We start from the raw sequence: 144,179 nt of genomic DNA on the forward strand, positions 1-144,179 counted from the left end.
ATAGAGCATGCTACTCACCCGTGAAGGTCTCAAGGTGCTTGGGAAAAAAGGGTGGTTGGGGGGCAGGGTTACTGTTCGAACAGCCAGGTCTTGAGGCCCTTTCTAAAGAGCAGGAGGTCTTTGGTTTTGCGGAGGTTTGTGGGTAGGGAGTTCCAGGTTTTGGGGGCGAGGTAAGAGAATGCCCTGCCTCCAGTGGTGGTTCGTTGGATGCGGGGAACTGTAGCTAGTGCGAGGTCGGCTGAACGGAGGTTGTGGGTGGGAGTATGGAAGTTCACTCTTTCGTTGAGGTAGGTCGGGCCGGTGCTGTGGAGGGATTTGTGTGCGTGGATGAGGATCTTGAAAGTGATTCGCTTGTCTATGGAGAGCCAGTGAAGGGTTTTGAGGAGTGGGGAGATATGTTTGTGGCGGGGGAGGTCCAGGACAAGGCGTGTGGCCCTGTTTTGGATTCTCTGGAGTTTGTGTCTGAGTTTAAGTGTGGTGCCGGCGTAGAGGGCGTTACCATAGTCTAACCTGCTGCTGATGAGTGCATGGGTGACTGTCTTCCTGGTCTCGGAGGGAATCCATTTAAAGGATTTTTTCAGTATGCGGAGTGTGTGGAAGCAGGAGGAGGTGACTGCATTGACTTTCTGAGTCATGGAGAGGGAGGGGTCCAGGATGATGCTGAGGTTGTGTGCGTGGTTTGCGGGGGTGGGTGTGGGGCCTAGGGTGGTGGGCCACCAGGATTCATCCCACATGGTTTTGTTGGGGCCGAAGATGATGATTTTGGTTTTGTCGGAGTTAAGCTTGAGGTGGTTTGCTGTCATCCAGTTGGCGGTGTCAAGGAGAGCGGCGTGTAGGTTGGTTTTGGCAGTGGTGGGGTTGCGGGTGAGGGAGAGGATGAGTTGGGTGACGTCTGCGTAGGAGAGGATGGTGATTCCGTGTGGTCGGAGAATGTTGGCGAGGGGGATCATGTAAATGTTGAAGAGTGTGGGGCTGAGGGAGGACTCTTGGGGGACTCCGCAGATGATTTTGGTAGCAGTGGAATGGAAGGGTGGGAGGTGGACTTTTTGGGTCCGGTGAGGCAGTCTAAGGCTTTGTGGCGAATTCCTGTGTTGTGGAGGCATGTGCGGAGTGTGTGGTGAAAAACAGTGCAAAGGCTGCGGAGAGGTCTAGGAGGATGAGTGCAACGGTCTCGCCTTTGTCGACTCTGGTCCTGATGTCGTCAGTGCATGCGATGAGGGCGGTTTCCATGCTGTTGTTCTTGTGGAATCTGGATTGTGAGGGGTCGAGAGTGTCGTTTACCTCGAGAAAGTGGGATAGGCTGGCGTTGACTAGTTTCTCTGCGACTCTGTTGGGGAAAGGGAGGAGAGAGATGGGGCATAGTTGGAGAGGACTTCCGGGTCGGCTTTATTTTTTTTTCAGAGATGGGTGATTTCTGGGAGCTGCCAGGGGTCTGGGTTGGTGGCGGAGTCAAAGGAGGAGTTGATTATGTCGCGGAGTATGGGGGCGTTGGTTGGGCTGGCTTTGTTGTAGATGCGATGTGGACATGGGTCGGAGGGGGATCTGGAGTGGATGGAATTCATGGCTTTTTCCGTTTCTTCATGTGTGTTAGGGGCCCAGGTGGTAAGGGTGGTGGGGGGGTCGGGAGTGGGGGTGGAGTTGGGCGAGTGAGGGGTGTGTGTGGTGGGTGTGAGTGGTAGGAAGCTGTTGTGAATGTCCAGGATTTTGTGGTGGAAGTGGTTGGAGAGGGCATCACATAGTGGTTGTGTGTGTGTGGGGTCTATGTTGCTGGCTTTGGGTTTGGATAGCTCTTTAATGATGGTGAAGAGTTCTTTGCTGTTTTGAGAGTTGTTGTCCAGGCGTGTCTTGTAGTGAGCTCTTTTGGTGATGCGTATGAGTTGGTGGTGGGTGCGGATGGAGGTTTTGAGGGTGGAGAAGTTGGTTGTAGAGGGTTCTTGTCGCCAGATTTTCTCCGCTTGGTGGCATTTGCGCTTGGAGTCTTGGAGTTCGGGGTGAACCAGGGAGTGTTGTTAATGTTGCGGGTGGCGGTGTGTTTTCTGAGGGGGGCTAGTGTGTCTGCGCAGGTAGTGATCCATTTAGAGAGGTTGTGCGCTCTTATGTTGGGGTCGTTGGTGTGGAGGGGGGGGGGGTTTGAGCCAGTTTGGAGTTGAGGCGTTCTGTGGGGATCTTGTCCCACATGCTGTAGGGTGTGGTGTGTTGTTGGTGGTGTGTGGGGGGTTTGGTGAAGGAGAAGTAGACGCAGTGGTGGTCGGTCCAGTGGAGTTTGGTGGTGTGTGTGTGTAGGTTATGTGTTGGCTTGAGGTGAAAATTGCATCGAGCGTGTGTCCTGCTGAGTGGGTGGGTGCAGTGACCAGTTGTTTGAGTCCAAGGTTGGTGAGGTTGTCTATGAGGGAGGTGGAGTTGTGGTCTTGAGGGTTCTCCAAGTGAAAGTTGAAATCACCGAGGAGGATGTAATCTGTGGAGGTGAGGGCATGCGAGCTGATGGTGTCGGCTATGGTGTCGCAGAAGGCGGGGCGTGTTCCAGGTGGTCTGTAGATTAGTGTGCCTCTGAGGGTGGAGTTGTTGTTAATGTGGATTAGGAAGTGCATGTGTTCTGTGCTGTTGATAGTGTCTTGGGAGTTGGTGGTGACTTTAATAGTGTCTTTGTGTAGGATGGTGATGCCCCCTCCTGGCTTGTTAAGGCAGTCTTTGCGTTGGAGTTTGTATTCCATGGGGGTGGCAGTGGCTATGTCGGGTTCTGAGGAGGGGTTGGTCCAGGGTCTGTGAGGAAGACGATGTCAGGTGAGTGTGATGTGATGAGATCCCAGAGTTCTATGGCATGTTTGTGAAGGGAGCCGGTGATGAGGAGCAAGCAGTTGAGGTGGTTGTGGTGGGTGGCGTTGGTGTGTGGTGTGGTGGTTTTGTTGCGGGTGTGTTCTGGTTGTGGGGTGGTGTGCGGTCGGGCTGGTTGGTGGGTCTGGGGGTAGAGCAGGTGTATGTTGCGTTGGGGGTGTTTTGTTTATTAGGCGGGTCGCTATGGTTGGTGTGTGGTGTGGGGGGTGTGGAGCAGGAGAAATGACAGGTGTAGCAAGTGAATGGGCCGTGTGTGTGTGTGGGGCTGGAAAGGGGGCATGTGGGGTGGGGGCCTGGGTTGAGTGAGTGGAGGGTGAGAGGGGAGTAGATTTGTCTGGGGGGACGAGGGGGACTGGCGCTGGGCGCGGTCCAGACGCGGACAGGCTTGCCTCTGGCGTGGCCGCCATTAAGAGGGTGGGGTGGGGGGGTGGCAGCTGGGAGGAGGGAGGGGGCCAATGGGAGTGTGCGGGGGTGGGGCCTCAGGGGAGACAGCGAGAGGGAGCTGGAGGGCTTAGAGAAACGGGCAGGGAGGGAGAGTGAGGAAGGTGAAAGCGCGGGGCAGGGGGTCAAAAGAGCACGGGCACAGAGAAAAACAAAGAAGGCTGAAACAACGGCACGGAATACAATTCAAACACAGATACCAAAATACAAAGCCATAAAAACGCAGACCCAAGGAAAAAAGAAAAGTCACAAGAAAGCACTTACACGATATTGGAGAAGCCTACCACTAGGCACCAGGGATGAGGCGCAGGGTCCTGCGGGTGGAGGAGGGCCTCGAACGGCTGAACAGGCAGCAGTTGGCGGGTCAGGAGCACGGGGCAGGCTGGTGTAGCCGAGTGGACTCCTGGCCAAAACTAGGTCAGGGAGCCACACGAGACTCCGCGCAGCAGCTGCCATTAAGATGGTGAGATGGGAGGGTGTGGCAGCTGGGAGGAGGGAGGGGGCCAATGGGTGTGTGCGGGGGCAGGCCGCAGGGGAGGCAGCGGCAGGGAGCTGGAGGGCTTAGAGAAACAGGTGGGGAGGGAGAGCGAGGCGAGTGAAAGCGCGGGGGCAGAGGGTCAAAAGAGCACGGGCACAGAGAAAAACAAAGAAGGCTGAAACAACGGCACGGAATACAATTCAAACACAGATACCAAAATACAAAGCCATAAAAACGCAGACGCAAGGAAAAAAGAAAAGTCACAAGAAAGCACTTACACGATATTGGAGATTGGAGAAGCCTACCACTAGGCACCAGGGATGAGGCGCAGGCGCAGGGTCCTGCAGGGTGGAGGAGGGCCTCGAACTGCTGTCCAGGCGGTAGTTGGGGGGTCAGGAGCACGGGGCAGGCTGGGGGAGCCGAGTGGACTCCTGGCCAAAACTACATCAGGGAGTCACACCCTGGTGGTGATGTGCAATACACTGGATGGTCGGTTCGCATCATGAATATGTATGCTTTCCTCATATTGAACTCAAGGGTACGTCTGAGCCCTGATGAAGTTCGTTTGTGGACAAAACGAGTTGGCTGTGGCTATGCTTTTGTGTGATGTCTGGGCTATTATAAAGAAAAATAAGAAGAATAAAGAGAAGATATAAAATGGACTTATATTGGACTCTATGAATTTTGTTGAGGGTGGTGCACTGTCAATAATTGATTTGTACATTTTCCCTCATTGGGCTGCACCTAGGCAGCAGTTGTTTGAACATGTGCACACTGTTTTCTAAATTGAATGTTGCAATACAAAAGAGGTGATAGTGGGTAGGTGCATGGAGTTATAGCCCGCTGCCTTCTTTCAGAAAAAAATAGACCTACACCATAACTCTATGCTCTCAGGGTTACCACTCTGGGCCTTGTCCACTCTACACCATCACCAAGACTTGATTGATCTGAGCGTGTGGGAGATGGCTGACCCAAGCTCTCCTTAGGGGGAGGGTGGGTTTGAAAATGATACAAGCAGAGATTTCTAGGGACTTGTGGATGAGTTTGTACGGTCAAACCACCGACCCATGAGGTCCTCTGGGACATCTGCATGATCTCAGTGTTATAAACTACATTGCTATTAAAGGCTAAGATTGACCTACAGGAACTGCTTGACTATTGGGCTGGGTTTATCGAAATCCCATCACTACTACACAACTACTATAGATGTCTTGGTGGAGGAAGGTGCAAATGGGATTCCATTTTGAAGTGCACCCCTCAAATGTCGAGAAACATCAGATTTAAACTCATATAATATTACTACCTGCATGCTCATGTGAGTTTCAATCTATCTGGGACCAAGACAAGGCCTTTTTGTACAAGGAAAAAATGTCTATAGAGAATTGACTGAAATGATCACTTTTAGTAAGTTTTGCCACCAGGGATGTTTATAGGGTCTGAAATAATTGTATTCTTACATGCAAAATCTAGATGTCCTTTTGGTACACAGGAAAGGACGATGGCCCTATATTTGTTGGTTTCACCATTCCAAGACAACTACATGTTTAGCAGACCTTTTTATAGCTTTTGACATGTTTTGGGGTGTTAGGGCCTACTGATTAACGTGGGCAACTGTAAGGTTTTAATTTTGTGTTGACAAAAGGATTAATACTGGTGGTTAGGGCTGAAAAATATTGCTTTGTCCAGGTTACAGAAATGTATGTATCTGAATGTAAGGTTTAATGATAACATATTAAGATTCTGATGTTATTTCTGCCAGAGAAACAGTTCTCATACTACACCTGTTAAAGATTAGTGGCAGTTTTTATAGTATTACTAGAGTAATTGACAGTTTTCGTATTCCCATTACATGGGAACTCAAGGCCAGATTCACTAGAAGATGACAGTGTGTGGCGCTGCGGCAACTTGGCAGCGCCATGCACCGTCATTTTCAAAACGCAGGGATGCACCGTATTTACTAGAATACTGCACACACCTGTGTTTACCTCGGTGCCGCCGGTAAATTTGCTGCGTGAGCCAATGCAGCCACCCTTGTGCCATGGTGCAAGGATGGCTGCATTGAGGGGGAGATTTTGTTTGTGCAGGAAGGAAGACCTTTGTGCGCAAAAACCATCTTAAATGGATATTTGCTCTTTCTGTGTGTGCTGCAGAATGCAGCACACACAGAAAGAGCAAAAACTGCAGAGAAATGAAGGCATTTCTTCTCGATGCACCACTGTAACACCACCCCTGGGATAGCGTTAGATTTGGGGGTTGCCTCAAGTTTACGAAAACTCGTAATTCTGAGGCAGCGTCAAAATGCATTGGGCGTGAATGTGCCACACCCACAGCAACACCCATTTTCTGCCCCTTCCACGCAAAGTACTGCGTGTTCAGGGGCTGTATTTATGAGGTGGCGTTAAGCTTTATAAAGTATCTTAATGCCACCTTGTAAATATGGCACAGGGCACTGTGCCACTGGAGCATCACAAAAAGTGACACTCCGTTGGAGATAGGGCCTTGTAAATCTGGCCCTCTGTTTCCTTATTGCATTAATGCAAAGGTTGCACAATGACATTCTGCTGTAAATACTACTTTGTTTAACCCTGCAATTCCAGTTATTAATGAGTGTATGGATAGAATGTAGTTTACATGTATGTAGTATTTGTATAGCGCAAACCTAGCATAAAAAGGAAATGGAGCGCTGAGCAGGGTAAAAAGCAAAAGTACACCCTGTGATTGATTGTAGAGGTAACTCTTTTCTGAGAACGGACATGGGCTGTTTTCAGGCTGTGATGTAGTGTTTTTTAAAGAGACCAGTATTCCACTCTTTTCTAAATGCGGAGTGCTTGTGGAGTAGTTCTGTAAGTGTTTTTTTGCAGGTAAACTGTGTCCCCAAGTCTAAGCTTGTGATTTCCAGGTCCTTCTAATTCAGGACAAGTCAGTTTTATGTTATGTTATGTTACATTACAATACATTACGTTACGTCACGCCATGTAATGTCATTGCATGTCATGTTATGTTATGTTTGCGCTATCACCTGCGAGGGTATCTTGGAGCTGAACAAATGTGTGTGTCTAGCCCTGCCTAGGGTAGGTTGGTTAATTGAAAAGCCAAGTCTTCAGCTTCTTGTGGAATTCAAGAAGAGAGGGAGGGGCTTCCTATGTGGACTGTGAGGCCGTTCAATGCTTTAAGAGCACAGTAATAGGAGAGAATGACTCAAAATAGCAGTGGCATCTATGCAAAATGTTATCATATGGAGGAAAACTATTAAAGCTATTTGTACGTCAGACTCAGATGTGCACCTTCATTAACAAGTCCAAATCCACTTTTTTATTTTTGAAAGTTGGTTTCGCACTCATAAATTAACTTGTTTGCACTGAGGTTTCCATGTCAGTAATCACACTACTGTAGATTGGAAGTAAGCAGTCGCGGCTCGAGACAGTCAAAAGGGGCAGTGTGGCGCATGGCGGGCAGGAGGGGGAACTACTAACAATAAATAAATACATAAATAAAAAACCTTACCTGACGAGCTGCCGCCACTGCCTCTGCGGCTCCTTGATCCTCGTCACAGCAGGCACAGTCTCTTAGCCTGCCCTGCTGCCAATCCTTATGCTGTTTTCATGCTGCTGGCAACATGAAAGCAGTGTCAGGATTGGCTGGAGTGCCTTGGCGTGGTGCTCCGAGGGAGAGTGGGAGCCTCTGACTGCTGTCTCCAACCCGGCAACACAGTGGCGGGATGGAGACAGGTCAGTGCACATGTGTGTTCGACTGGCTCAAGACGGCCGGCCAAACACACATGCGCACTGAGGGGAGTGCTGTGCAATTCCCCCCGTCCCTGTCATCACTTAAGGCCCTGCCCCCTCAAAACGAAAAATGCTAATGAACATAGTTTATTATTGTTTTTATTTTTTGGTTTGCAGCTACTGCTGCTGGTTGGGGGGTGTCGTTCCTCCGCCATAGCAGAGGAGCTGACGCTGGAAGTACGCTTTCCTTTGTGGGATTGCACTTCAAATTTGTGACTACCGCACAAGTCTACACTTTTGCAAAAATTCATACACACCTTTGTGGCCCCTTCCCATAAGGTTAATGGTGTGATATTATCTACTGTCAAGGACAAGGGTAAATCCCTTCACATAGGACAAATAAAAGAAAGGTTAGCTAGCGCATATGAACATGCTATTTTTTTAAGACAATACCATAATCGTGACAATGGAATTCACTGGTGCAGGCTTCCAGACGTAACCTGAAAAACGTTTGTGTGAATTTGAAAAAAATTGTAGATCTGCAGCCATATAAGGAAGTAAAGATGGTGCAGATTTATATTTTTCCAATAAGGACCCATGAGTTTTCACCTCTTGTTACAAGCCTTTTGTGCCTCAGTCTTCTAACAACTGTGCGACGTATCAGAGTCAATTAAACTAGTGTCCCACAATAGGATGGCTACAAGGGGTGCATTGTCTGCCTTTTAAACATTAGTTACATTTTATTGTGCCATAAGAACACATCGTAATACATACCTAGCCGATTAATTCAAAAACAAGACTGTGAGGTCCCTCTACCTCGAAGGAGGAAGACCAAGTAAAAGGAAACACAACATATTTCCATGGATTACACATTTACTAATTTACGTTTTAAATTTACTCACCACTCAGGTAAGGGTATTAAGAGAGAGAAGAAAAAATCAAGTAGTAAAGCTATGAAAGAGAAGATACAGAAAAAATATTAAACAGACACACCACATATTCTCATTCAAGTCGTACTATAAGGAGTCCACACAATGACAAGTAAAGACCTGGAGTTCGGCAATCTCCTAAGGGATGTTCCACCATGGTGGATGGTGTATATGGCCTGGTACCTCTCACCTCTTCACTCTTTAATGCTCTAGGAAGGGCAATGGTGGCTCCTCCAGGCTAAATATTTATGTTATCTCTTTCTGTAGCACCTTTAGCAAGTTGGGGGGTGGAAAGCTATGCTACTACTCCAATATTCCCTATTTTTTGGATCAAGTAAAGAATGTTTTTCTGCTTAATGTCACTAGAGATCACGGAAGCAATATTTTTCCAACATATGCCACATCTTTGCATTGCTATACCTCGTTAAGAGAGAGGACAATAAATAATGTGGGAGGAAGCGAAGAAAGCAATCCTTTTACATAGCAATCCACCAAGGGTGACTTAAACAGATATTGTTGAGTCCGAAGGCACATGACGTTAAATATTTTTTACTGTGACAGGTGGCAATCCCAGTTGAGCCAAGGATAGTGGAAAAAGTAGAACATCTGAGAAGGATTTTGAAAAGGGGCCAAGTTTTCTGAATGGTACCAACAAACAAACGTAGACCGGCAACCCACATAAACACAGGTTTTATGGTAGGTTTCTTGGCCACTAAAATAATACCAGCCACTTTTCAGGATAATCAGTGAGTCTGTGGTTGGCACCACTCAATCTCTACTCATGCATCTGCAGTGTCAAAGTATTGGGGTAGGGGAAGCAGGGACCATATGTTAAATCTCAACAGAGTAGTGTACCAACTCTCCCTCACACAATTTCAGGTGGGTTTGGGTATGAAGTGGAAACAGCTAGAATGGGTAAAGCAGGCCTGCAACCAATTGAAAGTTAAGGTGGTTAGACAGAATACCAAAACAAAAATATTGTGGGACAAAATAACGTAACAAGAATATCAAGGACAAAAATATTGTGAAGGTAAGTTTCTATAGGTAAGGAACGTGTTACTATATATAACTCAACATATAAGTACACTGACAATACACATATCTTCAAGGTACATAGATGTAGAGTTAAGAATACTAAATCTATACTTACCTATTTGGACTTGGCTTCTGGATATTTTGGTCCTCGATATTTTTGACAGAATATTCTGTCCACACAATATTTTTGTTTCCAATATTCTGTAAGTGATCCAAATATGACGGCATCCCCTAGGGAACCATTTGGAGGGTAATGTAATGTACAAAACTGGGGGCACTTCCTGTTCTGGGATGTGGCAAACAGATCCAAATAAGGGCATTCGATTTACAATCTACAGCAGATCAGGTCTGTCACTTCAGGCTGGAGATCCCCCTTGTGGTCCTCTTGTGAGAGGTAACTCAGCGCATCAGCTCTCATTTTCAGGTATCCCACAATACTCAATAGAGTCAATTGTCACAAACATAAGAACTCCCAACACAGGCTCAGTCAATTGTCACAAATATAAGACCTCCTAACACAGGCTCAAATACCCCTTTTCCATTTTGGTTGTGTGGTTCATAGCAGCCTGAACTGTGCTTTCTGAGATGGAAGGGCGGAAATCCTTCAGGGCCAGGTAAACTGACTGCAGCACTACCTCGTTTATGTGTAACTACTGCTCTGACACCTCAACCATGGGCTCTATGCTGTCATGTCACTTGGATGGTTGTGCCAGACAAATAAGGAGGCATCCATGGCTATGGCCATGGTAGCCTCTGGTAGAGAGGGACTGAATGTTTGACCTACAATGAGCTTGGAGGCACATCTCCCACTACAGATCCAGAAGAAGAGTTTTCAGAAAATCCAAACCCAAGCATAAAGCCTCCCTCAGCTACCTCTGAAGAGTCATCATATGGTATCAGGCACATGGAAATAACAGTAGGAAAAAGGCTATCAGACTCAGCAGTTAAAGAACTAGAAGAATCGGGATGGGAACCTGATTTAGAAAGATCTGAACCATATCCTGAATTTGTCAAACCTCTGAGGAACGGAGGCAGAATGACCTTCATGCTGGAATCGTTGGGCACCACACCTATTAGTGGGGATGAGATGTGACTTCTTCTAGATGTTGATTGTACAGCACAAGTCATGCAGGATGTCATGTTGTGTTGAAACTGTTTCAGCTCCTGCTCTCCTAATTAAAAAACGGCCACCACAGCCAACACCTTGGTGAACATTTACGGTGTGGTTGTAAGACCCACAGGTAAAAGTATGAACTGTAAGACCATTAGACCACATAGTGAATCAGAGTTAAAGCCTGTGAGTTGAAAAGATTGGCAAATTAAATTTAGGCCCATGTTTAATCTTTTTTAGCACCCTACTTGCGCCGCTTTTTTATGCAAAAGCGGCACAAACTTACAAAATACAATATGTGACGCTTTTGCGTCAAAAAGCAGTGCAAATGCGGCGCTAAAAAAGTATAAATATGGGCCTTAGTGTCCAGAAGTTACAGGGACACAAACTATTCCCCTATATTGTGAGCCAGCCGAATGCAGCTCAGGGGCACTACTATTAACTAATCATACTGAATGAAGAGATTCACAAGATAGAAATTAAGGATGGGTTTGAGGTTTTTATTGTTTTTAGGGCCCAAGAACCTAGAGGAGAAAAAACCCACAACCCTCTAACAGTATCACTTCTATTTCTCCTTTGTTTTGTAGGCAAGAAAATCTTCCTTCAAGATTGAGGCGCATTCCAGAGAGCACCTCCTCACTGAAGCATTGTAGCATAGCAGAGGATTGTAACCAAAAAGGATAGGCATTACAGATAAGTGCCAGTGCCCATTGTGTTACTAAGAAAGGAGTTATGTCCAGTGGAGTTGTGCATCAGAAAAAAGATGCTTAGTCATGTTAGAGTCATTTTTTGACTCTAACCTGACTAGCGCCATTCTTTGATGTACAATCTCCTGTTTCCCCTTCGCCTCCCTGACCCGGTTAGCGTCATTTATTTTAACGCTAACCAGGCCTTACCACCGGCTAGCGTAATTCCTTGAATATGACGCCCCGCTGGTGTCCAGGAATGGTGCTAGCTGTATACTTTTTGACGTAAACCTGCGCTAACGCAGGTTTGCATCACAAAGTATAAATATGGGCCTTAGTTATTATTAAGCTAACAAATTCAGGCCCTCATTACGAGGCTGGCGGTCATCAAACCACCAGCCTCGCTGTGGCAGTCTTACCACCGCGGACCCGGCAGTAAAGGCTGCCACATCACAAGTTGTGGGGTTTGGCAGAAGCAAAACCTCCACAATGCCACCTGGCCCACTGGTGCTGTCGCACCGACGTGGCCGGATGTGAGCACCTCCAACCCAGAGGCTCCAACAAGGCTGCAGACCACCAGGCTTTCCACGAAAACCCTGGCAGAAACTGACCTGGCGACAGGAATCCCCATTCCTGTCGCCGGCACACGCACCTCCACACTTCCACACACTTGCACACATGCACCACACATGTCCACACTCTTACAAACATGTATCCCACCCATCCACGCACTCGCTACATGCACCCCTATTCACTCGGAGACACACACTTAAACATGCACACTGAAACACGCATTCACAAACTGACGCACTCGGGCACACTCATGCAAATGTGCACATGAACACTCACAATCATGCGCACACACGCACAAAAAATATTCACATTCAATCACATACACGCATGCATTCACAACTCCCCTCCCCTGTCCGCATACTCCCACTCATACTACTCCCACCCTTGGCATACTCCCACTCATACTACACCCCCTCCCCCTCTGCATACTCACAATCATACTACACCCCCTCTGCATACTTGCACACACACACGCAGACATGCATACACAGACACCCGCGCAGCACTGCATACACGCACCCCCAAACACCCCCCAACTGTACACATACATTCACACACCTGCACTCACACATACGCACACCCCTCATCTGCACACTTGCATACAGACATCCTCACTCACTCGCTCAGAAACACGCACTCATACACCCTCATCCGCACACATACACGCATTTATACACCTTCTTTCACACACACACCACACACATGCACCCAACACTCACCTTTCAGACGATCACCTTACCTTTTCTGGTGAGCTGGTCACCCAGGAGGGGATGGGTCCTGGTGGCTTTGCACCGCCAGCACCACCGCGCCAGAAAGACTCTGCCAAGCTGTGTTACGGGTCATAATACGGCGGGCGGAGTCTTGCTGCCATGGCGGTGCTGGTGATTCAACCGTTTCTTTGGAGTCGGACTTCAGCCCATAAATGGGCGGAAGTCCTCCAATGACTCAAAATATGGCGGCCAGCAGACCACCAGCACTGGTGGTTTGCTGGCTGCAGCGGCTTCGGCAGTCTTTGATAAAGCCCGCCGAAGTCATATTGAGGGCCTCAATACGTATGCATGTTCTAGAAACACATTTGTACTTCAACAAGATCATGGACGAAATGTTCACACATGTGCAGTTCATTATTTCAATAATTTTTAAGCTAGATCAAATAAAATGTGACTATTGTTGTGTAATGTTAATGGAGTTCTTTATGATCAAATCTAAATATGGTTCTAATAGTGACTTTCTAAATTAATGCTTGCAAGTTCCACCTCATAATGTTAATGGTAATATTTCTGTTTATAATTAATTTCATATATGTCTCTTTCATCCACTTCATGCCCAGCTTTTCACAAACCACTTTTTTCATTTAGTGCAGTCAACTGGAAACCTTTTCAAGCATTCCAAATTCTGACATAGGTATGGATTGTATTATTTGTACAAGAAGGACAGGGTTATTGCATGCGCCTTAATTTGATTTTTCTTCTAATTAGATTGAGCACAAATGAGATTTCTAGATTTAAGATAGGAAATGCACTAATGGGTCACAAATTCAATTCTTTGAGGGTCTATGCAGCATCTCATCCTTCCGAAATCAATAGAATATGTACCACTGAGTTGTGTAATCGATACTGCTGTTGCTGGGGATGCAAAACGTTCATGATTAAGTGTTATATAATAAGTTATGTATTATATCACTAGTATTATTACTGTTAAAACAATGACATTCTATACTATGATTAACCCTCTGGCATTTGCAGAAAATTATCTAATATGTTACAGTGCTTTGTCCTAACCTGTCAATACATGTAATAAAACTGCCTTTTAGTATGTTCATAATATGTAAACAATTGAAGGTGGGGTCCAAAACAAATTGGAACATTAAACAATTTGAAGACACTTAAAAAGATATAGATTTAAATGCATGTCAGCATTTAATGGGAGACACGGCCTAGACCTTGCAAAAGAGTTACACTAAAGGGAAGCTCTTTTAATTTGAGGAGAAAGTGCTACACCTGCTGGAGAATTAGTAATGTGATTACATTAACTTAAATCCCTTCAACTAAGAATGTTGTGCTGGTCTGTTATGCACCAGATTTAGGGCCTCATTATGAGTCTGGTGGTACAAGAACCGCCAGACTCATGGTGACGGTCAAACTGTGGCACTCCAGGTGGTCCGACCACCAAAGTACAACCCTTCTGGTCGGACTGCCAGGGGACTTCCTTCACCACCAGGAACAATGTTTCTGATAGGCAGACGGAGGTCAGACTCATGGTCAGCAACGATGGCGCTGAACTCAGTGCCACCATGCTTATCAATGCTCCTGTTTCTGCCAGCCTTTCCATGGTAGGGACCCCGCCATGGAAAGGCTGGCAGAAACACAGTGCTGGGGGCCACCGGAGGGCTCCGGCATTGCCCACGCCAATGTCATGGGTCATGCAGGTGCACCCTGTCCAGCACCTTCGGAATACACCTTTGCAGATAGTGCGCATTCTGAAGGTCCTATAGTGCTATGCTATTGGCCTCTTAAGGGAGCTGAGACCAATACTGTAGCATTCTTCCAGCCGGTCTGACTGGCGTAAATGTCGTAATATTATGTCCGGCCGGTGAGCTCAGGGGGAACATCATATTATGGCTGGGGGAGAGGCAGCCGGTTTGCTGTCTGCCTCCTCCCTGTGGAGTTTTTCTATTGCCAAACTCGTAATGAGGGCATTAGTGCTTTCTCCATGAATATGAGGACCTGTTACCACCCAACTTTACACCAGGCCCCTAGATAACTTCTAAAAGTGGCAGGACCTTTATGTGGTTGTTCCCATTTTGATATGTACCACAAAGAAATAAAGTCTATATTTCGCAAATATTATTTATTAAGGAACAATAAGACTCAATCGAAAGACACAGCATATATAAATCAATATATCATTATTATACATACATATAATAATGCACATGTATGTATTCTTCATTACCTCACAAAACGGTACACATTATAACAAAATAATTTAATTAATTTAAAAAACTCTGAGAAATTTCTTGAACATGCACATTTTGGTTATTTTTTATTGTTTTTTTTTGCCAAAAACGTAATGGAAATTGTACATTTTAACATAATATTACTTAATTTCAATAAACTAGATTCGTAAAGAAATTGAAATTGTTTGCTACATTACTAATAATTGATAACATATACATACATATTCATAAACAACATAACAGCTATAAAAAGGTAAATTAAACTGCCTACTGGTAAACAGTAGTTCATGTGTTTAATCAAACTCACAAATCAAGTTTGGTACAGTGAATACCAGAGTCGTATTCCATAATAAAATTAACCAAAGCTCAACTTAATATAACATAAATATGTTTGGCAAATAAAAAATCCCACCATTAAACTACAATTAGACTATCATTTTTATGTTAAGGACTATAGGATAAGCAATGGACAAACTTGTAATATGGTTCAATATTGGTGTCAAGCAGTTACGGTGGCAGGGCACATCACTAGGACGTTACCAGAACTCTGCGATGGTAATGAAGGACACACATTATCTACTATGTATTTTTTTAAATTACATATAGTGTTTGGTTCTGTTAAAATGATAAAGGTACATTTTGAAATAGTTATCTGAAACTGAAATACTGGACTATGCTGTTTGGCTCTCTGTAGTAAAAAGAAGACAAATATTTAAATTTGTAGTTGAGAAGACGGGATTTTAGGAGAAAAGCTTTATTTTTTAACAACAACAAAAGTTGTCACAAGAGGTGAGAGATTTTTAAGCTGATTCCTGCAAAATTTAGATCCCAGTGCATACTGTTTGCAATTTGAATGTCATGGTTTTGTTTACTTTCCATTAAAATTAGATATTAGTTAGTGGCTGTCAATATCTGAAGGCACTGTCCTGCATAAAAAGGCTAGTTAGTTGAAGGAAAGAAAATAAGCTGACACTAAGCTTCCTATTGGTTGAAATCCATATTTCATAGGAAAAGGAGTTATTTCTGTCTGTTTTTGATAACAGATTTGTTTTGCAAAAAAGTAGCTAGTAGCTAACGAGTATGATGTCTGGAGAGAGATATATGAGAGAGAGCAAGTGAGAGAGAGACGAGAGAAAGAGAGAGGCTGAATTCCTTATGGTTCCAATATTGCACCAAGGGTTCTGGTGACATCATAAACCACCTGGGCGAGTGGGTTTGTAAATATTACCAAAGCCATGAGTTGGCATATTATATACTTATTCCAAAGCATCTGTCTGCTGATTTATAATTCATTATTTTTTACTCTTTAAGAAATACTTCAGAACCTTTATTTGAATATGTTCTCTCCCTACCGTGAAGAAGTGGGTATATGCATCTGCTATTGATCACAAGCAGAATCGTAATCGTATTTTTTGCAGAAAGCTTAATGAAATGATCCATTTCTAAGGTTTAATTGAAAAATGCCCGATGCCCAAAATTTTAGAACTATTCCAAACATACATTTTTGTAGGCAAATGAATCTGAATGTGAGACTGAAATTTCATCAAAAACTGTATTTTTCCAACATGGTAAAACTTCACAACAAATACAATAATTCCAAGGAAAAACTTTCTAAATGTTCACAATTTGCTGAAATTAGGCACTTCTATCACTTCATGTTAAGAAAGCAATGTCAATTTATTGTTGTTTTATGTTCATTATTTGAAGCGATTGGTTTGTGTAAAATGCATTCTATGCGGGACATGGGTGCATTTAATCAATTACAGAATAGCACACTGCCTTTTGAAACCACACAGGTCCACAATACAGACAATCAGCTTTCAGACACAGTAAAAACAGTGTAGCATAACATAACATCAACTAAAATGACTAAATATCACATAACATAACACAACATAGCATTGCATAGCATAGCATAATGCAATGTAATGTCACATAACATAATAACATAAAATAAATCTCAGAAAGTAAGCTTAGCTGTTTTGAAAATGATTATGCTATTGCATCTACTTAGGTTGTGAGAGTCAAATAAAAGGTGTAATTGTCTACAAGCTATGGATATAATGTAAAACACCCAAACTAAGAAAAAGCTATTGTTTCCTTTTTTTCTTACACATTGTTATCTTTTTATCAAACAATCTGTGGCTAAGAAAAAATGAACAACTAATTCTGTAACTTTCTTTTTTGATGTATTACCTGCAATAGATGGATGGTCTTTCGTCTCTTTCCATCATCTGTGTATTCTGTTCAGATACATTTTACAAACATAAATGTATGTGGCCCTAGCATCTACTTAACAAATAAGCACATGGAAACCACAGTTATAGAATCCCAATTTGCTACTTTGGTATGCCAAGTAAAACTATATAAATCTTAGCTACAAGACTCCCACATCTCCAACAAAATACAAATGGCCATTTACTCTTGAAACACTGAAATGTACGCCAACTAAAGCAAACATTAACATTGATCACAGAATCACATGTATTGATATTTGCAACAGGCAGAAGGAAAGTATGAAATGAAACAAACACCTACTATTAATGGTACATTGCAAATTAGGTTGTTTCATCTACATTCTAAATCTTCTCCAGCACAGAATTGTATCTTCACCAAGTATTACATTGTACAAAATAATTGTGCATTTGACCCACAGAAAACAAAGAAGAACCTGACTCTGACATCCACTTTAAAAGGAAACACTGTAGAGAACATCTGTAGTACAAACAAGCACTTTACATATTTTCAACTGCCCGTTTGACATTGTGATCCCGGCCCTGGTCCATTTTTTCTTGGTTCAGGTATTCTAGAACCTTCATTAACATGTCTTCATCCAGGTATTGTCTATTGTGTGTATCATCATTCTCTCTGAGCTTTGAGAGCCTTTTGTTCAATGGGACAATCTCTTGGGAGCCTCCAGGATTGAAATATTCTTTCATGGCCTGCTCATACTGATCCTCTTCCTCCTGGTCATCATCAGTTGGAACTCTTTTTATTTGGTTTGTGTTCATAACCTCTGGATATTTTGTGAGCACCTTTGCCATGTAGTCTGTTAGTTCATCATCTTTATCATTCAGTTGCTCATAATCCAGATTCCGTCTTTCCAAATCATTCATCCATGTTGATTTATGCCCCTTTTGCCTCCTAGGTAGGTAGGATGACCTTGACAAACCATTGTCTTGGTTATTTGGATTTAAAAAGTATCTAGGTTTCTGGTTTGGTACATTGCTTGCTGCCCCTAGCAAATTTGCAATGTCTCCAAAGGTGAGCTCTTCAGCCAGAGTTGCTGGTTGTTTAATGTAAGTATTCTTTGAGTTAATTTTATTTCTAAAGCCATCCATTTGATCCACGGTCGGATCAGAAACCTCATCAAGATCTTCTGGGACTTCTGGTTCCCGATCATGTTCCTCTTTTTCCAATTGTTTCTTATCTCCAGATTTCAGCATGTCAAGTAAGTCCTCAGGTGGGATTTGTAACTTTCTTGACATCTCTATCAACTGCAAAATTGCTTGTGGATCCAAGTCCTTTTCAGAATACTTTCCACCTCTTTTCTCTTCATTCTTTGCTGCAGTTTGTGCTTCGCCATTATCAATCCTATTCATTAACATTAACATCTTCATGTAGTAATTTGTCAACCTTGAAAGGTTTTCTGAAGCTTGATCTTTGTTAATATTTTTTGGGTCTTCTTCTGAAAAGCCAAACTGCCTAGACCGTTTTATTGCATCATCGATTTCTTCATTTTTTTCAATTTCTTCCTTGCTGTCTTTGATCTCTTCTTGAGTTTGGCTTTCTACTTTCTCTTCAACTGGGTTCCAGTCTTCCCCTCCAACAACATCTTCATAAGCAATATTGTTAGCTTTGTAAAGATCATCTTCATCATCTTTATATAATTTCTGGTCATCTTCCAGACGGTCTCGTTTATTGTTATTTGGCCCAGATAACTTTCCCAGTTCCTTAAAGACAGACTCTAGTGTTGCAAGACTTTGGGGTGTATACTGCTCCTCCACTATTTCATTGGTACGTTTGAAGGGGTTGTCCTTAGAGGTGTCTTCAAAATATCTATATGGCATTTTTTGTGTTTTGTGCCTCCTCTCAGGCCACATGTTTGTTTCATAATCATCATTCAATTCCACAGGAAAGTTCTTATCAGAAATTATGGAATATGGTTTACTGTTTACCTTTGACCCTGTCTTTCCTTCTTTTTCAGCTTGCATCAAAGCCTCCAGCATTATTTTGACCCATTGTGGGTCTTCTTCATTTGTAGAATCCCTTCCATTATCTGCTAACTGGACCTGATCATTATTTTCTTTCTGCTGCTGAAGAAATGGGGCCCCTTGGTAAAGGCTATAGTCTGGGTTACCATCTCCTTGATTTGCTTGTTGTCGAAGGTTCTCTAAATACTCCAATGCTTTGATCATCTCTGGATTGGGCATCTTCTGTATATTTTTCAGTCTATGGTCAGAGTCTTTCGGGGGAAGCTGGTAGTATTGAAATGATGCAGCATCAGCACAACAGATTAGAAGAAAAATAGGCGTCATCAATAGAATAGTTCCAAACCAGTATGGTTTAATGGACCCCATAACTCCAATATTTTCTGTGAGAAAAAGAAGAAGATGTTTACATCAAAGGACACTTTACAGTTAGTAACAATTCACTTATTTACTAGACATTGTCTACCGGTGTTCAAAAGAATTTGATAAAAAAGATAATGTTAAAAACATTTTAATGAATATCATTGTTAGGAAAGTGCAAACTCAAAAATGAACCTAGGGCAATGGAATTTTCTGTAAATTACCTGGCCTGTTTCACAGAGAAGAGACAATGCATGTTTATAAATCTAGTAATCTATATAACCTGAAATTGTAGATGCTAAACATTACAGGCCTAATTTTGACTTTGCGAGTCCCACCACAGGACCTCCAAAGCTGCAGGTAGGATGCAATGCAGCGTTCCTGCCGGTCAGACCGGCAAGAGCATTGCTACAAGATAGCACTTGGCTCCCTTAAAGCAGACATTTCACACTCTGAGGGTGCTGGACAGGTGGGCCCCTGCACTGCCCATGCCATGGGTGTGGGCTGTGTAGGTGCCCCTGCAACCCCCAGCATACCCTCACTGCCAGCCTTTCCATGTCGGTGAATCAGCCAGGGGCAGCTGAGTTCAGCGCAGCCCTGACAGAGTACATCTCTGACTGCCATCATGCCATGGGAAACCATGTTACCGGTGGGGATGGCGGTTTCCTGGTAGGTCCGCCCACAAGGTTTATAATTGGGCGGTCGGACAGCCCGGAGCGCGGCGGTCCGACCGTCAACACGAATGTGGCAGTCTTCGGACCGTCACACTCGTAATGAGGCCCTAATTTGCATTTGTATTTATTGAAGAGCAGTATAATTTCTGGATGAAATAGTGTGGAGTGGTCCAACCATACAAAAGGTAATAATCCTGGCTGTGTACATATGGCTGTGTAGGTAATGGCCTTTCTTGAATCCATGGTTTGGCACATCACATAAAAAACAAAATTGTAGTTCTTGTTTAACCATGATTAGATAATAGTATAGTAATACTGTGCCTGTGGTTGAAAAATATATTATTTGGTTGTATACCAGACCATTGAGTACACAAATATCATAAAGTAAGACTATGGAGATAAGTATAGATTTATCATTCTTAGCTCCACCTTTGGATATTATATCATGATATGTTATGATAATATGGTACTTCATGTTCTGGATACAATAATTTTGTAGTGCAAATATTTAAGGGCCATATGTACGAACACATTTTCCCATTGACACAGAATGGGAAAAACCCTTTGATACATCTGGCCCTAAATGCTGATGTTCTGATAATACACTATCTATGTATCAGCAGTTTTATGAAGAACAGACTAGATCCAAAGAGTAACAGAGTGCTTCAAAGAAGACCACATTACAAATTGAGGAGTCGAGAAAGACTGCATAGAAGAACATTTAAGATAAAATACATGCACATATTTGAAAATGAAATAATATACTATAGGCAATTAATTACAAAATATAAAAAGCGTATTTATTTATTTATTTAACACTTTTAAATAACATAGCAAGACCCAAGGATGGCAGCCCCCTTTGCACAGAACACAGGGTATACTAAAACAAATTAACTGTAACTCCAAGAGACAAAAGATTACATACTAAAATACATACAGGACTGAGGAGAGATCACAGTGTATTTAATAGATGGAGGAAACTACAAGTATCCACACACAACAAATCCATGTCAGAAGAAAAGTGCATTATCATAGAGACATATAATATTAAACTAAAATAGATAGTGGTTGCAATCATCTCAGCTATGAATATATTTCGCTACTGAGGAAGCTAAACATAGCCTATTCCCATTTGTAGAGGTCAGAAACAGGGCATATAATTCAACATTTTGAATCAAAAACTGTCCAGAACCGTAAAGGCTTCATGTTCATTGGGATGTGATGTGGCATTAACATAATTTTATTTCTTTGTATTTCTTTTTAAAAGTAACATAGGAAGCTATTGTTCTGATAGAGATTCAATCTCTCAAGTGACATGCAAAGAAAGTCTGCTTTATTGCCTTTTACGTTTAGAATGGGATTTTAATAAGGGGGGAGTATGAACTCCAGAGCTGGCACTAGACATCTGAAAAGTATTGATTCTGCACTAGAAATGTTAGGAAGCCTTCTTCGACAGCACTCAAAAGTTTGACCAGCACTTGCGCATGGCTGGAAGGAGCACACCAGGGGACGTTGAGAACTGTCAACGTAAAATGACCCCTTTGTGAGGGTGTAGCAGTAGCTAAAACCTGTGAAATAAACATTCTGATTGGCTTGCCAGCTCCCAACATTCCAGCCAGGGCTCTAAGTGCTATGAAAGAGAAGAGTGAAAGAGGTCACTTGAGAGTTATTGGAGGCAATGGTTTTGTCTTTATCCCATAGCTGTAAAATTAGTACCCGGTAGTTGTATGTTTCCTTCCTGTCACAGATCCAATAACAACTGATGTGATTGGTCATTCTTTGATAGATTTCTCAGATAAATACTTATATATTTTTGTATTTGTTGTTATAATTTGCTTATTGACACCATAAATACTTACTGTTATGCTGAACATTTAAGGTAAGTATATCAGTATTTAAGAATGTGCAGTGGTGTACCACCCTATTGCTGTTTACATTTCTTTTCAGGAGTTAAATGAATCATCTTTTGCATCAATTTTCCAAACACGTAGGCTAATATTTTATGGTCATCGTGTAATTCCAGCTTTTTCGTCAAAAACATCCTGTCTTTTATGTGGAATATTACTTGCAGTTTAGCAAATCACTCTTCAGCCTGGGCATTTCCGTTTTTTCACAAATGAAAAGATTATAGTGGAAGGATGGCCACCCTTCACCTTATTTCATATAGTGTTTATGTCTTCCTGCTTTTCCTATTACATTCACAGCATTCTTTGACATGGCAGAAAATTAGGCAGTCTTCATCATTCTGTCTATGAGCATGGCGTTAGGTCGGTTTCATTGGAATGGTCAGCATACCTTGTAGCAGGAAAGGATCCCTGTCTTCTGAGAACTGTGCAGCTATCGGTTACTCTGCAGTATTCTTGGTTGGTACCCTTATTTATCAGTGGTATCACACAGCTTCACATATTAATAAAAGCTAATAAGACAATCATTATTCTCTTTATATAGTCAATTCTCCTGGAACACATTTTTTTAAATGCAGTGCAGGAAACTGTAGGAGGTATGGAAATCAGAATGCATTTAACACAGAATGTACACAAAATTAAATCAATGTTCATAAAAAGCGACATCCTTTAAAGATGAATATAGAATAACGAAGATGCAAGAATTCAAAATCATTAGCAACAAAATAGTCTGTAAAGTTCTGAAAACACTTGCGGCTGAAGCATGACCCAAAAATCTATAACTAAAAAGGTACAGCGCAACATTGCAAATAAAATGGGAGCCCATTAACACTGTTATTCAAAGAAGTCTGGTTTGTGACTTCTCAACTATGTTCAGGAGTGTCTGGAATCCAGATTGCTTAGTGTGGTTTTGTTTACAGCCCCTACATAATAGAAGGCAGGTACCAGAAATGCTCAGATAGGTCTGCCTTTTATCCTATTTTCTTTGTAGATTTGAAGAATTGGTAGACATGGTTGTAAGGGAGGAAGCTATATTTGTCATGAAAGTCTGTCTGCATGTGACCGGTAGTTACTTCACACATATTTGCATAGCCCCCCCATCCCCCTCAGGATTTGTTACATTCCTGAGCAGACAACTTTGTGAGTTTGAACCCAAGCGCTAAGGATCTTCTAAAGTATCACAAAGCTAAACAATATTTGAAAGATTCCATTGGGACACTGGGAGTTCACACTGAGCAATGGGTAACTGGGTGAATGGGGTCTAGTCTGCAGCCATGCCTTTATAAATATCTTCACACTGATAAGGGGTAGAAATATGATTAAAATATTCTCTATTCAGGATTCTGAGTCTCCGCCAATTTGATACTCCTGTAAAGCCCTTGGTAATTTTCACAATTTCTTCTTAGAGTAAAATAGATGTGATATAGCCACACACAGAGTCAATGATGGAGTGTGACATGTCCTGAAAAAGCACGCTCACCTCACTTCAGTTCTGGGATGTATCTATTCATTTTTTAATAAGCCTGAACAACCAGGCTACTTGCACAAAAATCAGGAGTGGTGGGTAACCCATTCCTTTTTGTCAGTGCCCTCAGTCTGCAGCACACGTGCTCACTCAGATCGTGCAATTTTACTGTTTAGGTGGTGCCTAGTGCTGTTCAGCAACAGAGTTGCTGTGCGGTATATGACTATACACACTAGTTAATTTTTGAAAGAACACGCACGGGGGCGTGGCCGGGCCACGAAACAAGATGGCCGCTTAGAGCGAGAGCTCCGCGCCGAGGCGGTCCCGGAGGGGCGACGGGGGCGAGAAGACAGCCGGACAACACACCGGGTTTGGTGCCCCTCCACCCCTACAACAGCGGCGACACAGAACCATGTCCGGGGGCCCCGTAGGAGCGGGACGCAAGGCAGGAAACTCGCGATTCGCCCCAGGCCGATAAGGCCTGGAGAAAGGGGGCGGAGTCGCGTCTTCGGAAGACCGCGGACGGCGTGCCCGTAGCAGCAAGGAGCAAGCTGAACAGGCCGCAGGGACTGCGGGAGTCGTGACGACCCGCATCCATCTCCCTACAACGCCAACAAACACCCGTGGACCTTCCCCCCCCCCCCCACAGGGAGACGGGAAGACACAGCAAAGGGGTGCGGCTCCTTCGACAGCCGGGAGAGAAACCCAAAGAGAGGTAGGATCGAATCTCTTCAAAATAAGAACGGCATCGCCGGAGGCAGAGGCACGACTTTTCCCCTCTTTTCCATCACAGAGGGACAACAAAACCCTCCCGCTGAGATAATAACCTTTCTCCCTCCCCCTCCAGACAACTAATACTGAGGAGGGCGGAGGGGCACGACGGGAGGCACGTGGAGGCGAGGGGACGAGAGGGGTGAGCGACTGGGGGGGCACCGGGGACGAGGAGAGCCAGAGGGAGCCAAGAGAACAGAGATACAGGAGAAGGGAGTGGACTGACACCAGTGTAAGCCACCGAACATCTATATTTTTATCGGAATCTACGGAGGGAATCTCGGGCCCCACGTGGTCAGACTCTGTAGACAATTGAGGCGATGCCCGGCAACAAACCGAACCATAAACCTGTCAGCAAGCCTGCACGACAACTATTATTCTCAGAAGCGCTACAACACAAACGCCTAACCCCCACGAAGATAAACCCTCAAACATCGCCACCTTTAAACAAATTCACCACGATGCCTGATAAAGATCAATCCACGACTATGGACAGGATACTACAAGAGATCACCACCGTCAGCCGCCGCATAGAGGGGATGGACGCCTCTATAACTTCATTGACACTAGAAACCAAATCCATGCGATCTGACATTGCCGGCTTCCAATCTAGAGTGACAGGGCTAGAACAACGCATGGGATCACTAGAGACGCAGATCAACACGTCTCAGGTGCGAGAACAAGACTTCATCTACCTCAGGAGCAAACTAACGGACATGGAGGACAGGAGCCGGAGAGACAATATCCGCATACTTGGGATCCCGGAAAACGAAGAAGGCTCGGATATGCAGACTTTTCTGACCTCCACTCTTCCAAAAATGATTTCATTGGACTTTGACCCGCCGCTAGAATTCCAACGGGCACACAGGATAGGCCCAAAACGTTCTGACAACTCCTCAAGGCCCCGCCCAATCATCGCATGCTTGCTGCGGCATAATCAAACCCGACAAATACTCCAAGTAGCACGCAACCACGGCCCTTTCCGAATAGACCAGCACGAGATCCGAATAACCGCCGATTACTCCAAGGAAACCAACGAACGTAGAAAGGCTTTCCTAGCCCTACGACCCCGGCTTCGCAAACTAGAGATGAAATACGGTCTCTTTGACCCTGCAAGAATGTGGGTTACAAAAAATGGAGTATCCAAGGACTTTTATAACCCCGACGAATTGAGACTCTTCCTTGACTCTTTCCAATCCCAGCCTATGGACTCTTACAACACAGACAGTGAGCATGACATTGTAGGAGGCAGTGATAGGGCCGAAACCCCCCACTCGGGAATAGAAAAGGTGAAGACGGCTCTACACGACACCGGAGCCAGTCATAGAGGTAGAGACATGGAGAGACTAACTAGATCATATGATGACAGGGGTCAGATTTTACACGCAGTAGTAACCCACACCCAATTATCGGAAAGAGACAAATCCCGCTCCCCTTTAAAGCCTACAACTGGGTCTTCTTGAGAAGGTAACGCGACAAGACGACTTATGGGACTATCGTCAGAGAGTCGAAAATAACAACTATAGACTCCGCGGAAGGATGAGTACCTTTCCAGATCATATGTGTATTACTATTGTAATTGTCTAAGACTGCTAGTATCAATGTTAAAACCAGACACATGAAAAATATATGCTCTTTATGACTAGAGCCGAGGCCCTATAATGGAAACTACCAGTAAATCGTTATTTGCCCTCAGTATACAACAGATGATGATTACTAGAACAGGGATCAGACCCCACCAACTCACTGTAGGTTTAATAAGGGCCCGGTCCCGACCCTATAACCCTATAACAAGGTAACAAGGTAACAGGGGCATTAAACAGATAACAAAAATAAACACTAATTAACTATCATGGAACTTACCTTACATTCCACACACTACAAAGTATCTCATGGTAGTAAACAACAAAGTATGTGAAACTTTCCTAATACACACCACACTCGACCAGCGCCGACATTAGAACCGTTTAGCCCCCATTATCACCCCAAGGGATGGGACTAGACAACGTAAAGATAAATTAATCCCAATTCAGGGACACACAATACGATATAACCTGAAACATATCAAAGCTCCCACTACTTGACTTTACCTTATTCTACAATAAGAAACTGGGGAAAAAAAAAAAAAAAAAAAAAAAAATAGAACACGAGGACATAATACAACATAATAACGCATAACAAAGCGAAATATTATGACATTCTATACTGCCACTCCACACCACATTATAACATCACAATGTAAATTATAAACTATTAGCTATTCTTTTCCCCAGATGTTCGTAGCTACCCCCATCCTAATCATTATTACTATCTTAAACTATCACCAACAACAGAACGACTATGATGGTGGCACACACCAAGTAAGACCTTAGTAGGTCAGTATTATGATGTAATAATACACGGCAAGGAGTTAGTAATAGGATGAGATACGCACTATCCTCGCGTAACCCGGGGCTCAGCTACACTCATTACCTATCCTACGATTAATAGAGAGACGTTTGGCATAATGGCTCCTAACATGATAATGTGATAAGATGCCAGGATATGTTATGTTGATCAACCTAATATGTCATTGAACAGTTGTAAGGCGAGATGAGACGAGGCAGTGTTATAGTTGAAAAGAAATGCTCAGGAAGTATTATATTATATTGTATATTGGTATCTTTATGTACCCATGCATACGCGAGAACTATAATACTCTGTTTGAGCTCTCTCCCCCCCCTCCTCTGCCCTGCCCCCCCCCTCCCCTCGCCAGCCGGTCTCGGTCTTTCTGTCTGCCCAGTCCCTACTTTAATTTACGACCCTATCTTATGAACTCTTAAACACCCTACGATACCATACAACATCAAATACTAGGCACAACATCCTAAACACCATACCCCATCAACACCCGGCACCCCCTCCCTCCTCTCCAGCGCCGCTCAGGTACTATAGTTATTAACCGATCATTACTTCTGCCAATATACACTTTAGTTATATAACTAATACACTAGCCACTAACCACCGATGAACAGACCCACTTCCCGATACATAAACATAAGCACTGCTGTGTGCCCCCCCCCGACCCCTCCTTATCACCGACATATCGATAACTGGCTGTCTGCTGTTTCCCTCCTTCGCCCCCCCCCGATCGAGACCGCCCGACGGCACGAGAGCTCCGAGAGAAATCGGTCCCGCCGTTTACAGACCTAACGAACGAAGGAGGTTGGACTCCTAACCTCCCTCATCCCTACCCTTCTCCACTTCTTCCCCCAAATTGCACGCTCTCTTGCTATACTCTCAATCTCAACTTCAGCACACGCATCCATCCCTTCCCCCCCTTCTCCCTCTTTTCTTCTCCCTCTCATTTCTCCTTGCCTTCTTTTTCCCTCATATTTCCCCTCCATCTGGCTCTCGTCCTACTTATATTACCTCTCTTCCTTCACCCTCTCCTCTCTCTTCTCTTTCTTCTCCAGAGGATTCCCTTGGCCTCCACCAGCTACTAACCCCCGTATAATATAAAATAAAATAAAATAAAACACCGTATCATATCGAAACACAACTCCCACTCTAACTACTAAGTCAATATCTCCCACAGGGTGCTTACCTACTCACAGTTATCCAATATGTCGAAGCCCCACCCTCAAGCGACGCGACCATTACGCATACTCTCTTGGAATGTACACGGCATGACGAGCTATGTTAAGCGGAAAAAGATACTGTCCTATTTTCAATCCAAAAAAACAGATATAGCTCTGATTCAAGAGACACACCTTGACACTCTGGAATCCAGTAAACTTAAACGGGATTGGGTAGGGAGGGTTGCCTTCAGCTGCCGTCCAACGAGTCAGGAATCTGGAAGTAACGGACCCCGCAAATGTGGAGTGGCGATACTAGTGCGTAAATCCCTCCCGGTCACTATCATTAAAACCTGGAATGATACGGAAGGAAGGTATATATTTGCTAAATTAAAACTAGGGGACACTGTTTTATGCGTGGGATCCGTTTACGCACCAACCGGCCCAAAACGCCCATTCCTTCTACAGCTAAATCGCCTCCTGACAGAAATCGGAACTACTCGATACATAATCGGGGGAGATTGGAATCTCGTCCAAGACGCCATAATGGATAGGACAGGCCCTGTCGATGTATGTAACAATCACGACAGAGCGCTTCTGACAGACCTGACCACTGACGTCGGTCTGGTGGACTGCTGGAGAATACAACACCCGAAAGATAAGGAATATACTTTCTTATCCACCGTCCATGGCACCCAATCGCGTCTGGATTATTTCTTAGTATCACACACTGTAATCCCTCATATACAAGACACCTGTATCCTAGACAGTGGGCTCTCAGATCACTCCCCAATACTAATCCGGATCCAGGTGGGACTCTCCTTCTCTGGTCGTAAACCATGGCGATTGGCTGTACACAGATATCGCTCTCCACAAGGGAAGGAACAATTAAAAGCTCATGTAACCACATACATGGCCGAGAATTCAGGCACTGTATCCTCAAAAAGGATCCTATGGGCGGCAGCAAAAGCAACCCTAAGAGGGAATATGATGCGAGATGCAGCACTGGCCAACAAAGACAGAATAGCCCGCCAAACCACCTTAGAGACCACGATACGGGACCTCACTAAACAATATACCGCCCAACCATCCCCTAGGCTGCGACACGCCTTAGAACAGGCCCGCATGGCACACAATGAACTCTATACATCTCAGGCGGAATACGCACTGCAAAAATTGCGAGGCCGCCATTACGAACAAGGGGAAAAAGCAGGTCGCCTCCTAGCGGCGCAGCTCCGACAAAGAGAGGCAGCCTCTGCCATTGCGGCCATAACATCTTCTTCAGGAGCAGTGCTAACTCGCCCACAAGAAATTGTAAACGAGTTTGCCAAGTACTACCGACATTTGTACACTCCTGAAACAACGACAGATCAAACACAAATGGAGACATTCCTTGCCGCGGCCAATCTGCCCCGTCTGTCTGAGGCAGGCAGGGCCCTCTTGGACGGTAACATAAGCAAAGAAGAGATAACCCAAGTTATAACAAGCCTCCCCTACCATAAATCACCAGGAGAGGACGGATTCCCTGCGGAATTCTATAAATGGGCTGGGGAGGAGGCAATAACCGCAGTACATGAAGCACTGACGGAAGCATGTCAAGAAGGCTCCCTGGGCGCTCTATCCAATAAAGCCACGATTGTCATCTTGCCTAAGCCAGGGAGAGACCCCCTTCTTTGCGGCAGTTACCGTCCTATCTCCCTTTTGAATGGGGATGTCAAACTCCTAGCCAGTGTTCTAGCAGCGCGGCTCCGCAAGGTGATACCATCGTTGATTCACAATACCCAAGTAGGATTTGTACCAGGCCGTACCTCCAGAAATCATATGCGAACTCTTTGCCATACACTGTTAGAATCCATACAATTACCTGACGAAGCCCTAGCCCTGTCCCTAGACGCGGAGAAAGCATTCGACCGAATTGAGTGGCCCTACCTATTCACAACCATGAAGCATTTTGGCCTGGGGGAACAATTTATCTCTAAAGTACGTTTATTATATGACCACCCCACAGCACAGGTTAACTGTGGGGGCATCATGTCAGACCCATTCCCTATCGGAAGGGGCACACGCCAGGGATGCCCCTTGTCGCCACTTCTATTTTTATTGGCCATGGAACCCCTAGCTGCCACTATACGAAATTCTCACCAAATAAAAGGGATCCATATCACCGGGGGCATATCCAAAATATATCTCTACGCAGACGACATTCTGTTAACAATGTCCGATCTAGAAACCTCGCTCCCAGCACTACTTTCCACTATAGAAGACTTTGCATCCCTATCCGGATATCGGGTAAACTGGGATAAAACTGAGGCACTACCATTATCCCGCATAACGACGAGGGCAACGATACATGGCCTTCAATTCAAATGGACCCCGACCCGCCTTAAATATTTAGGAACGTTTATTAACAGAGGTCTAGAACATATGGTCAGGGACAACATAGACCCCCTTATATTTAAAATGAAACAAGACTTTGCCAAATGGTCCCTACTAGGCCTGTCCATGTGGGGCAGGACACAGGCGGTCAGAATGGTCACCTTACCACGCTTCATATACGTGTTAGGCATGCTTCCCCTACAGATACCTCTTTCCTCACTCCGATTAATAGACGCATCCATAAGGGCCTTCGTCTGGGGCTCCTCACGCCCAAGACTGAAACCTGCAATAATACTGGCACGACGGCTCTACGGAGGATTAGGACTACCCTCGGTAGAACAATACTCTCTGGCCCTACAACTCTCACAGCTAATATATACGCTTCCGGATACAGCCGATCCACCGCAATGGGTGATTACAGAGAAACTCCTATATGGACAGTATACGGAGATGGGAGGAACATACGCCGACCACGTTCCCTTAACTAACCCCATCCTCAAGGCTACAAACACAGCGTGGTGCAGAGCCCATCGACTACTAGGAGTACACCCCTCCCTGCATACTCAGGCTCCCATAGCAGGGAATAAAAGCATTAAAATAGGAGGGACTATTCTCAGATGGCCCCAATGGTCCGACGCAGGTATCCACAATATATCTCACATAATAGATGGAGATAGCTTCCGCACATTCGCCTCCCTCCAGGAAGAATTCGGTATCCAAAGTAACCAGGAGTGGCGATATCTACAGCTCAAACACTGTATGCGGAGAACATTAGGAACCCCCCCGTGGCTCCTCAAAACCTCACCCATCGTCACCTATCTTCAGAAATGGGGCCGACAAAAAGGCGTCTTGGCTGGCCTCTATGCCAAATTAACTAACCACCTTTACTCTCAGCCTTTACTTGAACGACTACGCTTAAAGTGGCAGGACATACTAGAGATAACCTACACGGACGAAGAATGGACAGACATACTAGAAGCCCTCGACAGGGGCGTACGTGAAGCACGCCTGAAATTTTGCCTATTTAAAATCCTTCAGGGATGGTACTGGACCCCTGTTAAACTCTTCAGGGCAGGGTTGTTACCTCACGCGAACTGTTGGAGATGCACAGAGCCATATTGCGACCAACTTCATATTTTATGCCACTGCCCCACGGTACAGTCACTATGGGACGCGGTACGCCTCGCCTTATCGGACTTCATACAGATACCAAAACCGACTCCACCAGCATTTATCATTCTACATGACATTCGCCCGTATCCCTCCCTATCGCGGGCACATAAACGATTAATCCACACGGCGCTAGCCACGGCCAAAATATGCATACTCCGGCACTGGAGATCTAGCATTGCCCCCACACCCATGGAATGGATGACGGCCATGTATCAAACGGCTACCCATGAACGAGTGATTTATAACCTACAGGACCAAGCAGAACAGTTTGAGGAGGTCTGGCGCCCATTCTTGAAGAGACCATGAAGCGGCTGGTGGATGACCAACGGATGATCAATGTTCAATGATCATTGATTAGGGAATATTAATTACCAATCACCCTCTGAGAATCCTAGACTCCGGAAACACATTTAATCCCCTATTGCCCCCTCTCTCTCTCCCTAGCTACGCTATCCTCTCTTCTCTCTCTCTCTTTTTTCTCTCTCTATCAATCCACAGGCCTCTAATTTTGTCACACCCCCGAGACCCTGAACTACCCAACATAGTAATACAAGTCGCTTCCCAACACAAACAAGGACTGAGAAATCAACTCATATAAGACGTAGACACTCTCTAACCGACCTTACCATACCTATCATACATATTATCTACTCCTTGCTACAGACGGAGAAGTACAGAACGATCTACTCTTAGGCTTGAACAAGCTAGTCTCAGGATACAAAGACCCCCTGCCTACCTCGAGTCTCTTCATTCTACATTCCCCTGCGATTACCCTTCCTCTTTCTCCCTCTTTCTTTCCCTTCTCTCCCCCTCCCCATTTCATATGACTATTTTGTTTCTCCCCTATATCAAGACCAACCCCTCCTACACAACCCTATCCTCGCTCCCCCTCCCCCTACCACCCCCCCCACCTGTTTTCCACTCTTCTTCAAAATAAGGGTACACAACTCAACTATGCAACTGGGAATTTTTACTTACCTGACAGTACATGTATATATGCCTACAATGGAAATAATTGTGGTAAACGAACAAAAATAATGTTTTTAAAGCTAAACAGTTTGTTTATATGCTGTATGTACCGCCTTATATATTCTTAATAAAACTTTTGAAACTTAAAAAAAAAAAAAAAAAAAAAAAAGAAAGAACACGCACGCTCGTGCTCGAAGGTCCACTCCAAGCCTACGGCAAATGCAATTAAACATTGGTGCACCAAATATCAAGGCTGTTAATCTTTAATCCACTGTCAGACACTCCCTGCTCCTTTTTCTTGCACTTGCAGGTTCCCGCTGTCTGTTTGGGATTTTTTTTTCATCATTTGGGTTGTGTTTTTCCCTCTCTTGCACTCGGTAAATATCTGATAGGGGAAAAATATGTGTTGGTTCCTAAAGCTAAGTGCTGGTGCCCCCCACCGGGGAAAATAAGTGTTGGTCCCCAGAGTTAAGCACCAGCCCCCCACCGGCAGTCACCAGCTCAATTTAAGCAATGACTGTACATCTTCATGATACAGGTCCAGATTTCACTTTCAAAAGGCCTTGCAAGGTCCAGAAGTGCTAAATAGAATTGTGAATTTCTTACTTCTACTGGCTATCGAGTCGGCATTTATAGACTAATGTGCAAAGATGTAGTGTTGAAAGGCCTTGTCTAAATCCTGTTCTTACCTGTTGTCAGTTTGTACCTATTTGTAATTACTGTAGCAAAATTAGCTACCCTCTGTATTTAAAATACCAATACATTAAGGTTCCTGTAACTGCAGAAATTTGTATTTTTCTTCCTACTTTTTTAAAGAACTGATTGCAGACCATGGCTGCTTATTTCCTCCGCCTTCCTTGATATCCTATGCTCTGCTTTTAACCATTATCAGTACCCTTCTTATATCCCTTATTCCCACTGCATGCATAAGTAATATAACATGTACTCATTTGTTATGAATGGGAAATAGTGATATATTTATATAAAAATGTCAACTACATACATTAAGAAAATGTCTACATTTCTATTTTCAAAGGTAATTTACTTCCTGTGTTTTATTCAAAGTTTTTCCAGCCATTCCAGCTTTGGAGTGGGGAATGGAAAGTGATCCCAAAAAGTAATACTTTACATAAAAAGTATTTGCCCGACAAAACATACACGCTTTCTTATTGCATATAAATACATGTAAGCTATTATTTTCACATCCACTCTGTGGGATGGTAATAAAGTTAAACAATAGTTTGTGCACAATATGCACTGAGACAGTTTTTTCTAGTTAAGTCCTCATTTTGAGTTTATGGATACATTTGTGGTAGTATATATGCCTGTGTAGTTCAGTGAACTGGCAATTGTGTTACCATAGTTGGTACCCACAGCATTACGTTCAATCGAAAAAAGTGACAAATTAGATTACTGCACATTGAGCCTGACATTTGCACCCTTTTGGCCATCTCTATATGATACCTTTAGTATATTTCCAACTGCTTTGTTTGCCATCTCTTTGAGAGTTTCACAGCGTGCCTCTTCTCCAAATTAAACAAGCTTTTATTTTCCCAGTGTGATAATCAACACGCGCATGGTATTTAGATGATCTTTCGCCCTGCTCCACAACCATGCTATGACCATGTTCAATTCATACCCAAAATATCCAGATAGTGGATCCTATAAGTGAGCTGACGAAGTCCTATATTAAGGGACAGTCTGTGATATGTTCTTAAACTCACTGGCAGTATTTTAGCATTTTTTACTACAGTTGCTATTTTGAATTGGGACTGTAAAAGAATTGGCTGCATTAGCCTGGGGACATAGAAGGATCTCTCGACATTTGTAAAGTAACAGAACACAACATCAACACAACAACACAATCCACAAAACATTAATACAACATTTGCATTATTAATATTATTATTATTATCTATTACACTCTGGCCAGGCCAAAAAGGGACCATGTTGAGATACCTTATTCATTAGCATGCGACGTGCTATCAAACCTTTTTCCTAATGAGACTGTGAATGTGCAAACAGAAGAACTTTTGGCTTTTCAACTGGGCCTGAATTGATACAGCAAGAGATCATTTCATCTATTTACTGAAAAGAGTATTCTGCTTGGTAACATAATATGTCGTATTGTGTTCTTTTCAGCCACCAGGAAATTTACAGACAGATGTGTATGTAGGTGAAAGCATAGTTTGCATACCTTTCTCATTTTAACCACCATGATCCTTAATCTCTACTACATCACTACGAAAATAACTGTACCTTGGTATCAGGGAGGATTGGGGCAAAGATGTGAATACAGGAAAGGTAGAATTATTACCTTACAAAATGCAAAACAGGAATTCATCAGTAAAAAGTAAACAACATGAATGCAAAATGCAGGTGTCAGTTACAATATTACCCTTTGCAACAAATACACCATTTCCGGAACTCAAATAGTTTTCCATAGATCACATCTAGTATCTCTGGGGGATTCATGGTTTGGAAAAGAAATACAAAATGCATTATGGTATTGGTATGATGTACATTTAGTTGGAGTTTATTTTACTGTAAACAGATGCTTTGTATCTCCTACACAATCCCACCCCCACCTAAAACAATCCTATTCCCCATCCACTTGCTTTTATCAGTGGCATCACACTGGCATTCAATATACTGCACTCAAGTTGTAGATTAAGTGTTGTCGACATTGATTACTGAGAATCATTGGTATTAATATACGTTTAATAGAGCGGTGTATAAGTGTCACAGTTCATACAACATTTTCCTTCACTGATCAATGTTGGCTCAGAGCTGAGTGGACGCCACCTGAGCATTGTCAGAGCCTACAAAAAAATTTTTTCAAGCATGCTCTTAAATTGACTTTCTAGAAACGTTCACATCAGCATCGGAGACACTATGCATATTGCTCAAAACGTAACAGAGGGGTTACATGAATGGAAAGAAGGGCTCATCTGGCAGTGACTGGTACCAGGACAGTTCCCAATTTGTTGCAGATGCCCTGTCCACCCATGATTCACACAAATTTAGCCTAAAGGGAAGCTCATATTTCTGATAGCGAAGCCACCACTAACTCTGCTGGCGAGAAAGTTAATCTCAGTGGACTCAAAATCATCAAGAATTAGTTTGGATTGGCAATATTTCCAATGCCATTCCTTCCTGCTGGTATTTTTCATATCTGGGTCTGACATGCAAACCACACAGTCCTGTATAGTAAATTCCGTTAGTGTGTCATGCACCTTTGTGTACACACTTTAGTTTGCCAGTTCTCTTTGAACGTAAAAAACGAAAGAAATAGAAAAGTACTAGAAAGATGTAGAAAAGTGAATACATTTTTTTACTGGTTGAACACCCACTTAATCTGTATTGCAGTGTCTCCTCAAAACATACAATTGACTATGGCCATTTTTAGGCTTAATTACTACAGAAAATAAGCAAATATCTAACTGATTGGGCTAATAATTGGCTGGTGGTTCTACTCACACCATCGTTTCAGGTCCATCAGTTATAAACACAGGACACTGATCAAATATGCCATCTGGTCAAGTCTGGTACCAACAGAGAAGAACTGTTGGACACTGACACCCGGATTACAAGTGAAAGGCTAAATTCCGATCTGTGTGCAAACAGGATTTTGCACAGGTGTTGGAATTATGAGTGATATGATAATTATTAAAACAACACTTTTTCTTCTGATAGATTTTGGCAGGTCAAACCTTTCGTAATTGGGGCTGTAGGAGGACTATTTAAGTTACTGAAATACTACTTAAAATTAGTCTTAGGGTCTGAGCATCAAGTAAGGAGTACATGAACATTGGTGCACGCTATGGTTAACGAAATGTAGGGCAGAGGAGGTGCAGGAACAACAAAGAATATCAGGAACATAGCAGGTATGCAATAACAATGATGCCTGAATTGAACTTGAATATAGGTTTGCAACTTTGAATGGGAAATATGAAAACAGATCTAACGGTTGCAACAACTCATTGGAGCTCCAAGACTCTCGTTATAGTCAACACCTCAAATTGTACTATTTAGGTTTCTGTTAAAATGTAAACATTTCAAGATTATGCTAAAGCGAATAGGGTAAAGTCAACCAATGCAACAATATTGAGATTCACTGCAAAAACCAAGCAAACTAGCCAAGGTAATGGAAAACAAGGAACACATCCCATGAAGTTGAGCAATGTGCTGATGTTGCCTTTCAGTTCCACAGGAGATGGTTACAAGAAAGAACATTTTTATAAATAGAAGGCAATCTCAACCGAGAAAACATGATTTACATATAGAAATTTATAGTGAAATTAACCACACAATGTTAAGAAATGCTCAGAGCAGGAAATATTTATCATTGAAAAAGTATGGTATATTACTGGTGATGATGCCTTATTGAGTATAAAGGCTCATGGCTTGTGTTTATAAGTGGTTTTAAATAGTATGCATGGGTGCATAAGCAAATTCCCCACAGGGACAGCTGCCACTTGGTGAATGTGTTACAAACCCCTTTTGGGTCTTGGAAACTGATCAATGGGTTGCCAGCGCAATAACGGTCACCAACAATTGATGATTTTCAACCCTATAATCTGAATATATTGCCCCAGAAGCATGACCTTTCTGTCATATATTCAATCTGTGATGTACAGTGGATAGTGTTGGAGGAAGTACCAGAGGGCAGCTTTTGAGGCAAATCAGTATCCTCTTTTAATTATTCAGCCATGTCTTTCATATTTAGATACTGAGGGGAATATTTATCAAGGTTTTGAGAAGCCCTTGCACAATGCTGGGGGGGTTACAAGGGTGACGCACAGCCTAAGTTAAATTTACCAAGCCACGCAAGGCCCTCTTTGGTGGCGCTGCTTGCCTTGATAAATCTAGAGTAATGCAAGGCAGTGCAAATATGTTCCTTGCATTACCCCCTGGTCCTCGTCCTCTTCGTCACGGTATGGAGATAGCTATCTCCTCAACAGAAAAAAAGAACACGAGGAATGCTGGGTCCTCCAATCCAACCCCCCAGTAGTGCATAAACCATACTTACCCAGCATTCTTTGCCTGCTCTTTTTTTCTGCCTTCCAACAAATGGGTACCGAGAACTTGATGGAGTCGTCTCTGCTGGGCTTGAGCAGCTGGTCGTGTGGTTTTCACACTTCCCCAGTCTTCCGGGCTTACTGGAGGTGCACAGTTGTGTGCCCAGTTGTGACTGCTGGTAGGGCCTTTCATTCTGGAGTGCCGTGTCGGTCAGGAACATTGTGCACACGAGTGTGTCTCTCGACCGCCTGGGCTGCTGGGAGACGTGCGGAGGATAAGGAAGACTGGGACTTGCCTGACTTTCTCTTCGGATGGATGGTGTTCTGGGCATGTGAGGGAGGCGTGATTTTTCTGCCCGAGTTATGGTGAGCCTCCCCTTGGTGTCTACATGTATACTAAGGTGGCGGGGACCCCTGGGGTGAGTACCCATCAGCGGAATTGGTGTTCTCTTCTGCTGCAGTAGTACGTGTCTGCAATGAGGAAACATGCAGATAAATGGAAGCACTTGGAGGTGTCTTCCTTGTCCCCCACTTCCATTTCTCTGCCCCGGTCTCTTACCCCTTCCAGACTGGGCAATGTGGGGAGGAGGAGGCCCGCATTAAGCGCATCATTAGGGAGACACTGCTTGAAATGAGGGAAGGAGGCTGTATCTTCTTCAGGTTCAGAGGAGGAGTACCTTGGCCCTGAGGACCTTATGAGGAAGTACATTTCTAAAGACCTCTTACCAGCGTTGGTGCGCCATCTTAAGTGTAATATCGGCGTCCTTGAGGAGGAGACTCGTGAATCTTTTTCTTCAGCCATGTTACACCGATTTCAGAGTTCAACCCCTGTTGATGTGCCGGTCCATTCCTGTGTTAATGATGTGCTCCATAGAGAATGACTCGATCCTGATCTTGATGCCTCGGTTTATGTCCAAACTGTATCCTTTATAATATGCAGACATTCCTGATTCGATCCCGGTGGATTATTTTGTGGCTAGTCTGGTTAGGAATACTTCTTTGGCTGAGGAAGCGGTTTTCCAGGATCCCATAGACAGGAATGTGGATGGTTCTTTAAAAAGGTGTACGCAGGTGCTCATCTACCCCTTCGGGCGGGGATATATCGGACTTATGTGGCCCAGTCCCTTTTCTTGGAACTCAAGACTCACTATAGGGCTTTAGATGAATCTTCTGATTGCTCTGGGGTTCTGGACACCAAGTACCAAGCGGAGTTTCTGTCAGACATCTCATTTGAGTGATACACGAGTCTGCTCTAGCTGAGGGCGCATGTGTTGCAACTCATCATAATCTGGTACTGAGGGACTGGAGAACAGATGCTGCCCAGAAGTCTTCCGCATTACATTTGCCTTTTCAGGGTTCCATTTCATTTGGTGCTGAGCTAGAGATTAGACTTCACAAAACTCTTCAGAGAGAACAAACAATCTTCATCCCTTAAATCATATGGGGGGTGACAGGCAATTTTTCAGATGCAAGTCTTCCCAACGTCAGCCTGGAGGAGACACTTTGTGAGAGCTCATGGTCGGTTTCCTGCCTGCACAGGGAGGGAGCAGAAGTCCAAGTTTCCACCGCCGAAGCTGTGTTCCTGACTATATGATAGCATAGGATCAAGTGGTAGGGGGCCGTCTTCTGCTGTTTTCCCAGGCCTGACTGGAGTCTACTTCAGATGCCTGGATGTCGGATGTGGCTCAACACGGATACAGGATAGAGTCTGGGGAACCTTCTCCTTTCTCGGGGTGCGTCCCACTCTGTGGCCATCCTTGCAGGACAAACAGGTGGCCCTTCAGGAAGAACTTCTTTCCCTTGTACAGAAAAAGGCTGTTCGGGTGGTGCCTTCTCTAGAACAGGGTTTGGGGTTCTACTCGATTATTTTTCTGGTGGCAAAGACAACAGGAGATTTTCGCCTAGTGCTGGATTTGAAGGCTCTGAACAAATTTGTTTGTCATGTGTCTTTCAATATGGAGACTTTGCAGAAAATAATTCCTCTGGTGGGCCATTACATGTGCACTCTGGATTTGCAGGATGCTTACTATCATGCACCAGTCCATCTATCATCTCAACAGTTTCTGTTATTCTGTATCAAGGGCATAAATTATCAGTTTCAAATGCTGTCATTCGGTCTCTGCTCTGCACCACATGTGTTCACCAAGGTGGTAGCACTGCTAGAGGCCTTCTTTCATCTTCAAGGGTGTTTCCTGGATCCTTATCTGGACAATTGGCTCCTGCATGCCCCGTTACAGATGGATCTTATGCAAGACCTTAAGACTGTGTGTTCTGCACTTCAGGATTATGGTTTTCTGAGCAACTGGCCAAAGTGCCAGTTAGTGCCATCTCAGGATCTGACTTTTATAGGGGCCCAGTTTCACATGAATATCAACAGAGTGTTATTACCTCCTCACTGGGCTCTGGGGTGCCTGGCCAAGGCTCTGATGGCCAGTCTTGCTGCCTCAGTTCGAACATTGCTTAGTCTCTTGGGCTTCATGGCAGCAGCAGTGTTTATGGTGCCGTGGGCCTGATTTCATATTTGCCCTTTCTGGTTTCATACGCTGTCTCTCTGGTATCCTTACTTGGGGGATTTTAACTTACAAATTTCAGTGTCTCAGGCAATATGGAAGGACTTGAGGAGGTGATCAAGTCAAGACAATCTGTTGCGGGGGGTTTCCTTACAGCCGGATGCACCCTTGGTTATCACCACGGATGCCAGCTCCCTGGGTGGGGGGCTACCTTGGGGATCAGTCAATTCAGGTCCGATGGTCTTTTTAGGAGGGCTGCAGGTCCTCCAATTGGAGGAAATTTATGGCTGTGGTAAAGGCAGTCATGAGGTTAGGTCACTCTTTCAAGGGTTGCCATCTAGTTGTGCGGTCCAACAACAAGGTGATGGTGGCTTATGTGAACAATCAAGGGGGTATTCGTTCCAGGTTTCTCAATGCTGTGTTGCTGCCTTTGTTTTACTGGGGGGAGTTTCACCTCCTTTCTCTCAGGGCAGTGCATTTTCGGAGAGTGGACAATGGGGTGGTGGATGCCCTCAGCTGTATTTTTCCTTCTACCCAGGAGCTTTCTTTCTCAGTGGCCGTGTTTCAGCAGGTGTGCAGGAGGTTTGCTGTTGCCTTCCTGCTTCTATGTGCTTCCTGGCTAAATGCAAAGATTCCTCAATTGTGTGCCCGGTTTCCACAGGAGGGAGAATGGGGGGTGGATGCCATGTCAAAACCATGGGCCAATTGCTTGTTGTATGTTTCCACCAGGGTCACTGATTGCCAGGTTTCTGGCTCGATTTAGGAGGTAAGACCGAGTGATGATTTTGGTGGTTCCTTTTTGGACCAGGAGATCGTGGTTTCCCACTCTCAAGCGGTTGGCTGTCAAGGGACTGTGGTTACTTCCATCCGCTCTGTTTCCTCTCTAGTTGCCTCCCTCTCTGGGCCTCCGGAGGTTGTGGTTGTCGTTGTGGAAGTTGAGAGGTAGGGTCTCCAGACTGGGAGCTTGCCCCGGCATCTAGCTGTGACTGTTCAGCGCTCCAGAAAACCTGCTACTCTTCAGTCTTATAATAGCCACTGGTGCAATTTTCAGAATTGGTGTGAACCAGTGGGAGTCTCTTCTTTGGATTGGTCCCTGCACATAGTCCTTCAGTTTTTGTGGGACGGATTTGAGGAAATGTTGTTAGTATCCACTTTGCATGCACAGTGAGCTGCTGGTAGAAATGGGGTCTTTGGTTGACACTCAGGTTACCCACTTTTCAAGCAAGGACCCTCACTCTAGTCAGGGTAATAGAGAATCAACCCCAGCTAACCCCTGCTTACCCCCTTGGTAGCTTGGCAGAGCAGTAGGCTTAACTTCAGAATGCTAGGTGTAAATTATTTCTACCAACACACACAGTAACTTAATTAAAACACTACAAAATGACACAACACAAGTTTAGAAAAATAGGAAATATTTATCTAAACAAAACAAGACCAAAACAGCAAAAATCCACAATACAGAAGTCCAGTTATCAATTAAAAATCAAAGAGTCTTTAAGTAGTTTCAAACACACACTAACACTGTTAGCGGGAAAATGTACCTTGGGTGCGTCAAAAATAACCCAGCATGGGCGAGTGCGCATCAAAAAGGGCTTACGATGCGTTGATTCCACTCACGAGCGGGACCTTGCCTCATTTCTCCTTTCACCGGGTCAGGCGCGTTGTTTCTTCTCTCTGCAGGACATCGATCCGGTCAGCACTCTCTGGTCCGGGCAGGCCTTGCGTTGTTTTTACACACCCAGCAGTACTTGCATCAGAAATCCAGACACACAATGATCCGAAAACCACGTAGCGCGGATTGCGATCTCCCAGCCTCCGTCACCGATGCTGTGCATTGTTTCTCCTGCTCCGTGCCTCAATTATTCGGCCGCATTTCTGGTGAGCGTCGATTCTTAGACTCGGAGCTGGCGGCAGGTCGTTTCTTCAGCCGCAGATCAGCGTTGCGTCGATCTTTTCCCCGCACAGCGCTCCGTGCGTGGATTTCCTTTATATTAGGCTGCCAGCTTCTCCTTTCAGGGTCCCAGGAACTGGATGGGCACCACAGGGCAGAGTAGGAGTCTCTCCAGAGACTCCAGGTGCTGGCAGAGAGAAGTCTTTGCTATCCCTGAGACTTCAAAAAACAGGAGGCAAGCTCTAAATCAAGCCCTTGGAGATTTCTTCTCAAGACGGAAGGCACACAAAGTCCAGTCTTTGCCCTCTTACTCTGGCAGAAGCAACAACTGCAGGATAGCTCCATAATGCACAGTCACAGGCAGGGCAGCTCCTCTTCCTCAGCTCTTCAGGTCTTCTCGAGGCAGAGGTTCCTCTTGTTTCCAGAAGGGTTTCTAAAGTCTGTGGTTTTGGGTGCCCTTCTTATACCCAATTTCTCCTTTGAAGTAGGCCTATTTCAAAGTAAAGTCTATTTTGAATGTGAAATCCTGCCTTGCCCAGGCCAGGCCCAAGACACTCACCAGGGGGTTGGAGACTGCATTGTGTGAGGGCAGGCACAGCCCTTTCAGGTGTGAGTGACCACTCCTCCCCTCCCTCTTAGCACAGATGGCTCATCAGGATATGCAGGCTACACCTCAGCTCCCTTTGTGTCACTGTCTAGTGTGAGGTGCAACCAGCCCAACTGTCAACTTGACCCAGACAGAGAATCCACAAACAAGCAAAGTCACAAAAATGGCATAAGCAAGAAAATGCTCACTTTCTAAAAGTGACATTTTCAAACACACAATGTTAAAATCAACTTTACTAAAATATGTATTTTTAAATTGTGAGCTCAGAGACCCCAAACTCCTCATGTCCATCCGCTCCCAAAGGTAATCTACACTTTAATCATATTTAAAGGTAGCCCCCATGTTAACCTATGAGAGGGACAGGCCTTGCAACAGTGAAAAACAAATTTAGCAATATTTCACTGTCAGGACATATAAAACACATTATTATATTTATATGTCCTACCTTAACCATACACTGCACCCTGCCCTTGGGGCTACCCAGGGCCTACCTTAGGAGTGTCTGACATGTAAGAAAAGGGAAGGTTTAGGCCTGGCAAGTGGGTACACTTGCGAAGTCGAATTTACAGTTAAAAACTGCACACAAACAGACACTGCCGTGGCAGGTCTGAGACATGATTACAGAGCTACTTATGTGGGTGGCACTACCAGTGCTGCAGGCCACTAGTAGCATTTAATTTACAGGCCCTGGCACCTCTAGTGCACTTTACTAGGGACTTACCATTAAACCAAATATGCCAATCATGGATAAACCAATTACATACACATTTTGTAAAGGAACACTTGCACTTTAGCACTGGTTATGAGTGGTAAAGTGCCCAGGGTAACAAAAACAGCAAATTCAGAGTCCAGCACACATCAACAACCTGGGGAACAGAGGCAAAAAGTTAAGGGAGACCACGCCAAGGATGAAAAGTCTAACAGCTGCAATCAAAGCTTTCCAGTCTCCTTTGGAAATCTGCAGGGTGTGGAAGATTTGGTGGTTCACTTGCTTAGGAGTTTTTCTCTGGAGCATCCTGTGATGAAGCCTTCTTTCCCCTTTAGGGATTTGCCTTTGTTTCTTAGGGCTTTGGTTTCAGCTCCTTTTGAGCCCCTGAAGGAGGCTGATATAAAATTATTCACATTTAAGGTTGTTTTTTGGTGGCTGTGACTTCGACCCAGCATCTTGGGGAGGTGATTGCTCTCATGGTCAGGGAACCTTTCTTGTCCTTCACAGAGGATGGGGTGGTTTTGTGTCTGGACTCTTCCTTTATTCCGAAAGTTTCTTCCCAGTTTTATTGTTCACAGGAAGTTGTTTTACCTGCTTAGGGGGTCTGCGGTTGGTGATGCCTCTGAACTGGACTGGTCTTTGCTGGACATGAAGAGGGTTTTACAATTGTATTTGGATCACACCAAGGTTTCTCAAAGATCAGAATCTCTCCTTGTTTCTTTTGGGACTGGCCCTAGGGGTGAGAAGGCCTCTTCTGTTTCTACTGGCAAGTGGATCAAGCAGACTATTGAGCTGGCCTATTCTTTGTCAGGGGTTCCTCCTCCTGCTGGGGTTCAGGGCAGGTCTACATGGGGTGTGGCAGCCTCCTGGGCTGAACTGCGGGGTGCCTATCCGTGAGATTTGTCGGGCTCCTGAGCTTCTTCCAATACTTTTGTCAAGCACTATTGGTTACAGAATATTTTGGGTGCTGACACTAACTTTGGCCTAGGAGTTCTGAGAAAGGTTTGTTCTTGACTTTATGTGTGTGTTTTCTCTCCTTAATAAAGCACTGTTTTAGGTTACTGAATTTGTTGTATGGTTTCCCTTCTTGTGGTTCTTCTCAGTGGTGTCCGGTTCTCAGAAGGCCAGTTCTGACTGCTTGGGTAGTCTCCATACCGTGATGAAGGGGACGAGGACTAGGGGGATCGGGAGTAATGTCCTATTACTTACCGGTAATCTTCATTACTCCTGGGCCTGTTGTCCTCGTCCCATTCATCAAACCCCACCCTCCCGCCCATGCTGCCGGCCATCTGTTCTGGGGCTTGGTAGTCCAAGTTGAATGATGGGTAAGTACGGATTATGTACTACTGGGGGGAAGTAGGGGGTTGGAGGATCCAGCATTCCTTGAGCTCTTTATTTTTGTCGTAGAGATAGTTATCTCCATACCATGATGAATGGGACGAAGACAACACGACTAACGAGTAATGAAGACTACCGGTAAGTAGTAGAACATTCCTCTGCAGCAGGGAAGGATTTTCCGTGGGTGGAGTGTGGGTGTTCCCATGCATCCACTCATGGATTTTGGCGCATGCCCAGATTTACCATGAATGGAATGCCTCTCCAGGTTGGGCACAATGAGAAGAAATATTTTTATTTCTCCTCATTTTTTCCTCTTTCTGTGTGTTGCATTCTGCAGCCCACATAGAACGAGGTGAATGCATCTCAGGAAGGGTCCTTTCTGTGCAAAAACCACCCTTCCTACAACTCATGCACCATGACACAAGGTTGCTTGCGTTGGTGCCTAGGCAGCCAAAAGTGCACCAGTGCCAGAAAAGGACAGGAATTAGCTGTATGATGTTAAACACGGTCATTCATACCCTTTCCCTTTCATGCAGCACAGCAAGGTGGCCTGCTGCGTTGCGCTGTCTAAAGATTAATAAATATGGTCCTGAATATCTGTTTTTTTTTATTGATTCATGTTGCTTCTTTAGGCACACATCCCTTAAAAGATTTAAGTATCTGGAAAAAAAAACATATCTTCAAATGAATTGACAATAGTATGTTAAAAAACGAAGTAAACAAATGCAGAGACTTATATAAACTTATTGCATTCCCACAGTACAGCTAATTTGTTAGATGGTTAAAGTGTCCTGGTGCTGGTATTCCACTTTTTTGTGCGATTAATAAAGGGCAGTTTCTTAACATTTTTCCATTTGACGTTTCTGTTGCATTGATTGCAGCGACTACATATCAATTAAAAAGAGTAATCTTGCGTGTACTTCCAAAACTGATTGAACAATTTCCCAGGAGGCACTTCATAGCCAGTTGTGTAATTACCAAGTACCTTTGAGGGTTGAGGGGGATCAAAACCTGAAATTAGCTGAATTGCTTTATTGTGTTCTCTTACCGGTACAAATTATAGTATTGATTTAAAAATCGCATACTTCTAATAAAGTTACCTTAAAATCAGCAGAATCCGAGCTAAGGTGTAAGAGTAGCCAATGAGTATTTTTGGAAAGAAGCAACGCTGCGATTTTGAGCCAGTTTCAGTAAATCCTCCCTGATCGAAAACTTTACATACTCTGTACTTGTATTTTTGGATAATTTCCTTAGGTTATAAGATCTGACCCCCATTATCACCCACGAAAGGTAAACCAAGGGATGTGATAAACATCTTAATGCCCCAATCACTTAGAAGGAAAAAAACAAATGTCAGCAGGTTTTAAAATGTATGCTGTGCCAAATAGCATAAACGAAAGAGGAGTTATGAAAGTAAGAAAACTAGCTGTAAGCTAGCTTTGATCAAAACATGCAATTACGATACACAACAAAGGCAGTAAACACCTAAGAAGTAGACAAACGTCCCGAAGAAGGGTCATGCTTCAGTCGTAAATTCATGGATAAACAAATCGAGAGAAGGAGGAAGGCAGGAGATCTAAAATATAAATCATGGCAAAAACACCAATGCAAAGTATATGGAAGTACCATTCAGTCAAGATAATAAATAATAATATAAGCAAAAAAAAAAACTATGCATTTGTTTAAGAGGCAAAATTGGCTTTGTTTATTTTTTGATGTATGTTAATCAAAGTCCATGTCAATAAAATTATAGGTATCACAGGAAACCTTCAAAACGCTATGCACAAGGAGACACGTACATGAAAATGGTTAGTGCAGGGGTATTGCATAGACAGGAGCTCCATAACCAGAAAAGTCTAACCGATGCTGAACGAGAAGACTTATAAGGAAGAAGTGATCTATTATAAATATTCAGAAGTGAGTCACATTTAGAAAAGTCTCATTTTATATGATTCTACATAGAATGAATCATAGCTAGTGAACGCCACAACCAGAAAAAGTGCTGAGGGAGAATTCTTACTGGCTAGCATCTGATAAATGTTGCTCAGCTAAACAATGGATCCATTTTCACATCCAAAATAACGCTCTAGACTTTCCTGCACAAAAAGCACGGTAGGGGACAGATCAGGTGGATACGCTGGGTTTCCTACCTAAAATGAGTCAACATAAACGTCCAAATGGTTGACTTTACAGTGCGAATCTGATGAAGATTGTAAAGTGGACAACATCACTCCCTTAACAGATAGAGAATGGTGTTTGCTCTGCGGGGGCCCAAGTGACAGACTGCAATACCTATGGGGAACTACCCCTTGCAAGTAAAAAGCACATTGGCCCACTGTCTGAGGTTTTGCTATGTTCTAGGATTAAAGAGACAATGCAGTTGCTGATGGCTCCCAAGGGAGCAGCTGGAACTATTCTTGGAAGGGAGCTAGCCCTCTCCTACTCACTGGATCAATGAAGAGTGGGAACGCACTGAAAGAGGAACAGATCCTACCTATTCTATAAAAGGCACACACAGGATCGCCATGACACTATTCTCACCATGGAAAGGGGTGGTTTACCTTAACTGGGAGAAAGAGTTGGCAAGCACCCAACAGAAAATATGGCCCCCCTCTGAAACATATTTGTTTCAGTCTAGAAAAGAACACCCACTCACTTGCCCTATATAATTCCTCCCCTCTGTTCAGCTGGGGGCAGAGATCCAGGGAGCAGGATGGATTCATCATTGCTGGCCTTTCTCTCACTCCAGGCAGGTTCTGGCTTTTCTGGGTTTTGGAGGAGTCTATTAAGGGTGGTGAGGTAGAAGAAGGGAACAGTATGGATTTGTGACTGCTGGCTTATCTCGCTTCCTCCAGGAGTCGTAGGAATACCAGGATCCTGACTAGGCTTTGTAAGGCAAAAGCTTTGATTGAATTATTGAAAATACGACAAGGAAAAAGCATTCTGTAGAATGCCTGACTAAAGCAGTATAGCGTAATACTACCTCAAAAAGGGGGAAAGGCTATGAAAAGAGACCTCCTTAAGTAATTGTTGAAAACCAATATATTTCTGTAAAGCCTATGTCAACCTGTGCAAGACAGACAGTTTCTAGGTAGAATACATTTATTAAATGACCTCTCCAGTCAGAACCTGTGAATGTTGCATGTTTATCATAACTTTGATACCAATGTTTCCTGGGGCAATTTGTGTGGAATAAAAATACAGTTTATTGCTATTGTCAATCTATTCATGTGCCATACTGTCCCTGGATGGGCGGTGTCTGTTCCCGGTCCTTTCATCACTTCGAATAAACTTGCTTTTATGAATAATCTTATGCAAAAAATATTTTTTGAAAATAAATTAATTTTCAAACTTATCCATTTTAAAGGCATTCGTAAAACACTTAGGGTCCAGGTCATGTTCTGCTATTACCATTTCTTGAGCCCAAAACACAGTGTTCCTAGCTGGAGAAACTTTAATTTAGGGCACTGTGATACTGGCATGAAATTATCTGTCTACGGTTAATGTAGTACCGGGATATAGAAACTGCCCAGCCACCATGTTAAGCACAGCATTGCTGTACTTGGGAAGCACTCTAAGCTGAATGGCACATTGAGCATCATACAATAGCTGAACCCTCAAATGCTATAGAACATTAATACACAATTGAGCTTTATCAGAGTGCTCGGGGTGGAGGAGAGGAATGGTAGGTTGGGTTATCTTATGGAGATTTGTAGAGCGTGCTATCACCCAGGAGGGTATCCCTGTGCTGAGCAGGTGTGAGGCAAAGCACACCAAGGGCCTAATGGGACTACTCAAAAAAGCCAGGTCTTCAGCTTTTTGCAGAGTTCAAGAAGTGAGGAGGATGCTCTAAAGTGCACCTGTAGCTGTTCCGTGCTTTAAGAGCGATGGAAGAGAAGGGTTAATGACTTGCTTGCTTATCTGTAATTGAGCCTCACCGAGATATATCAGAGTGGCAGGTGGGTGGTAATGAACCTGACAGGCAGTATGCTCTAACAGAAAAAAAATCAAATGAATTTATCAATCATTGTTCGTTGTACCTGTTGGTGGTCTGGTACTGAATGCTGATCTTTCAGTAGTCAGAATTCAACTCTAGCCAAGCCCTGCAATTGTGAAGAAATTGAAGAAGGAAGGTGACTAGTTGGCAGGAAGACCTCACCATCAAAACAGCTTGCGGTCTGTGAAGTAATCTCATTACACAGGTCACATTGGACTAAGGGCCTCGTTTAAAAGTTGGAGGACCTGTGACTCCGTCACAATATACATCCCATAATATCCTATCCTGTGGGATTTATATTTCGGCAGACAGGATTTCCATCACCGGAGTAATCCGTCCCCTGAGATCTAAATCAGGCCCTAATTGAACAAAGGTTGATTTAAGGTTACCTCTATTTATCATTGTGGACATTAAGGAGAAAAAAGGGACTGAAACATTGACAAGTGTAACACTTGTTTTTCACAAGTGAAACAGAGGAAGCACTACTGAAAGAATAAATAAATATTATAATTATTAGGATTTGAAAACATATCAGATGTAGAACTTCTTCCAGTGACTGATTGAGTGGGGTTTGGAGCCAATCCAACATGGCAGGCTACAACAGATCTAGTGGACTAGGAACAGGAGAGTATTCAATAGTAGAGATCCTGTCTATAAGATCAATGGTGTAGTAATGATGATGGTGACAATGAATACCACCAATCCCAGAACCTTCTTCAGTGATTATTAAGTGATGGATTCCTTGCCTGAGATTACAAAAGGCATACAGCAATCATTGATTAAGACCCCCAGAAGAAATATCAGCAGACTACTGTACTGCTGTAAACAACACATTGCCATTAAAAGGAAGGAATATGACCTCTTGCTAGGAAAAGTGCCTTCAAGTAATACCATGGAGAAGTGTTGGGCTACTGTACTGCTGTAAACAACAGATTGCCATTAAAAGGAAGGACTATGACCTCTTGCTAGGAAAAGTGCCTTCAAGTAATACCATGGAGAAGTATTGGGCCTTGATGCCTGGATTCAGCCAAGACTTGGTAACTATAATAATGTTAACATCAGTAATAATATTAATAATAATAACAATCATCATCATCATCATCACCATCATCATAATCACCATCATCATCATAAACAAGAGCAGGGAGAATTGTCATCATTTCAAATCCTTTCCAGCACATGTTTGGAGATCGATAGAGCAACATCAGAGAATCTGATATGGAAACAGCTTATTGCTTGCACCTCCTGAACCTGCCAACACTGAAACTCAAGGAATTAAACAAGACAATTAACTAAGGGTGACTAAAACCCCATTTAACGGCCTTGCACTGAGCTTATGCTGCCAAAAGGTAGGAGTTTTTCGAGTAAAGTTCATTTCATTTCAAACCAGCCGACTGAACACAGTCTCTTGCTGAAATAATCCCGACTCAAAAGCTAATACCCTTAAACAGCGTATTCCCCAATTCAAAGCAGACAATGAGTACTCTTAAATCACCCGTGAACAGTCAATAAGCTCCAAAAGGGATATGTTCACATGATTTTATCATTTGAATTGAATTCCCCATAGTTCTTTGCAAAATTAACAGGTATTTTTGAATAATATTTGAAACCTTTATCCAGTTTTATCTATGTCTGCATCATTTTAGTTCTTTTGGTTTCATCTTTTTATTAGAACTTGGGCTAGATCTTTCCAGTCTTCAGTTCATTAAATATATTGATGTTTAGATACATTTGTTTCACAACCTATCACACACAGATATCTCTGGGGATCTGCCTTGTTTCTCCAGCCAAGCTACTGAAGATGAACCATGAGTAGAAAGCAGGTTCTACTGAGGAGCATCAGATGAATGTGTGTAGCCAGAGGCTATTTTCATGCTGGGTTGCAACCAAGAAGTGTATTTCTGGTTGCAAATTCAGTGTGAAAATAAGAAATTAACATTTACTTACATGCATGGCAAAGACTGAGTATCTTCCCTCCTAAGTGGCAAAATAATTGGTTTTCTTGTTGCAAAGTAAAGTATTTAAGTAAAGGCCCAAAATATTATTATTGACAAATTCTATAATAAATACAAAATTAAAAATGTAAATATCATAACAATAAAAAATGAGTAGCTCACCTGTCCACATTGCATTGCAGTGCTGGGGTTCTTTAGGATCAGTTGTACTATTCCCATAGGCAAATCAGGTTTGTGCAATTTGAACACTTTCAGGTTTGCGAATGGGAAAGTAATTTGCAGGGGATTACAAAACAACATGCCTAATAAATATTAATTAGACGGGTGTCTATTTGTGACCCCCCCCGAAAGTGGTTGCAAACGCATGAATGGAGGCCTGCAAGATCACTGACCCTGCATTTATAACTTTCTATACCCTTTAAATGTACAGGTGATGCTATTAAAAAACGTTTCTCATTTCCCATAGGGACAGTGACCCCTTTTGAGAATCATTTACCATTCCAACTTGAAGGTTGGTAACTTATTAATAGTTTGGGAGTGCAACTGTGGATAGAAAGCACTAGCTCATCCCTTTCCTAGTCAGAAATACCAGGAGACTTAATCTCTTCAAGTCCCTTCCTAGTTGCAATTCGGAAAAGGGTCACAAGCCACCTAATGTGTTGAAAAGAATATGCTGGCTGATAAAGGGGTGTTTCTATCTTGTGAAACAGCTTTAGTAACTGCAAACCCTGCGATTTTTCCAATCTCAGGGTTTGCAATTGCAAAAGGACTTTGGAACTAAGGCGGGCTGAAGACAGATCTCCAAATTAATGAAAATGTCCCCTCTTTGATGGCAGTTGCCTAACATGGTCAGAAGATTACGAGAGGAGGTTGTCATATTTCTCTGCTCACTTCTGGACTGAAAACTGAACATCAGCCTTAAGATAAAAGTAGTGCAGAATTATCTAGCAATGTTCCCTCAATTCAATTGGCCCTGGACCTCTTCCTTTCTTTCCACAGATCATTACTAGACTGATCATCTTCCTTAAAGTAATGACAACGGAAAAAAAGATTCAATTGCAATGGAATTCCACACTACATACTTCCCAAAGATGAATCACTTAGCTCCATAAAATGCCATTAGATATCTACCCCTCATGACTGTTATTTGATTAGCAGCATCATGGATTGCCCAGGAAACCATAGGTTATGTTTACCTAGACAAAATAGCAGTGACAAATCTGCAAAACATTTTTCTTGCTCCCAGAATATCTCCATTCCAAATGCTTCCATCAAGCATCAAAAGTCTCAAAAATATCACCATTGCTGCCTCCAAAAGAGCATCAATAGTCTTTAGAACATTAAAAGTCAACATATCCTGTCTTTCTGCGGCAGCGTGTGCCAGCTTTGGAGCCACCTAGTCTGCAAGGCCTGTGCTATTTGGATAGAGTACTTGTGAAGTTGGTGGGAACGAGGCGCTGCCAGTATATGTACCGCACCTATCTGGCACCTAGCCATATTGCCTCACTAAATCCCGAAAAAGTATGTATTATGTAAGAATTCCACTTCAGATATCAAAAACGAATGGCTATTCTAAATGCTATCAAATAGCTTGAAGAGGCAACCATTATGCCATGAATATTGCAATCAAACAGCCCTTAAAAACAGACATTCTCTCAAAATACGACCATGAACTATAAGAATGAGGAGGAGCAACTGTCTTCCCTTAACATCTGGAACATATTGCCTGGCAATGCCACCAGGCCATACAGACTCAATTTGAGCTGCTCAAACACTTCATGTCCTATACTTAAATTGTTGGCACTCAATCAGTGATGCAAGCATGAGCCAACTAAGCATATGCAGCATCAGCCCTGCATGTTCTCCATTTCTGAACCACCATCAGGCCTCTCATCAGTAATTTCAGGAACACCTGAAAGTTGGGGCTTGGTCCTTCATTGAAATGAAAATGCCAGGTCAAGGTTTATTTACATATTCCTTTACTGGGAACGAGATGAACAAACATGCATCCTGCAGGCCGGCATCATCAATTGGATTGCCGCCAACAGGTTCTCAATATACTAACTATTAACATTATTAACTCCAGCAGGTAGAATGAGAGCCCACGTGTAGAGCTAAGGGTAAAAAGAAGACCAGGAAAATACAGTAAGGGAGAAGATATGGAAAAAAGAGAAAGGGACTAAAAATAGAGAAGGCGAAAGGCAAAATACAGATAGAGAAAGGAAGAAAGGTATCCTAGAACCATTGTTTGCAACATACACCTAGAATGTGACTTGGTAGTTCAGACTCAATGTGGCTGCCACTAGTCCTATTTCCTGCTTCTTTCTCAGTCAGTGTGCTTGCAATGCCTGGAGTGGTCTTTCTTTGGCATATCAACCATTATATTCATGTTTGGCGCGTAAATCATAACACTGCATCAATGGTCAATGTGGAGCATTTGAAGCTAAGAATGAAGGCTTTAGAAGGGAACATCCAGCAAAATAAAAAAGCTTTCTAAAGCAGACACATTTTTAGTAGTCATTTTTCTGAGTTTTAGATAAGACCATTTATTTGCTTTGTAAAGTGGATTGTATCATAAATTAATTAATAATGGACAAAGGCACAGTGTGTCAACAGGCTTCAAACGTTGCTGCAATGAACGGGAAAATGTAATGGCTGTAAGGCTCATTTACAGATTGGTGGTGCTGGAGAATTGCTGTAAAATTGTTCATGTCCCTACCCCACCAAAATTGGTGGTACATATGGTTGTTTTTAAAGTGGAGGAAGCACTGAATTTCTGACAGTGGAACCTCCTCTGGGTCCACCATCAGAAACTTCTCACCTCATAGGTTCATAGTGACATTAATCCTACTCTATTTAGGGCATGATGATTTTGACTTGACTTCCATAAGCAGAAGGCACCATGCACATTAAGAAACCTCCCTGCATGTTTGGGTGATCTAGGTTCTTTTTAGAGAATAATCTCTCACTTTGGGAGTTTGGTCTGAAAAAATGATGCCCAAGGAGCAAAGCTTCACTGTCACCAAGAGAACTATCACACCAATGACTTCTCTGGGGCAGAGAGATAACTGTGTTCCTGAAGTGGATTTCTACGTATGGAGGGCGGTCTGATGCCAAAGGTGGAAGCAATGGTATCTGTGTACCTGGCAGCCTAGGGGATCATCCTCCATATCTTAAATGGCCCCCTAAGGAATAAATATACAGAGCAGGCTGAAGAGCACATTTTGCAATTTGCCCCAGGAAGTAACTCACCTTTCTACCCTAACCTACTTTTCCAGATTCATGTGGTGTATGCAGATAAACTCCTTTTCAATTCCTTATTTATATTGGGTGGGTAGCACAGTGCTGTAACTCCCGCAATAAGAGATGGGTCAGTTGTAGTAAAAGATAAGCAAACGTTCTTTTGGATTTTCCCCCAACATAAAAAGGTCATTAGTGTAGCTTGGATTTCTGTTGAGGACACTGCAAATCACTGAAGAAAAGATGAATTTGTTGAATTTGATCATACTGATATTATCTCACAGCTCATAATATATTAAGCAAACTATATTTGTGCAGAGGATCTGATGGAATGGACTGTCATGAATCATTCTCTCTCTGATCCACTGGGAACATGACACCCTTGAATACAGAAAAGGGTGGCTATCAATCCTCCAAGCGGTCCTGAATGAGAGGTCGGTATAGGCGCACAGAGAGCGCCCACCTTTGATGCAAGTCTTACTATAAGGGGACGCTCCCTCTCCAGGATACCAGAGGCTAGTAGCCTCAACTGTGAGGGTCCTCCCCAGATATTTTCTTGGTTAAGGTAGGCCCTCCCTTCCATTTGTGATTATTTTCGCAGTGTTTAAGTAGGAATCACTACAGGGATCCAATGCCCTGATGAATGCCCAGAGACTTTCCATAGCTCCACCATAAGGGCAGAAACATGTCGGCTACCCCATTTTAAACAGGTGACCTTGTGAGTCATTGCTCTCACACTGGTTCCCCATCCTTTTTAACCACACCACACAGGACCCCCATTAAAGTTACTCGGGTACCTGAGTAGGTGTTTTTATTTCCCTAGTATAGCTGGATCCCTATCTCCAGGAATAAGATTAATTTACGCACTCCCTCCTGTTCTTTTAACAGTGAGGTTGAGTCCGCCCAGGTGGCACTGTCCTACCTGGGTGGGGCTAGGTGGTCATATGATGAAGCATGACACTATATAGTGTGTGAGACCACCTAGTCCGTAAAGGAAACTTTCCTTTCCGTGGTTTTTCCCCAGCTCCTCTCCTTCCCCCCAGACCTAACATAACTACACAGCCCACCCATTTTTCACCTCTAGTTGAGGACTACGAGTGGTCTAGCGTCACAACTAGTACACTATTGACCCCCCCACTTTATATACAACCCCGCACTCCCCCTTTTTTTGTGATTGTGGCTATCAATCTAACCATCAGCAAATTGAGTGCCCAGGGTCGGGTATGTTAAAGAGTCAGCTCACTGAGCAGAAAAGGGGAAGGGCCTGTCAAAGTGCAGAATGCAGCTTTTGGGATAAAAACGGGTACCCACTGCATAATATGGTATAATGTGTCTGACCCAATGTACCCTGCTGACCCACAGGCTACTCGGTAGGCTACTTAGCGAAGTTGCAGGATGATGGGAATATTAGGCTACTGCTCTTATGGATATAGACTATAAAGGTGAATCGCACTGGGGTGGGGTGGCAAAAAAAGAAAATATGGGGAATGAGGAACTTGCCTACAAACTGATGTATTGTTATCGTTTGAATGCCAATGTTCTTACTATATTGAAATAATGCTAAATAGTTGATGCGTGAAATACACAATGGTCCTACTCCTTAATCACAGTTGTATTGGAGCAAGGTCTTCATATTATTTGTAAAAATATTAGTAAAAAAACGATGGGCCAGATACCTCAGTTTAAGATTTAGGGCTTGATTTAGAGTTTAGTGGATGGGTTACTAAGTCACAAAAAAAGACCTAAATCCCATCCGCCTTTTCACAAGTTCAATAGGACATAATGTTCTTTACTACGGTGGACTCGATATCTGCTACACGTGGAAAACTATCTGTGCAACTGTTATGAAACCCAATAAAAATGATGAAAAAAATGGTTACATAAATTCACGTTTTTCATAAGACTTCTGGTATAGTGTTTAAAATGCTGCTCTTGGAACTTGGAGGCCTTGTTGTAATCCCAATGTGCCATTTGACAATAAATTGTGTGGTTATGTAGAAATTCTCTAACTGCTCCACATTTGACAATGTACACGTCAAATGAAATTGTAAAACAAAACATTTGAATAGTGTGAAAAATGTAAAGAACAAAGCCTCTTTAGGGCACACTTTCTCCCATCACTATTCTGTCTCAAGAGTCCTGTCATGCAAAAGTTAAGGAAGTGAAGAGAGTCCCAGAGTCCATATCAGTCCCTCCAATTTATTTTGTGGATCATGATAGACATAACAGTGAGAATAGATATTTTCCATGCCTGAAATTAAAAAGTTAGTCAGAACAAACGCAAATCGTACCAAAAATGTTTGTGAATTGGGCCCTTTATATATTATTGCTCTTTGTGTCCTCCTGAGAATCAATGGGCCCTAAGATAATGAAAGGTCAATAGTACTGTATGCACCACAGCAGCATTGCTAGCTGAGATGAACCTGCCATTCAGAATAAATACAAATAGATACAATCTTTGGCAAAGCCAATTGGTCTGGCATTGGCTGTCAGCCTATGCCAATGATTGTTTTGTTTTGCCATGATGTTTTAAAACTTAATAGTTGGAAGATCTGCAGGGGTCCCACACAATATAAAAAATAAACATTAGCTAAACACAAACATATTTTTTGGTTACAAAAAGGACACATTGTTTCCCTAGTTCCTGGCACTGAACGCAGCTACTTTGTGTGCAGCTGTGCGCCTTGTGAAAGAGCAGAATGATGTTACTCACAATGAAGTTCCCCAATGGGTGAAGTGTATTTGTACCATGCTGCATGCCTCAGTGGGCAGAATAAATATGTGAATGACACAACATACCAATGGACAAAGAGGTCTAGTTAGAAGCTCCAATAAGTAAGCACATCATATATTTATGTATTTAATTTGTAGAATCAAAGATCTTGGCTAACACCAGACTTGAGAAGATGAAACATGACTACATGCACTCTTGGACACCTACTGCACTATTGTTCATACGAGGAAGTAAGTCCTTGTCTGCAGCAGGAACTATCTTCCATACTGGGATATGTAGCATACATTCACTTGTATACACAAATATGTTGAAGTTTCATGAGCCACGGGACAAATCTACTCATAGGAACATGAATAAAATACTGGTGATTCTAAGACTGAAATGTAGGCTAAGAAGAGCAGTTATCCCTGATGGAATAAATGTGAGAGTGGTGTGGCCCTTCAAGGGAATTTCAGTCTATCCCCTTTTCTTTGGTAGTCTCATTGCTGGACCACGCTTAATATGCTTCTTCCTGCTTGACTGAATACCTATGCTGTCTTGGGAATGTCTATGTCATCTCCGTGAAAGGACACTTTCCAAGTCTGTTCAAGATTCTCCTTGTAGTAAATCTGTTTCATATGGAAAAGGAGAAGAAAACAACAAATAGAAAATAAATTAATTTAGTGAAAGGAGTGTGCAGCAATACACATTTTCGAAGCAGTGACCTAAATGACTCAAAGGCAGAAAACATCCTACCATGCCATACTCAAAGGCTTACAAAGTAGGTAATTGTAATGAAAACAAGGACAACATATATACTGAGGACCAGGGTTTTCACATTTAACAAACACAATTGTTGCGTGGGAGTCACTTAAACCAATACCTCTTAAAGCGATTTCAAGATACTAAAATCAATTGTGCATTATAGCATATCAGTTCCAAATCATACATTCCAGAATTCAGACAAAATCAATTCATGACACTTTTCTTTTGTAGTCAATGTTTAGTAAGTCAACTGTTGAAAACATGGTGCAATATGTACAATGACACTAGTGCAACCAATCCAGTGCTGTATAGAAAGTAACAATATATACAAAAGTGTGTAAATAGACACTGTAGGATCCTCCAGGTTAATACAGTATTTGACCAAATGCCTATAGGTGATATGTAGCAATATGTACACTCTTAATCCCCGCAATTTAAATCAAGCAGTAACCAGGGGATCTCTTCAACCCAAAATTAGTTGTTGGGTTTCATCAGGACATTTGCCACCTGTCTCATGCACCAAAAATCTTTGCATGTCTGGGGATACCAAAATGGTCAGCAACAGAAGTATTTAATCCTTCTTGCTAGATGATTTATCACAGATCCCACTCTTTGTCTCAATGATAAGTACCTTAGTGTACAGTCAACAAAGAATCAATCTATCAAGGGAGCAACACATGCAACACATCCAATCTGCACTGCAGATTCTTACTAGATACCAGATGTAGTGGTTATAGGGGCACAATTTTTGGTCTCTTGAAAGATTGATTCTTGGTTTTCTGTAGGCCTCCAGATGAGACCAGACAACTAATTTAGGGTTAAGATTAATCACCCTACCCCCTGCTTATCCCTTGATTTAAATCATGGGAATAAGTGTATACATAGTGATACATACCTGCTAAAGATATTTGGTAAAATATTGGATTAACTTCGGGGTTCTGTACAGTGTCTATTTACACATTTTTGTATGTATGGTTACTTTTTACATATCACTGCGATGTTTGCTGTACTGTTCAGTCTACATATTGTACCTTGTTTTCAACAGATGACTTACTAAACATGGATCCAAGAGAAAAGTGACATAAATCGATTTTGTTTGTTTTTGGAAATGTATGATATGGACCTGATGTGTTATAAAACACAACATTTTTGAGCACCTCAAATTTGCTTTAAGAAGTATTGGTTTAAATGGATGCCATAGGACAATTGTGTTTGTTATATATAAAGTAGGTGGGACATTGATTCTGCTTACAGTTCATATGACTCAATTTTTCAGCTGGATTGTAGCCTAACAGCTGGACCTACTGTTGAAGAATAACACCTGTATCTTTGCCTCAACCCTTGTATGCTTTATATGGGTTACAGCCTTTTTTTAAAATGTCTTTTAATTGGCAGTTGAAGATATAAAAACGGTATATCACAAAGACATATTCAAACGAGTTTAACAAATACCCACACCACTCCCTTAATCCCATTCCATTCTCCCATAATGTGACATTGTTTTATGAAAGTGCCCAATAACAGAAAAAGATACTGAAGCAAAAGGGCTGAGCATCCCACTTCGCTGCTATTAAAAACATATTTTAAAAGTAGTTGGGTATGACCATTGATGAATATTATAGTGTGCCTTCCCATCGAATCCCCACCCCTTCTGGTCCAACCAGTTCTAAGCAACCTTCAAATCAACCATCCAGGTCATCTTGCTAAACATCATGTATGGAGGCAGGGCATCCCTGGATCCCAGTTACTCAGTAAGCTTAGCAGGCCACATCAGTAAGTCATCCGACAGTTTGAGATCTCTTCTACATTGGCACATGTGGTACTCCTCTGCCACTGCCCATTCAGCCATATCGTTCATCCACATACATACATCTGGGGGTGTTAGCACCAACCAGTGACTTGCGATTCATCTCTTTGCCAGCACCGGACCCACCACAAGGCACTTCCTAATCAGGCCCTTCTTTTTCCTCATTGGAAGTACGCCTAATAAACATTGTTTGGGGGCTCTGGATACCGTCCAGCCTATTGCTGTGTTTAGGCGTTCCAATACCACCTGCCAGTAGTGATCTAAAGATGTACAACCCTGGATCATATGTAGGAAGTCCGCCCATCCACCAAACATCTAGAACAAACAGAAGTTTGTTCTAGATAAATTACACTCAAGGTAGCTTGGGTCAAATATACTTGGTGTACAACATTATGGGTTACATCCTAATGTGTAAAATAGGTGTGGCTCAGTACCATATAGACACAACTTCTGCTCTATACTTGGAGATATATTTCATATTAAAAGTACGCCATACACAAGTATGTGGGCAAAAGACTCTGACAGGTGCTGTTCATCTTTGACACAAGCCCACACCGGGAATAGCCATATTTTTCTGCTTCACCTGCCTTATGTGTTGGGATGGTACTATTTGCATAAAGTAATGAAAACAATACTTTGCCTTTTATCCTAAAAACTAAATGTGATGGTGCTGGTGAAAATAAAGAATTACTGTTAGTCAATATTTAGAATTGAACTCACATTTTGATACAATGTTTCCAAAATATATATTGAATAAAAAAATCAAAAAAAAATTGCACTCTAGTTAGATCTTTCTGAAATTGACACATTTCTGACTGGGAGAGTTGCTGTTTAGAACCACTTATATGGTGATTTAAATCTGTAGCAAAATAATAAAACGGAATGATCTTCAGGAAGACTTATGTATCAATCTATCCTCTACAAAGATATCGTCTGACATAAATTTCTTGTCCTAAATATCCTTTACAAAAATATCCTCCCATTGGTTGTTAATGTTTTGCTACTCGCTCAAAAGGACCAAAATGTTTGTAGGTGTAGCCATAATATATGAAAACATATTTATCATGTCAGACGATAATCTGTCAACGATATTGTGGTACCACACTTTATTGTGGTGTTCTGAGGTTTGAATGATCCCAAATGGCAATCACATCTATTCTCTGTAGGACTTTTCTTAAAGACGTTTGAGATGTGTTTGCACACATTAAATCTGAAAGACCAACACTAAAACAACACCTACTCTGTATGCAGTTTATGTTATGCAGTTTATGTGGACTCCCTGGTCAATATCGGGAGGGGTTTAGATAAGGGCTTTCATACTGTCAGCAGAAAATCGGCTGAGACCAGTCTACATCACTTACATCGTTCAGACAATGTTCATGCTACAATATCTTAAACACAACTTCGTAGGGCCTTGATTGAACGTGTATACGTGATACTGCTTTTACAAAAACGATGCGAGGTTTTTTTTTATGTCCCCCTTAAATTATTCATCAGAGTTATGCTTCATACAGTAAGGTGCTCATTTACAAGTCTATACTTTCATAATGTACTCGTTGTTGAATATACATTTTCTTAGTGCTTTGAGTGGGATTTAAAAGGTGAGAGTGGGTCTCTAAAAGAGGTATAGCTGAAAAAGCGTAACTGTGATTCATTTTTTTAAAAAGTGCCGCCGAAGTAAATAGGGACATGTCCTGTTCTTGACACAGCATCTCACATGCACAGTATTTGAGTGTCACTGTTAAAGTCTCTGTTAGTGCATTTAAATTTAAATACATCACAGAAGAAATAACAAATACACCTACAAGTCAGATATATTGTCTTTATCAGTATTTGTTGTCACATATTCCCATAAAAAAAACAGAATAGCTTAACAACTCGCATTGTTCCCTTCATATCACTTTTCTGTACTCCTTTCTGGTTTGGGATCAAAAGGTCTTGTTCTAATTTGAGGTGCATCTGGGTGTCTTCTGCAGACATTTGATCGCCAATGTAATTACTAGTGGACAGTGCTATTTCTATTGTTCATGTTTAAAACTCTGGCCGGATTTAGAGTTTGGCAGATTAGTACTCTGTCACAAACGTGGCAGATATCCCAAGTGTCTTATAACAAGTGCATTATTCACTAACGCTTCTGTAATAAGGTGGACTGGATATCCATTACGTTTTTATTAAGTATCCAATCTGCCAAACTCTATATCAGACCCTTAGCAACTTCCTTTTTTCCTCCGTACATCTCTTTTTGAAGACCTTCTAACTGCATCTCACACTTCAGCTCTTTCCCTTCATCACACTTTTCAAGCTCTCCTTCTCTATGAAGTTCCTTTCGTCTTCCCCACTTCACCATAGCCTCTTCCACACATACTGCATTTTCTTTTTCGTGCACTCTGTCTACATTTAGATAATATGTACCTCTCTCACACTATTTTCTATAGAGTTGTAAGTACTGCTATCACATACTTCACAATCGCTCTGTGCGATCTGCCGAAATGCCAAGGAATAGAACAGTATATATATTTAGAACACGTGTAGGACATAGCGACAGATTTTGACATAAACTCATACTGCCTTCAGCCTCAATGTCAGAGCTTGCAAAAGACCTCCCTCTTAAACATCTATCCACATCATAAACTCCCCTGGACTCCTAGACGCACCTTGGTTTGCAATACGCGCTATCCAAGACTCATGCAAGACTCATGTCATGAATAGAAAATCAAAACTACAAAAGCACATAGGAAAACAGGAAATACTTTAGGAAATAGATAAAGCTCCTATGCCACATTGAATAAAATGTATGAATTGTATTATGTTTTTTGCACACAATGTCGAGAAAGGAGTGTTTTTACTTTGAGCACATAAATATAGGGCCTGGGAGGGACCTAAATCAATATCTAGTTTTACTTACTGTCTGTGTGGAGCTCTAGCAGGGCCTGCCCCACCTAAAGCCCTGGATACACCCTTTTATTCAAATTTCTCTTTGTGACTTTGGTATCCGAGATCAGGGGAAAAGAAAACGAAGGTGAAAATGAGCTGTTTCTTTTTGTGGCTTTGACATACCGAAAAAGGAACCATGGTTCCCTTCCAATCACAGCTTTTCATTTGCTTCAATAACCCTTTAAAATGATATCTTGCCTTTTGATATTTTGGCACTGAGAAAGCACGGGGCTTATTGTAGGCTATAATTAAGGGCGTAGCTTTAATTGGTGAAGCAGTTGCAGTTGCACGGGGACCCTGGAGGGGCACACTGATCACTGATTATTGCTGTATTGAGCAGTGAAAACAGTAGCCATGGCGGCATTTCGTTTCTTGCACAAGACACACAATGTTCGGCAAGGTCTTTTCTCTTGGTGTATCTAAGGAGATTGTGGTATGGCCTGAGTGCAACCTTGTAGATGGTTCTGTGTTGGCCTTAAGGTTAGCGCTCCATTTTCTTTCCAGCAATGTTGCCTTGCAATGTTGTTTGGATCCCCGGAGATTGCCTGGGTACAGTTAGCTTGTTTGCTGGTTCTTCATTGTCTGTAAAATGTAATGGGTGTGCGTGAGTCTGCACAGGTCTTGATTCTTTGGTTGAAGTTGGTGATATCCTTCTCTAGGTTTTCAGTGGTGTTCGGTTGGTCCATTTCAAAGGTGTTAGGCCAGTTAACTTCTGTTATTTTGTTTCAGTTCCGGCTGGGCAGGTGGATGCTGGTGGGTGCTTTGGCTTGCGGCCTTGAGTTGTGGAAGTGTATGGTGGAGTGGTTGGCCCATGTGAGCGGTGAGGCAGAGCTGTGTTTAATTTTGTTTCCACTATTGGATCCAGTGTGTGTCCTGCAATGTTTTTTGGGTCTGTGATGAGCTGGGAGAGTCCAATGTTGTTCAGGCTCTGCAGAGCATGGATTAGTGGAGTCCGTGAGGTGGAAATGGAGGACATCAAGTAGTATAAAGTCCTTGGAATTGAAGGTAAGGGGAGCACTGAAGTCTGTGATGAGGTTGCTGAAGTTGGTTTATGCTAGGGTTCCTTTCAAGGTGAAGCTGCTGTTTTTTTGTAGGCTGAAGAGCATATGTTCCATATAGGGGGTGTCCGAGTCAGTGGTAGTGGTGTATTGTATTGTGTCTTTGTAGATAATTATGAATCCTCCTCCTGGTTTGTGAAGATGATCTTGCAATAAATTTTCTAGCCTACCAGGATGGCAATATGTCGACTGGAGTCGAAATTGGGTTTCTTTAGGAAGAGGTGGTCTGGCACTCTATTGCTGAGATCCTAGATTTTTATGGCATTTTTGTTAAGGGAACGGGTTTTGAGGAGCATGCACATTGGAGTTTGATAAAATACTGGTGCGGCGTGTTGTGTGTTTATAATTTGTATGGGTGATGTGGGTGTGGGGCGGTGTACTGGTGCATGTTGCAAGTGAAGCAGCAGTGGAAGCAGGAGAAAGATCCTACCCTGCTGTGTGGTGTGGTGCTGCAGAAGCTGGTGGTTTGGCGATCCAGGTGAGAGAATGGGCGGTAGCTGCTGTGAAGTGGCGGGTCTGATCGGACCAGGGGCTGTGGTGCTGGTCATGGTCCTGGTGTGGACAGGTGCAGAAGGTCTTGCCTTTTGTGCACCCCCTGCACAGTTGCACAACTTCTGCCATTCAGTAGGTCATTGGAAGTGTGAGGAGCGTGATGGGATAGTGGACGGGGGCTAGAACGGGTAGGAAGATGACACAGAAAGAAGCAAGATTACACCAAAGCCAGGTAAGGAGCGGGGGAGGTGGGAGGGAGATAAATTGAGGGGCTGAGGGAAATTGAAGTAGCAAGCGTGGCGAGAGAAGAGGAGAGAAGTAGAACAAAAGGTAAGGGAGGCTGAAAGCAGAAAATGAAAGAAGTTTGCACAAGGGAGAAAAGGCCCAAAGAAAGGCACAAGAGTCAAGGGAGGGCAAAGAAGAAAAGAGCAGAAGACTGAAAAACATTTGGGATGTGAGAAGAGAGAGGCACTAAAATGAATAGGACAATGCAAAGCACAGAGTGTGGAGACAACTAAAAGAGAGCAGAGAGCACGAAAAAAAACAAAAAGGAGAGAAAGAGGCCCTGAAGCTAGAGAGCACAGAAAGTTGAGAACAGACACAAGAGAAAGAGTGAGAGAATTAGAGCAGAACGAGTCAGATAGAGGAGAGAGCAAGTAAAAGCATGAGGAAGAGGTTAGAGGGCACAAAAAGAGGCAAAAAAGAGAGGGAAAAGAGAGAGAAAGAGCGCCTGAAGATAGATGCCTCAGCAAGTTGAGAACAGGCATGAGAGAAAGAGTGAGAGAATGAGAGCAGAACGAGTGAGAGAGAGGAGAGAGGAGGCTCCATGAGGAACAAGGTGGGGCCTCCAGGCTCAAGGACAGGACTGAAAGGGCCAAGGCTGATTGGAGGACCAATCCAAAGCTGAACTGGCCATACTGGGCATCAGGCATTTCCCTGGGAGGAGGAAAGCGGGTGTGCTTTGCTACTGGGGAACAGTTTTGTAACAGTGCAACAGTTTTAAAAGCACCACAGAGTTCCTTGTATACCTAAAAATAGTTTTCAGACAACAACAAAAGTGCCAAGACAACTCTGGTGATCAATGTCCCTTCTGGAGAGAGCTCAGAGTTTTGTCTAGTGGCACTTGTGACTCATCTAAAGTAGCGCAGAAGGTTAATATGCCTGCTGCAAAGAACACATACTATGCAGATAACAGAACAGAAGTGTATGTGCAACGCTGAGTGGGATAATGCATAAAGATCCTTTTGTTACTGTGCAACTAATAAGTTACAATCATAATATAGCACAGTGAGCTATGAACTGCCATCAGTGAGCTGCATGCACACTGCATGGTACAGATTAGAAAGGTATGTGTTTTTCCCAGTCTTACATTATCCTAATGTTTCCAAAAAAGGGTTTGTTTGGGTAGAAATACATTGTTATTAGTAAAGTCATCCCTAACCACTGTGTTACATTCTGAATCCTGAGTTTATGCTTCCCCAGAACAAGCTCTCTTAAAAAATGCCCATAAATATGGAGGACATGTGAATCCTACACCTTGTATTCACCCTTGCCTTATATAATATTTTCTATACACTGATTTACACATGTATGACTCATTGTCTCTCTATGTATATGGGATGTAAAGTGCTCCAACGCCCTACGCTGGTAAGAGAGGCACATAAAAACAAATTAAATACATGTGAGAGATGGGCTTTGGGGAATGAGAGGCACTATTAGAGGGTGATGGTGAAGGAATCACTGAAGAGCCCCTATAAAGATTCAAATCAAATCAAATCATTAACATTTATAAAGCGCGCTACTCACCCGTGCGGGTCTCAAGGCGCTAGGGGAAAAAGAGGGGGATTATTGCTGTTCGAACAGCCAGGTCTTTAGGAGTCTCCGGAAAGCGGAGTGGTCCTGGGTGGTCCTGAGGCTGGTGGGGAGGGAGTTCCAGGTCTTGGCTGCCAGGAAGGAGAAAGATCTCCCACCCGCCGTGGAGCGGCGGATGCGACGGACAGCAGCGAGTGCGAGGCCAGAGGAGCGGAGGAGGCGGGTGGGGACGTAGAAGCTGAGGCGTCTGTTGAGGTATTCCGGTCCCTTGTCATAGAGGGCTTTGTGTGCGTGGGTGAGAAGTCGGAAGGTGATCCTTTTGCTGACAGGGAGCCAATGCAGGTGTCTCAGGTGTGCGGAGATGTGGCTGCTGCGGGGTATGTCGAGGATGAGGCGGGCCGAGGCGTTTTGAATGTGTTGCAGGCGATTTTGGAGTTTGGCTGTGGTCCCGGCGTAGAGGGTGTTGCCGTAGTCCAGGCGGCTCGTGACGAGGGCGTGGGTCACGGTTTTTCTGGTGTCGGCGGGGATCCAGCGGAAGATCTTGCGGAGTATGCGGAGGGTGAGGAAGCAGGCGGAGGACACGGCGTTGACTTGCTTGGTCATGGTGAGAAGAGGGTCCAAGATGAAGCCGAGGTTGCGGGCGTGGTCTGTGGGGGTCGGTGCGGTGCCGAGGGCCGTGGGCCACCAGGAGTCGTCCCAGGCGGACGGGGTGTTGCCGAGGATGAGGACTTCCGTTTTTTCAGAGTTCAGCTTTAGGCGGCTGAGCCTCATCCAATCTGCGACGTCCTTCATACCCTCTTGTAGGTTGGTCTTGGCGCTGGCGGGGTCCTTGGTGAGGGAGAGTAAAAGTTGGGTGTCGTCGGCATAGGAGGTGATGATGATGTCGTGCTTGCGTACGATGTTGGCGAGGGGGCTCATGTAGACATTGAAGAGTGTCGGGCTGAGTGATGAGCCTTGGGGTACGCCGCAGATGATCTCGGTGGGTTCTGAGCGAAACGGAGGGAGGTAAACTCTTTGGGAACGGTTTGAGAGGAAGGAGGCGATCCAGTCCAGGGCCTGGCCTTGGATCCCAGTGGAGCAGAGGTGGGTGATTAGGGTGCGGTGACAGACGGTGTCAAAGGCAGCCGAGAGGTCGAGCAGAATGAGGGCGACTGTTTCACCGTTGTCCATCAGGGTTCTGATGTCGTCAGTGACTGAGATGAGGGCGGTTTCAGAGCTGTGGTTGGTTCGGAATCCGGTTTGTGAGGGGTCGAGCAGGTTGTTGTCTTCCAGGAAGGTGGTCAGCTGTTTGTTGACGGTCTTCTCTATTACTTTGGCTGGGAAAGGCAGAAGAGAGATGGGGCGGAAGTTTTTTAGGTCGCTCGGGTCAGCCGTAGGTTTCTTTAGTAGGGCGTTGAATTCGGCGTGTTTCCAGCATTCGGGGAAGGTAGCAGAAGAAAAAGAAGAGTTGATGACGGTCTGGAGGTGCGGGGCGATGATGTCGTCGGCTTTGTTAAAGATGAAGTGCGGGCAGGGGTCCGAAGGGGCGCCGGAGTGGATAGAGTTCATGATGGATTTGGTTTCTTCCGTGTTGATGTGGGACCAGTTTTTGAGGGTGATGGCCGTGGATGCCGGTTAGGTGGTGTATGGTTGGGTCTGGTGTCCGAAGCTGTCGTGGAGGTCGCTAATCTTGCGATGGAAGAAAGTGGCGAGGGATTCGCACAGATCCTGTGATGGCGTGACGGCGTTGGCGTTGGCCCTGGGGTTGGAGAACTCCTTGACGATGCTGAAGAGTTCTCTGCTGTTGTGTCTGTTTTTGTCCAGTCTGTCGGTGAAAAACAGATTGAAGTATACTGGTGCTCTGTAAGGTCATCATACTAGTACAATTGACTACATAATGAAAATTGTGTTGTAGAATTCAACATTCTTGCCATTTTTTCAAATGTTCTTGTGGGGAAGAAACCCCCCCAAGCCCTATTCATGTGGCCACGCTCGCTCGCTATGTATCCTATGGGGGCTGGTCTGACAAAATTTGCCAGAACTGCTTTGGGTTCCCAGTCTGGCCAAGGACCAGTCCCAGGTAAGTGGTGGGGGAGTAGGACCTAAATGACACACTCAGCATCCCAATATGCAAAGACTGTTGATTTAAAGACTTTATATATGGTTTTAAAATGGTGGAAGGTAAGATGAATCTCTTACCCCAATGTCAATGTGAGTTTTCTTACATTATATTTTGAGCTGTTTATTGTAAGGTGCCAGGCGTTCTCCCAAAGGGACTTCACAAGCCCAAAACAACTACACTTCCAGGCAACAGTGCTAGATGATAATATTGAGAGAATTAACATGGTTTTAACCAGTTGACCATAGTTATGGTACCATTAATTTTATCAATTTGAAGCAGGCACACATAAGCTGTAGAGACGCAAAAACTATATCGTCTTGCATTCTAACGTAATAGAAATACGTCTGCATAAGCAAAGAGTTAAACAGTTTTACAGATGCTCTCCTCATTGTTCTCTCCCAGCTAAAAATAAGGTCTATGGAATGTACTGCATCTACACAATGACTGTGCAGAAACGACACTGATTCAAAGATTATCAGATATTTGCAGTTGACAACGGTTTCTCCGCAAGACAGAAAATGTAGATTGTGGGTACAGAGTACAAATAAACAGTTGATTTTTAGATTCAACGTGCATACGTTACACCATTATACCATGGAGAGTGGTCTGTTCACAGGGGAGTTTTAAACAGTTAAATGGCCACAACTGATTTCACTTTAACTGTAGAAGCAGGGGTTAACGGCAGAGGTCAATTGCATACTTGAAGTAATCATGAGGGTGAAAATCTGTTGTCATGCAAAGAGGAGTGCCCTCCAGTAGAACGACCGGTGCAGAAAGTGATGGTGCAGATGGTGCAGAAAGTTTCAAATATGTTACAAGAAAACAGTGCACTTGATGAAAGGAACTGTGCTACGATTATGCATTATTCTCAAACTTTACGGTACTCAACCCATTTACTTCAGAATGTCATAACTCGGGTGTCAAGGTTTTATTTATTTATTTATTTATTCATGGCATTACTATAGTAACCATGCCGTGAGAGCAACAGAAAGCATCACATAACACTAAAACAGCACATAGGGAGGGCAAACTAAAAAGAAGGTGCGTAAGAGGGTGAGAGGGAGGAGTTAGATACTACAAGAAATTCTGAACATATTGATTTTTAATTCTTTAAAAAAAAAAAAACAGGTTTGAATCTTAGGTCATCTACGAGATGCTTAGAAGTCTGGCACCTGGCATGAGAAGGACTGTTTTATGTTTTTTTTCTCTTTTTTTCAGAATTTCCGGGAGGGAGCAACATTTAATTCTAGTGTCGGTTGCTCCGTCTTTGAGGTGTAGATTGTGCTTCAAGTAACTAGTGAGGGGAAGGGCAGGTGCCCTTTGAATGACGCATTCTATCTTAAATTGCTTTTGAGCTTTCAAGGGTAGTCAGTGAAAGTCTATCAAAAGCGATATTATATGTTCACATTTGTTCTCGCTTTTTTTCTCGTCTTCAGCAATGCAATAAGCTGTTTGATGTACAGACTTGAGGAAACTCCAGTTGATTTAGGCAGGCTACATAAAATAGCATTAGTGTGATCTATATGGTAAACAACCAGCACTTTTACACCTGTTCTTAAATCTAAGTGAGGAATTGATGGCTTCGGTTTCATCAAAAGGAGCTGGAAGGCCAAACTGAAAGGGAGGTGAAACATAGAGTTTTGCAGGAGCCAGAGCAGGTAAGAAACACTCAAAGAGAGGGTTACAGCAAGGTTTTCCTCCTTTGAAATTATCTGGAGAAATGTGCAACATGGATGGTCCTCGAATTGTTTATTTCACTGTTCTTTGCCACAACATGGTTTAGAAAAACAGATTGGAGATCAGTCTAAAATTATTGAAGTTGTTGACACTTAAGAAAGATTGTGAATTCTCAGAAGGTGCCCATGTGTGGCATTAATTAGTATATCAAATGCAATAAAAATACAACAGTTTTATTACTAAAAAGGCAGTCACTGATCATGGTCTTTTCATTGGCCTCTCTTAATTTTTGTAGACTACACCAATTAGCACATTTGCCTGTACCTAGAGAAAATATAAGAAATTCAGTTATATGAATGTAAGCAATAAATTCATGTCTGTGGTCACTGGGTTTTAACAGATACATGGGCTCATTAGTAAACTTACAAAATGGTAGCCTATGAATTTGATCCCCTAGTAATAGTGTCAAAGTTATCTGAAATTTATCAGGAATAGGTGCCCCTAATATCTGACCAAGCATCCTGTAGTGACAATGAGAGGAAACATTAGAAGAGGCACTCGTGTAAGTCTGTTGTCAATTCTCTTACATCTCCTCTCACTTGATCCACCTTTGGACATCCTATTACAAAAGCTTGGCAGTCAATCAATGTTAGTATATGGGTCTCAAACTCTGGAACATCTTTGACTCATGCCTACGGCCAGGACAAATCATACTATATTTTACGGGGCTCTTCAAGCCAGAACTAAACAGACACTCATTTTATAGAAGAAAATGCTCAGATACAGTGTATGAAAAATGCTCAGCAATTTTCCTTGTTTTTTGTATTTCTGAACACTCTAAAGTGGTTGTGAGGAGACAAGCATTTTGCAAAAAAACAAATAAATAAGTAAATAAGGACCTAATAGATTACATGTTGTGTTGTGAGCCATGCTATGCTGGTTAGTGACTAAGCTTTTGTCCTAGGCTCAAAGGAATGCAAATCTGCATCAAGTGACCCAAAGCATTTCATGGATTTATTTACCATTATGAAAGTCTGCTGGCTAAGTGCCAAACTGTACAATCGCACTGAGGCGCCCTTACTAAATATCTCCTGGGTATTTTGATTTATAATGGTGCATATTCCTTTGTGGCATGTTATGTGTACCGTTGTATTTGCTATGCACTGCCATGTTTTTTTCGGTCCAATAAAGTCAAATCGTGGCACAAACAGCAAGGATATTACTGCTCAGAGATTCAGTAGGACCCATTTTGTCACTTAGTAGCACTTGGAATAGTAAAAGAACTACTCTCCATTAATGATTGTACCTAGCTGCGTCTGTCAAAGTTAAGCCCTTCTGGTTCCCTTCCTCACTTCAGAGTGGAATCATACCATTGCGTATTGCGTAGACCAATTCCAAAGGACTGGAATGTTAAGTACTCAAATTTACCTATTTGCCTCAGTAGTGAAAAAGTAATCCTCAAAGTAATAACGAGTCTTTCTTTTATAATTAGAAACAAACATGGGCCAATGGACATTATAACTAATTAAGGAAAGTATCTTATGAACAATATTTATTTGAGAAAACAGTAAAATCAAACTTTAACTTGTTTAACCATGTAGAATGTGATAAACTTTTTATCACTCTTTCGCATCACTGTTTAAATATTTATTGAACATTTCACACAGATGCCTCTAGTTACCTATTTACAGTTCAATCATACTAATATAAATACTTGCATGAATATATCTTTTATCTTTTTTCTTTTATATTAATTGCCAGATAAATAAACACTTTGTTCCCTTCAGTTTTTAAAAAATGAACAGTCCATAAAATCTTGATTTTATCAATTAATCAATAACAAATTAAATTAATAGGGAAGTTTATCACTGATGAAATCCTACTTAACTCCAGACGTTGTGTAATTGTCTGGGATCCTCTTTATCATTTTTGGGGTATGTTGAGAAGAATGCACGACGTGTGTTTGATTTGTATACCTTTATGCAGTAGAAATGCTGCTCACTCGACATCATGATATATTCTTAACCATAGGTGATTTAAGCTGATCCTAATATTTGTGAAAATACTCAGAATATATACATTTTTTTGGAAAAGTTTGAGCAATGTTAATCCAAATGACGGTACGATGTCCCTATTGCAAATATTACTAATTTGGGTTAACCCCTTCGCTGACAGGCATTTTCCCCCTCCTGTGCAAGGCCTTTTTTTTTCCTATTTGGAATAATTTGCATCCTTTTTTTCCAACATCCTAGGGATTCTAGAGGTACCCAGACCTTGTGGGTTCCCCTGAAGGAGGCCAAGAAATTAGCCAAAATACAGTGAAAATGTCGTTTGTATTTCCAAAATGGGCACAAGATATGGTGTTGAGGGTCAGTGGTTATGTGCACATCTCTGAATTCTGGGGTGCCCACACTAGCATGTGAATTACAGGGCATTTCTCAAATAGATGTCTTTTCTACACACTGTCTTATATTTGGAAGGAGAATATGTAGAGAAAGACAAGGGGCAATAACACTTGTTTTGCTATTCTATGTTCCCCCAAGTCTCCCGATAAAAATGGTACCTCACTTGTGTGGGTAGGCCTAGTGCCCGCGACAGGATATGCCCCAAAACACAACGCGGACACATCACATTTTTCCACAGAAAACAGAGGTGTTTTTTGCAAAGTGCCTACCTGTGGATTTTGACCTCTAGCTCAGCCGGCACCTAGGGAAACCTACCAAACCTGTGCATTTTTGAAAACTAGAGACCTAGGGGATCCCAATACGGGGTGACTTGTGGGGCTCTCACCAGGTTCTGTTACCCAGAATCCTTTGCAAACATCAAAATTTGGCTAAAAAAACACTTTTTCCTCAAATTTCGGTGACAGAGAGCTCTGACATCTGAGAGGAGCCAAAAATTACCTTCCACCCAGTGTTCCCCCAAGTCTCCTGATAAAAAAGGTACCTCACTTGTGTGGGTAGGCATAGTGCCTGCAACAGGAAATGCTCCAAAACACAACGTGGACACATCACATTTTTCTACAGAAAACAGAGGTGTTTTTTGCAAAGTGCCTACTTGTGGATTTTGGCCTCTAGCTCAGCCGGCACCTAGGGAAACCTACCAAACCTGTGCATTTTTTAAATCTAGAGACCTAGGGGAATTCATGACGGGGTGACTTGTGGGGCGCTCACCAGGTTCTGTTACCCAGAATCCTTTGCAAACATCAAAATCTGGGCCAAAAAACACTTTTTCCTCACATTTCGGTGACATAAAGTTCTGGAATCTGAGAGAAGCCACAAATTTCCTTCCACCCAGTGTTCACCTAAGTCTTCCGATAAGAATGGTACCTCACTTGTGTGGGTAGGCCCAGTGCCCGCGAAAGGAAAGGCCCCAAAACACTATCTGGACACATCAAAATTATCAAATACAAAACTACCTGTTTTTGCGGGGGGCACCTGCATTTTTGGTCCTGGGCACAGCAGCCATACAGGGAAGCCTACCAAACCCAGACATTTCTGAAAACTAGACAGCGAGGGAGTCCAGGGAGGTGTGACTTGCGTGGATACCCCAGTGTTTTCTTACCCAGAATCCTCAGCAAACCTCAAATTTAGCTAAAAAAATCACATTTTTCCCACATTTCTGTGTGGGATCACCGCACCGGGACAAATATCCTACCACCCAACGTTCCCCTCAGTCTCCCAGTAAAAATGATACCTCACTTGTGTAGGTGGGCCAAGTGCCTGTGACAGGGAAGAGCCAAAAACATGTCAAAATTGAGGGGGAACCAAAGCGGGTCTAAAAGGGCAGTTTGGAAAAAAAAAAATTTAGGCTGACAAGTGGGGCAAAATTTCTATCGATATAGATGAGACAATGCTGGGTGGTAGGAATTTTGTGAATTCATGCAGATTCTGGTAGGTTCCATCACAAAAATGTGGGGAAAATGTGTGATTTCCAGCAAAGTTTGAGGTTTTCAGGGCATTGTGGGTAAGAAAATGGTGCGGCGTGCATTTGAAGCACACCACCCTGGACTCACCCAGATGTTTAGTTTTCAGATGTGTCTAGGTCTTGTGGATTTTTCTACATGGCAGCGTCCCAAAGTCCAAAAAGTGCAGCCCTCACCATTCCAAGTGGGACGATTTTGGCCCAAATGTAATACCAAAACCCCAAATAATAAAATACCACTTGCTTGCCGTGGGATAAGATGTTTTAGTGTGTGGGGGAAAGCTGAAAGACTGTTATCCCCTTCAGTTGGGATGGGGGCATAACCATGCCCATACTGGTTGGTAGCCACCACCCCACTATTTTCTTTTTTAATTCCCTGGCATTTAGTAGACTTCCTGCCCCCCCCCGGGGTGTGGATCGGGGGTAATTGCCCCATCTGCCCAATGGTGGGCAGAACAACTTTGTCCCCATTTATTTCCCCCACCCTCTTATTTAAAAAAAAAATCTTCCCTGTTCTCTGGTGGGCTTTCTGTCCCTCTTGGGGGCAGATGGGCCTTCCAAAAATAAGCTGATCTGCCCCTACGGGGAGCTGATATGGCCAACAATAATATGCCCCCATGGGGAGCAACCCTTGCCCAAGGGGCTGCCCCCCCAAACAAAACACACACACCAATCCCTGGTGCCTAAGTGGTTTCTGCCTCCCGGAGGAAGACCGGCCTAATAGAAATAGGCCGATCTGCCCCCAAGAGGAGCAGAAATTACCTAAAATAATTTTCCCCCCAGGGGAGCGACCCTTGCCTAAGGGGTCGCTCCCCTCATATAAAAAAGTAAAACAAAACAAAAAAAAAATCCCTGGTGCCTAGGTGTTTCTGCCCCCCCCCCCCGGGGGCAGATCAGCCTAATTACAATAGGCCGAACTGCCCCCAAGGGGGGCAGAAATGGCCTAAAACAAATTTGCCCCCCCCCAGGAGAGCGACCGTTGCCTAAGGGGTCGCTCCCTTCAAGAGAAACTGACAAAAAAAAAATCCCTGGTGTCTAGTGGTTTCTGTCCCCCTTGGGGGCAGATTAGCCTAATAGAAATAGGCTGATCTGCCCCCAAAGGGGGCAGAAACGACCTAGAATTAATGTTGCCCCCGGGGGAGCGACCCTTGCCTAAGAAGTCACTCCCCTTGCGTGAAATTTTCGCAAAAAAATAAAAGTCCCTGGTGTCTAGTGGTTTCTGCCCCCCGGGGGCAGATTGGCCTAATTAAAATAGGCCGATCTGCCCCCAAGGGGGGGTAGAAATGGCCCAGAGATAATTTTGCCCCAGAGGGGGCGGCCCTTGCCTAAGGGGTCGCTCCCCACACATAAAAAAATAAAACAAAACAAAAAACAAATCCCTGGTGCCTAGAGGTTTCTGCCCCCCCTGGGGGCAGATCAGCCTAATTACAATAGACCGAACTGCCCCCAAGGGGGGCAGAAATGCCCTAAAACAAATTCCCCCCCCAGGAGAGCGACCCTTGCCTAAGGGGTCGCTCCCTTCAAGAGAAACTGACAAAAAAAAAATCCCTGGTATCTATTGGTTTCTGCCCCCCTTGGGGACAGATTAGCCTAATAGAAATAGGCCGATCTGCCCCCAAAGGGGGCAGAAACGGCCTAGAATTAATTTTGCCCCCAGGGGAGCAACCCTTGCCTAAGGGGTCGCTCCCCACATATAACAAACAAAAAAAACACCCCCAAAAAATACCTGGTGTCTAGGGGGTTTCTGCCCCCCCTGGGGGAAGATCGGCCTGATTATATTAGGCTGAACTGCCCCCAGGGGGGGGGGGCAGAATCAGCCGTAAAATGATTTGCCCCCCTGGGGAGCGGCCCTTGCCCAAGGGGCCGCTCCCCTTATGTGTAAATATTTAAAAAAACAAAATCCCTGGTGTCTAGTGGTTTCTGACCCCCTTGGGGGCAGATTGGCCTAATAAAAATAGCCTAGAAAACTTTTTGCCAGAGGGGAGCGACCCTTGCCCAAGGGGTCGCTCCCCACAAATAAAAAACACATAAAACAAAACAAAAAAAATCCCTGGTGTCTAGGGGGGTTTCTGCCCCGGGGGGGGCAGAAACAACCTAAAAACAAATTGCCCCCCTGGAGAGCGGCCCTTGCCCAAGGGGCCGCTCTCCTTATCGAGTAAATAAAAAAATAAAAATTCCCTGGTGTCTAGTGGCATTTCTGCTGAATGCTCAGAGAAGCCTGAAAGGAGAGGAAAGGCCTTTCGATTCCCCTTCCATCCCTGCCCAGGGGAGGGGGTGTGCCTGGCCATCGAAGGAGCGCTAGCGCTCCCCCCGGGGGCCCATAGCAGGACAAGGTGATCTCGTCCAAGGCACCGGGAACCGGTGCCTTGGACGAGATCACCTCGTCCTGGGCACAGAACAGGTTTAAGAAACACATGCTTGCTTGGTCTGCTCCCTTAGAGAAATATTGCTTTAAAATCATTTGCAATGGGCTGTCAAAAGAACACACAAATATTACAAAGGACTACAATGTTAGGGGCTAGCTTATGAATCATATGGAGTGGTATTTCCAGGGCAGATACTGCCTGCTTGATCACAATAGATACAGTGTACCCACACCTACATTTTACGATGCAGGACACAGATGCTCATTTAGAGGCAGAAAAATTCAGGTGGGGAAATCTTATAAGGATCATGCAGAGGCACAATAGCTGCCCAGCTCCCTTCTAAACTCTTCCTACAGCAAGGAGGGAGACTGGATGGCTCCCTCATGCCTTTCTCCACCCTCTCCTCCCCTTTGCCACATACTCCTCCCCAACAACAGCCCCAGACGTACAGCAAACCCAGCTTTAATTTAGTTACTGTTCAGGTGAGGTCGGAAAAGGTAGGTGAAAGTGGCACATTATTCAGACTGGATTTATTTGTAATCCAGTAAAAATAGGAATGTATGTTAACCAACGTCTAGGTAGAAAACATGGCAGTAGTCAGATTTAGGTGTGGGGGTACTTCCCTAAAACTTCATTTTGGGAAGCATGGAAGATTTGCACCTAAATCTGAATCACTCAGTTCAGTTCGGTTCTTTATTCAGCACATTGCAATGGCTATACATATACATAAAACACATCACCAATAAATGCAATACAATAACAAATAATCTGATAAAAGAAAAAAAGCAATCCTCAATACCCCAAGTCTATATTTACAGCAATGTTAAACATTTCCTCGCATATATCGCTCCCCAGAAGTGTGGTGCTAAAATAGACCAATGGGTTTTCAAGTGCAGTGGTGTAGCTATAAGCTACTCTATATTTCTTAGTGTTTTGTGCAAGGAAAATGGGTTTGTAAAATTCCCTTCTCAGACCCTCATAGAGAATCACTCAAATTTGTGGCCTAGGTGGCTCGAATGTGCATAAATACATTAAACTAGCCCTAAAATTACTTTTTTAACTCCCAGTGGCTTTAAGGCATGTTAAAAGTCCTATATTTTAAGCTTGCAGTAAAGGGACAGGGTATCACAGAAACTGAATATCCACTGCATTCCATGAAGAATCTGCAATTAGTAACAGCTCACATGATCACCCAACAGACCTGTATGTGCACGAAGCATAGAGATAGGATCCAGGGAATCCAGAACCCTGGCAGTGGGGCGTACTGAAACCCACACTGTACCAGAACACGACTATACTTCTCTTTAAACGGATATGAATCAGTTTTCAAGCGACGACTTTCTCCTTCAGTTCAAACCATGAAGATTCTTATATCAAATGAGAGCTATCTTACCGTACATTTCTGTAGGGGAGGCTCCTCCATAAGGACGGAGGAGCGTCGCCCCTCCACCAGCAGCAACCACTGCAAATCCTTTCACAAGGAAGGGATAATTAACCATGTTTATTATCCCTTCCTTGTGAAAGGGGCGGGCATTGGGAGTGACGGGCAGAGGGCACTATGCACTACCCTCAGAGCGCATGTGTGTTTGGCCGGCTGTCTCGAGCAGGCCTCACACACATGCGCACAGGGAGCTCTCCAGCCTGGCAAAGCAGTTGCTGGGCTAGAGAGAGCCTGCACAGGCTCCCAGTTTTTGAGCAGCATCAGGATTGGCCGCAGGGAAAGCTTGGAACCTGTGCCTGGTAGCAACAGAGAAGGGGCGCAGAGCGGAGGTAAGTTTTTACAAATTTTATTTTATATTTTTTAGATGTTATTAGTCCCACCAATTCCCCACCCAGGAGTCGGCCCACCCCCAGGAATCCCCACAAGCCACATCTGCATTTCTGAAGAGGAAAAATGGGAGATCCCAAAAATCCAGAGTGGTGCCTTTATATTACTGGAACACAGTATCAATAGCCGTAGTGCTTTTGGAGTAGTCACATCACCTAAAATACAAATATATTCACTTTACGAATTCACAAAATCTGGTGGGAATATCTACCTACAAAGACATCATACATACCTCCATTCCATCAAATCTATTGATAAATAGGTCCTAGGCATGCTAGCTTCTTTCCCTATCGCAATGATTGTAAGTGGTCACTTAAATAGAAGATATACTAATATTTGAGAAAATCCCTTCTAGAAATAGGTACCTCTCCTGAAAATTGGGACTCAGTTAGGTGGCCTATGCTGTGTGCTGTGCGTTCCTTAAGCAATGTATTGTTTCACGGTAAATTAAGTCAGCCTGGCGTCCGCTCAGAATACATCCAATGTATGCTTAAACAAGGTAAATATTCTGTGTGTAGCCAATGTAGTTGGCTTTGTTTTGCTGGCAGCGTGATCAATCATTCAGAAATATTTAATGTTATCAAAATTGCTCTTCTAGGTTGCATGACACAACCACACATGCCGGAACAGTGGATTCTTAAACAACGCAGTCTGAACCAAGACCGCGTCTTTACTACTCATGTCTTTACCACGCATGCCTTTACAATGAATTTCACTGTAAAAGCATGATTGATTAAAAAAATTGCATGGTAAATTCCGCCCTGCCCTATGCCCTAACACCCGATACCCCAGCCCTGCAACCCACCCTGTCCCAGCCCTTAACACTGCCCCTTCCCCCATCCTGAGCCCTAAAATGACCTTACCTGTCCTTAAAACTACCCCTTCCCCTCCCCCACCTTGAGGCCTAAAACCCTGCCCCCTGTCAAAAACTACCCCGATCCCAGCCCCCCACCCTGAGCCCTAATACTGACTCTCACCCCTTAAAACTACCCCTCCCCCCACCCTGAACCCTAAAACCGAGCCACTGCCCTTAAAACTACCCTGACCCCCCGCTCAGAGCCCTAAAAGTGACCCCACTCTTGAAACTACCCAGACCCCCCACCCTGAGCCTCGAAAATGACCCTGCCCTTAAAACTACCCCAGTCCCCCTCCCTGAGCCCTAAAACCCTGCCAAAACAATATCCTGACCCCCCCACCTTGAGCCCTAAAATGCCCCCACCCCTAAAACAAAGCCCCCAACCCAGCCCCAGCCCATTTTATCTCTCCCGATCCTTCCTGTTCCTGATCCCCCCATATGCACAGTTAGACAACTCTCTACCTTAACCACGCATATGCATGGTAAAGCGATATGCGTGGTTAAGGGAGACTCCAGGCAGAGTCGGGGTCCAGGCAAGCATTGCTCCCCTTGCGGGAAAATGGCAGGCATTGCTCAGCCCACGTTGTAAAGGAAGTTTCCCCCTCTTATATCACTACCATTAGAGAAGTTAAATGGTAATTAATTGGTGCACTGATATAAATATTACTTATTCAACTGCATCTTTTTTGCATCAAATAGTAAAGTATATTGGACAATACACCATATAAATATGGTTTATCAGATGATCCCATATATCGACTATTCTTGCCTATATTCCAGAATAAGGCAGCTAAGCAATCCAATGTGCATATATATTTGATTTCACACGTGGAAAGTAGTTTTTCTGCAAGCACCATTAACTAAACAACACCAGTAAACTGTATTAAACAGTACTAAATTACATGGAAGTCAGCCTCTAAATCAAAATCTCCACTTGTTATCTACTGTAAACCTGCCTGTGTTTGCCAAAATACAATATACACATGTTTTTTTTAAACTAAATGAAATGCACTGAATGTAGTTGATGCATAAATGTGCTTATTGCATTGTTCAAATACAGACAGTTATAGAAATTTAGGGCCTGATTTAGAGTTTGGCAGACAGGTTACTCCATAACAAATGTAATGGACATCCTATTTGCCGTATCATGATTCCCATAGGATCTAATGGGACTGTATTACGGGATGTACGTCACACTTTTGACAGAGAAGTCTGTCCACCAAGCTCTAAATCAGACCCTTAGTCTAACTTACCTAAACATCTGTAATCCAGAACCTGCAGTGTGTGCCACTTGGCCTGTGTATGGAGGGACTTTCCAAATGTGATGGAGTAACCCATCCGAAAACTCTAAATCAGTCCCTAATCTAATTTACCTAATCATCTGTAATCCAGACCCTGCAGTGTGGGACACATGGCCTATGCATGGGAGGGACTTTCCAGGAGTTGCCTTTTGTCAGAATCCTTGCACACACCCTGGTAATTCTAGAGATCACCATGGTTTCTCATTGGTGATGGGAGCCATTGGCCCATCCCTGAAGCTCAAGAACTGACTGGGCTTTATCCCACCACCCCTACAACCCAGGGCCCACAAGGATTCCCTAAAACCTGCAAAGTGGGAGCTGGGGTGCTGCTGCCAGGTCTGAGCTGGCTGGCTCCAAAGACACCCAGTTTCATCCTTCCTCGCAGCCAGACATTATACAAATCATGCAGTGATTACCACCAACTGATTCTTACATGGCTGGGAATTGGCTGGGTGCTAAGGAGCACTGCTCTTTGATAGGCTGCATCCCCAATTCAGCACTACTTTGTATTCGGAAGCTGGTGGGACTATTTCAGCAGAGAGAGACAAGTGCCTCTCTTAGTCAAATTCATAAGGACCTCACAGTAGCCAAACGTGCAAGGCCAGAATGTCACTTTGCATCATCCATTATTTTGTTTTCACAGAAATGCAATTCATCTCCTCATTGTTTAGTACATTGACTTGTCTGTGTACTTAATAACAAGAGTGTATTTTTCTGTTAAATATTGCACCAAATAACTTAATCTGATTGTTGTGCTTGTATTTAAAATGTTTGTATTGTGTATACAAAACTGACTCACACTAAAACATTAAAATAAAAAGGGCTAAAAACCCAAACCAAATAGTAAGTTTGACATTTACCTGGATCGGTGTCCATCATGGACTCATGTCCATCATGAACATCATTTCTTACTGAAATCTAGTACCTTTTTATTTCCTATCCAGTTCCTTTATTTGGAAAGTACGGATTTCACAAAAAAATATGCCTGTGGTACAGCTCATGAGCATAGCAAGCACATCCCCAATCAGTTTCACATCACACACATCAATCTGGGACGTTAGACTGAAAGTCAGCATATATTTAAAGTACCACGTATGGCAGTGTAAGCATCACTAAATTGCAAAAAATAGAGAAAAAAAGATTACTTGATACTGTACACACATAATACAAGATGGTAATTATTTACATTGTCTCTACCTTAACGGTGTCTTGTATGAAACTTAAAAAAACAATGGGAAAAGCAAGTACCAGCTCCTCAATTTGCAATTTGTATTGTTCACATAATAACATTGAAATGGTACATTTTTTAATATACTTCCCTTTGTCTGACAGTTTCATCACATAATATGTGAGACAGAAGTTGGAAAGAGTTGATAATTGTAATTATTTGGAGTTGGATTCAGTTCAACAACAGAGGATGAGAGCAACGCCCCATGCTCCACAGTAAAGCCATAAGCTTGTCAACAGTAAATGAGCCATCAGTAGTTCCTGGCATTAAAGGGTGGGGCGAGGCTTGGCTGGAGAGGCCGGAGGAGAGCTATGCACCACAATGTGCGCATGTCTGTTTGGAAGGCCGTGTTGGGCCGGCCAAACAGACATGCACACTTTGCATGTTCTCTACCCGGCTGTATTGCACAGTGGAGTGAAGAACATGCACAGGCCCCCACTCCCAATCTGAGCAGCGAAGCACGCTACTCAGACCAATCACAGCACTGCTGTCATGGTGGTGACCGCAGCATTGTGATTGGCTGGGAGCCTCTGTGCACCCAGGCACAGAAAGAGGACGAGGATGGAGGGGAGACAAACTCGTCTCCCCTCGAAGGTGTTTTTTCGTACCCCCTCACCCTGTCCTGTCACACCCTGTCTCACCCCGCCACCTCCTTCAGTGGGAATGCAACTTCTGCTATAGCTCATGACAGGAGGAAACGTCTCCTTTTGAAGTTACATCCCAAGTTAGCAAATTTGGCAAAGGTTTACCACTGGGATTAACACTGAAGGCTTAATATTTGGTGACTCTTTTATCAAAGAAGTAAGCAAATATGTTACCACTTTTGCTTCCTTGGGCAAAGCCCAACAGTCATTACGAAAGGTTTTGGGTCAATGGGTTTTTGTCAGGGCAGGCAAAGGCAGGAGCCACTTTGCATACCTACATGAATCAAAACTTCGGGGGCGCCAACTATGGATATCACAATTTCCGACCCCAATTCTATCCCCAGAAAGGTAGAGGTTTCCGCAGTCGAGGTCCAGGAGGTCACGGAGATGCAAACCCAACAGGTAAGTCAACGTTTTGGCCTACAGACTGTAGGGGGTCTTTGAGACTTTTCCTCAACAAATGTCAGTCCATAACAGCAGATCCTTGGGTGCTGAACACCGTTCAGGGTTATTCTGTAGAACTTTATGCACATCCTTATGAGATTCATACTCCTTAACCCTTAACATTTTCAACAGCAATGGAGGCTCTATAAACAAAGAAATTCAAACTCTCTTACACAAATAAGCAATCCAAGGGGCCATCTTACAACCAACATGCTTTCTAAACTCTCTATTCTTAGTTCATAAGAGAAGCAAGAAAATGAGACCCATGATAAATCAAAGAGATTTCAATTAGTTTGTCATTTACCATAATTTCAAGATGGGGACAAAAATTAATCTCAGAGAGTCTTTATTTCAAAGCAGATGGAAGGTCCGTTTAGAATTACAGGATGCATATTTAACTATTCCAAGCCATTCACGATTCACTAAATATCTTCACTTTAAATGGAAGGGGGAAACCTACCAGCTATCCTCCCTTCTGCTGGGTCTATCTTCAGCACCTTGATGAAGCCAGTGGTAGCTCAGCTCAGATCTCAGGGTATGTGGTTGATCATCTATTTGGATGACATTTGTTTGATCGGTCTAAATATCCAATCTCTACGCCCAGTGTGGTCAGATCTCGACTGGAGGTGCATGGCCTCTTCAGGAGTCTACAATGGACATTAATTGTTTAGAGATGGTTGTAAACACTTTGAAATCCAGAGCTTTGCAAAAAAACAAGGTAAGTTGCTCCATTATTTTTCAGATGGACAATCTCATGGCTGCAAGATATGTCAATCGTCTCAGAGGTGCAAAATCCAATCCCCTGGCAGAATTAGAAAAACATTTCTGGGAATTCTGTCTTTCTCACAAAATATCGGTAAGGACAGAATATCTTCCGGGTGCTTTTAATACAGTCACCAACTGGCGTTCGTGATGTCTGCACAATTCAAGTGACTGGAGATTTCATGCTTCCGTATTCAAGAAACTTTATCCCAAATGGGGGCCACTACAAATAAATCTATTTGCTTCTGGATGCAACAATCATCTTCTAATTTTAGAGCTGGAGGCCAGATCCCTTAGCTCTAGCAATGGATGCCTTTCAACAAGATTGGCCTAAGGGAGTCAATTATGCCTATCCTCCTTTTCTCATGATCAACAGAGTTCTAGCTCAGGTAAGACAACAAACATATTTGCTGGTACTAGTAGTTTCATTTTTGCAGTCCCAGATATGGTACCCACCACCCCGGGAACTCGCAGCGGATTTTCCAATGATATTGCCTTCCTTTCCCAATCTTTTGCTAGACTAGGAAGGACATACGCACAATTTAATAATGGACAACAGGGGCTGCAGATTATATCAGTAAATCCATGGCTCTGGTTACTACCAAAGCCTACAAATCAGCTTGGTCTGTTTGGTCAAGCTGGGGTGTAGGAAAATCTATTGATCCCTTTGCAGCAGATGTGACCTTAATAGTGATTTTGTAGATTTACAAGCTAGTAGGAGGAAACCTATTGTTCAGTTAACTTTTATCAATCAGTAATTTTGGTGAATTACTCCTACATCCATGGAAACCCTGTTGGAGAACATCCTTTTGTGTGCTGTCTTCTAAATTCAGTAAGATTTTGTAATCCACCTCTTCCAAAATACAGTCAGTTGTGGGATGGCATCCAAGGCCTTTTAGGCAGGTTCTCATTTAGAATACATTTTGAGACTGGCTGATTGGTAAAATTATAATACTTTTATTGCAAACCTGTTATTAGAGCTTCTTCTGTAGTGATAGACATGCTTAGAGCAAACATAACAGGAGCCTCCAGTCTTGGCATAAAATGTAGGCTTTCCTAGTATTCATGGAAGAAAGTTTTAATTTTATTAAGACACAGAGGCATTACCCACCACAATATTTGCATTACCTCTGTTTTTCTTTCCTTGTAGTGTCCACCTCTACAACTTCTAAATCCACATAAAGTATTTTAGGATTTCTTTAGCATCAACAAGTCAGTTTCTTTATCTTCATTGTCTACAAGCTTCCTGAATCCTACTACTGCTTTTCCATCATTTTCTTCCAGAAGCCGATTTACAGACTTTTCCAAGAGATGTCTACATTTGTATTAGCAGTCGCTATTGTGTTCCTCATTTTTCCTATGTTTCATAATTCCTCATGACTTCTCACTCAAGAACAGAGGACTGTGTGCAGTCACGGTAGGTATTATAGTAATTCCATGTCCCTGGTTGGTTTGGGATTGTACTACTTTTCTTTCACCATTGGCTTATTGTCTCTAAGCCTTATGGGATTTGTGGTTTTTAGTGTTTTTGACTGCTGCTATTTAAAATAAGCAAGTTTAGAGAAGCATATTACTAGTTTCTATGTATTTAATTCAAGCGAGCCTGACTGTTGAAGGGTGATAGCCTGAAACCGGTCCCAGGAATCTTGTTTCTGTTCCAGAGAGGACCTGGGCTTGTAGTTCGGGCTAGACTGTTCCTATGGGGCACAGGGTCAAGACTGATCTGCATATGGCTGGGTCTAAACTGGGGTGGCATGGTGAGCAAAAGAATTGATGGATTAAACCCAGATCTGTGACTGGGGGAGAGTGTTTGATTAGTTCTACATGCCACCATCATATGTGATTGTTTGCTTTTGCAGCTCTAAGTGCACCGGCTATGCGCAAACGTGGGTCCCGGACTCACAATGTCACTGGATTCAAGTGAGCCTGGTTGATGAAGGGTGATATCCTGAAACCAATCACAGGATGTTTTTTTCAGACCCAGGGAGGGCCTGGCCTGGTAGTTCAGGCTGGACTGTTTCCATAGGGAACGGGGTCAAGACTGATATGCATATGGTGGGGTTCAAACTGGGGTGCATGGTGAGCAAAAAATTGATGGCTTACACCCAAATCTGTGACTGGGGGTTTGATTGGGTCTGCATTCTGTCCATCATTTGTGTTTGTTTGCTTTTAATAAAATTAAGACTTTACTTCGAGAAGAGTAGGAAAATCTACATTAGGCTTTATTGATCTTGCGAAGTGTACAGATGCACAACCAAGTGCATTATTGAGAGGACAAAGCCAGAACTCTGCTGGGGTTGCATCACAACTCCTCACGCCAGAAAGTTGCACCCCAAATGTACCAAAAAAATGCCCGGACAGACCAACAACAACACAAAGTATCACATTAAACAAGAGTCTCTGTTTTTTCCATCAAATTCAGACTAAGGATAGATGTCATAAAACCAAACATTTAAAGGGAAACGGCAGGTATTCCAGGGACATGTACTTTTTGAAGCTAGCATAAGAGTGTGAAGTCATCAATGCTTCCCTTCTTCAGCACCATTGCAGAAAAAACATATGGTAAACACAGAATAATGTCATTCTTAATTAAAACATGACCCTGCTAGATAATGGTTCATCTAACTGCATGCATCGCCCTGGATACACAGTTGCTAGGGTAGCTATATGCAAAGAAAATTGCGTAGTTTATTCTCTAATAAAAGTCTATTATTGAATGCATTCAAAGCGTCCACAAGACAACTATTATTCTGCGTAATGTGCATCGCACGCGCTCACAGCATTACAGAACAAAGCATGTTGGGAACGTACGTACTCATTTAAATGGCAACATGAAAACATCTTTCACTCCAAAATGGGTTTTTGTTTCTGTACACAGATGTTGTCAGCAAATAGCGGAATGCCAGAGCAGGATTGTTTTTCTCTAAGGATGTTATTTCTTTCTGGCACATTTTTACCACTGCCAACATTCCGTGATATATGACACGACGAGAACATAGTGACAAAAAAATAATCAAATTACCTACTTCATGCAGTTACACTAATAGTTAACGGCAGAGCAAAGGCTCAGTTTTGCATTCCGTAATCACTATTAAGTGTATGTCTTCTGGCTGTTATGTAAACGAATACTGAAGCAAGATATAATTTTAATATTTTAAGATAAATATGCCCACTCATCAATTTTATAGTTGTCTAAGATACTCAAGTTCACCGTTATTTTCAGAGCCCTTGGCTTAGCACAACGAAGATTTGCACAGAATACCAAATGCAGTTATTTTCTCGTGTGAAGATTGTCAGGGGGGTGGTTGCCACTGCCAGACATTAAGGGCATCAATGTGACTTTCAGAATGACAACTCTCCAATGTGTCCTTCCATTGATCAGTCCAGTGAAACTAGTGCTTGTACTTTAACATGCATCTAGTTTCCCAGAGATTCCTCTACTTTTTTGTGTAAAGAGACAGTATTTCCACTTTGCAGCCCAGCTGTTTGGTCTTTTTATGGCAACAAGGGTATTTACCAAGATCTTATCAACAGTGTTAGAGGTATTACATTCCAGGGTTATTAACGTATTTCTATATCGTGATGACTGTCTGATCTCTTTTCCCCATATACAAAGGGTTTCCAAACTGTCCTACTGGTTTCCTGGATGGTAAAGTCGTTTAGATGGCCACTCAACTGGAAGAAATTCACATCTCCTGAGAATGTAGGATCTCCAGTTTAGAAGAATGTCCTTGTGAACAGATCTAGAACAGGTGTTTCTTCCCAAGCCAAGAAAGGACCAATAAGTGGTTTGTTTCAGGTTTGTTCAAGGATCAGACATCAGCCTGAGAGTGGCTAACATATCAAAGAAAGGTGGCAGATTCCCTAATCATAGTTCCCTGGGCTTGCTGTCGCCTGCAACCCCTTGTCAAGCACCTTCTATCCCTTCACCTCTAGCAGCCAAGTTGAAATGGTTGTCAAAGCTGTGGAGTGTGGCTTCTGCAATCAGAGGAATGATGGTCTTGGTGGCATTAGCATCTGTGTTATGGGGGAGACGCTAAGCAACCCTTCTTGTCCAGTGAATTCTACGGAAGCAAGGCTTGTGTTTGAATTTTGCAATTTTAGGCTACCACCAGCAATCAGAGACTCTGTGATGTCCGTGACGGTGGGAGGTACAACAGTATCGAAGGGGGGCGCAGTGTACTGACACTCCTCTCTCCTCACCGTACAAGGCATATGCTAGCATAACTTGTGGGCCAATTGTTGCATTTTTAATTTAGGTTGTACAACACTATGAGTAGAGTTTTTACAGAAACTTAGGAGCACATTTACAAGCCCCCAATGCCTCCTTGCGCCACCCTAGCATCAATTTTTTCACATTCAGGAGGTGTTAACGTGGCCCATATTTACAAAGTGGTGCAATGCATGCATTGTGCTACTTTGTAACCCCTTGCACCACCTTATACCAGCACTAGGTATAATGTCTCCGAGGGGGGCGTACCCACACAGGGAGGTCCAAAAAAAAATGGTGCAGTGAAATTTACAAGATTTCACTGCAACATTTTTCCATCATTTTTAATCTTGCTCAGGGCAGGCGCTAAACTGCTGCTCGCATTATACCCTATTAGCTCCCCTGTGCTTTGCCGGACTAGTGCCATAATTTATATCGCTAATCCAGCAAAGCACCACGGTAGCGCCATCAATTATGACACTCTTGTGATAACATGTGCCAAGGTGCACTGTATAGTAAATACAGCATAATCATGGTGGTATTAGGGGGGCACAGGGTAACACAAGAAAAGTGGCACATCAGAGCTGATGCGCCACTTTCTTGTAGATATGCCCCTCACTTTTTTGATTATCACCCATGTAAAGGTTAACCTAAACATTCACAAAATACCATAGGCTGTTCCAAAACAATGACTGAAGGACCACCATGCCGAAGCGTGAAGGAGCTTCATCCAAACATGTCAATGGCCAAAGAGCACTGACCCAACGCCATGTCTGTTTATTGTGTGTGTTGTGCTGACGTGAAGTCAAGCCAATCAGCTAAAGCTATCTACAGCTAGCCCTAAAAGACGCTGAGAAGCACAGCGATCGCATGTTCTGGAAACGTTTGCTCCTGCAGCTGCATTCCTCTCTTTAGCTGATTGCCTCTGGCATTTTTTTAGTCTCCCTTTATGTATTTTTTATTGTACCGTGTATTTTCCACAATCCCATGATGACTACCCATAAGGGTTTTTTTTCCGACCTACTTTCTGTACATTTTACTTACATTTTCACAACTCCAACTTGACTATGAACCACTTGCTGTAATTTCAAAACCACGATTCCCGTCTAGATATTTGTACACCTTTGATTTTCTCGTTCATTATGCCTATGGTTTTATCTCACACACAATGAAAGTCACCAGGGTCCATCTTTGGTTCATCACCTAAAACGTTTATCCTAGAAACCACTTACATGACACTGAGCAGCCTGACACTGCACACCGAGACTACTGACCCTATTAATGTCCACTGATATTGATCACCTTGACATTGTCCATCCTGACAGTGCAGTTGCTGACACTGCAGACAAGAAGCAGCACTCGCTGACACTGCCAGCTCTGATCCTCCACAGGATGACACTGCCTGTACGCGGTGACACTACTTACTACCACACCCCAGTCAGACACCACAGACCATGGTTGACTATGCAAACATAACACTGTTCATCTTACCCTCCCTTTGATAGTGTCAAACCTGACACTTTACATCCTAGCACTCCTCAGTGGAACTACAGGCCTCATGATCCTGCACAACTGATCACCCTCCACTGATAGTCAAGACTGGAGCTGCACACCATAAGCTCTCGAGTTATATCCATCCTCTCCTGCCCACTTTGGTGTGGCACCTCGGTGTGGCAGTGCGCTTTCAAAATCATAAAAATATATAACACTGAACACCATATGGTTATAGACACGGGACCCAATATATTTTAGTTGTATAGCAGTATATTAAATAGTGTACATAAACGAACTCACATCCATTGGACCTGATTCACAAAGATTGAGCTGTGACTTCCTTCTCTAATATTTCTATTTTACTGCTTGGTTTTAGGAGTAAACTAGACTACTACAAGTGTAAGATACCGACATTACCGTAGGAAAATCATTGTGATTCAGGCTCAGGTTCTGCAGCTTTGCAAAGGATTATTGTGGTAATTATTAGGTTGTGGAATATTAGCCAGTGAGTATGTACCTCTACTTGGGCCTCCATTACAGGTGCCAAATGTAAGCCTGGATTTACTGTTACTGGGATTCCCGGTAAAATACAAGGCCAGAAAGTAAATGGGATTTTGGTACACAACATGTAGGAATCGGTGTTTCTGTGCTCACTCTATCGTTTTCTACCGCTGTCTTCCACAAATAAATTTTGTGGAGAGCTTTTGCAGGGAAAAAAATCTCTGAGCTGAATAAAATGAATTCAGCGGATGATAATCTGCATTTTCATTAGCGTGGGGCAAGAGTTCCCAGGTAAATCAGAAGGAGATGAAGTTCAGCCTTTGCTATTTGACAGATTATAGCTCACTATACATAAAATAGATGTAGCACTTTAGTGTGTGACTCTACTTAAAAAATCTTCAAACTGGTGACTCTAAAACTAAGTATCAATCCAAGACGTTGGCTAGTGCCAGTGGATTTTTGTCATGGTTGCTCAAGTCTTTTGTACCGCACAAGTCATAGCCTTTTAGGCAGCAAAGCATTGTTATTTTGTTTGTATTATTCCCACTCCGTATTCAATAGGGTAAACATCCCACAACCCGGAGGGTTTTGGTTTTAAGGCGGGTAACATATCTTTCTTAAGAATTCTAAAATGGCTACGAGCTTCACTTCCGTAACCATTGCTCACTGTGCTTTATACCAGTTTTTTTTGATAGCCCCATAGACAAAAATGCCCACTGAAATTTAGAGTTGTCCACACATTAATGAATTTTCCTTCTGATCCGCAGAGTCCAGGTGATTTACCCGGGTTTGCCATAATGACAGAGGTTGTATTTCACGCTGCTGTCCTGACATAGAAATGTGGATTCTTACTAGTGCATATTAAAGAAGTGTGTTTAAACATGGAAATATTAGTAGGGAAATTATATCAAAGGTTCTACATGTACATGTCTTTCTTTATAAACCTTTTAAAGAAAAGAGCCACAACAAAGACATTTTAAAATAAACTCATGAATTAGTGTAGCTTGAAAATAGATTTAACTTAACGTACACAACAGAATATAACCCAACATTTACTGGGATGAGTCAGTGCAGGTTCAGGGTATATTATGTGCTGGCTGGCAGTCCCTGCACAAAAGACAGGTTGGAGGAAATAAAGGGCAATGTTAAAAATTGTCTCTTAGGTCCATATTTACTAATACATTTTCCCATAGACATAGATTGGGCAACATCCTTTGATGTGTCAGTTTTTTAAAAGCATGACAGTGTCTGACCAAGGATGTGGTCAGCATGCACCTTTAGGTAATTAATGGTGTACATCCAATAAAAAAATATATTCCCTGAGCACACTTGCCCTAGGTCAGCCAAAACCTCCTTTGCCAGCATGACTATAGGAGATTTTTTCGGTGAAGCAAAAGCATAGAAAGGATAATCAAAAATGCATGTGCCAAACATGAGTGAAGACCCAAAAATGAAGGCAGAGTCAAGGAAAAATCTGGGTGTATATGAAAAGAAATGTATACCCTCATGTGTTTGTAAAAGGATACCCACTCAGTACCTTTCCCAGTTTCGCAGGCACAATTGTCACCACTTTGTTATTCGTACTACCAAATGAAGCAGAATTTTATTTCTAAAATAAGGAGATATGTTTTGAGTTTCGCACAAGGATAGCATGACAACGGTGAGATCACTTTTGGATAAAATGCAACTTTGCGCTTAATTTTCATTAGCTATTTGCCTTAAGAGCATGCTGTCAGGAGCACTAACAGGTTATAGGGCCATTAACAAATGCATTATCAGGCAATCCCTTAGAGCACACAGCGTGAAGATAAACAAGGGGATCTCATTACACTTTGATGTCAGGGCCCAAAGGGTTTTCTGTTACCAATGATAATACATCAAGATATATTGGAGGAGGGTAATAAATGAATGGGTAGACTTCCATGGGGGACAAAGGAAATTTTGTATTCGAGTGTTCATCTGGGACCATGGTGGATTTGAAGTATAACACATGCTCTTACTAGGTTTACCATTCTTATCATCTGTATTTTTTCCAAACACTTACACCGATCTTTCCGAAGTCCTTGGTTCAAATTTACTAACACTTTGAACATGGTTTGCATTACTTTCCTAATCCAAAATCGACAAAAAGTATTGCGGTGGGATTTCCTATCCAACTTAGTTGCTGCGATGCATTGTGACAATTTTTCCTATATCTGGGGTCTTATGTTTTTTTTTAACCAATTCATAAGGTAAAGTGGAACAAAGATAGGGAAAAGTACACAGATCGGTCTGAGAGAAAGATAAGACAAAAAGCTGGTCAAAATAATTACAGCACAGGTGTCCATTTTAGTTCTAACAGTGCTTTATCCATTTGAGAAATTCATAGAAGGTACATTTCTATACACTAAATCTGAATACGATTTATTTTCATAAACAATAGGCATCCTGAAATCCTGGCATGGATCCAGCCCTACTGGACCTACATTCAAAACATCTGGTCTATGTAAACATATATCCAGATTTAAGTGGCTCAAACCACATAGGTTTACACACTGAGGAATTAAGAGTGGGCAAGTGGATAAGATGTTTATCACTTAGCATTATGTGGGCTGCTCTTGAGCTGAGTACACATTTGCAGATATCCTTACATCTAAATGCATACCATGCTATGAAAACTCAAAATGCATGTTCGACATCCTGAACACATGTTGTTACAAATCCTATGGTGTGAGCACAGAAATCTTTGCAAATCATCAATTTCCATGAATACATCTGAGGCTACAGTAGCAGATTTTCTGCTGAAAAGTAGTTTATTGGCCAGCTGTTAGACCTGACATCCTTAGGGTGGTCACCCCTAACTTTTTGCCTGACTCCGTCCACTTTTTAGATACTGTTTTTGCAATTTTAAGACTCTGTGCACTTTACCACTGCTAACCAGTGCTAAAGTGCATATGCTCTCTCCTTTTAAACGTGGTAACATTGGATAATACCCAATTGGACTGTCTAATTTACCTCTAAGTCCCTATAAGAGTGCACTGTATGCCCCCAGGGCCTGTGATTAAATGGTACTAGTGGGCCTGCAGCACTGATTGTGCTACCCACTTAAGTAGCCCCTTAACCTTGTCTCAGGCCTGCCATTGCAAGGCCTGTGTGTGCAGTTTCACTGCCAATCCAACTTGGCATTTAAAAGTACTTGCCCAGCCTAAAACTCCCCTTTTTCTACATATATGACCCCCCTAAGGTATGCCCTACGTAACCCATAGGGCAGGGTGCTGTGTAGACAAAAGGCAGGACATGTACCTATGTAGGTTACATGTCCTGGTAGCGTAAAACTCCTATATTCGTTTTTACACTGCTGTGAGGCCTGCTCCCTTCATAGGCTAGCATTGGTACCTGCCCTCAAACATTGTTTGAGTAGTAGCTGCTAATCTGAAAGAAGTGGGAAGGTCATATTTAGTATGGCCAGAATGGTGATATAAAATACTGCTGACTGGTAAAGTTGGATTTAATATTACTATTTTAGAAATGCCACTTTTAGAAAGTGAACATTTCTCTTCACTTAAATCTTTCTGTGCCTTACAATCCACGTCTGGCTGGGTTTAGTTGACAGCTCCTTGTGCATTCACTCAGACACACCCCAAACCCAGGATACTCAGGCTCACTTGCATACATCTGCATTTTGAATGGGTCTGCCTGGGCTGGGAGGGTGGAGGGCCTGCCTTCACACAAAGGACTGCCACACCCCCTACTGGGACCCTGGCAGGCGGGATTGACCTGAGAGGGGACCTGGTGCACTTCTAAGCCACTCTTTGAAGTCTCCCCCACTTCAAAGGCACATTTAAGTATGCAAACAGGGCCCCTACCCCTACCAACTCAGACACTTGCTGGAGAAGAAACCTGAACCAGAACCTGCATCCTACCAAGAAGAACTGCCTGGCTGACCAAAGGACTCACCTGACTGCTTTCTGTGAAGGACTACTGACTTGCTGTTGCCCTGCTGCCTTGCTGCTCTCTGGCTGTGGTGAAGAAGTGCTCTCCCAGGGCTTGGATAGAGCTTGCCTCCTGCTCCCTGACGTCTCAGGACCAAAAAGACTTCATCTCTTCAAAAAAGGACTCCTTGTGTGTCGAAATTCGGCGCACAGCTTGCCAGAAACAATGCACAGCCTGCCCAGCGGTGAAAATGTCACCACACGCCGAACCGGAACAACGCAGCCCGACTTTGCGATGAGAAGATTGACGCAGCGCCAACGTAGCAACCGGAAATTCAACGCATGGCCCACTGGATCAACGGCAGCCAACCCGGAACAACGCGGCCCGACTTCCAGACAGGAATCGACGCAGCGCATGCCGTGCAGTAGAAAATTTGATGCAACGCCCACCGGATCGACGCAGCTCCTGTGACTTCATCCTGCCAGCGCAGGAAAACCACGCACCATCCCTGGGGCGTCTGAAAACCCCGCAACCCAAAGAGGATCCACGACCGAGGACCGGAAATCGACGCACAGCCTTCCCTGCGTGAAAACTAAACAATGCATCGCTGTGTGCAGCCCGACAAATCGACGCACACCCCCTTTGTTTCCACGCATCTCCTCCTCTGCAGTTCTTTATGGAGACTTTTAACGGCATTTTGTGCTTGAAAGAGACTTTGGGCCTGATTACAACTTTGGAGGAGGTGTTAATCCGTCCCAAATTTGACAGATATACCACCAGCCGTATTACGAGTTCCATAGGATATAATGGACTCGTAATACGGTTGGTGGTATATCTGTCACTTTACCGTCACTTTTGGGACGGATTAACACCTCCTCTAAAGTTGTAATCAGGCCCTTTGTTTGCTTTTAAAAGACTTAAGACACTTTATGTCACTTTTCAGTGATATCTCAACATATACTTATTGCATTTTAATCGTTTTGACCTGCATCTTATAAGATAAACATTATATATTTTTCCAAACACTGTGTGGTGTATTTTTGTGGGACTATATGGTGTTATTGTATGATATATTGCACAAATACTTTACACATTGCCTTCTAAGTTAAGCCTGACTGCCCAGTGCCAAGCTACCAGACGGTGGACACAGGATAATTTGGATTCAGTGTGACTTACCCTGCCAACCAAAGACCCCATTTGTAACACCAGCTGTTAGGGATAAGTTGAAAATATATCTTATAATAAGACCGCAGTGGGAACGTTGAACCACCACAGTGACAAAGCTCTAGCTGAAGCAGAATATGATTCACAAAGGACCAATTCCAGACTCCATACTGAAAAATAAACCATGCATTTCTCATCAGATGAATAAGCATGGCTGGAGGTTTTAGTTCAAGATCCATACCGTATACAAATTTCACTGCAGTCTCAAAGCATAGGTGTCCATAAACCTGCTGTTCTCAAACGATTGGAATTTAAACAGAAGTGGGTGATAAAGAGAAGAGCCGTGACTTTCGAGACAATGGGTTACCTGTTTCTGTTTTTTGTAAAATCAAGACTACAAGAGCTGCCATGAAAACTCATACTTTGGTTGTTAGAGCACGGTTTGAATTTGAATTTAACCATGTCTGCAAATGTGTACTCTGTTCACTGAAGAACATAAATAAAACACAGTCACAGACATCACCCAAAGGAAGGAACAATCTCACATCACTCCAAAATCTTCCCTGTGCCCAAATCAAACTTACATGTCCAGCATTTACCAATATTGTATGCAGGGCACAGCTACACAACACATCATAGCAGAGAACTAGAGCTTCAAAGAAAAACTATCTCTGCATTAGGCTTACAGAATGGTAAAACATGAAGACAGTGCCTTGGCCCAAAATCTTGTTCTCCTTGTAGCTGGTACAAATTGCCGAACTCCTAGTCTAGATTTCACCTCCTGCCTCTGTTTTGCACCAATTTGCCTAATCTAATCCCGGTAGGTACCTTTGCAACCCCTTTCCCTCTGTCACTGTTTTCCTATCTTTCTCTTCCTCCTCTTTTCTCTATTTTCTGACTTCCCCTCTAGCTTTGGGTCTAACTCCAAAGAACAAAATAAGTCCTGGGCCCCAAAACTCAATGCAGACGCCCACCCCGGGCAACCACCACCCCAAGTAGGTGCTGCTTTAAGGCTTTGTCTCATCTTGAACGTTAGGGCAAGAAACAAATAGCCTACAGTACTTTACATTCACTGGGTGTGGCCACAGATACAACTGTTTGAAATCACAATGGGCAAATGTCAAGGGATCGCAGCTGCACGTACATATGTCAGCTTGAGCAGAGCACGGATTTACTATACAAATCAGTGACAACATTTTATTTTGCCACAGCACTTCTACTCTTCGAAGACAGAATATTTTTATTTTAATCTGAAAGCTAATTGTGTCCAAATCTCTTGCTTCTCCGTATCCTAAAGATGGGAGTGCTTCTAACTGCACCCAGCAAATGGACAATCAAAAAATGTTCTGGAAATACCACAAAACACTAAAGGTCCCCTAAATCACGAGTACACTTCAGGAATGCGTAAATCCACGCGCACCCTGAAGGTTCACTCACATCTGCGCAGTTTTAAGGTTGTCAAGATATCCATAACAAAGTTTAAGGAGCGGATGTAACGAGAACAGGCAGATCTGCACAGTGCACCTTCACCCTCGTGAAGGTCTCATGGGGTTTATTGTTACCCAAATCAATAGTACTCATTTTGTCAACCCCTGCAGGATAAAGGATTCATCCTCTCACCTTAAAGTCACACACAGATCTCTCATGTGGATATTTTAGACTTGTCATCCACCAGACATTGATTACTTAAAGGCATATGTTCAGGTTCTGCCTACATTCTAAATCATAAACTATTCTGAGAAGCACACAGAAATAGTAAGCTTTCGTAGATTATTATGTTATGAGATGCCAGATTTTTAACCACTACATTAATGATTGCCGTTTAGATCCACTGTATGTAAAAGTATCTCCTGTCTATAATCCGAAACTCTGGTATGGATCATGTCCACATGCGCAATATTGGGCACCCCGCAGTTAGGCAGCTGTGTACGCACATCAAATAAAGGCACCGTCGAGGCTCTAGGCTGTGGAAAATGAGCATAGCGTAATTGTCGCCCTTCTCAGCCCAACAGGAGTTCAAAATATACGTTTATTTCTCATTGAAGAATGGCGCGTTCGTGTGAGGGGCGAGTGACAGGTGTGATGAGGACGGGCACAACGCTATATATCGTACTACTTTCAGATTCACGTGCACAGACACTTGTTAGCAAGCGCACTGAGTTATCCAGAATATTCTGTTAAAAAAAGCTAATCAAGATTGCTTTTGGGAATTTTCCCTATGAGACACTGTCCCTAATAATACAGAACGCGTATTTATTTGAAGGTTAAAGTTTGCGATAGAAAGCTGGTAAAAAGGATTAGCTGAAGAAAAAGAACAGCAATGTGCCTTTAAATGAATGACACACATTCCTGATGTAAACCCATCAAATGGGCTTCACGTATTAAATGCACACCACATAGAGGTAGTTTCAGGAAAAACTCCTATATTACATGGACCATAAATCGCCCTGCGTCACGACTGTTCATGTCTTCTCATTCGGGTGTGTGCAGTCGGTCAGGAAGCGTAACAATTTTTTGTCAATCGAGATGCATTTTTCACAAGAGCCCCATAGTATGCGTTCCAGCTCGTCAAGACAGATTTGTAGTTAATTTTGTATCCGCTCTCCACAGCTTCTAGAACACTTACACTACAAACTTACTACGGTTTATGAGTTACATATGGAATATTTTGTCATTCTCCAGCTTCAGAGACAGGTACTTTCTCTCTGATACAAACCATTGGCATTCAGGGTTTAGACGCAGAATTATTCCCAATAAAATGGTGATTCGGTGTCTGATTGAATAATAGTTCCATGTTGCCGTATAATGAACGAATGGACTGCAAAGCCTGGCAAATGATTAACTGCTCTCTGGGCTGTACGGTATCCTAGGCAACCTGTTAACCTCTTTCCCGGCATGTTCAGTATCTTTTCGGTTCCATCGATGCTAAATGACCGCGTGAAATGAAGATATCCTTGTAGCAGAGATCATGAGTGCCTGTGCTGGCCACACACAGGCAAATAAGAGTTGAAAACAACCATTGCCAGTGGTACAAGGATACATTTTTTGAAGTCTCGTACGTAACGAATCTATGTGTCACAATGCACGCTTTACAGAAAACAAAAATACAGCATATTGAAAGCACTAATTCAGTCAAATTATATGAAGTACCCGCCTCGGTAGCACAAGGAATTCGGGTGCATTGCACATTCTATGACTGAATTACCACAGAAAATATTTTTTTAAAACACAAGAGGGTTAGTTGCATGTTTTTCTTCAATTCAATTTGGAAACGAAAATAAGGTATGCATCAGGTGGTTATCAACACTGCTGGCTCTCATGCTGCGTTTCTTTCTTATGGGGCTACAGTACCTACACAAACCTTTTCTGTGCTACAAAATAACACAAAAGCAGGAGTACTTCTTTGCCAAACACAGTGTTTATACTGTATAATAGCATTGTATAGCGATTAAAACATATATTGTAATGTAATACACCATTCATATATTACCTACTTTAAGGCTGCACTTTCTACTTGTCAGCATGCTGGTGCAAATGTCAGAATACAAAAAAAGTCCGCACTCAAAAAACAAAGTAACCTTACCGATAGCTTATGCACGACGCTGGATTCAAAGGATGGTCTTCCTTGCCTACCCGCTTACAGTTCATCCAGTATTTTCAGCACCGGGACAGCTCCCTCTGCTTATACGTGGTGCGTCAGCTGACCGAGCTCAACCGCGGTGACGTCAGTTCACCCCCAGTTAAGCCGTTCAAAATCACAACATCGCAGGAGATGTCGGAAGCTGCTTTGTGTCTCAGCTTTGTGTTCTACCCGTTTGCGCCACTTGTCGGACGGAGATAAAAATGCACGTCGCATTTATACATTTATCCGTTCATCTAGGCTAGAGGCCTCCCTGGCTGAAACCAGGGAACAATTTGACGAGCACTGTGGCTTTTTACGAAAGCACGCCGTTGTGTTGCCCAAGGAGTTACGGGACCTCCTTGCACACGTTTGACTGAGTTTATGTGTCGGATTTGATGTTATTACAATTTTACGTGATGGAACTCGGGGTACAGGCATGTGATTTATTACTCGAGCCTGAGAAACAGCATTACAAAATATTACGCTCCGCATAGTAAGGGAACAACAGCACGTTGATACGTTACGCCGTCCAAATCCGCCCAAAAAACACCACATTTTAATTTACCATGGGCAAGTGGAAGAGTAAAAACGGCTAGTCATTGTTTTCTTACATAAACAATGAAAAACACGCAAACTCGGCTTGCTTCAGTTTAATGTAAAATAATGTGCTGACAGAATAAGTTCTGATATCTATATTATTTTTTTGCTGTTTTTGTACTGAATGTGTTTTTGTTCTTTGTGTAGAAATGTACCCTCCTCTTAAAATGGGCCATGGGGTTCCTCTTAGACACGTGGAATTACTGTGGGAATTGGTAATTCTGGTCCCAATTTCCCTTGTCATTATTCAGTTCTGTCCCACTATTTCACCCCGAGACTCCACCAGCTTTTAGCAGTTACGATCTCTAGGTGAAGTACCATAGATATATGTAAAAAAAACACCGATCTTGTAATCCCCGTTCAGATGTTAATTCAGTCCCATGATGGCGCCATCAGGTTTGACAAGGACCGCATAAAGAGGCCTAGTGTCATTGTGTCATATAACTTGGCAATAATGCCTCTTATATTAAAAGTAATCTTACCCTTTCAGTGTGCTTTAACTGTCCTGTATAACTGGACTTTGTTGGCCTTTCCAGGGTCTTAAAACGTGTATTGGAATGACTTTGTATGTAAATAAGAAGTCTTATATGTCAGAATCTGAATATTTGACCAGGAGATTGGGATCATCTACAGAAATGCCAGAAGCTCTGAAGAATAGCCCCTTTGCATGTACAATTAATTGAGTTGAATGTTTGTATTCATTCATTTTCAGAAGACTCAATGTAAAGTATAGTAAATTAAACTGTGATTTCTGAAAAGGGAGATATGTCTATGGGCTGAACGGAGTCGAAAGTTATTTGGTTTTAAATTAGTTAACACTAAGGTTAGCACTTGCACGTTTTATCACTTTGAAGATTTTCAGCAAATGTTATATACTTGACAGGAAATCCCTAGTTTTTTCCCAGATGACTAGGGTGGGCTGCTGGAAGATCAATATGGATTCTGTACTTCATTTGTAATCATAGTATTAGAGAGGGTATCAAAACAAAACCTGGTGCATGCTTTAAGATTGTAGGTTAAAGCAGTGGTCTAGGTACTACACCAGAGACCTGTAGGTGACCGGCACAGATCATGGCCAGGTTTACTGAGCCTAAGCAAACTTTATCATTTCCCAGAGCTTATATTTTTTATTCTCTTCTATTTGTAACATTACAGCATACCAGTTATTTTAAAATTACTGTGTTGTGATGTCAGTGAACACTTACTACAAGGATGCACTGATTTGACTCCGATAGTGCCTTTTAAGGTCTACACTCTGGTCCACCAAAAGTAGTCTGGTTGCTTATCTACCACACAGCACCACTGACTAATCTTCCTCATTAAACAGAGCAATATTCTTCCACTTGTTGGATTTTTCAATGAAATAGAGATTATCCTACACAAATAATAAGGGTTTGCCAGCTCGTTATTTTTTACTTCAAAAGAAAAATGCCTACTGTATTTGTGATACAATCTTGAATAATGTGCTATGATTAAGTGCATCGTAAACATCTTAGAGGTCACTGCTTAGATTTTCCCTGTTAAATGGCAGTCTACTTCAGTATAATACCATCAGGAAGGAAGGAAAGACTGTTCTGCACCATTACGTTACCGAACATGACAAGGACAATATCAATCAAGGGACATTGTGGGGTCCCTTGAGTCGGTCACGAGGGGTACTACAATATCCACCTCGTCTAGTTCAAACAAGTCTGAGAGCTGCAGTACGAAAGTAGTTGACAATGCAGCTAAAAGATGTGGAAGGGCAAATGGATGGGAGCCGTGAAAGTATGGCACATGTAATTAGTGATTAGGGCACAAGCAATGGCCCTGGGCATGGATAAAGCAGAACACACTCGTCTTATGATAAACAATGCTGCTTTAATGGAGAAAATAAAGTTGACTGTCTGCTTTCCTATACACCTGTGCAAATGTGATGGAGAGCAAGGTAGCAGAAATTAGAGACGATAAAGGAGTATTGAGACATATGGACTAAAAGGTAACAGGAGCCACTGGCTCTTTTAATACAGAGCTTTATTGGGTGAAGATCCAGTGCTATAGATTACTTAGAAAACTCACACATACAGTTTTTGACATCTGAGCAGGCATTTTTGTTATACAGATAGAGAAAGTGATAAGTGCAATAGCGTGGCTCAAAGAGTGGAGGGCGGGCCAAAGGCCCGAATTTATGTCCTTGTTTTACTGAACCTCCTGAGGGCCCTAGTGCCCATTGTTGACAACACTCTTCAACATTTTTGTTGAATCCAGAACCAATTCAGACAAAATAAGAGAAGCACAAATAACAATCATCCCCAAGCCAGGTATAGACTAGAGCTTTGAAGCTCACACAGACCTATATCCTAATTCATCATAGATACAGACATTAATACAGGTGACCCATCCACACATCTGGGACCTTTTTTTCTTGGCCTCATTGAACAAGCAAGGTTCATATACAATCACAGATGTTGGTACAGTACAAAAAAGATCTGTGTCTGCAGCAACCACTCTGCGTGTATATCAAGGCACTGAACGAGTCAGTAACAAACAGTAGAATGTATATGAGAGTGAATATTCTTGCGGGCTCCCTACACTACATGATAGGTGAATGAGAAGCGATGTTACTAGTCCTCTGTGTCGCAGTGTTGAGCTCCTCACTGCATCATCCATTAAAACAGTGTTTACCTTGTGATGAACAAAACTGTTTCCCTTCAAATGTAATTACCATTGATTTGCTCTTCAAAGCATTAGTCATACAGTGCGCAGTAGGCTCCGTTATTACATCTTCTTTGAATGTCTGGCTAGGCTAATCCTTTTATGTGACTCTAAGCATTATATATGGTCTACTGGCTAAACATCTACAACTGTTAATTACCAAACACAAAAGGTAGTTTACAGTACAAAAGTGTGGAAAGGAAGAGGTATATTATTGATGCACTTTCACAACTTTCAATAAAATTGGAGAACGTTTCTGTAACACCGAAACACAAGCAAAACGTAAAGGTTTATCTGTCAGTTGTCAGAAGACAAGCAATGGCAGGTAGGTTTCTCCTCTTCCTCGAACATGCAGGTTCCGGATTGGAACTGAGGACCTTATTTATACCCTGTTTGCGCTTAGTTAGCGTAATTATTTTTTTACACTAATTCAGCGCAAACCTAACTCTATATTTATACTTTGGCGCTAGCCCCGTCTAGTGCCAAAGATATGGAGTTAACGTCATTTTCTGGACGTGAAAACCTACCTTGCGTCAATGAGATGCAAGGTAGGCGTTTACGTCCAGAAAATAACGATATGGCCTTACTGCCATATTTATCCCCATGCTAAAATCAAGCACAGGGGATGGGGGCCTTAAATAATGGTGCTAAGCTCGCTTAGCACCATTATTTACCGCCTGGGTATGGGCAGGCGTTAGGTGACCTGTGTGCATTTTTCCATGGTTAAAGACCATGGAAAGAGCCCACATGTGCCCTTCCCTGGCCCAGGGACTACCCCACCCACATCAGAGGGACATCACAGGATGAGGGACCAATCCCAGGTACCAGGTAATTCCCGGTAAGTATATATATATATATATATATATATATATATGTTTTTCCCACTCAGGGGCCCTCACTTGGGGACCCCAGCATGGCACTGGCCCCAGTGGCTATGGCCCAGGGACATTTGTCCCCAGGGCATGGCCTTTGGGGTGGTGGGCATGGCTCTCTTCTTTACTAAGACAGGAGCCATGTCCATGGGGGTTGTGTGCCAGGAAATGGCATTACACTGCTTAGAGGCACTTTTTTTTGCCTCTAAACAGTTTAGCGCCATAATTCGGGACACAAGCTCCGGTTTCCCCTACGCCTCCCCCACCCGGTTAACGTCCTTTACAATGACACTAACAGGGCATTATCACCGGCTAGCACCATTCCACAAATATGGCGCCCGGCTGGTGCCCAGGAACGGCGCTTGCTGGGTCTATACTTTTACATGAAAAACTGCGCTAACGCAGTTTTCAGTGTAAAAGTATGAATATGGCCCTGAGTATTAGAAGGAACTCATTTGATATCTGGGGGAAGGATGCAATGCCAGAGCAGGATCCACAGGCGAAAATTCCTCCACTATGTGGATAGTATGGTGCAGGAATTTCTGCTGACATTTTCCTCTCATCAAATTTAAGGGCTTTAAACCTGTAGGGACATGCAAGTCTTCCTGTTAATCCCTTCTAGTCACTTTCACTAGGTTAAAGGTATGTTGACCTTCCCTACCGCATTTTGCATAAGCCTTGTGCTGCTGCTTACTCACCTTTTACATCTGTGATTGTTTTACTGATATTTTAACCTGTTTCTACATGCTGGTGTTCAATGGCATTTTGACACTCCTCTCCTCACTAAAATGGCCTTTTTCCACCCTCCTGCTTGTTCCAACTAGAGCCGCCATTTTGGGAGGTGGTCTAGTCTTTCTTGCCTGCAACTCCAGCCCACTATAAATGGCTTGATGAAGTGAGCGCACAGGGGATCACTAGGCTAAAGATATTTTGACCTTCCCTAACAAACTTTGCATAATCCTTGTGCTGCTTACTCACCTTTTACTACTGAGATTGTTTTACTGATATTTTAACCTGTTTTTACATGCCTGTGTTCGTTGGCATTTTGACACTCCTCTCCTCACTAAAATGGCCATTTTCCACCCTCCTGCTTGTTCCAAGTAGAGCTGCCATTTTGGGAGGCGGTCTAGTCTTTCTTGCCTGCAGCTCCGGCCCACTATAAAGGGCTTGATGAAGCGAGCACGCAGCGGACACGCACAGTGGATGCGCGCACCGGGCGCACCTAAGGCAAGCCCATCTGCACCTGTCCACGCCCGATTGAGACGAGGGACCAGGAATGATACCCAGGGCTCTCCCGAAAGCTTAGTCTACTCAGCTTCTCAACTGTTAGCTATAAGGAAGGACACTTCTCACCTCAGTAAACACTCTTTATATCCTGACTCCCCTATTATACATTGCAATGTGTGTCACTGGTCTCCCTTGTTTCATTTCCCATTCCAGTAGCGGAACAGCTTTGGTGGAGGTTGCCAAATTCTTCTACTCCACTGTCGTCCCCTGCCTGCGCATAAATTCCATATTTTCTCACTATTAATTGATCATGCTACAGAGGCGTTATTTCTAACAGAAACCTGGCAATCAGAGGACTCTGGTCCTGATATAGTTATGGCTCTTCCCCATGATTATCATATACACCGATTAGACAGATCTCACTCCAAAGGAGGTGGTATCGCAATCATTGTTAAAAATACTATAAATTGTACTACCCAAAATTTGTCTATTCCAGACTGTGAAAGTCTCTTTTTCTCGTTAACAATCAATCCTATCTTTACTCTCACCGGGACATTAATTTATCGTCCTCCTGGTCCGAAGAGGAAATTCCTTTAGGCTTTACCAGAACTAATATCAGACTTTGCCTGTAAGAACTCTAACTTCACCATTTTGGGTGATTTTAATATTCACGTTGATGATGAATATAACAATCTGGCAAACACTCTGTAGACGGATCTAGCAGCTTTAGATCTGCCACATTTGATCTAAGGCCCCACTCATATTAAAGGACACACTATCGACTTGGTGTTTAGTAATTTGTCAAACCTCTCAGTTTTGCCTCTACTCCCTCTAGTTTGGACTGATCACTATCTAATTTCTCTTTCACTCCCTCCTACCCCTGCACCCCCATTGTCCTCATCTAGCACTACCACCCATTGCCCCTGGTCTAAGTTAAATCACAAAAACTGGATAGATAGTTTAGAACTTCGTCACCCGTTCTCCATTACTAATGAGACTTGCTTGGCGCCATCTTATAATGAATGGATTTCCAACTCCCTGGACAATGTACTTCCGGCTAAGACCACCCATAACATTTCACGTACCAAGAAGTCCTTTTGATTTTCTCCTTAGATGCGGCAACATAAAAAGATATGTAAACAGTTAGAAAGGAAATGGAGAAAAACCTATGACGATGAATCTAAACGTGAATATAGGGCAGCAATTAGAGACTATCATGCGGAAATTAAATCGCGCAAGGACTGTTCTATGCTGCCAGAATAGAACAATCCTCCAATTCCCCTAAAGAAATCTTTACAATTTTTTAAGAATTAACTCAAGACCCTTCTCCCTCCAGCCCAATTCAAGCATATTTGGAGCACAGTAACAATTTGGCAGCCTTCTTTCATGAAAAAGTTTGTGATATTCAACGAGGCTTCTCCCACCCCTCCGCACAAGAAGCCACTATGGCATTTCAAGACACTTCGAATGTCACTTTCATACCGTTTCAGCCTCTGACTGAGAACCTAGTTCTCGATCTCCTACGCACTATAAAATCAGGCTCTCCCCTTGATCCGGCCCCACCGTCTACATTAATCCTCGGCACGGATGTTATTGTGCCTAACTAGGATTCTCAATAATTCTCTCACCTCAGGTCAGCTTCCACAAAACTGGAAACATGTTGTCATCAAACCTTTATTACAAAAGCCTAGGCTTGATCCTAGGTCATTGAGCAATTGTAGACCAATTGCCCTTCTGCCGATAAAATCGAAAATTATCGAAAAACATGTTAACAAACCAATTTCAGGCTTTCTCGAGGCTTACAATCTTCTACATCACATTCAGATGGGTTTCAGACCTTTGCATAGCATGGAATCTGCCCTATTGGCGGTTACCGAAGGCACCCGTCAACGCTTGGATTCAGGTAGCTGTGCAGCAATTATCCTTTTGGATCTGGGTGCTGCATTCGATACTGTAGATTATAATATTTTCCTTCAGAGAATCTCTCGGATGGGCTTTTCAGGGACCCCATTTGAGTAGCTCTCTGACTTCCTGAAGGACAGGACCTTTCAAGTCCTAGATCGATCTTTTTTTTCTAAACCTCTGCCACTCAGTTGTGGGGTGCTGCAGGGCTCCTCTCTGAGACCTACTCTTTTTAACATTTATATGTCCCCCCTGGCAAGAATTATTGATCCACATGAATTATCTCTAGTATCTTATGTGGATGATACTCAGTTGGTCTACTACTTCTCTGCTAAGAATACCCAAGGACTGGCTACCTTATCCTTCTGTCTCTCAGATATCGCCAGATGGATGATAGAGAGCAAGTTTAAGCTCAACGATGGGAAAACAGAAGTTATGATTGTCAGGAATCCTTCCTTACTTAGGTCCCCATCCTTAGCAGTGAACGTGCCTAAGGATCTACCTCCGCCTAAAGATTCCATAAAAAGCTTGGGCTTTTGGCTGGACCCGCACCTTACAATGGAATGCCATTCTAAGAAACTGGTAACTACCCTTTTCAGTTTTCTAAGAACCCTTAGGAAAATCTTTAAATTACTTTCATTTTCAGCCAAAAGACTTCTTACTCAAGCTCTGATACTTTCATGTCTCAATTATGGGAACGTACTGCCCTCATCCTGTGATGTCCCTCTGATGTGGGTGGGGTAGTCCCTGGGCCAGGGAAGGGCACATGTGGGCTCTTTCCATGGTCTTTAACCATGGAAAAATGCACACAGGTCACCTAATGCCTGCCCATACCCAGGCGGTAAATAATGGTGCTTAGAGGGACACTCTGCTGTTACTCGGATATTCTTCTTTAAGACATTGCTGTTTGATATTTTAAACCATCCTCACCTTTCTTGCCTTGCCCGATACTTGATTCTCCTCCTTATGAGGGAATTGTTCCTTTTGCCCTATCTTGCTGAGACTTTGCTGTCTATCCTGGCTGGTGGCGAATAAACTGCTGTCCTGAGGACGAAGACTGACTCTGTATGCTGACCCATTACGGAGGGTAACTATATGATGACAAATTGTAATTGTCTGTTTGCCTTTCTTTTTTAGGTACCAACTGCTCTTTGACAGAGGCCATAGTTAGATGTTTTCTAACTTTGTGTTACTAAATTGTTTTGCATGAAGCCCAACATGCGGATGCTAATTAGAGGTTAGTCGAGGAATTCACTAATATTGGTTGCAAATAGACAAATTACTGAATCTTTGCTTTTTTGAATAATGTGCTAATGATACTCTGCTAAAGTTGATTCATGTTGACGTTGTGCTTTGTTCTAATGTTCATGATCTTTGCTTTGATAAAGTCTTATTCAAGTTGCCATATTGTCACGTTGTTAATGTGTTTGTTGGTATTGAGACTAATGAACTTGGTAGTAGAGTGTAACAAATAGGGAATAAATGTCTTAAATCTTACTTAAGGTTGTGTGGTTATTCATGGCTGAAAGGTCATGGTGTGGTTTGATTGTTATTAATGATATTAACTAATTTGATTGATTTGTTATTGTGAAAATTGATGAGGTCACTGATTTATTGATTGCAATGCAGAATAGATATCTCGTCTTGAGGTGTCTCCAGTCAGGGTCAAAAGATTCATTGGCCTGAAATGAGTCCCCGTGTAAGTAAAGTGCCTAGGTGGGGACACGTTAACAGTTCTGGTAGCAGAGGACTGTTTCAGCCTTTTGGGGCCCCAAGACGAGGGACCATTGTTTTAGAGTTGTTTTTACGATAACACCAATTGGAAGGATGATGTTCCCCTAAGTCCCAAATGACTTTCCCGGGACCCCGGAGCCTGCCGAAGTGAGTTGAGTATGTTCTCGGCGTTCTAGTGATAGAGTGAGTGACGTAGGGTTTGCGCTTACACAGTTTATACATATCGCAGGTGAATTGTGAGGTTTATGAGAATTTTAGGCCAGGTAATGTTTTAGTAGGAATGTGGGTACTCTGCAGTATGAGAGTGGGGAAGTCAGCAAATTCATGTGAGTGTGGCGCTTTGTGCAAAAAAAATTGTCCACGTGGTTGTTGGTGATGTACGGACCCTGCGTGGTCCAAGACTCTGGAGTATATTGATAAGTGTACGAGATACTTGGTTTATGTTGTAATTTGCGCAGTTTAATAGGTCAATCGGGCGTGGTTGACGAATCGAGTTGAGTCAAAAGTGAGTGAATGAAAACTTCGATGGAGATTTGGTAAGTTCTAAAGTGCACTAGGATGAACCATTGATAAGTCGAGAGTAGAATTTGCGGGTCGAATTCTGCTTGCGAGTGCGGGATCTGAGAAGGAGAGAATAGCGGCTGAGGTTTCAAGTGAAATCTCTGTAAAGTTCTGAAGTGATTGTATTACCCTTCCTGTAGTAAAACAGCAAATTTTAGTTTTTGTTAGTGCTCACAATATATTGCAGTAGTTTTGTGTGAATCGAGAGTGAGGGAGACAAGCCGCAAGACTTTGTCAGCCGCAGTGTGTGTGAGTGTGACGTCATTGGAGCCACGCTGGGATAGGTCAGTTAGTGAGAAGGGTCGTGCACGGATTGGCAGCCGTCCGTGAAAGGCAATTGGTTGAGAAGGTAGGCGAAGGGTGTTCTGGGAATTAAAGTCACTTCCTGATTCAGTTATAAACGAAATAAGAGATGCAAAAATGAAGTTCTTCAAGGCTCTAAGGAACGCTTTGAGGGGAGATGTTTACATTACCGTGAGTGTGGGGGAGCCTACACCGCCAGAGGATACTCCGGCTTATGCAGTAATGGAGGAGAAGGGAGTTGCGCCATGTCTTTGGCTAAAGCAATGGTGCAAGTTAACAGAAAAGGATGCAAGCTTAGCATTTCCAGAAAACGGGTCATTCAATATAATGATCTTAGAGAATTTGCGGACGGCATTAAATGAGCAAATGCCGCCTCCGAGGCCAGCACAGTTTGAGGCGTTAGCAATTTGGGAACTGATGGCCATACGACAACGACAACAGAAATTTGAGAGTAGGATGAGAAAGGCAGAAAAGACACTAGCGGAGGCTAGGTGGGATAGTGAACATAGGATGTGGAGAAGGGAAATAATAGATGGAGTTAGAATGTTTCCGGCAATAACTCAAGAAGCCGACACGCAGGGAAGAAAGGCCACTTATAAAAACGGATAAGGGTCCTAGCAAGGAAAAGGAGACTAAAAGGTCTTGGGCAGATGGAGATGACTCGGATGATGATGAGTTTCTCAATCAGTTGTTACATGATCGTCCACCGCCATATGCCATGGATGACAATAGACCAAGTACTAGTGCAGGTCCTGTAAATTCAACACACAGCAAGGGAACCGCGAATACAGCACAGGTAAATACAGTTGCCACTCCAGCTCCAATACAGAATAGTGTCAGTGTGTCCCCTGCTCCAGAGATGCAGACACAGTTGCAGCCACCACCAGTTCAGAGGCTCTACCCTGATATCTCAATACTAGAGACTACTACAAGCTTGATGGTGCCGCATGACTAGAGTTATATGAGATAAAAGTTAGTGCAGATTGAGCCAACTCCACTTTTACTGACCCAGCCACAGCAACAGGTGGTTCTGAGTTATACTTCAGTCACAGGACCGCAGTTAGCTACGGCACAGGTAATGAATCAGAGTCTGGGAGCCAGTGTTCCACAGGTTGTGGGGAATAAGTCGGCCCCAGCCGCCATATCCATTCCCATCACGGTTGGTCCACCAGTACCACTGTACGCGCAGGACAAGCCTAGCGTATGTGATCAGGGAGTAATAACCCAGGACAAGACAAGAGGAGGGTTCGTAGGGAGCTCTCAAGGGATGACTCCAGTGGAACAGATGGTAGAGAGGTCGAGGTCCCTGTTAGACTTCAGTCCGATAGGGGTTCCTCCAGATGCCATGAGACACTCAGGTTTGGGATTACTGACTCCGCAGATTCCAAGTGAGAATGCGTCACAAACACCAATGATACAGGCTGGAAATATCTTGTTGTAAGGTTTAACTGTGCAACAATTGAACAAATGGCTAGACAAGCTGAACACACCACAGACTACCCCTGTGACAGCAGAGCGGTCAGAAAGAGAATAGTACCTACATTTTGTGAGGTTGGGCATGGAAGCAGACGAACTAGTTGAAGGAAGCATGGGAGTGAACAGACTAGAGTCTCATACTGAGGCAGAGTTGAGATATTTGTGCACAAAAATAACCAAAGAAGTGAGCAAGGTGCACCAGAGGTTAGCAAACTTAGCAGATAATTATGGCATAGACTTAGATAATACTAAGCATCTGGAGAGGAGCTACAGGTTAGACTTTGAACCTAAAGATTTTGATCATATGAGGTCTACTGGGATGAAGGCACACCTTAAATAAATTCTGCAGAGTGCGCAGGTTTGGGGAGCCCTAGAAAAGTGGGAAGGCAGGTGGGCAAAGAAAAGAGATAAAAGAAAGAGTGACTGCTCGGAGCAGCAGCAGGCGAAGCCAGCACCGGATACCGGTACAATAAAAATGCTACCCATGAGGGAAACAGCTGGAGGGGTTCTTGTCCATGTACCATGGTCTAGAGGTGACATTCTGTCATTCACAAATGACTTCCCCAGGCTGAGGGAGAAGCCAATAGAGTGGTATCAGCAGACAGACAGGTTTGTGAAGCTTGCAAAGTGTCTCTGCGAAGACCTGAATACCCTGTTTGAGATCATTGTTCCTGCTGATTTGTGGCACGAGTGCAAGAGAAGTGTTGATTGGCCAACCGCAGAACCGGCAAGGGACAAGATTACCGGAGCACCATCTCTGGAGGTAATGAAGTATTACTATAAGGCAATTGAGTTTTTGAAGCAGAAGGTGTCACCACAGAATATTGATTGCAAAAGATTGATCGAACGGCACTGGAAGCTAAAGAGTCGATACATGCCTACTACAAGAGGTTGTTGAAAGCGTTCACGCATTACAACGGTACAGAGGTCATAGAGCCGAAAGACATAAATCACCTTGTGTTCAGGTTTGTTGAAGGGCTGAGGCCAGAGATTAGCCAGATGATTAAGAATCATTTGATCTGTTGGCAAGCAAAGCTAATTGATGAGGTGTTGCAGTATGCGAAATACTGTAGTGACGAGAGTGAGTTAAAGCAGAGAAAGTTAAAGGAGAAAGTGATGGTGATGCAAATTAAGGCAGCGCAAGCAGGGATGCAGGGAAATGGAGTACAACAGATGGTGCGACAGCCGCAAGAAAACGGGATGTTTCAGGTGCAAGCGAGAGGCAGAGGTCGAGGAGGTTTTGTGAACCGTGGTCCAGATTTAAACACCGTTAAAGTTCAAAATGATGTACAGGGGATGAAGAAGGTGTTACCATGTCATGCATGCAGGGGCGTCGGACACTGGAAGCGGGAATGTCCAATGATGGTGCAGGAGGGTGTTGTTCAACAAAGCATTGATGTCAATGCATTCCAAAATGTTAAAGGACCAAGAATGAGGGGTCCTAATCCAAATTTTCAGAATATCATGGATCAGATGCAGGGTCTCCAACCCATGCAACAAGTGCAGATGCAGCAAGTGCAACAACAGATTCCAGTGGTACCTAGACAGCAAATGCAGTTGCCCTTAGCATCAATGGGACAGCAACAGGTGATGCTTCCTCAACAGGTCACAGGTCAAGGAATGGGTCAAAGTAACACAGCATTGTGTGGTGAGTATGGAATAAACGATGACTGGTCGGATGACAGCTCAGATAGTGAGGAGTGCAGGCTTGCAGCATCCCTAGAAGTAGATCAGAGGGGACCTTATGTGCAAGGGAAGGTGATGGGTCACAAGGTATCATTTTTGGTTGACACAGGAGCTACGCGCTCTACAGTCAGAAGTGCAGAGGTTCCGAAGTTGCCTCTTTCAGGATGTACAATAAAAGTGGTAGGAGTGGCCAACCAGCTCCTGACTAACCCGATTACAGATCCGGTTCAGGTTGAGATTGGTACCTTTCAGGGACTGCACAGATTTTTGGTTTGTGACTCAAGTCCGGTGTCCCTACTGGGAAGAGACGACTTGTGCAAGACGAGATGTTCTATCACTTGTTCCAATGAAGGGATAGAGGTGCAGACAAACAGTGATGATGAAGGGGATGATGGACAGATCTCAGAGCCAGAAACAGAGACCACAGATGAAGAGTACCCCTTGATAATCTTCGTCCCGATGTTCACAGTGACAGATTTGCCAGAAGATTTGCAGGGGACAGTTACAGAAAAGGTGTGGGACTTGACAGGAAAGGAAGTGGGATTCATAAAAGGAGTAGAACCAGTCAAATTAGATGTGAAGCCAAATGCTGTGTTCCCCCAGGTACTGCAGTACCACATGGCACAGGATGTCCTCATACAGGTGACACAGATAATCGCAGACTTTGTGAAGCAAGGAGTCTTGAGAGAAGTGATGAGCAGCCCATGTAATTCACCTATAATGGGACTGAGAAAGCCTTGTGGGAAAGTTCGAATTGTCCAAGATTTGAGACAAATAAATGACACAGTGGTGAAGTGTTGCCCAGTGGTGCCAAATCCAGCTGTGATTATGTTCCAGGTCCCATGTGATGCAGAGTGGTTCACAGTCGTGGACTTGTCTCAAGCGTTCTTTTCTGTGCCTCTTCATGAGGACAGCCAATTTCTTTTTAGGGTTTCAAATTCCTGGACAAGGTTTACAGTTGGTGTTGAATCCCCCAAGGGTTTTCGGAGTCACCTTCCATATTCAATCAGATCCTGAAGAAGGATTTGGAGTCTTTGGATTTGCCTTTCCAATCGACACTAGAGCAGTGCATTGATGATTTGTTAATTGCATCCAAAACGAGAGATGACTGCAAGTATGATACTATCACTTTATTGAATCACTTAGGAAAGAACGGGGGTAAAGTGTCCCCAAAGAAGCTACAGTACTGTCAGAAAGAGGTGAAATATCTAGGTCATCTAATTGAGAAAGGATCCAAATAAAGAGTGACTGCCATATTGCAGATGAATCCACCGGCATCTCGGAGAGACGTTAGGATGTTTCTGGGAATGGTGGGCTACTGTCGCCAGTGGATACCGAATTTCTCAGTTATCTCCAAGCCATTGGTGAGACTGGCAGTTAAAGAAGTTAAGGATGGCCCAGATGCTATTACTATGTCCGATAAAGAAATTAAGGTGTTCATTGAGTTGAGGGAGTGTATGTGCAGGGCTCCAGTTTTAGTTATGCCTGATTACACGAAGCCTTTTGTCCTGTTTTGTCATGAGCGTGATGCTTGTTCTTTGTCTGTCTGACACAGGTTCATGGAGGTGCAAACCGACCAGTAGCATATTTTTCAGCTACTTTGGACCCAGTCACAGCAGCCTTACCGGGTTGTCTGCGCGCAGTAGCAGCAGTTGGTCAAAGCCTTACACAGTGTGAAGGCATAGTGATGGGACACCATTTAACATTCATGGTCCCACACTCAGTTGAAATTTTACCGACCCGAACCAAAACTCAGCACATGACAAATGCCAGATTGACGAAGTATGAAACAATTATATTGGGTCACCAAATGTGTCACTGAAAAGATGTACTGTATTGAACCCGGCAACCTTGCTTCCAAATGAGAATACAGAGGTCGATGATGCAGAGGAGGTAGAACATGACTGTCTTGAGGTAACAGAACTGTGCACCAAACCGAGACCTGACATTAAAGATACTCAATTGGAAGAGAATGATTACATTATCTTTGTTGATGGCTCATGTCTGAGAGACTCAATCGGAGTACTGATGGCTGGATACGCTGTGTGTACAATCACTGGTATCCTAGAAGCATCTTGGATTGAAAGCATATACTCTGCTCAAGTGGCTGAATTGGTTGCTCTTACTAGGGCATGCCATGCCGCTGACAAACTGAAAGTGACTATCTATACTGACAGCAGGTACGGATTTGGAATTGTCCATAACTTTGGCCAACTATGGTCACAGAGGGGTTTTCTGACCTCTTCTGGTTCACCAGTGAAAAATGGTGAAAGAATTAAGGAGTTGTTGCACGCAATTCAGTTACCTCTTGAAATTGCTGTGGTAAAATGTAGTGCTCATGTGAAATCACAAGACTTTGGGCCTGATTACAACTTTGGAGGACGGTGTTAAACCGTCCCAAAAGTGGCGGATATACCACCTACCGTATTACGAGTCCATTATATCCTATGGAACTCGTAATACGGTAGGTGGTATATCCGTCACTTTTGGGACGGTTTAACACCGTCCTCCAAAGTTGTAATCAGGCCCTTTGTGTCAATGGGAAACGGATATGCAGATCAAGTTGCAAGGTTTTGTGCATTGAACTGTATATCGTTCAAGGATCAGTGGGAATTGTTACCTGAAACAGGAAATGAGACATGCACAGGTTACGCTTTAAGGGTGGTTGACATGTTGGAGGAATTGAGATTTTTGCAGGGTCGTGCCAGCAGAGAGGAGAAACGCTCTTGGCTTAAAATGCAATGTGTACAAAGACCAGATGATTTGTGGGTTTCAGACAAAGGGAAAATGGTTTTGCCAAACAGTCTTCTGTCACAGTTTGCAAGGTTTTACCATGGACAGGCACATATTGGGAGAGATGCCATGATCAGGATGTTCAAGATTGATTGGTTCAACCCGAAATTCAGGCAAGCCGCAGAAGTGATTTGAACCCGGCAACCTTGCTTCCAAATGAGAATACAGAGGTCGATGATGCAGAGGAGGTAGAACATGACTGTCTTGAGGTAACAGAACTGTGCACCAAACCGAGACCTGACAATAAAGATCCTCAATTGGAAGAGAATGATTACATTATCTTTGTTGATGGCTCATGTCTGAGAGACTCAATCGGAGTACTGATGGCCGGATACGCTGTGTGTACAATCACTGGTATCCTAGAAGCATCTTGGCTTGAAAGCATATACTCTGCTCAAGTGGCTGAATTGGTTGCTCTTACTAGGGCATGCCATGCCGCTGACAAACTAAAAGTGACTATCTATACTGACAGCAGGTACGGATTTGGAATTGTCCATAACTTTGGCCAACTATGGTCACAGAGGGGTTTTCTGACCTCTTCTGGTTCACCAGTGAAAAATGGTGAAAGAATTAAGGAGTTGTTGCACGCAATTCAGTTACCTCTTGAAATTGCCGTGGTAAAATGTAGTGCTCATGTGAAATCACAAGACTTTGTGTCAATGGGAAACGGATATGCAGATCAAGTTGCAAGGTTTTGTGCATTGAACTGTATATCGTTCAAGGATCAGTGGGAATTGTTACCTGAAACAGGAAATGAGACATGCACAGGTTACGCTTTAAGGGTGGTTGACATGTTGGAGGAATTGAGATTTTTGCAGGGTCGTGCCAGCAGAGAGGAGAAACGCTCTTGGCTTAAAATGCAATGTGTACAAAGACCAGATGATTTGTGGGTTTCAGACAAAGGGAAAATGGTTTTGCCAAACAGTCTTCTGTCACAGTTTGCAAGGTTTTACCATGGACAGGCACATATTGGGAGAGATGCCATGATCAGGATGTTCAAGATTGATTGGTTCAACCCAAAATTCAGGCAAGCCGCAGAAGTGATTTGTCACAGGTGCATCATCTGTCAACAGATGAATGCGGGGAAAGGGACAGTGGTAAATTGGAGCCACATTGGGAGAGCAGGAGGTCCATTTAGCAGAATGCAATTGGATTTTATCAAGATGCCTGTGTGTGGAGGTCTGAGATATGTGTTGGTGATTGTGCGCATCTTTAGTCACTGGATTGAAGCTTACCCTCCGCGCAGAAATGACAGTCTCACAGTAGTGAAGCTGTGGCTTAGGGAATTGATTCCACGTTTCGGGTTTCCGATCTCTTTAGAATCAGATAGAGGAAGTCTCTTCAACAATGAGGTGGTTAAGCTCTTGTGTGCAGCACTGAACAGAAATTGCATTGTAGTTACCGCCTTGAGGCATCAGGATTAGTGGAGCAGATGAATGGTACCCTGAAGTCGAGAATGGCAAAAATGTGTACAGCTACAAATTTGAAATGGCCTGGTTGCCCTTAGTGCTGATGTCCATGAGAAACACACCCAACAAGAAAACAGGACTATCTCCTCATGAAATTCTCATGGGCCGAGCTATGAGGCTCCCCCCGGTGCCTGTAAATGCTCTTGTGAATATCACGGATGATATACTGCAAGGGTCTGGCTGACGTGGTCCGCACCAGGTGGAAGCCGCCACATTGCCACAGATAAGTGATCAAGGTCACAACCGAAAAATCTGGTGACTGGGTTGTCATCAAGAAACACGTGAGGATGTTGTGTTTGGAGCCACGTTGGAAGGGGCCATATCAAGTAATATTGACAACTACTACTGCTGTGAAGTGTGCGGGAATTCAAAACTGTATTCATGCCAGTCACACGAAAAAGGTGACGTGTCCAACTGATGAGGAAATTGAATTGTCGAAAGTAACGACAGTAGAAAAGGAAGTCTCAGAGCCGGAGAGTAATCAAAGGGGAACTGAGACAGAAGGAGAGCCCGTTGAGGACGGCTTGGTCACTCAAACAGCACACAAGATCCAGAGGGGTGACGATGAGCCTATCCCAACTGAGGCGCCAGGAGGTCCGACCCAGAGAGAGGTCCTCCCAGAAGCAGACGGATGTGTTATTGAAGTTGAGCCCCTGACAGACCCAGAAAGCAAAGGAGTTGAGGTGGAAGAGAGTCAGAGTGCCCGGACTCCTCCTGAGCCACTTCCAAGTCCATCAAGAGAAAACACCATAGAAAGAGAGGAGGGCAACAAATTGCCACAAGGGAAACCGAAGACCAGAGAGTCGCTGAAAGGAGATAAGTGGCCAGAATCGCAAGTAACAAAAGGGAAGGTGTTTTTTTGATGAGACAATTGAAGAAGAGGTCAATACAACAAGGAAGGAAGACTTGAGCGAAGTAGAGTTGCAAGGTGACCGGAAATTGAAAAGAAAGAGAGTAGCAAATAGAAGGTACGCAGGTCCTGAATGGGCATATGCAACATCAGCTGAGTGGCAACAAGAATTCCTGCTATTCTGTTTTGATCGAGAAGTCCCAGGTCAATACTATGGTACCTGAGTTTGGCTACAAGGAAAAGAGATTGTGTTAAGTTGAAATTAAGCTGAAAGAAGCTGAGATAAGAAACTGATAAGTTACCGGATGTGACACTGTTAACCTGAATTGACCTTTTGAAAACTGATTGTGACAAGCTGCTAACCGAATTGACAAGGATCCTGGGAGTGAATGTAAATCTGTAAATACTAGCCAAAGAAAAACTTTGCATAGCTTTGCCGAAGAAAAAAAAAAAAGGGCTTTAACCATCCTCAGTTGGTTGCTTACACTTATAGCATTCTACTTTCTGATTCTTTACAGAGCATGCCTAGCACGGGAGATGATAATGAGGGGAGTAAGCGTGGTAAATATTTGAGTGTTGCTTTGGGTGTTGTATGTGTGATATTAATTATAGCTTTGTTTGTGGAAATGCGATTGGTAGATGACAATGAAACTAACAATGCTACAATTCCTGAGACTGCTACACTAAAACCCTGGGAGAGGTTTGAGCAAGATACGAAGTATTTGCATGAGGAAACTAACACAAAAGGGGAACTGTCTACTAATGTTTTCTATCGCTTGCTGAGTGAGTATGTCAACACTATGGATGCGAAGGCTTGCTATGTGTGTACACAAATTCCTGTTTCAGTGCAAGAGGGAGTTACCTACCATAGTTTGCCCCTAACCTATGGGATAAGCTGTAGTTTGCTACTAACACATTTCTACAACCAAGAAGAAGTGCAATATTTTTATTCCAACCACGACTCAGTATTCTCTTATGTACCTATCATAGAAGATTTGAATAGCGTAGCTAAAAATTATGCCATAAAGTTGATTAAAGGGTTCTTTGAAGCTAGAGTAACAATTAGTACATCTTATGCACACCGCAATAATTTGACTTGCTTGTTCACACCTGTAGAGAAAATCTTTCTAGATCACACTGAAGATAGCAGAAGGGTTTTGAAGGGGAAATTAGAAAAGGGCTTGCAGCAACGATCCTTTATTAATAGTGGGAGTTACAATGGAGTTAGGAACAAGGGAAACTAGCTTTAGATGCACTACATGTAGGTAAGCTTTGCATAACACAGCCAAAGTCATAATATGACAATGTGTTTGTGGGAACAAGTGAGTGTAAGCATGTGTTTTTGTTTCAGAGTAAGTGGACTTTTATGTTGAATGGACAGGATCCAGCGATCCCTGGGGTCTATTACATTTGTGGACTTAATGCTTATTACCGTCTTCCAAAGAGATGGTATGGGACATGTTATTTGGGGATAGTTTTCCCAAAGATATATCAGCTAGAGGACCTAAAGAAGTTTCAGAAGGTGTCTGAATTACTTCGCACTAGACAAAAGAGAGAGACTGCTGCTGGTGTAGTAGGAGACATATTTGGAGCAATAATTCCTTCAGTAGGAGTTATTTTAAACTCCATAAAGATTTGAAAGTTGTCTACTATTGTGGATAACATGCTGACAAATTTCACAGGGGCTATACTCCTGATGGATACTGAACTTGCTGCGGAGAGGGCTAGGACTCTTCAAAACAGGCTTGCTTTAGACATTCTTTTAGCGAAACATGGCAGAGTCTGTAAGATGCTTAATGAGCGTCACTGCTGTGCCTATATACCTGATAATAGTAATGAGATTAGAAGTATGCTTACTAACCTAACGAGAGGAGTGCAAATTTGAAGGAACTGAAAGAATCCAGAGTTTGGGAAAAGGTTGGAAAGGGACTTGCTCATGTGGGAAGCTGGTTTATTAGTATTTGGCACAGGATATTGGGAAAAATAATACAGGGAATAGTAATTGTTTTGGCTTGTTTATTTGGGCTATGGTTATCATGCAAAATTAGTAAAGGATTTAAAGCCAAATTGGCAAAACATAATGTGAGGAGGGAAGAAAGGAAAAGGGAGAAAATGTTCAGAGCAAAATATGAAAAGGCAAAACCAAGGGAAGAAATTGAAATGACAGAATTTAGAAAATGAAAGTTTGTGAAAAAATGGACTTGTGTGAGGACAAAAGTCATCAGAGGAGGGATTGTTGGAGTGTAGCTTTTATACTCAATATTAACATGAAAAGCTTGCAAGATAATGTGTATTAAAGCTGCATAGAAAATGTTTTAGTGTGATGTACGTGTTTGAAATGTGCCCACGGGGAGTGACCACCAATGTATACGATGATTAATTAACTTGACTAATAATTAATTAATAATGCGCTCATGTATGCTTCTGTATTTGCACTATGAATTTTGAATTAAGGTTTTCAAGCACCGCTGCCCCGGGGATTATGAGTCCCCGACCGACAGCCTGGCCATGGCGGTAAACAATGCCATGGAAAGGCTGGTAAAAGGGGGACTTGGAGTGCCCCTGGGGGCCCTGCACTGCCCATGCTCTTGGCATGGGCAGTGCAGGGGCCCCCAGGCATAGCACCATTGTGCATTTCATGCCCAACGGGTGCTACTGCACCCGCTGCACATCAGCATTGCCGCCAGCTCTATTGGCATTAAGGTTGATATGACTTTTCCACTGGGCCAGCAGACGGTAAAACTGTTACCATCCGCTGGCCCAGCAGAAAAGTCAAAATAGGGAGCCAAGAATACCGCCAGCACTGGCGGTATTCTGGCGCCCGCTGCCTCGGCGGTCTTCTAAAAAGATTGCCAAGGTTGTAATGAGGGCCATAGTTTCTATAGAAAAACTTTTGTTTATTTGTCTATATCTTTGGCGCCAGATGACGAATCTTCACAAAATTTTTAAAACAAATTCAATGCTCACATCAGCTGCTGTATGGAAAGTTTCAGGGTGATCGGTCAAGCATGGGGTGAGAAAAAGGGGGGCCCCAGAATGCTTTTTCACTATTCATTTTTCCATAGGGATTTTGAACAGCGTTATACCAAATTTAGTAGAAAGGTAGCTCTTGATCCAGAAAGAGAACATTTTGTGCTTTGGTGTAATTCCATTCAGTAGTTTTAGAGAAATTGAAGGAAAACCAAATTTGTATATGTAGGGACACGAAGGATTCACAACCCCTCTCAATCTCGTGCTGAGATCTGATTGGCTGCCAACACTTAACTATAGGTAACTATAACTTGTGCCCTGAGGTAACTTGCGCGTTCGCCAAGCACTGATAATTTCCCCAGATATTACAGCAGTCATGACAAGTTGTATAACATCATTAAAAGTATAAGGGCTTGATTTCAACCTTGGCGGATGGAATGCTCCTTCACAAATGTGATGGATATCCCCGCCACCATATTACACGTTCCATTATATCCTATGGAACTTGTGAAATGGTGGGCAGGATATCTGTCACGTTTGTGATGGAGCATCCCATCCGCCAAGGTCGTAATCAGGCCCTAAATGAAACATTCGCAGTCAAATGTTTGAAGAAAAAACTGTGCATGGTGGATGCACCAGTTATGGTTACCTTAGGGCGTGAGTTATAGTTATTTCAAATAACTCTAACTATAACTGCTGAATTTCTATGCTTTTCTTAGAGTAAATTCAGAACCTAACTATAACATTCCTGTAACCTTTGTTTTTTTCCGTTAATTTCTCTATTTTTTAATTCTATTTCCTAACTATAACGTCGCTCTAACCTTTGTTTTTTCTGCGAATATAAATGTAAGTCAAAATAAATATATTTATTTTAACATTATTTCCTACGGGGTTTTATTTTAGGTCTCTCCCTCCATTATATTTTATGGGAGGATGTTACAGTATCAGTGGTTGGCCATGTGTGGGGCTGGACTTACTCCACATCTGAGATGACTAATATTTAGTAATGTTTTGGGCTCTTTTTATCTGTAGTAACTTTAAAAGTGAAGTTTGGTAATCGGAATGGGCTTGCTTGTGATCCGCACACTGGGTCATCTAAATGCAGTGCATGAAAGATCTTCTTAAATAGTACAGAAAAGACATAGGGCCAGATGTAGCAACAATCGGTTTTGCGACTCGGAAATTGCGACTCCGAGCGACTCGCAATTTCCGAGTCGCAAAACCTAATGCAGAAAGGTGTCTCAGACACCTTCTGCGTGTCGCTATGGGGTCGCAAAGACCCACCTCATTAATATTAATGAGGTGGGTCGCAAATTGCGGCCCCATAGCAACTATGGGCACTCACTGACATGGAGGCCTGCTGTAGTCAGCAGACCTCCATGTTCGTGACTGCTTGTCAATAAAGCAGTTTTTTTTTTTTTAAGTGTAGCCCGTTTTCCTTAAAGGAAAACGAGTTGCACTTAAAAAAAAAATCCGAAACCTTTCGTTTCGGAATTTTTTCAGGGCAGGTAGTGGTCCTATGGACCACTACCTGCCCTGAAAAAATATTTTTGGGTCCATTCACAAAGGGGAAGGGGTCCCATGGGGACCCCTTCCAATTTGCGAGTGGGTTACCATCCACTTCAAGTGGATAACTGCGACTCCATTTGCGACCGCGTACGTGGTCGCAAATGGAATTGCATACCACTGCGAGTCGCAAATAGGAAGGAAACACCCCTTCCTATTTGCGAGTCAGAAATGCATTTTGCGAGTCGGTCCCGACTCGCAAAATGCATTTCTGCATATGAAACTCCGGTTTGCGACTCGCAAACGGCAATTTTTGCTGTTTGCGAGTCGCAAACTGTTTCCTACATCTGGCCCATAATTACATGTTTAACCAAACATTAATGTATTTGTATATAAATCTTTAACCTTTAAAATGATTACATGAATATGTTTAATACTTCACACATGTTAAAGAGATTAAGGTACACAGTGCGTATAATGTCAAATACAAATATGTAATTGCATAATCATGACAATTGAATGGAGTCTAATTTGCACTGCTGCACTTCCTCTTTCTATGTGTGATGCATTCTGCAATACACATAGAATAAGGAAAATGCCTTCAACGATTATTTTTGTGCACGAAGGTACCCATGCTGGCATAAGAACAATCCTGCTCATAAAGCAGGCGGCACACAGTGTGCCAGTGCAAAGAGGCAACAGAAATTTCTGATGTCTCCCTTTCATGCAGCATAGCAAGTTGCCTTGCTCCACTGAGTTGCGTGAAATATTAGTAAATCTGCCCCTTAGGGCATAAGCAAATAGCACTTGGGTTGGAATCCATTTTTGGGGCAGGCGGGCTATTCACCCCAAACAGAATTAGTCCCATAGTAGTAATCAGCACCTATGAGTGTCTTCTGTACAGGCAAAGTGCACCAATCAACAATCATCCTGACAAAATGTCAAACAGTCCAAAAAAATTAACAAATAAAGGTTCAGTTCATGCATCAATAAAAACTGTCATTCTCCTTAAATTACTCATGTGTACTATGAACATACACAAATAAACAAAAATGTTTGCACTGCAAATGGTACATGGGCAGCACAAAGGTAAAGTTCATTTTCTGATGTCACTATTGTTCAGGTGCACATGTGCAACTTTCAGTCTTTGTAGCTTGTAAAAGATGGATGGAACATAGTATAAGACAGTCGTTCCAAAACTTTTTAGGAACAATGGCCTACTTTCTAGAATGACAAACTTTCACGACCCACCTACTTTTAATGGACATAAGGAAGGATGATTTGTGAATGTTAGTAAAGCTTCTTTTGGTAGCCCACTTGTATGTACAAAGTGCACATTTTCCATTGAAATGGCCACCAATTTGCACAGACATACAGTTTTACTTGAAAGAACTATATAAGCGCACAAATGTTGATGTCTGTGACAGGGTTTCTGTAAATATTTATAATTTGTGCATCACCAAATAAAGTCTCTTGATTTGTTTTGATCCTATTGAAATCTGTTTCCAGCTCAGTTCAGAATTACAAAGCAAATGAGCTTCATTTTTACTTTCTGAACTGTTAAATGTATACAATTAATTTACAAGTATTAAGATTTAGTTGTGTGTTGCAAAAACAGCTTCCCAGAGCCTTTCCTTTTAAATTCCCCACACTCCAGCAAAATTGTCACATAATTCACTTTCAAAACTCCTCTCAATTTGCAGTAAGAGAAAGGAATAAAAGACCCAATCCTGCAGCATTGGTTATCAGATGACACAGTCTGAGATTTGACCTCTGTATTTGAAGCACCAGCAAATGTGAGAAGTTAAACACAGAATATAAATGCATCCTTATTTATTGCTCCTTCTTTCCTGATCCACCAAAAATCAGCTCGCAACCCATCCCACAGTTTGGGAAACCCTGATCTAAGCAATTCCTGTTTGGGATGATCACACAATTCCCAGCAGGTAGCATTACTGTACAACGTGCAGGAAGACAGCAGCTGGATATGTAAAGATACCACATTCAGCCAAAAAAAAACTGTGCCTCATGCGGTACCTGCTACCCATTGTAACTGACAAACATCGAACACAAAGACCTGCCTGTGCATTTGATGAGCAGTGAAACATCTAGAGAAGGAGGCTTAGCTATCACAGAAAAAGAGCATTTTTCCTGAGATAAAATTGCTTCATATTTTAGTAGCACAGTTGTTAGACCAAACATAGGGCCTAATTTGAAATTTGACAGATGTGCATGACCCTTAAAAATAGACTGTTTATTTGTCCATCCTATTTAGAGTATGGCAGTTTCAATGAGGAATGTCCATCATCCATCCACTGTTTTTGCCACATATTTATTACTCCGTCAACAGTGATATACTCTAAACATGGTGGGGAGACCAAATCAAAGTGTACACTCCATACCGTATTTAAAGGACTCCATGCCATAATTACAGTATTTATTTATTTAAATGCATTCGGTCCAGAAAGTTTGGACCATTTAAAATTCAAAAGAAAAGCACAGTCTTACAAGGTTGTATAAAATCCATTGGAATCGCAATAACTCATCATAATTCATAATAACAGTCATTCAAGATACTATAAAAGTCTAATAATCAACTAACATATAAAATATTTCAGTAAAATCCATACAACTAAAATTAAAATCGGACTTAAAATACGACAATTGGCAAGTTTTGACATAGAAAAAAAAACATCTCTGTAAGCTTGTGCGGTCTCAGTTTGCTCCTAAAAAGGTCAGGAATTCTTGCTAAAATACAGGAAAGGATGTCGCATATAAGTTAGTAAATTCAAAATAATGACAGGGTACATGGCATATATTTGAAAATAAAAGAAAGAACGAAGAAATATGGATCTGGTTGAAATCTCCCTCTATAAACAAACAAAGGCTCAGCCTAGAGCTCTAGGGGCCCTCCACAGAAATGAGCCTACGACGCATACACCAAGCCTCCGATAAAAATTTGGTAACTGAGGAGGCAACCAGTGTGGATGTTTCATATTTGCATTTTCTGGTGGCATTGGCTCTGTCCGACAGTGATAGATTTTTACAGAGGGGGATAATCCACTTTCCTCTAGGGCTCTTGTATGAGGGACAGAAAAACAGAATATGCTAGATTGTTTCTTTATAATGAGGGCAAGATATGCATCTATCAGTCGAACGGACGCTGGATGACCAGTGGGCCGTATAAATATTAATAGGCAGGGAACCATATCTAAGCTGTAGATAAAGGACACGAACATATGGTGGCATGGGGAGGTTCATAAAAGTCTCAGGCCAAGGTTCGTGTTTGAATTGGAGGAATTCTATTGTTAGCCTACTCCGCCCGTTTTGGCGCAGTATATCTTCGTTGGCTTTTTTCCAGTATCTTCTTTTAACAAGTTGTCTCGCGTTATTGGGAATCAGTTCCGGATGTTCCCAGTAATGGGAGAGACCTATTTTAACCCAAGCAGATTTCATCTCCTGCAGCCATTGGATTTTAGTCGGGCCCTGAGGAGTAGCTATGAGTTCCCTCACCACCGCCCTGTATGGTTCGAGTTCGGGAGTTGTCCAAAGGCGGTTCCAATAGGAAAGCGGTCTCAGGGCCGCTATGGTTTTGATGCTGTTTAACCCTAAGTCGAGCCTGAGAGGAATCATTGGGGTACCTACCCCTAACCGGGAAACCTGTCTAAGGAAGTTGTTTTCTTTTGTTTGTAAAATATCCAATCTTCTATGTAATCCCCAGAGTTCCGCTCCATACAGGGCCGCCGCACGGATTTGGGCATTATAGATCTCAGCAATTATAATCAAAGGGGAACTCAGAGCCTTTCTGGACCTACGTACTAGGGCCCCACCTCTTTGACTTAAAATAAGTGCCCCTTTATCAATGGCTGCCTCCCATTTTCCTGTGGTCAATAATCTAATTCCCAGATAGTCAAAGTCTTCCACTTTCTCCAGCGGTATTGAATTCATTTCGATTCTGACACGTGGTCGTTTCCTTAGAGAGCTGTATATCATAAGTTTTGTTTTTTTAGCATTGACGTCAAGCCCAAAATCCCTACAGAAAGCACAAAATTGGTTAACCAGATTTTGGATCCCCACGGGAGATTTAGCTAGCAAAATTGTACCGTCCGCGTACAATAAACAGGGTATTTTTTTCCCCAGACAATTTGGGCGAGTCGTTTATGCAATTCTCCAAATAACAGATACAGTTATTGATATAAAGCAAAAAAAGGGTAGGAGCCAGAACGCACCCCAGCCAGACACCTCTATTAATAGCCACAGGATCTGTCAACTCACCCTCCTTGCCGCATCTAATTAGGGCATAGGTGTTGTCATGAAGCTGGGTGATAAGACTCAAGAGACCTGAAGGAACCCCCATATTGGAGAGTGTTGACCATAGCATGTTCCTGGGGATCAGATCAAATGCAGCTCTCAGGTCTATGAAGACCACAGACAGATTTCCCCCCCCTAAGTCCACATTCTTCCATTTAATTGCCAGGAATCTCAGGACTTGGTCAATAGTGCTCAAAGCAGGTCTGAACCCTGCTTGTAGATTAGATAGGGCATTAGATTCCATGATCCATTCACCGAGGTGGCACAAAAGGTCTTTAGCATAAATTTTTTGAAAATTATCTAGGAGACTGATCGGACGATAATTAGCTGGAATATTGGGGCAACCTTTTTTAAAGATGGGGACTATCTCAGCCCCTTTCCATGAATGAGGGATATGGGCTCCAGCTGCGAGTGCATTGCAAATTCGGTTGAGATAAGGAGCCCATATATCAGGTCTTGTCTTGTATAAATCGCCCGGAATCTTATCAGGACCTGGAGCCTTTCCCCAATTTAGTGAATCTGTATCGGCACTTGTTTCAGCTAAAGTAAATAAGATCGGGGTAGGGCCATGGGATATTGGAACATCGAGGGACCTAGAAGAAACCTCGGGAGGACCTGCATATAATTGGCCAAAATGCTCAACCCAGGTTGCAGGAAGAATTGATGTGCCAGGTACAGAGGCATAGTCTCCACAGTTTTCTGCTATTAATTTCCAAAACCTGGAGGTATCTTTTGATTTAGCAGTTTCCAGGATAGCTACCCATCTAGCCTCTTCCTAGCTTCTGCGTACCTTGGTACATTCGTTCTTGTAATCTTTTCTGGCTGTTCTTATATATTCAACTTGGCCTGTTTTTAGAGCTTTCAATAAAGTGAGCTGTGCTTCCCTACATAAATTATTAAACCACCGTGCCCGGCACTTTTTCTTAGGATTACTGGTGGTCTCTTTTGTGAAAAGGTGTTTTAGGGAATCGAACAATTTACTGTGGGCTGCTAAAAGCCTATCACCCTCATCATCTTCTTTGTAATGAAGCATACACACCATTTGATTGGCTAGCAGATTGTATATTGATGAAAGATGCTCGGGGGATGTAGTAACAAACTCCCATTTTAAATTCCGTCTATTATTTGATAAAGCTAGCTGATGGGCATAAAGCTTACAATGGGGTGTCTCAAGTAAAGGGAATAGGCCTCTAATCGATAAAATCAATGGGTCGTGGTCACTCTCTTCATGCTCTTGTACTCTCATATCAACCATATGGCCCCACAGTCTAATATCGAGGAGTATATAATCAATCTGGCTTCTAGACCTTCCTCGTTTGAAAGTGGGATGCAGATTTGTGTCAGAGCAGGAGCGAACATTGCAGGCTCGAAGGCCATAAGTTATTGTAATATCAGCCACTAAACTGTTTTGTTCAATCTCAGCCTTTTGTTAGAGACTAGCTGTGGAATCCCCCAATAGGCATCCTCTTCTTGATATATCTCTTGAACCAGGGGGTTGGGCTCAAATGTGACGTTAAAGTCCCCTCCAATCAGAATAAAGTGAGAAATATTATTTTTAAGTAAGCTATCCAATAAAAATAGAGCATCGTGATCTACAAGGGAGCCCTCACTCCTATTATAAACATTGATTATTAGTAAAGATTTCTCTTCGGGGATCGTTAACAATAGGGCCTGTAGGTCGGGCAGCCCGTATCTATTGCTACAGCTTTACTTCTGAGAGAACTACTTAGCCATATAAGTAGCCCTCCCAAAGATCTCCCAGAGGGTGACTTTCGAGCTGGAACCCAATAGCTTCTAAAACCTAGTCTATGTTTGGGACCCGTCGCCCAAGTTTCTTGAAATAGACATAGTAGATGTTCGTCAATAAAGTGACCCCTTTCCGAATTTTGCATTTTGCTTTCCAGCCCTGCTATATTCCAACTAAGAACCTTGGCAAGATCATTGGATTTGATATGTCTAGCTTCCTTTGTGGGGATATAGTTGCCTGCATCTGTGTTGTCCTGTGTGGTGTACACTTCACAAGGTGCTGGGCCCGATGAAATCATATCTAATGAGGTATCTAAACAATAGAGCCCTGGATCCCTAGAAGTGATTGTGGGAGGAGGAGCCCCCTCCTTATTGGCTGAATGAAAAGTGTTGTCAGAAGTTCCCCGATTATCAGGGTCCGTCAAAGGCAATGGAATTGCTAAAGTAGGAACATTAGGGGCAGTATGATTAGTGTGCTCAGAAGCAAGAGTGTTGAAATCCTCTCCCCACGGGCCATCGCATAGTCACTCTATCTCCAAAAATGACAGTGATGGATGTCTGGGACCAAGAACAGGGCTGGACCGTGTCTCAATGTCACGGGAAAATTTCCGAAACAATAATGGTTGCCTATTCATGGGTGGCCGTACGGACGGATACAATTCTTGAAGTCTACACAGAGAGACCATGCCTACTGCAGGATATGGTCTATCTGCATTTGACGCGAGCTGCCGTACAAGAGCAGGGGAGTCCAAATTGATGACAATACAGTCCCCTGTACTGATCTTTTCTAGAAAACCCACCCACCCAACCCTTCTCACCATCAAGATCGAGGATGTCATGGAGAATGCAAACCCCGCATTAAGCTGTAACCAATGAATAACCTTGTTTTTGAGCTCAGTGAAAGATTCCGGGGATTTGGTTTTAAGTACAGGCACATTAGAAATAACCAAAACATATGGGCATGACTCCGGGGGGAGTTGCAATGCTCTTATTCCAGTTGGACCAATGGTCTGGGTCCTCTGCAAGGAGCCAGAGAGAACATGATCACAAGTAGGATTAAAAGTACCAATACTAGGAACTGGATTTAACGGAAGAGATATCCTTTCTGTGGGATGTACTGGAGCCATCAGCGGAGAAATAATCGAATTATTTGGTACTCTGGCAGGACCGGTTGAATCTTGGTTTAGAGAAGGAAAGTGGCTCTTGCTCATTAGGGCAGGTCGTCTATTAACACTAACCTGCTCGTGAGTAGGGTAAGAATGGTACGAACAGGGTTGGGTGTCTGTAGTGGTTGAGGGTACTGGCTTCTGGGTCTTGATAAAAATTTCTAGTTTCTCCTCTATTGTTTGAAGGCGGGTTGCAATTGGAAGAAGCAACTTAGAGATCTCTTCTCGTATGAGAACCCTAATAGACTCATTTAACTGTTGGTCGCTGGTGAGAAGCAAGGAGGATAGATCCATGACCTTATTAGGGAGCTGAGTCAGGTGGAGGGGACTCAGAGTCCTGGTACGTTTATTTAAAATGACAGCCTCCCTACGTTTCCTTTTGCCCTTGGGATTGGGAACGATGGTGGTAGGGAGCTCACTCTTTGAAAAGCTCCTAGTCGGCGAAATCAGCAATGCAGGTGGAATGGAGTCATTTGGCGTTTCACCCTGAGACTTCTGGAAGGTAGCTACAGGGGAAGGGGAAAGGGGGGGTCGCTATAGGTAGAGATCCTGTGTGCGAGGTGGACTGTATGGGGCGGTCATCGTGGGCTACAAAAATAACTGGAGAAGATGGAACTGCTAAACGGCGCTGCACCAGCTCTATTTCTTTTTCTAGAGCCCCGATGGCCTTTTGTAAAAAAACGTCTAGGGTTTTATTTGATCCAAGCTTCTCTTCGACCCACCCCCACGCCGACGACCCATCTTTCTTACTAGAATCTTAGGGCCTTGGAGTAAAACCCAAACTATAGGGTTACAAACGAGCCCCTCTTGGTACTGTTAGAAACCCCACACCATATGATGATTTGTACACTCCACAACCCCTACTGCAGATGGCAAGCAAACAGAGGAACCCCCAGGAGCAAAAAGGAAGGGGAATGGCCAGGGCCAGCCTCTTATAGTCGCGGACGGGCACGGGATGGTCCCACGCGCGTCCCGCGGCAAAGAGTCTTGGAGGGGCAGTCCCCACCCCAAACACCAAGAACCAGTGGGCGAGGGGGGCCTGGTTCCTGCCCCTATCTCGCAAGAAGTCAGCAGAATCCAATAAGCGCGACCCACGGCAGCGGGCGCGCAAAGAGTCTTAAAGGGGCTGTCCCCACCCCAAACACCAAGGACCAGTGGGCGAGGGGGGCCTGGTTCCTGCCCCTACCTCGCAAGAAGTCAACAGAATACAAGAAGCGCGACCCACGGCAGCGTGCGCACAAAGAGTCTTAAAGGGGCTGTCCCCACCCCAAACACCAAGGACCAGTGGGCGAGGGGGGGCCTGGTTCCTGCCCCTACCTCACAAGAAGTCAGCAGAATCCAATCAGCGCGATCCACGGCAGCGGGCGCGCAAAGAGTCTTAAAGGGGCTGTCCCCACCCCAAACACTAAGGACTAGTGGGCGAGGGGGGCCTGGTTCCTGCCCTTACCTCGCAAGAAGTCAGCAAGATCCTCTGTCCACAGAACAGGCTCAGCTGCAAGTAAAAATCCTCTCCTTACAGCTCTCCGAAAGTGGGATGTCAGGGGGGTGGCCCAGCCCAGCCTCTGACATGCACTGACGGGCGAAGGAGAGGCCTGCCCTTGGCCCGGGCTTTGCCCGGGCGCCGCCCGTGTGCGGCCCGTGAGGCGGGAGTGCGAAGCAGGCTTTAAAGGGGCCGCAGGTCCGCCCCCACTGCAGCAAACCAAGTCCGGCGCTTCCCATATTTACAGTATAAACAGAGACATTGTGGATCATTCTTCACACCTGAGTTGTAGGAAAAAGCTCAAACGTTGCCAAAGCAGGCTCAAAACAACCGCAAACCTACTCAATCAACATGTCCATGCTACTCCAAGCCCTGGGACTCCATCTAGCAGGAGTGGATGAACAACTACACAATATACAGCAATAAAGAAGGTGAAAACAACTTTTAAAACCGTATTAAAACACTATAATAATTACCAATGTGACTAAACGTACATTTAAGTACACAAAGCATATCTAACAGCAATCTACCTTGTCTCCCTGTCTGGCCACTTGTTGTAGCAATAAACAATAATACTATACCTTCATTTTAGTTCCAGCCCTCAAATCAGTAACAACATGAATTTTTTTTAAAATGCACATGCTCAGACAAACATTTACAGCTAAACTACCAATACTAAAGTGCTTTTAAATTTTTTAGATGTTTGGCTACTATCAATAGCTGTAAAGTGAAGTAGTTAGAATAAATAACACAACTAACATGAGTCTACCCTTGATCTCAGTTTACGCACTTATTTCACACTCCATAATTATGATTCAAACATGTATCCTAGGTAGGTATTACCACAAACCATTCACTACTATGCCACATCTTTAAATCTTGTACAAAATATCAAGGGCAGGCCACATACCCACATGCCAGACGGTGTAGTCATATATTCATCTTAGTTTTAGGCCTTATCTACATGAACCCTAACACCTGAAGGAGTTCCTATACTAAACACCTGAATAATAAAGTAAAATACATTCTCACACACACACTCTCACTGAATGTCACACAAATGGGAAAAAATGGGAAATGGGAAAGTGGGAAAAAATGAATTACGTTTACCACAGGGCCACAAATGGAAATCACAAAACTGAACCCTTTGATTTGTGTGAATATCAAAGGGAGGGAACTATTGGTAGATTGCAGAAGGATACTTTTAATATTAGAGATGGGACATCTATTATAAAACCAGTCCCATGCCCTTGCGTGTGCACTGTTGAATGAAAGATCTCTTCACAAACACCACATGGAGGTCTCAGACCTTATTCTTATTTTGGAATTCGATTTTTTTTTAAATGGTGGTTGAACCACCATTTTATGAGTCATGCAGGCCTATAGAGCAAAAACCGCCGCAGTCCTGCCGGCACAACCAGGCAGCACTGACCGCTGTGGTCACAAGGCAGCACTAACAGGCCTGCGAGTCTGTGTTTCTGGCAGAAACATTATGAGGTCGCACACTGCCAATGTGACCGTGGTAGTCCAACCACCACTTCTTAGCAGGCAGAAACAGGGAGCATAAAGGGCAACATCTGCAGGCAACCTTTCACGTTCGGTGCCACCATGGAGCTCATTTCAAATGTCCTGCTGCTGCTGCTGATCATCGGAGGTGCCCAAAATCCATGCCACCGTGGATGCAACCGACCTTAAGTACACACAACTACCTGTGCCATGCAGCTCAACAACAGATCCTCGCACCGCCAGCCACATTACTTAGGGGTCACACTATGGGCACCAAGTACACTTGTCATTGTGTCCCTGGTCGGAGTCATACACAAAGAATAACTCATTCACAGTCACCAAACACCCCCTTTGGGCGGGTACTTCACACCGCACCACAAAACTACACAAAAAAACACGTCTTGCCATCTCAGGGACAGTGAAGTGTACACAACATTGTGTGACACAATACAAACAACACAGCAACATCACATCTACAAATACAACTCACAAACTTGCATTGCATACATGCCATGCATACATGCCATGGACTGTCGTCAAATTCAAAACACATGTGAATGTGGCATGGAACACAAGCACCACTCCCAATAAACAGCCCTGCAATGGACACACACATCACCTGCATTACAACACAATGGAAGGACAATGGGATGCACAATAGTCAGAGAGACAAATAAACAATACCTGCACAATAGGGATGGGGGCATTAGGAGCACTCAGAGAAGGATGCTGCACTGGGACATATCACTTTGCACATGCCCCTTAGACAACAATTGCACAGGAACTTGCCCTTCAGGTATCCCAGTGACAAACAATATTAAACTCAAGTGACATGCCAATCTGCACAATGTGGAAGTGCAAGTCAACAAAGCAAATACAACTCCAACCACATGGGACAAACATCTAAGTGAAGTAGCTACAAGGTACACACACTGCTAAAGGGACACATGTACAGTCAAATGCTAACAAAGGTAGTACAATTGAATCCACCCCTTGTCTGCACAAACAAAACTCATGCTGTCACACATTAGATGAATCTATAATCCATATCTGGGATACAAGTGTAACACCATACATACTCACATTGGACAAAACAAGATGAGATACTTACCATACTAAACAGAACAGAATGCCATGACACCACAATTTGATTATCAAACAAATATCCACACAGTCAACATATGTCTTTGTCTTAGGGGACACCAGCACTGCCCACAAAGTCAGATACTGCAAACAACAGCAAATAGATCAGCAAGCAGGCTGAAACACACACAACTGAAGGCAGACAACACAAGTAACTCAGGAACAACATTAAGGTAGAAAAAGAATTGCAGGACAAATGTGTACCCAAAAAACAACTGTTTGGGTTTATTATTAACCAAACTTCAAAAGCCCAAAGCCATGTCAAGTCAATATAGAATTGTCCGGGCACATCATTGTGCTGCCACTTGACTCCTAACACCCAGGGAACCTTCACAGGAAGGAGCATCAAGTGGGCAGGCAGGCACCTCAGTGATCATCCTTGGGGGTGGGGGAGTCGGATTTGGGATGGGTGGGTTTGGGTGGGGTGGCATGCTTCTCAGATGGGGTGAGCTTCTACTTGGAGGTGGAGGGGGATGGGTGCTTGCAGGGGGGCAGGTATGACAGGGGAACACTTGGAGGTGGAAGAGATGGGTTGGGAGGTGGGTAGGGGCCTCTTGGGTTTGGGACGGTGGGTGGAATGCACAGCGGAAAGGGCAAGGTCAAACAAAAAATGGTTTATTTAGCAACACAGGGACAGTCATCAGAAGGGGATGGGGATTTGGAGGTCGAGGGAGGAGTTGTCTGCTGTGTCCGTGTGAATTCCTTGGGTGTGTGCGTGGGTGAGGCATGCATTTGTGTGGGTGGTGTCTGTTGTATGTGTGAGTGTGGGTGTTTGTGTGTCTTGGGGGCAGACACGTGGAGGTACTGGGTGATGTGAGAGTGATGGATATGTATGTGTCTATTGGGGTACTGTGTGTGGGTATGCTTGTAGTGGTGGATATCTGTGTCTGTTGGGATGGTGTCTGCGGGTTTGCTTGTAGTGGTGGATGTCTGTGTGTCTGTTGGGGTGGTGTCTGTGGGTATGGTGGGTATAGTGGGTGTGTCACTGACTATTGTGGTGGTGCCTGTGGGAATGCCTGATGTGGTGTGTGTGATGGTGGGTGTGGCTGGGGAAGTGGTGGCTGATATGTGTGTGGGTGTCTGGTAAGCGCCTGCAGGCCAGTGTGTTTTGTGGTGTTTGTGTGTGCTGCTCTTATGTGTTGAGAGGGGTGCGTGTGGATCGGTCTGTGTGCTGGGGACAGGTTGGGGAACACGGTATTTGGATTGGGATTAGGGAGGTGGAGGAGGGATGAGGGTGGAGGCGGTGCTTGGCTGCGGTCAGTGTGGAGCCCAGAGCCTGAAAATATCTCTGTAGGCCGGACATTGCACTATGAATTCCTTCCAGGAATGCATTTGTCTGCTCTAGTTGGGTGGAGAATCCCTGTATGGCATTCACAATAGCTGTTTGACCCACAGAGAAACTCCTCAGGAGGTCAAAGGCCTCCTTACTGAGGGCAGCAGGGATAATAGGGGCTGGGGCAAAGGTGGTTTTGGCAAAGGAGAAGCCCACCCTCTCGGTGAGAGGCTACAGCCACCAGGGTGGGGAGCAACAGGGCAAGTGGCTATAGAACTGGGGCTGGCGGAAAAGGATGGTACAGGGGTACGTCCCAATGGGTCCACACCACTAGGGAGTGGCCACTGGAGGAAGAATCCTCATTCTCGAGGCCACTGGGTTCCTCTGTGTCGGTAGTGTCTTGACCCAAGGTCCCATGGTCAGATGCTTCCCCACTCGGCTATGCCCTGTCTTCTTCTCTTCCTTTGGCTGATGTTGCAAATACAAAGTGAAATGGGGTCATCAGGTGTACATGATCACATTTGAACAACAGTTGTGAGTAGCAAACATTACCATGAAATGAAGTAGGCCCCAGCACAAAACTCCACCTAAGTGGCCCATTCATGTACCATACAATACAGTACCCTACCATGACCAGAAAAATTAGGATCTCACTTAACTACAACTGCCTGGCTGAAGTTGTGCAATCACAGCAAGCATTGACCAAATAGGAGACATCATCACCTCCAATGCCTCATGGAGCATACATCACTTACCTGTCGTCATACAATAGTAGGCCAATGACAACTCCATTCCCAGAGATCCCACACAAGGTCATACACAAATTTATTTGTCACATACACAATGACACAACAATAAGAAATGATGCTCCCAGAACCTGTCATGCTGCTGACAGCAGTACAATAGCCTGGAGGAGGTGACATAAAAATACTCATGTCACACTGGAAACAGTTCCACAGTGCACACTCCATCAAGTGATATTTGTCCCAGTGGAGTCATGTAGGTAGTACTAATGTTGCCCAGATATGCCACACATTTGGTATGAAATGTACACTGTAGACAAAGTGTGCAAAATGTCAGGGGCATATGTCTCTAAAATCCACAACACAATGAATCAGTAAGTCCAGGGAAATCCCCACTATTGTCTGGCACCCAGTACAATGACATATTGTGAGTCCATCAGTAGATGGCATAAGTCCCTTGGATGTTAGAGAAACCCAGTGATTTGCAAGTACTTGTGGCAGGCCCTCAACTTGTTGCCCAATTGGAAGTTACATCATTGTCTCTATTTTGGTCATGCAAACCCAGATGTCTCTGGATGAATGGTTGTACCCAAACACATGTGTTTCCAACGGAAATGGGAGTCACTCCATGATGAATGCCAAAAGTCAGGTTACAATCCTTCCCCATTTCACATCTGCAAAGCACTTTGATACATGAAACTACATCAATGGCATGGAAATGCACATTGTGGGTAAAAATCTCTAGGCCTACCCGTCATGGCCCACATTGCTACTGCAGATGTTTATACCAAATTACATTCTTTGATGGGTGAGGGTATGTTTCAGCGAAGAATGAATGGTGACACACTGCTGTCTGTGGCACAACATGAAATTCGGCACCATTGTGAATGTCCTATTTCACACACAGGTTGGCTTACACATATATGCGATGGAATACAGAAATTATTCCCTCAACACAGGCAGACCATGCAAGAAACAGCAGTTTACAAATGTTTTTCTAAAGAGAAAGGGACACATACTGACATATAGGCACAAGGAATGTTGGCAACAGTGATGGAACATAACTCATGTCATTGGACATTCCCCACTTACTAAGGGAAAGTAGTGATCTAGAGCTGAACCCCAAAAATATGTATGCCATCTTCACATTACAGACAATAGTGAGGCACCAGTACCTGTCATACACTAAAGACAAGTAGCCTCTGGGTGGCAGAGGCCAATATACCCATTTTATCAGACACATGGCTGAGGCAGTGATCCATCACTATCTTTCCTTTAGCCTGTAATACTGAGAAGTAGTGGTATGTTGCATAGATATTACACCCACTACAACAAAAAACAGTACTTGATGGATCACTGTACACACCCATAAGTTTACCTGGAGAGCAAATTGTTTGTGGATTAAACACAGTTGTGTCCTAGGTCCCTAGGCCAATAGGCAAGGCACTTCAGTATGCAACGGATGACATGTCAACACAAACAATGACTCATCTACGGTGTTACAAATGGCTCATCCCTAATCGCCAGGGGGAGCTGTCAGGACCTAACACATTAACTTAGCAATGTGACAGGTAGGAATATGCCTTGTACTCACCCCCTTGTGGCTGCTGTGCTATCCTCAAATGCTCATCAAAGTCTGAGTAGGCCACTGCCAGAATGTTGGCCGTTGGGGTGTCATGGTCCGACAGGCACCCCACGCACTTTGGGAAGACTTCCCAAGCTGGACCTCAGCGATCTTCCAGGCCCAGCCTCTCAGGTCCTCCCTCCTCTTGTGACAGTGGGCGCTCCACTGTCTTTGGACCCCCAGAGTCTGCACCTTCTTGGAGATGGCTCTCCATAGCTCTTTTGTTTCTGATGGGTGTTAACCTGCATGGATGAAAAAGAAAAATCAAGAGGTTACAGTCACAATGTTTGTTACAAATGGTTGAGTCACATATGTCAGAAACACCAAGCTAGAACTTTTTAATTTGTCAACTCTCCACAAGTGTGAAACACACAGGCCCATACGTAAAGGGACATGACTACAGACATATGTATTCTGATGTGCAGACTAACCCACTACCCCATTCAGGGCCTACAATAATTAAGCAAGCTTACTGACATCATTTAGCCACTGCTCGAGCAACTTGTACTATGATGTGAGCCACAATGAAACACCACACACATCAGTGGCTTCTGAAGTGTAAACTCCTTAAGCATGACTGGACCACCACATCTACAGTCTGTGAGATTGACTCACTGCATACAGTCCCTAGTGGAAACTGACATAGTACAAACCTCACCATTACATTTGAGTAACAATCAGGGGGCTGGCAAGTGGGTACAGAAAGTGTCTTCCTTGTCCATGTGTGGGCATGTGGAATAACAAATGCAGTTTCATGACACTTCAGCGGGCGAGTTCTGTAGTATGTACCTGTACCACATAACAGTCCTTTGGACATATGTGTCTATACTACAGAAATGGCATCCAGCATACAAAGGCATGCGTTGTACAGTTTCTGCTATGTGACCAAGCTACTGAGTCACATATCTTGGCATCCTTGGAATAAACACACTGTCTGCACTGTGGGACTTTCATTTATACAATAAGCCAGTAAAGAACAATTATGACCTGTGTGAAGGTGACAAAAGAGCTGTGGAAGTAAGGTACCTGTCATGAGTCTAATACACACATTGACAATGATGCAATATGCACATATGGACTAGATTAATGGTTTGCCTCTACCCATTCCTAATCTAGTCAAAGGAATGAGGCATTCAGGGCAGACTTTGCCGCTAGAGCATCATATATCCACATGATAGGATCTGCTAGGGTTTAGGGAATGGGCACAGTTGCATAGCCAAAGTGACACTTCTACAGCACGGACTAGGTCCCACACTGGAAGATGCATTTGACCGGCCCCGGTATTTGCATGCTGAGCATACAGAACCTACATTGCACTCCATTCCTATCACTTCCGTGCATGAAAGTACATCATGTGGCCATCAGCAGTTTGGCATGTGGTGTGTGTGGCACCTGCAGGGCACAATGAGTCATGATATGCCTTCCACAAAACAGTTTAGCAAGGCCATAGGTGGTTTGAAAGATCTGTGGTACTATGCACATTGCTCATATGATTCTCAAATGACTCATACAAGGTGCATACACAGCTCATGCTGTGATGCACATACATATTGACCAACATGTGTAACAATAAAGAGGTAAGAGATGTCATGGGATGGCAGTAATGTATCCTTAGCTAGTTACGTGTATCCAACACAAGGATGATCTAGGACCCCAAAAACTCACAAACCACAATGTGACTGAACTTAACATATGGTACTGGCCACCAATACCTGCACATTCTACATCCCATTGATGACACACAGACTGCAACAACAGGCACACAAGATGTCTAAGTAGCACACAGGGGCACATTGTAGCCTGTGAGGAGGAAAAGGATGGTGAAGTGCAGAGAAATTGTGCACATGAGGTACTTACCTGCTCCTCTTGTGAGCCATAGAGCTGTCCATGCAGGGCTAGGATCTCATTAACTAGCCTCTCCAACTCCTCTGGAGAGAAGGCAGGAGCCCTATCACCTGCTGGATGTGGCATGATTGCTCCCAGAGGTGGCACACAGGAGCACAGGTCATGGAGGTGTTGCTGGAAGAAGTGTCAGGAGTCAAGTGAGTGAATCTTGAGAAGCTGGCGGTCACGTCCACAATGTTCTCATTTGTCAACGACAGCGGACACAGCCATTGGCCCGCAACAACCACTGGCAATAATGTTAGCCTATGGCTGTGTCCATTGCAGTTGCAAATGCTTTCCGCCATGTTGACTTCCGCCTGTGTCACAGGCGGTTCCTGATGTCCAGTGGAGTAGGTCAGGCATCCACCATTTTGGCAGCCTGAAATGCTGTATTGGACTTCACAAACCACGTCACACCTACAAAACATGTTTTTGTACCTCACAAATATTCTTTTATTGTCTTGTCATGTAGGTCCTACTACTGAACCACCATTATAGTATGTTGCAGGGCACAGATGGCATTTAACAGCGGGGTGCAGTCCACCACTGCCAGTGGTCATTTTGGCAGTCGGGATATACAGTCACATTTCCAGGGGCAATTGTGTTGCACATCTTTGAGTTTTGTCCAAATCCATTTTGTGGACACATGTGTTGAAAACAATATGGGTCACATTTGACCCCTCTGTAGTTGAGAGCTGTGATGTGTACTGGGTGTCATGTATTTTAACTCAGAAAATCTGTCACATGATATTGTTGCAATGTTTCATGTACGTTGCTGTGGACACAGTGACTAATGTTCCAAATGATGCATTTTCCCACATAGGTATCCTGGGAGAGGGAGGATGCGACAACCTCTTGTCTACCTTTCATCGCCAGACCTTCAAACCATGGAGGAATGCCATATTATCCAGCTCTACCATCCAAATAGGCAAACAATTGTGGTTTAATGCCTTCGGTTGCAGCCAGATCTGATGCCAGCTATAGGTTATCCAACCAGCATACCACCCATTGTACAAGTCATGTCAGTATTGAACTTCCTAGCCACAGGGTCCTTTAAACATACAATGACCCTGTCTGCTGGTATGTCCCAACCTATGTTCAGTCTGGTGTTGAAGGATGTCCTCTCAGCAATGTTGAAACACCTTGACAGCTGCATCCATTTTCCCCCGACATGAGGATTTAGCCCATGCGAAGGCTGATTTGTATGGTTTTGGCCACATCCCAAATGTGGTAGGGGCCATTGATGGCACACATGTTGGCTGGTGCCACTGCAGGACAACATGTACATTTATCGTAACAGAAAGATCTTCTATTCTATCAATGTGCAAGTTCTCTGTTTGGCGGATCGCTGCATTTCACATGTCTGTGCCCGTTATCCAGGTTCAGTCCACGATTCCTTCCTAATGGGGAATAGCACCATACCCCAGCTGATTTCACAATTGTACCCAGAGAAGGCCTAGCTGGTTGGTAAGTCTCATCTGTCCTGATTGTGTGTGTACCCTATCAGGTGTTCCAATCATGAAGTCAGTGACTCGTTGTTGCACATATGTCCCATTCCTTAACAGGAGACTCCACATATCCAAACAGTCCTTGGTTGTTGATGTCACTTGGGAATCCAACTATGCCAGGGGAAGTCTGCTTCAATGAGGCCGATGTAAGAACACTATGGGTAATGTGGTGGGCTTGTGGGCTCCTGAAGGCCATACTTAGATGTCTGGACAGGACTGGTGGAGCCTTCCTCTACTCATCCGTAAAAGTGTCAGATCACTGTGACATGCTGCATGCTACACAACCTCGCCCTTCATAGGATATCCCATACATCCCAGAGGGGGGGAGCATGCAGTGCGACCTGGTGAGATTCCTGAAATGCCAAGTGAGGATGACAGTGGTTAAGAGGAAGGAGCTGGCTTGTGGGAAGATCTCATCAACAGCTACATTTCATGAGTGTAAGTATGTCGTGTGATGTGATAACTCTGACTGGATTTTGAGTTGTAGTTGTGAGAATGTGTGGAGTTGAGTGTTTTAGAAACAACTAGGGAGCTGATGCTCTGCAATATTCAGCCAAAGGCTGCTTGATGAGGTAGCTCTTGACATATCACCACCTTGATGACTTTGCTTTGATGGTGTTCGTTTCCTTGCAATTTAATTTCATTTCCAGATGGATGCTATGTGATTTGTGTATTAGGGATGTTTTCAAGTCTATACACCTTGTTTTGCCTTTGTACAGGCACCTTCACCATGACATCCTCATGTGGGCATTTCAGAGTTGTGACATTGACAGGTATCTGATGGTGTTCTGACATAGGATGTGGACATGGATTGTTCTAGGTAATGTAGGCTACAGATGTGGGGTATATGAGACCTGTGCCAAGACAGGCTTGCACAGTGTTTGCGTGGAAGGTCAGAAGTGCACAATTGTGTGATGTGGTGGGCTGATTGCATCATGTGTGTCATCATGTGGGCATGAAATATATAGTCATAGAATTTTTAAAAAGTTATTTTTCCTTCACATTAGCTAAATACTCTTTTTCTGTGACCTGTATATAGCTGTAGTTATGCATCATGTGTGTCATCATGTGGGCATGAAATATGCAGTCATAGATTTTTGACCAAGTCATTTTCCCTTCACATTAGCTAAACACTCTTTTCTCTGACCTGTTTATAGCTGTAATTGTGTTTCACCAGTGGAGGGCACAGTGCCTATGCCAAAACATTGACATATGTTTGTGTCATATCACCAGGTGCTAGGTATGTGGATTAAGATGAGCCTGTGATCAGGGACTGTTGTACTGCCATCTGTTGTATCTTAGATTATGTGATGTTGGATTACTTTTGTGTGGTATGTGATAAGGCTCAAGCTGCTGACATCAACCATTTCAATGTTTGCTGATCTACTGAACAAATCCCTTCCTTCCTTGGTCTGGAGGGCTAATCCTTACAAGATGTACTTTGACTCTGCATTAGTCACACATTCGTGTTTCAAGAAGTCCAGACATATAGGCAGCCAATGTGCTGTACACTGGAATAACATGTTTGGTGTGACCTGACACATGTACTAATGTGTTTGTGTGGAATGGTTGTAGTGCTGAGCATGACACTGTGTGCCTGAACATATCCCTCCTTGCAAAAGTAGCTTGTGTATTCATCATATGGTTCACATGGTCTTACATCTCTACGGAGCAAAATGTGGAAATTAAGTAAGCAGACAATGAGTTTATGATGGGTGAATTTATTATAATGCTTAGGAAGGAAATACATTTTGGACAGAAAAGTAAAGTGAAGGTGACAGTCATGGTGACTGAACTCATTGCAGTAGATGCCACACCATTAAGAGTCTAAAGTCCAGAGTAGTCCTCCTATTGGAACTGGTAGGTGGTTAGTGATCAGACAACAGGGTGAATATGTGGCACACAAAGGAGGTCCTTTAGGAAGAGGTCACTTGTTGGCAGTGGTGGGTGTCTTGCCATCTGCACCTCCTGGATTCTTAGTTGGACGTCCCAGCTTGCGTGGGGGGTGGGGTGGGGGGAATCTGCTGCTACAGAGTCAGGGGTGTCTGGAGCAGGATCTTCCTCTGGCAGGGCCTCCCTTCCAGTGGCTGGCACTGATGTTGATGTGGAAGGGGAAGATTGGTTTTGAAAAGCCCCCCTCAGGGTGGTGTGTATGTCCCTCATCACATTATTATTGTATTGTGGAGCTCCATCTGTTCTTGTATGTCTCTGTGCATGTCCATCTGTAGCTGCTTGATTTCCCAGAGTTCGGTCAAGACCTGGCCCATCAGGCCTTCGGACTCCTGATAGACCCCCAACACGTGGCTGATGCTGTCCTGGGCAGGCATCACCCCACTGGCCCACAGCATCCCTCCCACGCACTCTACCCCAATGGCCGTGTGGCCTTGCCACAGTCTGCTTTCTCCCACTGGTCCTGGAACTTCATTGTCCAGAGTATTGCGCTGCAACTCAGGATCCAGGACTGGGGGGGCACAAGTTGATAGACACTGTGCTTGGTACCCAGGTCAGGGGCGAATGGTTGCATGTATTTTAGAGGCAACCAGGCTGGGAGGTGTTGATGTGGGCACAGTGAGATGCACTGCTGGTTTCTGACCAGGTTGCCCAGATGGGCCAGAAGCGTCCTCCACGTCCTGACGTCCAGGAGCGTCGTCTTCACTGAGGGCTTCATCCAGGGGGATGTGGCAGTCTCTTCTGTGGCCTCTCTGTGCCCAGTGGCAGTTCAACCTGTTGATGTGAAAGATACAATGTTACTTGTTGTTTTGTTGCATCTACCTCCAACAGTTTAGTGTTTTTTGAAGTGGAGACCTTGTACAAAGTTAGGTAGCAGTTATTCCTATTGTGGCACGTACCCATGGTATTGGTTGAAGTGACATGACATTTGCGGAGCATGCCAGATCTTCTGATTGTCACAGCTGCTGAAATGTGCAGATCATTATCCCTTGGGAGGATGGCCTGAGAATGCCATTGTGCCACCAGTGAAGGCAAAACAGTAGCTATACAAGTAATATATTTGGCTATTTTGAGGCTTAGTTGATGCAGGCAGACCCAGGAGTTTGTTGTATATGTGACTAGAGTCATCATGTCGTTGTTGCAGTGTGAATGTGTCTGCTGCCAATAGGATTCTGGTTATGCTTCTTGAGGCCTTTGGGATAATTGTTTTGCACACTGGGTAAGCTGTCATTCCTGTCCTCGATAGTTTTATCTAGTGTTAGCTGGTCAGGATGGAGGTAGGTAGCTAGACACATCTCAGAGTTGAGCATCATCTGTGTCTTGGTCACTCCCAAGTGAATGAACTTCAATTGAGAGTTAGCAAACAAGGGTATTTCGACAAGTGACCACTGGTCTGGTGTATGGAGTTATAGAAACAGTGCCTCCTGGGAGCTGCAGTCATGTCACTCTCCATACTACACACACCTGCCAAATGTTATCCTCAAAGATGAGTAAACATTCACAAATAGATGGATTTGGGCAACTAAACACTGGTTTTGCTGTTGGAGTTAGGAAAACAGGGCCAATTGGGCTTTGCATTCTGGTCACTCCCTCTACTTTCTACTACTATAAAAAAAATTGTCCTCCCAGGTGAGTAAACTTCAATTGAGACAGACATGGGCATTTGGGCATGTGAACACTGGGCTTGTGTTTGGAGTTAGATAAACAGAGCCTCCAGGTCTTAGTAGTCATGTCACTCCCTTTACTTCATACACTTGATGAATGTCATCCCCCCAGGTGAGTACACTTCATATGTGAGTTACCAAACAAGGATATTTAGAGAAGAGAACACTGAACTGGTGGTTGGAGTGATAGTAACAGAGACTTCTAGGAGTTGCAGTCATGTCAGTCCCTGCAATACACACACTATACAAATATTATCCCCCCAGGTAAGTACACTTCAGGTGTGAGTTAGCAAGCAGGAGTCTTTAGAGAAGAGGACACTGGGCTGGTGAGTGAAGTAACAGTGACAGAACCTCCTGGCCTTAGAATGTGCAGATAGTGTGCCTGGCGGACCAGTACATCTCCCATGTCAAAGCTAAGTATCCTGGGGCTGTGCATGATGCCTATACCCTGAGGAATAGCAGCAACCCTTATGTGATAGCTAAACTCCAGAGGCACCGGGTGTGGCTAATAGGTGAGCCCATGGTTCCCACCCAGTGGATGTTGGTATATGGGTGTGGGGTTGGCACTAAGGGTGAGTGTTTGGCTAAATGGTATACCTCAGTATTTGCAGGTGACTCTGGTTACCCCAACCTCTTATGGCTACTGACCCCAATGAGGAATGCCAGGACAAGGTCAGAGGAACATTACAAGGAGGCACATGGGCAAACAAGGAGGATCATTGAGGAAACCTTTGGCCTGCTGAAGGCCAGGTTCAGGTGCCTCCATCTGACAGGTGGATCCCTGTGCAACTCAACCAAGAAGGTCTGCCAGATCATTGTTGCATGTTGCATGTTGCACAACCTGGCCTTGAGAGGCCAGGTGCCTTTTCTGCAGGAGGATGAGGCTGGAGATGGTCGTGTGGCAGTGGTGGAGCCTGTGGACAGTGACAAAGAGGAGGCAGAGGAAGAGGATGTGGACAACAGATCAACTATAATACAACGGTACTTCCAGTGACACACAGGTAAGTCACTGTAATCTCACCTTCCATTGCTGTTTTGTGAAGTGATTTGTTTTTGCCTGGCTGCTGTTCCCACTACACAGCCCACTTATTGTATCCTTTAACATGTCTATTTGCAGATATTTGTGCCCTCCAGTGGCTCCTGGTGTATTGACTGCAGCACAATACAGATCATAACTATGTTAACATCACTCTACTGTCTATTTGTAATGTCTTCTGATTGTTGAACAACTACATCCTTAAATCATTTGACATACGTGGTTATTCCAAGGGTGTTTATTTCAGTGCTGAGAAGTAAATAGGGATGTGCAGTTGGCTTGGGTGATGGTGAAGGAGAGTCCATGATAGGGTACAGTCTATTGGTATCACAGGTGCATTGCCCAAGGGGGCATAGGAAGTGGAGCAATGGCAGTTCAAGTTGGACAGGGTGACAGTGTGGGACAGAAGGGTGACAATCAGGAGAGTCTTATTTCCTGGCGGGAGTCTTGGCAATGTCCTCTGGCTTCTGCCTGGATCGCAGGGACCGTTTACGTGGTGGTTCTCCTGCAGGGGGTGGGGTAATGGTGGCCTGTTGTTCCTGTGGCGAGGCCTCCTGTCCACTAGTGTTGGCGGAGGTGGAGGGCTGTTCATCGGTGTGGCCAGTGTCAGGGGCTCGCCCGTGTGCCACTGCCTCCTTCATGGTGTTGACCATGTCTGCCAGCACCCCTGCAATGGTGACCAGGGTGGTGTGGATGTCCTTTAGGTCCTCCCTGATCCCCAGGTACTGTCCCTCCTGCAACTGCTGGGTCTCCTTCAACTTGGCCAGTATCTGGCTCAACGTCTCCTGGGAATGGTGGTATGCGCCCAGGATCCCTGCAAGTGCCTCGTGGAGGGTCGGTTCCGTTGGCCTGTCCTCCCCCTGTTGCACAGCAGTCATCCCAGCTTCCCTGTTTTCCTGTGCCTCTGTCCCCTGAACGGTGTGCCCACTGCCACTGACCCCAGGTCACTGATCGTCCTGTGTTTGTGGGGTGGCCTGGGGTTCCTCTAGTGGTGGACACACTGCTGATTGACGTGACCTGGGGACAGTGGGATGGGCCCGCTGGGTGGGTGCTGTGCTGGTGTTTCCTGAGGGGGAGGCTCTGTGGTGGTATGGGACTGTGGCTCGGTAACCAACTGTCCAGAGATCCCATATGGGCCAGGTTGGTCATCCATATCCAGGCGTGAGGAGCTGCAGTCATCACTGTGGGCCTCTTTTGACGGTGGACTGGATGTTCCTGGCACCTCCTCTCCAGTGACGTTGTGTGCAGGTCCTGTGGGTATGTATATGCAGTGTTATTGTTTCTGCGTGTGACATATGGTGCATGGGTGTGTTTCCCTCTATGGTTGTTATTACCAAGGCAGCTTTGGCTTGTGTGAGTTGTAATTTGGTTGACTAAGTGATTGTCACTACTG

At 43.6% G+C, this 144,179-nt stretch overlaps 1 protein-coding gene across 1 annotated transcript; it reads right to left on the bottom strand.

Annotated features, from left to right (window-relative positions):
* Nucleotides 1–14,641: 14,641 nt before the first annotated feature.
* SCG2 (secretogranin II) lies at nt 14,642–97,307 on the bottom strand. The gene is made up of 2 exons (XM_069213480.1): nt 97,074–97,307; nt 14,642–19,363 (listed from the first exon to the last, which is right to left on the bottom strand). Exon 2 carries the CDS (start codon nt 19,347–19,349, stop codon nt 17,505–17,507), a length of 1,845 nt encoding a protein of 614 aa, XP_069069581.1. The 5' UTR covers nt 19,350–19,363; nt 97,074–97,307; the 3' UTR covers nt 14,642–17,504.
* Nucleotides 97,308–144,179: the final 46,872 nt, after the last annotated feature.

This window comes from Pleurodeles waltl, chromosome 11 (assembly GCF_031143425.1).
Source record: "Pleurodeles waltl isolate 20211129_DDA chromosome 11, aPleWal1.hap1.20221129, whole genome shotgun sequence".
Lineage (NCBI taxonomy): Eukaryota > Metazoa > Chordata > Amphibia > Caudata > Salamandridae > Pleurodeles > Pleurodeles waltl.

Bases quoted from the DNA above. Each gene is read 5' to 3' on its own strand.
- SCG2 (XM_069213480.1), bottom strand. From the start codon at position 19,349: ATGGGGTCCATTAAACCATACTGGTTTGGAACTATTCTATTGATGACG.